Source organism: Dipodomys merriami, unplaced genomic scaffold (assembly GCF_024711535.1).
Source record: "Dipodomys merriami isolate MVZ:Mamm:240054 unplaced genomic scaffold, mDipMer1.0.p SCAF_5, whole genome shotgun sequence".
Taxonomy (NCBI): domain Eukaryota; kingdom Metazoa; phylum Chordata; class Mammalia; order Rodentia; family Heteromyidae; genus Dipodomys; species Dipodomys merriami.
In genome coordinates this window covers 48,630,263-48,774,441 of record NW_027206068.1, presented here as the reverse complement: position 1 = coordinate 48,774,441, position 144,179 = coordinate 48,630,263, and the positions used below count along the sequence as shown (strand labels likewise).

Sequence of the window (144,179 nt, the reverse complement as noted above, 5' to 3'; positions counted from 1 at the left end):
GGGTTTAAAATAAGAATTATGATATCACTTATGGTATGAATTATAAATGCAATGTTATACTAGCATGGATTTTAGTTAGAATGTCTTTATAAGAAAGTCTGAAGGTTGAGCTGGACATGGTGGCACATGCATGTAATCTAGTCCCAGCTAAGCACATGGTAGATATCGAGAACAAAAATGACCCTATTATGGAAATAGCTAAAGCAAAAAAAAAAAAAAAAGAAAAAAAGAAAGGGACTAGGGATGTAGTTGAAATGGCCTATGAAGCATGAGACCCTGAATTCAAAGCCCAGTACCAGTGTCTCACAAAAAGTCTTTACAATAATAAGATAACCATTGTGAGCAAAACATAGTCCAGAAGCTTTTCTTCTAAGCCTGGTTTTCTTTACTAGAGAATAATCATAGTAATTGTAACTTGCAGAGATAATAAAAAGATTAAATAAACAAATGAGTCTTGCATACATTCAACATTCCATTATAGAATATTTCTCTTTGACAGGATTTAAAATTTGATTGTACCTTTCTTCTTTGTCTCCCCTTATGTAAATAAGATATTGCAAAATTTTATATATTGCCAAATATAACCCTGTATATTGAAACCTAATGGAAAAAAAATCTTTTAAAACCTCTATTTTATATTTTAAAAATAAGGAAAACATCAAAATTTCAGGGTACTCTCCATGTTATATTAGTGTCATATTTATATAAATTTTTTAACTATTTACTGCAATTTCTCTCATGCTTCATTTGTTTTTCTCTTTACTTTAAGTAAATCTTAAAATACAATGTTTTCTGCTTTAAAATTTTGTTTTCATATATCTGTAATTCTTTTAATTTATGCTTAAAATTATAAAGCGGTCAAATTATTTTTTACATTTTGAGTAGGTAGGATTAAGCTTCTTCCAAAGCATTTCATTAATTACGTGACTCAACAACAACAGTGTCAAAAAAGTAAACTTTCACTCTGCGAAAATTATTATGGAGTTTATGGAGAACACATAAAAATTTGTTCTGAAGAAATTATTTAAATGTGTTTGGAGAATAGCTATGGTACAGGTTCATGCTGCATTGTGGTTCATAAAATTATTCTGAGGCAACTATTTTGAATTTGTAAACTTTTGTGATTAATACAATTTGGCATACATCAAATTCATCAACCCAAATTATGTTATTGATACAGGAAATTTTAGTAAATGTGTCTTTATAACTACAAAATCACTTAATCATGAATAATCTAGACCAATTCAGATAAATATATCTTTCAATCACACATTTTCAGAATTTTTTGTTGAAGGACAGCAATAATTATTAATAATTATTAACACTAATAATTTAATAATTATTAACACTAACCTTGTTTGTATTTGTATAACTATCAGTGCGCAATATTAATATATATCTTGTTTTTGTTCTTTCCTTTTCTCATAAAAAGGGTTAATATATATTTTCAGTCACCTGCCCTCATATCCAGGTTTTTGTTTGTTTGTTTTTGTTGGTCATGGGGCTTGAACTCTAGGTCTGAGTGTTGTCCCTCAGCTCTTCAGCTCAAGGCTAGCATTCTACCGCTTGAGCTACAGCACCACTTTCTGTTTTCTGGTGGTTTATTGGAGATAAGAGTTTCATGGACTTTCCTGCCTGGGCTGGCTTTGAACCGGGATCCTCAGATCTCAGCCTCCTGAGTAGCTAGAATTACAGGCATGAGCCACCGGTGCCCAGCCTGGTTTTATTTTTAAAATAGAAGTGTTAATTGATAGGTACACATATTTCTTAAGAATGTCATTAATTCATTTTCATTAAGCAATTATCTCACCAAGGTAAGTACAGCAAATGATTATCTGACAAACTAATCTAGCTTCTTGAGGGCAGATTTTATATTCAATGCTTTCTTTTATTTCTAGGGAAACAATAAATGCCTCATGTAGAGAAAATGCTTAAATGATTCTTGTTTCTGAACAATAAAATTCAAGGATAAAATGTTTTAAGTTTTATCAAGAAGTAGTATGAGATTCTAAAAATGTCTGAGTAAAATGCAACTAAAAAGTTCTGTATTTGAGGTTGGTATAATTTGTGGAGGGGAAGGGAAAAAACAAATCATTTAAATAGGAATACAGGTGGACCCATTGCAACAATGAGATGTACAAGTCCTTATGTCGAAAAACTAACTTTACAACTTTGGGGGGGGGCATATGGGTGGGAGGGGGCGGGATATGGGAAGGGATAGGAAGGGGAAACAAAGGAGGAAGCAACAACGCTTGATAAGAAATGTACTCATTATCTTGCTCATGTAGTTGTAACTCCTCTGTACGGTATTTGAAAAATTAAAAAAAAACGTTCTGCTAGAACTAGTTATCTCATACTGAGATGTAATATTTTACAAATTGAGGCATTCACAAAGCTGTGCAACTAATGAGCTTCTACCTACTGTCTATCTACTATGAACATATTATCCACAGACCCATGTCAGAGATTTGCATGCCCTGGAATGTGATGAACAACAGACAGTCAGGTAGATACACTATGATCATTGTAATCAGTGCTATCATAAGGGTAGGCAAGAATAAGGAGGTTGTCAGGGGCACAAAACCAACTGACTGGGCCTGTGGGATCTCATAAGCTTTATGATACCCCTGAGAGCATGAGGGCACACAGAGAATGTGGCAATGTACATGCAATAGCTCATTGACTGTTGCCATGGAAGCAGGCAGTAATGGAGTGTGGGGAACAGAAGGACATATAAAGAGATGACTATACTACACATTCTGAAAAAGAAACCTGTGAAATGCTAGTTTCTTATTGGTCATCACTATAGAGACAGCCTTTAAAAACCCATATGAGATGAAAATTCTGGTATACACACACACACACACACACACACACACACACACACACACACACACACACCATAGTTATCTATGCCTCATCATGAAAAAATTTTAAGGTTAATTTTATAAGCTGTTTCCAGGATCCCTTTATAACCTACAACAAGGAAAATGTCCCTCGATTACACACAAAATAGTAGCATTACTTACTAACCCTGGCATTCATCTGAAAAAGTAAGTAGTTCCTACTGTTTTATCTCAATATTGCATAGCAGATTCCAAAACTCCTATTTCCTATTATCAGGCCATTTAAAAAAATACAACCTTCTCGTGCAGAAAGATGGAATTGTGCTTAAGTCAGAATCCTATAAGAGGCAAGAGATGGGTATCATAAATTGTACATCGGAAGTGACCTACAAGAAGTAATCCCAGGTCATTGTTACTCTTTCTGAAGATATTTTTAGCCACAAAAAAAAAAAGACTTAACAGGGGAAAGAGACCATTACAGGTGGCAAAATTCTCTAATTTTTCCCCAACAAGTTATGCTTTGAAGTAAATTCTACAAATCAAGGGATGCACATACTTTTGCTACAAAAGTCAAACAATAAAAATAGAAAAAAGAGAATTACAGATGGAGAAGTGAAAATAAAGACACCAACTCCACACAACCAAACATAATCCCATCTTCCCTCCAAGAGTCAGAGCCAAATAAGATATAGACCCAGGAACTGAAATCATCATATCCTTGAACTACAGATTTTCTTGGTTTGGGATCAGCTCATATTTGAAAATTATAGTCTTTTTATGTTTTTTATTATACAAATACTGTATAGAAGGGTTACTATTACATGAGTAAGGTAATGAGTACATTTCCTATTGAGCATTGTTACCTCCTCCTTTATTTTTCCCCTACCATCCCTTTCCTCTCCACCTTCCCACTCCTCTTTCCCTCCACCCAGAAATTATAGTTTTGTCTATAGCTTGGTGTCAGAAGCAATCGTGGATTCAATGTACTTGCATAACACACCTATGGAATATATCTGCTTTAGATACTGACAAGAAATCTCAGAGCTACTAGGAGAATGGATCTGATCTTATCAGTTAGACTGAGATGTGCTTACAATGGTTCTTGCAATGTTCCACAGTGTCTAAATTAATTCTTTGATGCATGAAAAGTGTAATTCATCCTTCAAAAAAGAAAGTTGGTATTTTTAAGTAAATATGAAGTATAATTGTTACATGGATTTTTTTACACTGATTTACTTGAAATTTCAGCCACGTGGGTTGTAAAATACAATATCTCACTCCTTTGAATCTAGACACTGTCATCAAAAATTTCACTTGAAGAATGAGTATCATTTTCAGCATTTATTGTAAGTAATATTAATAATAACATTGACATTTTAAGCTGTCATACAAACATTAAGAAATTTAAAATTTGATTGAATTCCCTTGGAGCTAAAAGCTCCAGGCATTTGCATTATTACATGCAGATATTAACAACACTATTTTTAAGGTAAATTGACTCTCTTATGTTGTATGTTTAGTTACAACTATACAGATTTCCAATTCTAAGAAAAGACCTCCAAGGCTTTAGTTAAATACCTGGAATTTCTAAAACTGCCAATCAATAGGAGCATTGACTTTATAACACTTATTTGTACCCAGTATATTATAAGTCTATAACATGACATCTATAAACATACTATATTAAATGAATGTATAGCATTAGCATATACTTATGTTAGTATATTTATTTGTAATAGAAGTAATTAAATAACATATGCATATAGAATATAAATAAATATAATTGGTATATTCAAACATGTAATTTCTAGAATGTGTACTCACATTAGCAAGTTATATTTCAAGTAAATGTAGTTTCAACATTCCTATAAGTATATTTATCAAATCAGGGAGAAAAGACATGAAAAGAACTGGAAGGACTTCAATGAATCAAGGTCATATAAGGTGAATACTGAAAAACAAGGATCTGACTTTATCAGAATCCAAATTTGCAAATAAAATGAAATATTGTTTTAATGTACTATAGTTTGGCATCCCTAAGTAAATAATGATGTATTTTATAGATAATAAAATTTAGAACAAATGATACAATAACTAATCTATTTTAAACATCAGATAACTCAGAGAAAAGTTTAAAAGAGTACAAATACTTGGGGAAATTTTGAAAGCACTTTCCTTAACTTAACAATTGAGTCATTTGGGATTTTTGTTTGTTTGTTTGTTTGTTTGTTTTAAAATTGAAGTTTATTGAGGGAAAATTCACTTGAGACAGAACAAGGGAAAGTGGAGAACATTCTCTTTATACTCATTTGATAATCATTATAAAACATGTTTTCAGCACTTCACCTAGATACACTTAAATATAATAATAAAACAATAAAAGCGTAGGATAGAGAGTGTGATGCTGTTGGTGTGTTTGCACACAGTCTGATGTTAGTAGTTTGAGCTATGTGGGGCTTAAGAGTCATATTGTCCCAGGTGCTCACTGGGTCTCTGTAGCAAGCCCTGACTTCCCCATGTTATGAAATGTACACATGAAAGAACTTCCCTTCTTCCTCTCCTCACCTCCTCTCCCTATCCCTCTCTCCTCCTCCTCTTCTTTCTCTCTTTTGGGACTTTTTAAAATTTGCTTTTACTTTACCTCCAAATTTCATTAGGTGTGACTCTTTAAAATATATTTTTACTGTTATCATAAAGGTGATGTATAGAAAGTTTCATAAGTCAGGTAATGAGTGCATTTTTTGGATAATGATATCCCTTCCTTTGTTCTCTCCCAGTTTTCCCTTCCCATCCCTGCCCACAAGCTGTATAGCTCATTTTCAATGTAGTGTCTAGTGAGTATGTACGTACCACTGCTGCATTTGTTCACCCTTTGTCCCTCTATTTCTGTACTCCTCTTATGTTCCCAAGCACAGGGAAATGAACAAACAAGACAAAAAGAAAAGAAAACTAAAATAACAACAGAGAAAAAAATCCTCATTTTCATTTCCTGAAGTTCATTTCAATAAATATTATTTTATATGATCAGTGGCATATAGGCACTGCACTTTTGTGTCCCTTCCCCTCCTTCTCAGGCTGCACTGTGTGTGAATGCCTACTGTCCTGTATAAATTATCCTGCATTGGTGTATTTCAGTAGATCTACCTTCTGTAATGCACCTTTTGTCTCTCTGAGCTTGGCTTACCTCACTTTTAACATGATTTGTTCCTGGTCTTTCCATTTCCCTGCAAATGACATAATATTATTATTTCTAATAGCTGCATAAAATTCCACTGTGCATAGATACTACATTTTTATCCCCTTATCTATTTTAAGGATACTGGGACATTTCCATAACTTGGCTCTTGTGAATAGTGCAGCAATGAACATGGATGTACAAATGTCTTTGCAATATCCTAGTTGGTATGATATTGTGAGTAGATGCCCAGGATGGTTGTGACTCTTAATCCATTTCCTCTGTTCCCTAAACATATTAACAGCATTCTTTTTCTCATGTTTTGGAAGTTCAAAGCTCCTCAGTTGTTGATAACTGTGACAATTCCAAAAAGAAATGTGACTGTACCTTCATTTTAATAGTTATTGATATCATCTTATCCTTAACTTAGCTATTAAGTAATTTCCCCAGAGAATTACCTATCTTCTCTTTTGAGTTTTATCTGTCCTTTCCTTATGAGGTTTAGTGGAAAGAAACCATGACCTACTATGTTTTATATTTTCCCAATTTATTTCATGAAACCATTTTTCAAGCAATCAAGAAAATTTCCTTTCCTGACTATGTTTGCTTTTCAAACACATTTTTCTCCCTTACTGAATACACAGCTAATTTAAGTTTCTACTGTAAGCTTAAGAACACATTCAAGTTTTCCTTGGTAATTAATAGATAATGTGTTTTAGCTAATGAGTTAATCTATTTCTTATTGGTGTTGTGAAGAGCATACATCTTTTCCATGTTAAAATTGACTACAGAGCTGGGTGTGTTCATGCATGCCTACAATGACAGCACTGCAGAGTCTAATACAGTGTGGGTTCTATAGTGAGACAATGGCAAAAAACAGACACTAGCAAGAATTTAAACAGGTACAAAAAATTGTTTCTTTCTCTGTATGGACTCACAATTGCTCAAAAGTACTAATCCAATCTATATTTTTAATATTCTTAGTGAATAAATTGTTACAACATTCAGAAATTTTGTGTCTATGATATCATTAACTTAAACTTTTGATAAAGCAATGATGCTTTTAAAACACTTGTTGGGAAAGTGGGAGAAAATGAGGGAGAGGGAATACTGTTAAAGAGAAATGTACACGTTACCTGACTTATGTAAATATAACCCCTCTGTACATCACTTCTATAATAAAAGTTAAATTAACTATAAAAAATTTAAATTTAAAAAGTAAAAAAAAAAACAAAATATTTGTCATCCTATACTAGCCTATAAAATATTTTGGAGATAACAAAGAAGCTATATTTTCAATAAACATTTAAAACTCTTATTATTTTAGATATTAGTAGTAAAGCTAAAAAGTTTACAAACAGTAGATTCATTGACATATTCTTCTGAAGTTTTTATTAAAACTTTTTTATCTCTATGATTTAATTTGTTCATTAGAAATAAAATTCTAATTCTACAAGGTAAAAATGTCAGTTCTCTATTCCTACCAACCCTTCCCTGCTCACTTTTATATCCATCTTCCTAAAATGCCTTTGGGTGCTTTCTTCACATTATTAGCATCTTAAATATTTTGAAGAACAATTCAAATGACTTATATGAAGCCCTCTTAAACAATTAGATTGGAGTCACTGATTGCATGATGTGTATAATCACTTCAACTTTTGTCTATGCCATACTTAGCATCATTTACTGTGGTTTATCTTATATGTATTCATATCTCCTTCCAGAGTATGAAATTTTAAGTTCAATATAATGTCAGTTTTACTTTTATATTTTCAAGGCACAGAGAAGTGTTGGTACAGAATAGATTCCATAAAAATCATTTAATAAAAATATTCATTGCACTGGGCACTGGTGGCTAATGTAGTAATCTTAGCTACTCTAGAAGGCTGAGATCTGAGGATCACAGTTCAAACTCAGCCTAGGCAGGAAAGGTCGTGACACTCTAGCCTCCAATTAACCAGCAGGAAAACAAAAGTACAGGCTGTGGTTCAAAGTGGTAGAGTTGTTAGTCTTGAGGAAAAGACCACAAGAGGCAATGCCCAGGCAAAAAAAAATTTTAATAGAAATAGAGATAGATAGATAGATAGATAGATAGATAGATAGATAGATAGATAGATAGATAGATAGATAGATAGATAGATAGATTGCTATGAAAATTAGTAACACTACAGACCTAAAATGGGAGCAATAGTCTCTTCCTCTGACACAGGAGGAAAAAGGTTGAAAATCTACGGTATAATTCTTTCTTGGAGATTCTTCCACCATGTCCAAGATGAAAAAGAAAGGGGAAAAAAAGGAGAAAGGAAGGAGGGAGGGAGAGAAGGAATGTGAGAGGGAGGGATGGAGGGACCAAGGAAAAATTGGGGGAAGAAAATCAATTCAGATAACTGTTATGGTTAAGGCATTCACACCTTTGGTTTGGCCAAACTACAAATATTTGTGAATAGATTTTACAACATACACTCTAAGGAACCGGAAACAAATAAAGAGAAGTTTTATTTGGGAAATCAGAGGACAGTTGAAGGGGTTATTCCTATCTCATCCATCATCACACCTAGCTGTACTGAGAATTAACACACTCAGAACAAAACTATTTTAGACACAGAATTAGAAAATAAGAGACAATGAAATCTATACCATCAAACTCTTTCATTTCTGTGTATTAGTCTAAGTTCTAAGAAAAAACAAAACTATATATAAATTTATTTTTAATATATGTTTTTTATTGTAAAGATACTGTACAGAGGGGTTACAGTTACATGAGTAAGGCAATGAGTACATTTCCTATCGAGCATTATTACCCTCTCCTTTGTTTTTCCCTTACCATTCCTTCCCTCCCCACCTTCCCAACTCCTCCTTCCTCCCAACCCCAAGTTGTAAAGTTTGTTTTCAACATAGTGCCTTGTACATCTCATTGTTACAATAGGTCAACCTGTATCCTTATTTCAGCATTTTGTTATTTTCCTTCCCCTCCCCAAATTAGAAAAAAAAATGTATATAAAAGATGCAGGCACTGGAGTCAAACAGAGTGAAAACAGGGGTTATACCATGGGGGAAGAACATACAACAAAAACAAAAAAAAATCATGTAATACATTATAAGTACATTAAAAACAACAGCAACAAAAAAAACCTCTTGTATCCCTATCTTGTGGTTCATTTCACTTAGCATCATCTATGTACATAGCTTTTGACCTTTTCTGCTTGTCCTGGACATATACTAGTTATTGCAAATAAGGGAAACCATGGACCTATGTTTCTTTGGGCCTGACTTATTTCACTTAGTATAATTTTTTTCCAAGTCTTTCCATTTCCTAACAAATGGAGTGGTGTTATTCTTTCTGATGGAGGCTTAGAATTCCATTATATACCATATTTTCTTGATCCATTCATTTCCTGAGGGGCATCTAGGTTGGTTCCAAATCTTAGCTATGGTAAATAATGCTGCAATGCATTTCCTGATTTATATATATCTTAGTAATTACCAGGTGCTCAGGACTATTCTAAAGAGGATTTTACACTTTACAGACAAAACATTAAGTGATTTTAAGGTCTTCTCAGAGTTATCATTTGCATCATGAAAATGGCACGAACTTTATAGGATTAAAAACCTATAATCTCAACTCTCCAAGTAACTTCTTAAACTAATTTATCTAATACTTGACCAATAGAAAATTTCTGTAATCTAGGCATAGTAGTCATGCTTGTTGGAAATCCAGAGGATCTCAATGAGGCCAGCCAGTCACAAAGTTCATGAGACAAAATGCGCCCCACTCCCCCACACAACCAATAAGAAGCTAGGTGCAGTGGCTCATGTCTATCATTCTGGCTGTGTGAGAAGTATAAAAAGGATGACTGTGGTCCAAGTTATCCCCAAGCTAAAAGTGAGGCCCTGTTCAAAAAATAAATAAAGTTAAAAATGCTGAGTAGCTCAATGAGTTGAAAAACTGCCATCAGCGTGATGTTCTCAGTGCCAGCTCCAGTAGCTATAAAAGACAATGATCTCAAACTTGCCTGAAATGATTTTATGTCTTCTGTAAGGCAAGTCTTTTAAAGTGGGAAGCAAATATTTGGGAAAGAAGTACCCAATGACTCTGGGAAATATTGGAAGAAATTGGATAACAAAATATTAGAAATATGACTTGAATACTTTGGTGGAGAATTGTTCTTACAAATGTCTATGTCTTGACCCTGGGGGAATACAAGGACACTGTCTGCCCCCACCTCTACCCAGGCTCCTTGGGTACTCCCATCATCATGACTTCTGTATTGGCTCAGGCACTCCCAGTCCGAAAACTGCTGTTCTGCATTATACACCTCTCTGTTGGGAAATGAAGGAGCTACCTCTGTCTTCTTTGCACTGATCAGTTGGTTCTTGCAGTCTATACTTGTTTGTTATTACTGTTGTCTTCATGTGTGTGTTGTTGCTGTTACTGTTATTTCTCATTTTTCCTTTGCTCACAATTTAAGCAAATAGGTAAACAAAACGGCAACAATATTGAAGCAAGGATCAGTAATAAATTGGTTTCAGGTTAGCCTGGGGGTGGGAGGGAATGTTCACACGATCCTCATCTCAACAAAAACTGATGAGAATAATGTTACATACTCGTCAAGAAGCATAAATAAGATAATCACAGTCCAAGCAAGTCTGGAAAAAAACTTTTAAGCAAGTGTCTACCTCATAAAGAGGCCAACGCAAAATAGTCAAGAATCAAAGCTCAAGCAACAGAGGACCTGCCTAGCAAGCACTAAATACTGAGTTCACACCTCAGCACCAACCAAAAGAAAATGTGGAAACCTAATAATCATCAATGCAGGAAAGTCCATGAGAAAAAATACTTCCTTACATGTTGGTAGTGGGTATACAATGGGCATTTGGAAACTGCCTCTGCTAGAAAACATTGTCTCCTTACTTGGGTTCACAAATTGCCAAAAAGATAACTACTAAAAGCAAGAAGAAGAGCTTGGCAAGAAACAACTGCCCAATAAATAAGTGGGCTAAAGACTTAAAGTGAAAATTCTCTGAAGAGGAAAGAAGGATGGCCAATAGACACATGAAGAAATGCTCAACCTCCCTAGCCATAAAAGAAATGCAAATCAAAACAACATTGAGATACCACCTCACCCCATTTAGAATGGCTATAATCAAGAACTCTAATAACAACAGATGCTGGAGGGGATGTGGACAGAAGGGAACCTTACTGCATTGTTGGTGGGAGTGTAAACTTGTTCAACCACTTTGGAAAGCAGTATGGAGGTTCCTCAAAAGACTCCACATAGAGCTCCCCTATGACCCAGCAATTCCACTTTTGGGCATTTACCCAAATGATCACAAACAAAACCATACTAAAGCTACCAGCATGACTATGTTTATTGCAGCATTATTTACCATAGCTAAGATATGTAATCAACCCAGATGCCCCTTAGTAGAAGAATGGATCAAGAAAATGTGGTATATATACACAATGGAATTCTATGCCTCCATCAGAAAGAATGACATTGCCCCATTTGTTAGGAAATGGAAAGACTTGGAAAAAATTATATTAAGTGAAGTAAGCCAGGCCCAAAGAAATATAGGTCCCATGGTTTCCCTTATTTGCAATAACTAATATATGTCTGAGACAAACAGAAACTGTGAGACATCAAAAAATTGATGTTAGCTAAAGTGAACCCCAAGATAAGGACTCAGATGTTTTTTGCTTTCTTACGATTGTTTCCAACATATTCATAAGATTATTTTTTCATTGCTTTGTATGTACCTCTCCCATGGTATAAGCCCTGATTTCACTATATTTGATGTTGATATAATTTGTGGAGGGGAAGGGAAAAAACAAATCGTTTAAATAGGGTTACAGGTGGACCTATTGCAACAGTGAGATGTACAAGTTCTTATGTCGAGAAAGGAACTTTACAACTTTGGCAGAGTGGAGGTGGGGGAATGGGAGGAGGTGGTAGTAAGGGGTTGTGGGGGTGATGGGGTGGAGAGGGGAAGGGATGGGAAGGGGAAACAAAGGAGGAGGCAACAATGCTTGATAAGAAAAGTACTCACTATCTTGCCCATGTAATTGTAACTCCTCTCTATGGTATTTTCACAATTAAAAAAAAAGTATAAGAGTTTGACAACTGTTTCTCCAGTTTACATGAATCTTTTCTGTGAGCCATTTTCTCATGCCTGACAGCCACCTCAAATTCCAGAAAGAATAACATTTACTGATCAATACCTTGTGACAAGATTTGAGTCCACCCTGAAAAACCATATGAAAGTCTTCCTTTCATGACCAGGCCCCTGCCTGAACCACCATGGGCTGACAATCACCTGAAGCATACCTCTGATCCGGGGACAACACCTCTGACTTGGCTGTTTTATAATTATGCACAACCTTTAACCCTGTGCCATTTTTTTCCCTCTTCTTAAACCTGAATTTGTGCCATTACCCTGTACATGTGCTTGCAATGCTCACCTTGCCTCTTCCAAGAGCAGCACTTCTTGCCACATAATAAATCTTCTTTCTTTCCCTGTCACTACTTTTATTTTATTTGTCTTGACATTTGAAAGCCTTGGAGCAAGGTCTCATGCCTGAACTTTGTTCAAACTCTGGTGAGAAGCATCAAAAAAGAAATACATGTTTTGCCAATTCACCATTCACCATAAGTTAACTCCAGATGGAAAGACTAAATTGGTCCCACACAGCTGCTGGAAATCTTTGATTCCAGGAACTTCTTCTTACCTTTCTTCTTCGGCATCAGATGTTTCCTTGATCATTTTTGGTGAGTCATAGAAATGAGAATTTGGATGCTACAATATGTGAAGTTTGACCTTGGACAAGTTCTCTATTATCAGTTTCTTTTTATCCCCTTGTTTCCTGAAGGCTCTTTCTGGGGCTTTGTCTGCTCATGGAAAATTATGGTTTGCAGATTCTGCTGAGTATCTGTTTATCTGACCTAATATGAATTTCTGCTCTTTCTCTAATGGGAAAATTTGGATTCTCTTAACTTTGTGCTGGTATTAAATAGGAAAGAGACATTAAGGTATACAGAAGAAAAAAGAGTTTGTAGTTGAGATCTGAGTTGCGATTTGCTTACAATTGGACAGGACTATGTATATTTTATTGTTCCCTCAGGAGAATCCTAGCAGGCTAGTCAACAAACTTGTGATTGGAAAAAGAAGATAAATGATTGGTTTTCCTAAGAATGTATTCCTACTTAATGAAATTTCTCTGTATCATTTTGTGTTTGCCTATTAATCAACATGCATGATGGTTGGCTTGATGGGGATTAAAATCTGATGGATGTGGTTGTAGAGCACATGGGCAGCAAAGATGGTGCTGAGAGGGAGTTGAGTGGGCAGAGCCCAATTTGTTTTACATTCAGTGTGTAGCTTAGGTGGTAGCTTAGGTGCATGATAGGGTGTGACCTTTACAGTGATTGGTTCCTCTTCCTCCCCTGCCATGCCACCTGCTCTTTTTTGCTTTAAAAAGGGCTTGCTCTGTTAATAAATGAGTTTCTTCCTGCTTGACTTGACTCCCCACTGCGTCTGATTGTCTCCCAGGCTGAGGGAGGCTGGGGAATGGGCAGGCAAGCAGTGCACTTACCTTTCCTCGGCGTACTTACCTTTCCTTGGACCCTGTCCGTCTTTCGTGGGATGGATGAAGACCTGACATCTGGCGCCCAACTTGGGGCTCGAAAGGAAAAGATACCGGCTGAGGCTATGCGGTCTCTCAGGGTAAGTGAAACCCTTAGTATGGGTAATGTTATCTCACAGGAGAAGGAGGAGGAAGCAACATTAGGCCTAGAGGGAGTAAAGGAGGACTTGGGAAGTGAGAAGGAAAAGGAATGGGTCAAATTTGACCAAGAAGGCACTGGAACATGCACAGTGGAAGTCAAAACAAGGGAGAAAGTTACTCCCTCTGACTCAGGTGATCCTGACAGTCTTAGGCCCCCTCCCTATCCCAAGATTGGAGGGGAGGTACGGCACCCTATGCAACCTGTGAAAGGGACCTGCAAGACCCGGACCCCTACTAACCTTCCATGGAGTAGCCGAGGGCTGGGGAAGTAACCTACTTGGAGGCCTACCCTGGAAGGGAAGGGCCACCCGAGAGCCGGGGACCCTAGGCCACAGGATTTGCTTCCCCAAGCTTATCCAGTCAATCTGGCACCAGGAGCTAACAGGCCCTGGGAATGGTATCCATGGGAAGCTAAGGATCATAAAGAGCTCCGCAAAGCAGTGGCAGAGGATGGCCCAAACTCTCCTTGGGCCCAGACCCTATTACAGGACATTGCTTATCACCCATGAGTCCCTAAGGACTGGCTGGATGTGGCCAAAGCCGTCCCGAGTCCAACAGAGCGTTCACCTCAAGCTGCCGGCAGGGAACCTCCTGTAAAGCCGAATTCAGAAATCCTTACCCAAAAGACCACCAGAGACCGTCACCAATGTAAAAGCAAAGGAGTCTTTATTGCAAGCTTGAGCTTGGTCCCCCCCCCGACATACATGGCAGCAGCCCATGACGCTGAGAGGCCCCAAGCCCAGGGTTACAGCACTTTTAGTACATTTTTTAGGGAAGGCAGGGGCTTTGCATACATCATAACTTCTTGTAACAAATGACTACAAACCGTGCAAAAATCATAAAAACAACTCTATAGTATGATTGGTGCACTACAAAGCGAGAAAGGACCAGAAACAAGTTGTTGGTTAGATCAAGGGGGCTGACGTACTTTAAACTGGTTGGCTTGCACTTGCACCACAGGGGAGTCTCAAGAGGATAGGTGCTAAACTGCAGGTTGTCTGGTTTAGATAATGGTCAACAGACCCTAGGAGGGGCTGTTCTGGAGTTTCAGATATTGTAATTCCAGGCATTGGGGCTGAAGTGGGTCAAGGGTTAAGTTGAAGAACTGAGATGGGGATCTTAAGAGAAATGGAGTTGCTTAGGATCCTCACTCCCAGATCAGTTTATAAAGCTGCTGGTCTGGGAAGGGATGAATGAAGACCACCGCATGGCCTGCACGGGATTGAGAGAGTTCCCTGAGCAGATGGCTGGTGGCCTCGCAGGATGTGGGAACGCAACAGCACCAGTCCCAATCACTAGCTTTAGCTTTACAGGCTCAGACATCTGCAATGACTGAGGCTAATACCCAGGCGCTGGCAGCCCAGAGCCAAGGAACCCCAAGACCATCGGGGACAGGGACTTGTTTTAAATGTGGCAGGAGGGGCACTTTAAGAGGGACTATTCACAACAATCCCCCCCCCACCAACCGACCTGGGGGGTCCAAACCGCCCCCTAAACCCTGCCCCAGGTGCAGGAAGGGATACCATTGGAAAAAGGATTGCTGATCCAAATTGTATGTAAATGGGAAGCCTTTAAATGAGGGGAGGGGCATCCTCAGCCCTGTTAACTCAAGGAGGAACCCCCTCTGCTGTAAGGCCCAGGCAGCCTCGTGGCAGGGTGACCCAGGCCCATTGGACCGTCCCCCTGGTTGAAGGACTCCGCCCTAAAATGACTATTCTCATAGGCGGAAAGAGGTTTCACTGCCTAATTGACACGGGGGCAGATTGAACCATACTCAGGGAGGAGGAAGTGCCCTTGGACTGGAAGCTTGCACACGGGCCCCTGATATTGGGGGTAGGGGGCAACTCCCAGTCCAAACAGATGGTCGCCCTTATGAAATGGACTAGCCCAGATGGAGAACAGGGAAAGATACGCCCTTTAGTGGCAAAAAACCTCACTGCCAATTTACTAGGGCAAGATATGCTAAGACAAAATGGATGCTGTGGTCACTACAGACCATCGAGCAGCCTATGATGATATCCTGGATGGAGAAGAAGCCCAAAGGCTTAAACAAGATCTAGAGGGAGTTAAGGAAAAGGATTTTTTTAACTTTCATAATTACAGAGAATAACATAGGGGACCCACTCAGGTCTACCCCCAATCCTAAAAGCCACTGCCCCCCAAGTACCTCCCATTAGCCTCCCAGAAGCCCTATCTGGGTGGAGCAGTGGCCATTGACCAAACCTAAACTTGTAGCCCTCCACCTTTTGGTGAAGGAACAGATAAACTTTGGGCACTTATGTCCTTCTAGGAGTCCTTGGAACACACCTGTATTTGTTCTTCAAAAAGCCTCCAGGGCTTGGCATATACTCTTAGATCTACATAAGGTAAATGAAGGATGGAGCTAATAGGAACGCCCCTAAGAGGCATGCCCTGGACTCCTGCTATACCTCCAGAATATGCCTTGGTTGTGATTGATATTAAAGATTTTTTCTATCCCCCTGCATCCAGATGACTGTGAGAAGTTTACTTTCTCCATCCCTTCTCTTAATTTTTCCCAGCCTGATCAGAGGTTTGAATGGATGGTGCTGCCACAGGGAATGCCAATAGCCCAGCCTTTTGCCAACAACTTGGACACACTTTTAGGGCCTGTGTTGTGTTCAGATACCTACCTTGCCTATGCCTACATGGATGATATAATTCTGGGGCACCAAGACCCGAGCTGCCTGGAGGGCCTTCTGGCCCAGGTTCTCACCATATTAAAAAAGGGGGGGGGTATCATAGCCCTCAATAAAATTCAAAAAGTACCTCCTTTTAAGGTTCTCGGAACCACCTTACCTTGACTCAGGCCAGCACCCTTAAGCCTTTGCTGGATTTTCCAGCCTCTCTAACCTTAACCTAACTTCAGAGTCTTTTAGGGGAAATCAATTGGCTGTTGCCATGGGTTTCTGTCCCTAAAGATAGTCTTGTGCCCTTATTTGCCCTACTAAAAGAAAGGATGGGGGCTGGGAAGGTGGCTCAGTGGTAGAGCACTTGCCTTGCATGTGTGAGGCCCTGGGTTTGATTCCTCAGCAGCACATAAGCAAAAAGAAAAAAACCAGAAGTGATGCTGTGGCTCAAGTGGTAGAATGCTAGCCTTGAGCTGAAGAGCTGAGGGACAGCGCCCAGGCCCAGAGTTCAGGCCTCACGACTGGACCCCCCCCAAAAAAATATAAATAAATAAAAATAAAAATAAAAGAAAGGACGCCCCAAGAAGTTGTTACAATTACAGACAGCCATTGGGCAATATTTTTGCAGTTCCAAAAAGCCCTGGATGAAGTTACCCTAAAGAGGTATTCTATTTTTGAGCCCATTTCCCTTTGGTTGTTTGCAGGTGTCACATTAATTTCTGCAGTTTTACCTCCAAGGGGGGAGCCATTAGAGTGGGTTTACACTCCCCTGGGGGGCACACCTTGAGTGTACTCTCAAGCAGACCAACTTGCAGATGCTATCATCAAGGGAAGGACCCAAGCCCAAAGGCATTATGGCCTTGACCCTCACTCCATTGTTTTTCCTTTTCAAATGGCAGACATTGAGTGGCTCACTCAAGCCAATGCTCGTCTTGCTCTCTCCTTGGAGGGGTTTCTAGGCCAAATTGTCTGCCATTATGGGCCATCCAAATGGACTGTCATGTTATGGCGACTTCCCCTCAAAATTCCATCTTTATTTTCTCCTACGCCTATTCCTGGTGCCCTCCATGTTTTTACTGACAGAGGGAAAGCAGGCTCTGAATATGCAGCCTTTGAGGAGCAACAAAAGACCCCGAGCCAACAAAGATTTCAACCTTGTCAAGGGTCAGCACAATATAAAGAAATGCTGGCCATAATTATGGCCCTTCAGGACATTCAAAAACCCTTTAATTTGTATTCTGATAGCCAAAAGGGGGAGTTAGCCCCCCATATACAGTTACAGATAGCTTTGTTTACCATTAACATTTTAAATTTTTCAAAAGGGGCAACTGAATCCAGATTTCAGAAGCACTTGGGACAACTAAACCCTAAGCCCCAAGTGAAAGTCAAGTGGAAGGACCTCCTGACACAACAATGGAGAGGTCCTGACCCCCTAGTTACTATGGGCAGGGGATTTGGATGCATATTTCCCATAAGGGAGACACCCTCCATTTGGATCCCTGCCAGGAACCTTAAGTTTTTACCCAACTCCTCTATACAGGAGGATGCCCAAGGATAAACTAACCAACAAGGAAAGAAAAAATGGCTATGGTGGCTGAGGCTTGTGTTTAAAAGAGAAAAGCTAGAAAGATAATTACTAACCATCCCCAAGGGCAACCAGCCCTTGAGAAGCTCTTGTGTTCTCTAACAATTGCTGATGGCCATACTCCAGCTGTTGACTGTCCTGACCCTCCCAGTCTCGGCAATGGCCCTACAGAATCTGCATCAACCTCAATGGGTGACCTGGGCAGTGATCAGCACTGGCAATGCAGAAATTCAATAGCACCACAAGAGAAGCTGTCCCTTTGACCTGGTGGCCTGACCTTCATGTTGATCACCACTCTATGTCATTATGTATGGACTGTTTAATATTTCTGTAGGAGCTAATTATTTTAATGTTACCTGCTCTAATTGTTCTTTTACTAATTGCTTATATAGTAGCATTATTGAATCCATACTTATTGTTAAACAACCACCTTTTGTTATGCTTCCAGTTTAGATCTTTTTCAACCCCACAGGCAAATAGCTGGATTAGAACAAGCCCCACCTCTGGATTCTGAAGTGGCAAAGACTTCTATCCCATCCTTGACTAATGTTAAAGGACTGCTAATGGTAATGCTTTTGCTGATGGTTTTTCTATTCCTTCCTTGCATTATACGTGCACTAGAAAACTCTTATGAGCTTAGCCAGCCAGTTACATAAGATCAAGCTCCAAGTGATTGAATTTCCCCCAAGAGGAATCCAGCCAGAGACAGGTAGGAGGGGGTGTCAGTCTGACCAACCTAACACAGGGCCTTCAGGTTCACTCTGAAGAAGTTCCAGATGAGGGGTAAGGCAGACAAGGTGATCCACCCAACCTAAGACAGGCAAGGTGATCCACCCAACCTAAGACAGGAGGGTTCACTTCTGTAAACAAAGACTGGGGAGGTGTTGGGAGCCTTTGGGAGCTGACAGTAAAGCTCAAAGGTCATTTTGACCCCTGTGCTAGCTTAAAGGCATGTACAAGGAACTGGCTCACTTAAAAGACACCAGGTGCTCAGGATTGCTTTGCTATGTCTGCAGTTTGTTTTAAATTTTCCTTGTTTTTCTGGACTATAGTAGAATGGCCTGAGTGTGGGGGCCCACGAGGATGCACCGTGATGCATGGGTGGAGCTCCCAATATCTAGGCTGCTCCCATGTTCTGAAGAGGATGACCTTACAAGATACTGACTTTTATATATGCCCAGGAATTAATTGAACTGCTCGGACATTTCTAACTGTGGTGGGACTGATGTTTATTACTGTGCTAGGTGGGGAGGTGAGGTAACTGGGACAGGCTCTTGGATCATGCACAAGGGCCCTCCGTATCCTTGTCTGGTGAATCTCACCCCCCCAGACTTGCCTCGAACCCCCTGCATGGCCAATGCTATCCTTACCAATGTAATCCTGTTAAAACAACCTTTACAGAGGAGTGAAAAGGATAACTAACTGGGAGGTGGGTCTGCCATTAAAACAAAAAAGGGGGAATCTGTAGAGCACATGGGCAGCAAAGATGGCACTGAGAGGGAGTTGAGTGGGCAGAGCCCAATTTGCCTTATTCAGTGCGTAACCAGCCGGAGGAAGCTTAGGTGCATGATAGGGTGTGACCTTGACGTTGTTGGTTCCTCTTCCTCCCCTGCCATGCCACCTGCTCTTTTTTGCTTTAAAAATGGCTTGCTCTGTTAATAAAGGAGTTTCTTCCTGCTTGACTTGACTCCCCACTGCGTCTGATTGTCTCCTGGGCTGAGGGAGGCTGGGGAAGGGGCTAGAGATGCACTTACCTTTTCTTGGACCCCGTCCATGTCCATCTTTCGTGGGACAGACGAAGACCTGACATGTGGTAATGGCCTATTCATTGGTCAAAACTTAATTTGGCCTGAAATTACAAAAAATAATTAAAAATAACTAATTCTAACCTGCATTTGATTTCACTACGTCTGTAAACATTTCAATGTAAAGAGCCACAAGATTGAAACCTAGAGAAATTATTTAAATTTAGAATATTATTTTGGAGAGCCTTAAATATTAAATAAAATTCCATAAAATCATAAATGTGCAAATAAGAATAAGGTTAGTGAATAAGGAGAAAACGGAGAAAGATCACAATTTAAGCAAACAAGTAAGCAAAACAACTACATTAAAGCAAGGTTCAGGAATAAATAGTTTTCAGGCCAGCCTAGGGGGAAAAAAATGTTCACATGATCCCATCTCAACAAAAACTGATGGGAATAATGGTACATGCTTGTCAAGAAGCATAAATAAGACAATCACAGTCTAAGCAAGTGCCTACCGCATAAAGAGGCCAACGCAAAATAGTCAAGAAGCAAAGCTCAAGTAACAGAGGATCTGCCTAGCAAGCACTAAATATGAGTTTAAACCTCAGCACCACTCAAAAGAAAACATGGAAACCTAATGAGTGCGTTCAGCCACTTTATTTTTGTATCTTCATTTTTAAGCTCATTGTAGGACGATGTTGTTAAATCTCTGTGTATGTACACACAAGCTTCCATATGTGTGGGTACACATGAGTATCTGTAGGATGACTCGGGTGCAACTAAAGAGTTAACTGCTGCCTCATTTTACTTTTTCTATTTTTATCTGCCTCTTCTCAAATACTCAAAAGTATTTGACTCAGGTCAAACTAAAATTCAGGGATTCAAGACTTAATTTTCAGACATTCAGGAATGATAGGATAAATTGATTTGATGGACAAGTAACTTTAATCTATTTCAATGCCATAAATATAATTTGGACTCAATTTCCTCATATATACATATGTATATATTCCATATTATTGTATCCTCCATATATATTATTGGATCTATATATAATATATTATAAAAAGATCTAGTAACATGTAATTACACATTATGTATAACATAATTATGTAATTTTACATTTCAAATGCATATTTGTTTATATAGTAGCAAATATACTTTTATGAATTGCTATTGTATAGAAAACAGTTAAATATTGGCTTCTTCCTAGGTCTTTAATGAAATATAAGACTACTGAGAGTAATTTATTGTATTGGGAAAAATAAACAATATTGTCTAAATTCAATCTTGTATAAAAAATTTGCAAACCTTGTTTTTATTTTTGGCAAAAGTGCCAATTTTTTTCAAATACCCAAAGAAGATTTACAAAAGTTGAGAACATCCTGGAACATAAATTCAACAAGCTTCAATGTATTGAAGTCTTACTTACTGTGCTTTCACTACAGTAGAATTTAACTCCATGACCCTAAATCTGGGCAGTGGTGAATCTTAGTACTAGTAAATTCTAGTAAGAATTTCTTCCTCTATATAGATGACTTTGTGATGCGACAGGGTTTCCTTCTTTGTGGAGCTGGGACAACATATAACTGTCTTCGTTGAACACTCACTGTCATTCTTTGCTGTGTATGGATTGTTCTCTTTCCCCAACTTGCTGACTGGTAGTAATTACTCTTCCTATTGCTATACTAAATGATGTTTGTCACATCTAAGACATAAACAATGCATTAATTAAAAGGATGCTTTCTTAAATTTGAAATTTGATAAATAATGGTCTTTTGGTTATTACTAAGCCACTTGTCAACATTAAATTTGATGTCTTCTGGCTGTTTAGGCAATATGTTACACTAATCTTAGCACTGGCTCTCTGGCTCTGGAAACTATAAATCATCACTGTTTTTCTGTGATTGCTCCTGATTATCAGTTTCAGGCTGTGAGGTATAAAGAGAAGTGTGCCATTTCTGCATAGAGATTGCTTCCCAGTCATGGGCTCAGTCTTTCATGCCACACTAGCCAAATTATGTTCATCAAACACAGATATTTCTAGTTAAGCTCTATAAGTACAGTGTAGAATCTGACACTTATTTTGGTGATTCAATTCCCCTTAATTTCATAACTGAATAATCCATATAACTGATTGGATTCAGTAGGGTTTAAAAATTTTTTAATGTAAAGGTGATGTACAGAGGGGTACCAGTTATGTAAGTCAGGTATTGAGTACATTCCTTTTGACAGTGTCACCTCTTCTCTGGTAGTTTTAATTTTGATAGCAACATGTATTTTCATAATAATTCTTAGAGCAATATTACTTATGAGAGTCATATTGATGACTGACTTGGAACAGAAACTTGTTTCTCCAGGAGAGGTTTAGATAGTGTTGGAATCTGGTTCTTATTAGATATGATACCTGTGAGCCAGTTTGAGTAAAAGATGGCAAATACAGCATGCCTTTTAGTAGTATCTCACGCACTTAGATAATGGAGGTTAACACTGGTTTAAAATTAAGCAAGCTACTTAATGCCATTGAGGGCTACAGGTTCTCCTAGTCCCTTAGCTGCACTGATGTGGTATTTGAAGGTAAGTGATTGTGATCCTTGTAGAAAAGAATGTTGTGCTTATATTGTGTAGTATGTCTGTAGGTCTTCCCACATTGCCTTAGCAAGATCAGCCTTTCCTCTGGCTCCTTCATCCCACCAAGAGTAGCTTTAAACTTGAAAGGTTGAAAATATGATTAGCTTCTGATTTTGAATCTTTCTTGTGTTCTGCTCTGTGATGTTTCTGTGTTGGCTAGACTTCAATGATTACAAATTGTATCCTCTTTCATGTATTAGTTTTTCAATGGCCAGGAAACCTACAAAGTCAGAGCGTCAAACACCTTAGTTCAAAAACTGAGGAATGCCCAAACATGGAGTTGAAATTATAATAGTGGCTTAGAAACTGCTTTTTTTTTTTTTTTTTGCCAGTCCTGGGGCTTAAACTCAGGGCCTGGGCACTGTCCCTGAGCTTCACTTGCTCAAGGCTAGCACTCTACCACTTGAGCCACCGCACCGCTTCTGGCTTTTTCTGTTTATGTGGTACTAAGGAATCAAACTGAGGGCTTCATGCATGCTAGGCAACACTCTACCACTAGGCCACATTCCCAGCCAGAAACTGCTTTTCTAAAAAATAGCTGCCTAACTCTTCATGTGGTCTTACAAATGACCAATGATTAAGTAAAAGCAGTCTTAAAATTTTGTTCTGTGTCCATTTTACATCTATCTTTGTGTTGAGCCTTTCTCTCCCATAGTGAAACTCACAGTTACCTTGAGATTGATAAAGAACATCTTATGACAAGAGTTGAATCTACCAAAGCCACAAGTGACTTTCTTACCATGGCCAGGTGGCACCTGACTAATCATGAGAAGATAATCAACTAGACCATACATCTGACTGCTTAACCTTTGTTTTGGATTATTTAGTAATAATGCATATATGTTGACCCTGCTCTTTTTCTTAAGCCTGAGATTCATGTCTTAACCCTGAAAATGTGTTGAAATACTTGCTTGCCTCTTCCCACAGCATAATAAAGCCACAATACATCTTTCTTCACTGCTCATCACAATGTTGCTCACTTTTACTTGGTAAAACCCCCAGAGCCAAGACTCTAGTGTAGAATTCTAGTTATAGATGTCAAATTGATTCATTTTCAGGAGGATATTTGGCAATACCTATCCATATTTTAAAACAATAGATTTTTGGCCCAGGAGTTTCTCCACTAGTACTTACCCAGTGAAGCATTAGCAAAAGAATTATAAGAAAGCCCGGTACTAATGATTCATGCCTGTAATCCTTACTACTCAAGAGGTAGAGATCTGAAAAATCACAATTTGAACCCAGCTCAGGCAGAAAAGTTCATGACATTCTTACTCTAACTAATCACCAAAAAGCTGGAAGTAGAGGTGTGCTCTCCTTGAACACAAAAGCACAGGGACAGTGCCCAGGTCCTGAGGTCAAGCCTCAGGACTGGCTCACACACATAAAATGTGTTATAGGATATATGAGATAGGTGGATAGATAGATAGATAGGATAGATAGATAGATAGATAGATAGATAGATAGATAGATAGATAGATAGATAGATAGGCAGGCAGGCAGATAGAATGCTATGATATATAATTATTTATAAGGAATATAAATAGCAATGTAATTATAAAATTCTTTAATTTTCATATGAGAAACCACAGAGAGAAAAAGTAAAAATCTGATTTTGGAGAGTTTTTTTATTTTTACTGAAGAAAACAAGAACATAGTGCCTTTGTCCGCTTAGACAAATTAAAAAGTTGAGTTGTAAGTGAAGTTATTTGGAGGGAGATCGGAAAAATGATTTACCTTTTTAGACTATACCTTTTTGTTTTATATTATATATTTGTATATACTCTATATAGTATCTTACTATATATATTTTTTCTAATAATCCTCGAGTATTTGTTTAGCAGGCCAATCTAGGTGGTGAAATTCTATTTCATCATTTTATTTATTCTTATTAGTTTATATTGAAAATAAAATCTAAATTATTTTATCATTTCAGAACATTTCTCCAAATTATCTATAATTGACTGTGAAGTACTTCAGACAATGTGATAGATGAATTTGTTGCATCCCACTCTAAGGAAGACAGGTAACTATCATTTGAGTATTTGCATGAAGAATATCTGCTAAATGCATGGTTAGTGACAAAATGCTCTAACCAAAGTTTATAGAAGGCAGCTGTACCAAACTTTTCTGAGTCTATCTCCAACCAACACCGGAGGTTTTTCCAGGTGTTCGTAAGTCTCCTCCCACTACCAGTGGTGAAACAAATGATGCAAAACTGTTGTTTAGATTTCACTGCCCTCCCCTCCTCCTGCCCTCCGTTAATGAACACCTTAGTATTATAGGATGCTCAGTGTCCTAACCCTTCAGAATAAAACTCTAGTTTTTAATTATGAATAAATTATGTGACGCCTAATTTGTGTCTTTTTTTTTTGGTCACTGGACTCTAAAATACTACAGTTAGTCTACATTAAAGTCTGTCAAGTTGCTGTTAGAGTGCCCGAAATGTTATCTCAGAATATGTCTAGAAAACTATTTATTATACAAGCAGATCATGGGACTATTTTTTCCAATGAACATTGCTATGAAATCTTTGTATGACAAATTTAGTTTAAAAACTTGGCCTTTTTTTGTAAGAAATTACTTCATTGTGAAGTTATGGGGAGAAAGAAGGACCTATAGCTTAACTTTTAGAGATCATGCTGTTTTCTGCACTTGACTCAAGAAATATGCACACAGAATTGAAATCTAAGATTCAATCACAGCTTTCACATGCATCTTTCCCAAGCTATCCAAATATCTCTATCATAAACTCAATTCTTCAACCTGATAGCCTCTTTGGGAAATGTGTAAAAGGATTTCCTCGTAAGATATGCAAAATATTCTGCTGGTTTCTCAATCTGCAATGCCGAGGAATTTGATTTAAGCCTTTCATCATTCTAGCTAAATTATTTCTGACAAAACTCTGCTGACCACAAAATGTCCTCAATTAGTAGTCAAAATAGAATTCTCCTTAATGTAGATTTCTCCATTATCACATATTTGCTATCATTTTGCATTGCCAGTCTACCTGCATTACCTGAAATAGTAGTTACATAATTAACTGCACACCTTGTGGCTCATTCCTGTAGTCCAAGCTATTTTGGCGTCTGAGACTAGAAGGATTAAGGCTCAATGCCTCCTTCATAAAAAAAAAAAAATCCAGGAAAACAGCAACAACAAGAGAAAAGATTGTTGATAGCTCAACACCAGTACTGCCAAAAAAGGATAGTTGTGTATTTTAACTACTTTCACAAAATTTAACTCAACTAATCCCCTGTAGTAATTATATTCATCAACTCTTACCATTTTATATCACTTAGATCTGCTTAACAAGTTATTTACTCTTAAAAGCTAAAATAGTTCTAAAGAATAGTTCACATAATTTTGAATGTCCTGCCTTTTCAAATGTAAGTCTTCTGTGTGCTTTTTGATATATCATCTTGGCCTAAAATTTAACATACTCAGTTTCTCTGCCTCATAAGACCCTTTTCTCCATTCCTTATCAAAGTGTTAATTCAAAGTAATAATCTCACAATATTTCATCTTCCAGTAAGATTCACTTTCTACATGCTTGGTAAAATTCACATGAGATTATTTTGTACTTTTAATCCAGACATAGTTCACTACAGACTTTGTGTTGGATTGTTCACTATGCTTTCTGAACATAATGAATTAGACATGTTCGTCTGATATCTGTGGAAACAGAGGTCCAACAGGTGCTAGAAACAAACACCTGCCAAAGATCTCAGAGGTAGCTATTTCTTATAGTTGAACTGTGTTCTCAAGTCGTTTTGCCAAGTTGCTCAATCATCATACAAGTTAGCCACAAAGTTGAAACCAAAACCCAATTTCCTGATTACAGGGCATTTCCACTGAGGATTGATAACATCAATCTCTCTTCAATTTTATGTTCACTCTGAAAAGTCTAACTTTTTAGCAGTAGCAAATATAAAAGAAAATCTATATGGGAATTCCAATCTATGTTGTTAAGATCCAGATAATATCCTAAGTAAAATCATTGGCAACCAAAGCCTGAGTTATAATACCTGACTTTGAGTCTGAATATTCACCCATCAGAAAGAATGGCACTGCCCCATTTGTTAAGAAATGGAAAGACTTGGAAAAAATATATACTAAGTAAACCAGGCCCAAAGAAACACAGTTCCCATGGTTTCCCTTATTTGCAATAACTAGTATACATCTAGGATAATCTTACCAGACAAGTAGAAAAGGTCAAAAGCTATGCACATATGAACATATAAGATGATGCTAAACGAAATGAACCATAAGATAGGGACACAAGAGGTTTATTTTGTTGCTGATGATTTAAATGTACTTATAATGTACTATATGATTGTTTTGTTTCTTTTGTATGTTCTTCCCCCGTGGTATAACCCTTGTTTTCACTGTATTTGATTCCAGTGCCTGCATCTTGTATGTACATTTTCCTAATTTGGGAAGGGGAAGGGAAATAACAAAACGTGAAACAAGGATACAGGTCGACCCACTGTAACAATGAAATGTATAAGACACTACGCTGAAAAGAAACTACAACTTCAGGGTGGAGGAGGGGGCTGTAAGGACTTGGGGAGGTGGGGAGCAAAGGGATGGTAGGGGAAAAACAAAGGAGGGGGTAATAATGCTCGATAGGAAATGTACTCATTACCTTACTCATGTGACTGTATCCCCTCTGTACAGTATCTTTACAATAAAAATATATATTTAAAAAGACAGTAGTTATTGCAAATAAGGGAAACCATGGAACCTATGTTTCTTTGGGCCTGGCTTACTTCACTTAATATAATTTTTTCCAAGTCTTTCCATTTCCTAACAAATGGGGCAATGTCATTCTTTCTGATGGAGGCATTGATGTTAGGCGAAATGAGCCCCAAGATAAGGATTCAAATGGTTTTTCTTTCTTGCTATTGTTTCTAACATATTTATAAGATGATTTTTTTTTGCTTTGTATGTCCCTCTCCTACCGTATAACCCCTGGTTTCACTGTATTTGATGTTGGCATAATTTGGGGAGGAGAAAGGAAAAAACAAATTGTTTAAATAGAGATACACATGGACCCATTGCAACAACGAGATGTACAGACGTTATGTTGAAAAACAAACTTTACAACTTTGGCAGGGTGCGGGTGGGGTAGCTAAGAGGCCAGGGATGGGAAGGGGAAACAAAGGAGGAGGCAACAATGCTTGATAAGAAATGTACTCATTCCCTTGCTCATGTAACTGTAACTCCTCTGTACAGTATTTTCACAATAAAAAAACTTATTAATAAAAAACAAAAATACACTTTATATTTAGAAATGGAAAAATAATTATCTTTACAGTTTGGGCCAAAACTTCAGAGAAACAAGTTCTCAACCTGTCTCTACCTTGCTTGTAGTAGTGTCACCATTTATACAGAAAAGAATACAAAAGCCAGGAAATATACATGTAAAGAACTCTCTCTTGGTGTCAGGATTTCTGGAATTGACTTATATTCATGACCAGCATGGAATTTTCCTACAGGGATACTGACTTCCAGGCCCCCTCTACCCTTTAGTAAAATTAGTTTCCTTCTTTCTAGTAAAATTAGTTTCCTTTTATGATGTTTTAAGATATGAAAGGCATAATTAAAAATAATAATTTCTCCTTTCTATTCTAAGATTTGGAGTTTGGGAATTGTTGGTCTCATTCCTTGTTGATCTCATATAGATGATATAATCCTTGGGGTTTAGTAATCCTTGGGGTTTCTAGTGGTGGAATATAGATCAGTAGTAGCATGATTGACTAGCATATGTGAAACCCTGCATTGGATCTCCAGCATGACAAAAACAAAACAAATTAGGAACCTTAAAATCTTGCTGAGATTGAGCCATTATTGAAGCATCCTTTTTACAGTCCACTCTTTGTGTAATAAAATTGCTAAAGCTGTTGGCTTCCTTCCTAGTCATTGTCTCGACCTTACCTGAATTGAGAAAGTAGAAGTAGACAGAACATACATAGGTGAAATTATAAAACGTATACTTCCATCCCGATGGCAAGATAATTTTTAAGTTCCGTACATTTAATGCTTTATGTCAACTGGCACAAGAACCTCAGTGGGTCTGTATCAAAATGGATACCTGGTCCTATAGCATAGGAATCCTTGTTAACAAGATATGGTAAACTACCTCGAAAAGGCAAGTATTTTTAATACAAAAATTAGTATGTACTGAAATTATTGAAGGTATGGCTTAAAAGGTGAAAATTACCAGAAAAACTTAATTAAGATATACAATGCCTTGGAAATAACTATATATTGCTGATTGAATTCCTTACATTCAGCTTGGCATTTTCTTGTTTTCTGTGCCCATATGTTCTGGGTTGAATTTTTAGTCCCTTCTCTAAAACCCTCAGGGTACTTTTGCTCTTTAATCTACAGAATCAGGGCAATCTCATTTCTCATCCTGTATCACTCATTTCTTATTCTCATAATGTCATTTCTTTTCTCCTCAAATGTCAGAAATTAACATTTGCAAGCAGGAAATTCTACCTAGCCTCAAATGCACAAGGATTAACACACTTAGAGAAATGACTATCAGAGTCATGTGTATAACTGAGTTCAGGCATGGTTTAATGGAAATATATCAATCTTTAATATTTTTATTTCTTTGAGGAATATCTTAGTGATAAGCTTCTAACAATCTTACTTTCCTCACCTATAACATAAGGATTGTAAAATGGATAATCTAAGATCAAGATATAGGAAATTTAATCAGCCATTTGAATATTTAAAATCTTATATATATTATAACTATTGGAGGTATGGCTTAGAAGTTAAAAACGAAAACACAGCATAGCAATATATTCCATTAATAATGTTTCCCAGAAATTTGTTAGCTTGCAATTCTATCTTTTCTTTCATGATGCGTTACTACACACAAGCTTTGAATCATGCATTTCCAAAAGGCCCATAGAGGTCTAATTATGGTATATTTCCTTTCATAATATAGCTACAGAATAAGTAATTATAATTTTAATTATAAAATCACAACATATGTAATATGGTAGGCATTATGATAAGCCTAATCATCATTCATTTACTCACAAACTAACTAAAGAAAGTTATAATTAGGGGAGGAATCCAAAGGCATACCCAACTAATGTACTATTTATCAAAATAAATACCACAAAGTATAATCATGTATTGAGAGGTGGTCAAAGAGGACTACAGAAATGGAGGGAGGAAAGAAGGGTGAGAAAATTCAGTCATTGTTTTCAATGTTCATTATATAAAAATTGGATTATGTAACTTGAGGATAGGGATAGGAGAGGGAGAATGAAGGATTGACATGACTAAGAAATATAGTACTCACAATCTGACTTATAGAATTGTAACCCCTTTGTATAACTATTTAACAATATTGAGAGTAATAATTATTATAAAAATTTTGTAAAGACTATTCAGAATTTGAAAGATGAGCTGAGGTAAGATAAGTAGAATAAAGTGATGAAGAAGTTAGAAATAAATACTTTTTAAAATATATTTTTATTGTAAAGATACTGAGAGGGTTTACAGTTACATGAGTAAGATAATGAGTACATTTCCTATGGAGCATTGTTACAACCTCCTTTGTTTTTCCCCTACCATCCCTTCCCTCCACACAACTCCTCCCTCCCCCCACACCAAGGTGTAAAGTTTCTTTTTAACATAGTATCTTGTACATCTCATTGTTACAATGGGTCAACCTGTATCCTTATTTCAGCATTTTGTTATTTCCCTTCCCCTCCTCAAATTAGAAAAAATGTATATACACAAGATGCAGAGTACATGGAATCAAATACTGGAATCAAATGAAAACAGGGGTTATACCATGGGGAAAAAACATACAACAGAAACAAAAATCACATAGTACATTATTAGTACTTTAAAAACAACAGCAACAAAGGAAAATCCTCTTGTGTCCCTATCTTGGGGACATTTTGCTTAGCTTCATCTTATATGGTCATATATACATAGCTTTTGAGCTTTTCTACTTGTCTGGTAAGGTTATCCTAGATGTATTGTAGTTATTGCAAATAAGGGAAACCATGGGACCTATGTTTCTTTGGGCCTGGCTTATTTCACTTAGTATAATTTTTTTCCAAGTCTCCATTTCCTAACAAATGGGGCAGTGTCATTTTTTCTGATGGAGGCATAGAATTCCATTATATAGATATACCACATTTCCTTGATCCATTCATTTCATCTGCTGAGAGGCATATTGGTTGGTTCCATATCTTAGCTATGGAAAATAATGCTGTAATAAACATTGTTGTGCTGGTATGCTATGGCCTTGTTTGTGATCATTTGGGTAAATGCTGGGCCATAGGGGAGCTCTATGTGGAGTCTTTTCAGGAATCTCCATATTGCTTTCCAAAGTGGTTGAACAAGTTTGCACTCCCACCAACAATGCAGTAGGGTTCCCTTCTGGCCACATCCCCTCCAGCATCTGTTATTAGATTTATTGATTATAGCCATTCTAACTGGGGTGAGGTGGTATCTCAATGTTGTTTGGATTTGCATTTCTTTTATGGCCAGAGAAGTTGAGCATTTCTTCATGTGTCTATTGGCCATCCTTCTTTCTTCTTCAGAGAAGTTTCTCTTTAAGTCTTTAGCCCACTTATTAATTGGGCAGTTTTTTCTTTTAGGATTTGTTGTTGGGGGAGTTAAATTTTTGAGTTCTAAGTATATTTGAGATATGAGACCGTTGTCCATTGTATGGCTAGTGAAGATCATCTCCCAATCTGTGGGCTTTCTATTGATCTTGCTAGTTATGTCCTTTGCCATGCGGAAGCTATGCAGTTCCATGCAATCCCATTTGTCCAACCTTTCTTTGATTTGTTGTGTTTCTGGGTCTCTATTGAGAAAATTTCAGCCATTGCCTAGGAGACCTTGGGTTTCTCCCGTTCCTTCCTGTAATATTTTCAGGGTGTCTGCTTTTACTTCAAGGTCTTTGGTCCATTTGGAGTTGATTCTGGTGCAGGGTGATAGATAAGAATCTAGCTTTAATTTTCTGCAAGTGTTTAACCAATTTTACCAGCACCATCTATTGAAGAGGCTGTCTTTCTTCCATTCTATTTTTTTAGCTTCCTTGTCGAAGATTAGGTGGCTATATGTCTGTAGGTTCATTCCTGGGTTTTCAATTCTATTCCATTGGTCCTGAGGTCTGTTCTTGTGCCAGTACCAAGCTCTTTTGATTACTATGGCTTTGCAGTACAGTTTTTTTTTGATCCAGTCGTGGAGCCTGAACTCTGGGCCTGGGCGCTGTCCCTCAGCTCTTCAGCTCAAGGCTAGCGCTCTACCACTTGAGCCACAGCGCCATTTCTGGCTTTTTTTTCTTTTCGCTTATGTGGTGCTTAACATTCGAACCCAGGGCCTCAGGCATGCAAGGCAAGCGCTCTACCACTGAGCCACCTTCCCAGCCCCTGCAGTACAGTTTGAAATTTGGTAGATATTCCTCCAGCACAATTCTTTCAGTTAAGGATCGTTTTTTGCTATTCTGGGTCTTTTATTGTTCCATATGAATTTTTGGATTGCCTCTTCTATTTCCTTGAAGAATGAGGATGGAATATTGATAGGTATCACACTGAATTTGTAGATAGACTTTGGCAGTATTGCCATTTTCACAATGTTAATCCTCCCAATCCAGGAGCATGGGAGGTTTTTTCCACTTCCTTAATTCTGCCTTAATTCCTTTTTCAGGTTTTTAAAATTTTCATCATAGAGGGCCTTCATTTCTTTAGTTAAATTCTAGGTATTTTATTTTTTGTGGGCTATAACAACAGAGATTTCTTCCTGATTTCAGCTATTCTCTTCTCATTATTGGAATACAGGAAAGCCATTGATTTTTGAGGGCTAATTTTATGCCCTGCTACTTTGCCAACATTTCAGATCAGCTTGAGTAATTTGGGAGTAGAATCCAAGGGGTTCTTTAAATACAAGATCATACAAAGAGGGACAGTTTTACTTCATCTTTCCCTATTTTGATCCCATTTATGTTTGCATCTTGTTTTATTGCTCTAGTTTGGGCATGTCATGTCAATATTTGCTAGGAAATCATCCATTTCTTCCAGATCTCAAACTTGTTAGCATAAAGGTTTGAGAAGTATTCCCTTATTATGAATCTTGGTTGTTTCTGTGGTGATGTTTCCAATCTCATATCCAAGTTTGTTTATTTGGGTGTGTTCTCTTCTTTTTCTAGTATGATTTGCTAAGGGTCTGCCAATTTTATTGATTCTATGTTTTTTTCTCTATGTTTTCTATGTTTCTTCATTTTGTTGATTCTGTTTTTTTCTCTAATTCATTTAATTCTGATTTAATTTTAATTATTTGTTTCCAACTACTGGATTGGGGTTTAGGTTGTAGCTCTTTTACAAGAAACTTCAGGTACCTCCTTAAATTGTTGGTTTCAGGTCTCTTCAATGTGTTGATGTAGGAACTAAGACCTATAAACTTGCCTCTGAGTCCTGCCTTTGCTGTGTCCCTGAGGAACTTGTAGTTTGTGTGCTCATTTTTGTTAAATATCATGAACATTTAAATTTCCTTTCTAATCTCTTCCATCACCCACTAGTGATTCAACAGTGTGTTGTTCAGCTTCCATGCATTACAGAATTTTCTTTGGTGGCTTTTGGTGTTGAATTTTAATTTTATTCCCTTGTCTGAGAGATTGCAGGGCCTAATTTCAATGTTTCTAAATTTGGACAAATTTACTTTGTGACCTAAAATGTGGTCTATTTTGGAGATTGTTCTGTATGCTGCTGAGAAGAATGTGTAATCTGATGCTGCTGGGTGAAATATTCTGTAAATGTCTGTTAAGACTAGTTGATCTATGCAGTTGTTTAAATTTGAGGTTTTTCTGTTCAGTTTTTTGCTGGGTTGATCTATCCAGTGGGGATAATGGTGTGTTAAAGTCCCTAACAATTGTCTTTGGATCTATGTGAGATTTTGGGGAAAGTAGTGTTTCTTGTATAAATTTGGGTACTCCATTGTTTCATGAATAGATATTTAGAATTGTAATATCCTCCTGAAGGAGAGATCCCTTAGCTAGTATGTAGCAACCTTCTTTATCTCTTCTCACTAATTTTAATCTGAAGTCTATTTTATCTGATATTAGGATTGTAACTCCCACCTGTTCATGGGGGCCATTTGCTTGATAGATTTTATTGTAGCCTTTTATTTTCAGTATATTTTTGTTAGGGGGGGGGCTGTAAAATGTATCTCTTGAAGACAGCAAAATGATGCATCTTATTTTTTGATCCAGCTGGTCAATCTGTCATTTAATTGGGGAGTTGAGTTCATTGATGTTGAGAGTTAGGACTGAGAGGTGATTGTCTGTTCCTGCCTTTTTATCCTTTTGAGGGTGGGGAAGGGGGACTGTGCATTGACTGTTCTTGCTGTGATTATGTAGTTTGTGGGACGTTTCACAGCCACTATCCAGTTCTTGTTGGTTTTCTATGTGTAGAACATCTTTGAGGATGTTTTTGTAAAGCTTGTTTGGTAGCCATATATTGTTTCACTTTTTCCTTGTTATGGAGGGTTTTTATTTGTCCTTCTGCTATGAATGAGGGCTTAGCTGGGCAGAGTATTCTTGATTGGTAGTTATTTGTCTTTAGGGAATGACATACCTCATTCCATGTTCTCCTTGCTTTCATGTTCTCTGCTGTGAAGTTTGAGATTATTCAGATTGGCTTACCATTATAGGTGATTGTTCTCTTCTCTCTGGCTGCTTTAAGAAATAAGGATACAGGATGACCCATTGTAACAATGAAATGTATAAGACAGTATGTTGAAAACAAACTTTACAACTTTGCAGGGAGGGGGGAGGAAGGAGATGGGGAAGTGGGAAGGGAAGGGATGATAGGGGAAAAATAAAGGAGGGTGTAACTGCTTGAGAGGAAATGGACTCATTACCTTGCTCATGTAACTGTAACCCCTCTATACAGTATCTTTACAATAAAAATATATATTAAAAAAGTTTTTTTCCCTTAGTTTCTATTGATCCTGTATGGACTATAATGTGGCAATGGGATATTCTATTCTGGTCTGGTCTATTTGGGGTTCTAAAACTTCTTGTATCTGGATGGGCCTGTCCTTTTGTATATTTGGAAGTTCTCTCCTAGGATTCTGGTGAATATATTTCCTAATTCATTGGCTTCTCTCTCCAGGCCCTCCTCAATACCTAAAAATTTTAAAAAGGATCAGATTCAGGAATTAAAACACAGCCAGGAGGGCTGGGATGTAGCTCAGTGGCAAAGCACTTGCCTAGCAAGTGCAGCGTCCTGGGTTCGATCCCAAGTACCAAAAAAGAAAAGACAAAAAAAAATACAGTTAAAAAAACACACACACAAGAAAACACAGCCAGGAATTGAAAGCTAAAATTCACTGAGAACACCAAGCATTCTTACCATTACTCTCTCCTATTTTAGATGAAAAGTAAGTTATAAACTCCTTGAATAATATGGAGCCCTGAGAATAAATGGGCATGTCTGATGAATGGATTCTTAACCAAACTGAAGTTCCTAAATGTTATATCAATTGCCCTATTATTTCTGTCATAATAGGTTCAGTTTAGGCCCATAGTTTCAGTAACTTTCAGTAACATCTTCACGTTCATAGGAGAGCAAAACCAGGCATTTAACAAATGATTAGGGGTTGCCAAGTGGCCAGGTATCTAGATAAAGATTCAAGATGAAGTCCTCCAGATCAGAAAGTAGACATGCCCCAGGACAGGAATTGCCATGTGGAGTGTCTTTCTTTCTATCACCTATGTGTGAAAGAGGAGGTGCTCCTCTTTCCCTTGTCTATTTCTTCTTTATCTTGTTTTGCTAAATAAATCCTTGTGGATTTCTTCTTATTTTATGAGACCCTACAAAAAGCTGTTCACCATTTACTTCAGGGACTGTCAAGCATGTGAAAATTGGGAAACTGAGTCAAATTTTTACCCAGCCTTCATCCGTTTTCTCTCTTCCAGTGACAAAATGAATTTCTCTAAGGGTTCAATTGTCTAATATATTTCAATGCTCTTTTTCCTTTGTTAGGTTTTTTAGCTATTTCATTTGTACCATTAAAAGAAAGTAAAAATTGACATTAAGTTAATATTATGCTGCACCATATAATAAAACACTAAATACATAAACCATGCATTGGTATAAATAAGTGTATGTTATAGAGTCTTGTAAGAACATACTTATTTTACTCCACACCAGCAGAATCTAAAAGGAAAAATGACCCCCTCTAACTCCACATAACATCATGAACACCAGAATCATGAGGAAAGATTTCTTACTTTGTTTATCTGATGTTTGGATGTCAGTGAAGGCTACCTCTAGAGATACCATTGAATGGAACATTTGACATCATCTGGCCAAAAAAAAAGTTTGATGCCATATTTTAATATATAATGATTGAGATATTACATTGCACTGTCAACTTTTCATTTTTCGGGAGAATTACAGAATCATTCAAGAAGTCTTAAAAAATGAGTCTTTCAAACATGCTTTCAGTGCTGCCTTTTTGTAAACATAGATAGTTTAAAACTAAAGAAGAGGGTAAGAAAGATAAAAATCAAGGAGAAAGATGGTACTGTAGAGTCAAAGAAGGTTTTATGATAGTTTTTATGGGAAAGTTTCAAATTTTAAATTTACAAATCTTGGCTATTAACATAATAAGTTTAATATTAAATTGTCAATAACAGAGTTCAATGTATATATCTGCAGGGAATTCTAAAACAGTATCATAGTTTGGGTAGCTTAAACAAGAGAACTTTATTTTCTCACAGTAGATGAGATATGTGGTCAAAAAACTAGAAAATTCAGGGTATATAAAGTGAAATTTATTTAATAATTATGAAAAATATTATTGGAACAGCAATATAGCTAATACCAGATTACACCATACACACACACACACACACACACACACACACACACACACACACACACACACACTCAAAATTTCATATATATATGTACTATTAGGTATATAGCAAACTCTCAAAAAATAAAAAGACACAAAACTATTTGAAGAAACTACAGAGTAATCAAAGTCTGGCACAAATTAAAAAAGTTATTCAATTTTTTAAAAAAGGAAAAAACAATCAATAAACTCCATATTTATATGTCTTTTCACTTGAGATTTTGGAACAATTAGAAATGAAGCAGAAAACCACAGTCTCATTGTCTTCAATATTAGAAAACGTAATTTTGCAATGCCAAAGTAATAGGGAATAACTACAGAGAGGAGAGAGCACTAGAGTATAGATCCCTAAAATACAAAGTGCCTTCCAAGTTTATATGTTCGTGGAAGATTCAAAGAAGCACAGGGGAACATAGTAGTTTAAAGTTTTTTAAAGCCAGGCAAGGCATCTAGCTGTTAACTTCCACAGAGAAATTGGAATTTGGAAAAGTTTGAGTACAGTCCACTTGAGTGGGTTGGGTTGAATGCTTTGTGCTTCCCATTAAAATCCTGAGACAACTTTGATTGCAGATTAAGAAGAAAATTAAGAACCAATTCATAAGATTAAATTATATATTCTAAGATCAAGAGCAAAACTGAACCCTAAGATTGTGAGTGAATTTTAATACAACAAAGTATAAAATTCAGTCTTTTACAAGTTTGAAATGATCAGCCAGTAACTTCACTACCTATTCACATATAAATTGACATTCTAAGAGAAATATTTAAAAATTCAGATATTAAATGAAAAATCATTAAAAATACCTTGACAGGGGCTGGGAAGGTGGCTCAGTGGCAGAGTGCTTGTCTTACATGCATGAGGCCTGGGGTTCGATTCCTCAGCACCACATAAGCAGAAAAATCTGGAAGTGGCCTTGTGGCTCAAGTGGTAGAGCACTAGCCTTGACTTGAAGAGCTGAGGGACAATGCCCAGGCCGAGTTCAGGCCCCACGACCAACCAAAAAAAAAAAAAAAACAAACCAAAACAAAACTCTAGACATTAAAAGTATCTACAAACATTTAAAAAGGGAATCTCTAAATGAAAGCCAGGGGAAAAATGAGTAGAAAAAGATCCTAAGTTGGCCTGGATGTTAAGTCTCACAAAGACTTTGTATAAAAAAAAATTATAAAGATGTTCACAATCAAAGATGATCAAAATGAGTGATCAGATGCACTCAATAGAGAAACAATGATATAAAAGAACTTAGTGGAAATTTTAGAACTGGAAAGTATAATGAGCATAAAGAAAAAGTGCTTCTTTCTCATTAATCATTAGGAAAGTATAAAATGAAAACACAATGAAATTCAAATTCACATCCTTAGAATAGCTAGAATGGAAGTTGCAACACAAAATGTTGGCAAGGATATAGAGCAATTAGAATTTTCATACATTGCCAAGAGATATGTAAAACAATACAGCAGAATCACTTTGGGGGAAAAATGTGTACTTTCTTATAAAGTAAAAACATACACCTAGGATCCAGAATTTCGGTTCTTAGGTATTCATAAACAACAAGTAAAAATATAAGCCCCAAAAAATCTTAACAGAAAAGGTTCAAACGTCTACCCATATGTGAGTGGATCAACTAATTGTGATCTATGTCATAATACAATGGAATATTGTTTTTGAAAAAAAGGGAGAATGCAGTATTGTACAACATGAATGTAAAAGATAAGTTGCCTGCATGAGGCCAGACACAAAAAAGCAAATATTGAAAAATTCCTTTAACAAGAAACTGAAGAATAGACATGTTATTGTCATGATGACAAAATCAGAATATGTGAGTATGGGATTAGAGAAAATGTATTAGTAGGGGCACAGTGAAATTTTCTGGGATGATAAAAATATTCAATATCTTACTACAATCGATTTTTATTTGGCTCTATTCATCTTTTGAAACTCACCATCATATGTATATTTTATAGCAATAAAACAGTGTAAAATGTATCTGTAGATCACACTCACTTCTAAATTTCAAATTCCTTAACACCATTAGATTAATTATTCTCCATGAGAAGTCATAATAGTACATATTCTCCATGGAATGAGATACTATAAACAGCAAATACTAACTATAGAAAGAAATGAGAATACAGAAAAAGGAACAAGCAAATTTCCAGTCTTACAAAATAAGAAGGACTTGAGAAAGTGAAACTACAAAAATATTTTCTGTTCCTTATTAACATTTCTTTTGTCATCGAGATTCAATTGTACTTTCTAGGTGGAAAAGTATTCAAATTGGTCCACTTCTTTGGAAAGGATTCCATTGTAATGGATTCTAGCTAGAAGAGTAGGCCTTTTCACATAGAATTTTATATTGTAAATGAAAAATTGATATTGTATTTTTATATGCTTGTAATTAAAAAGCAAATTGTAGTATACAGAAAGCAAATATATTTAGATAGAATAATGTCATTATCATAGGTGTATGATTAAGAAGCAAACACAATGCAATAGGATTGTTTGTTAAAGCTGAGCTCAGCCCTGAAATCACCTAACATGATTATGAAATAAATCAATAACTTGAAATAGTAAAACAGTCTTGAGCCTCGTTAATTGAACAATAAGCTTTGAGATGTTAATCTTGACAAATTATAACTTAATGAGGAAAGGTTGTTTTTTTCAATTTTGTTTATTTTTATGTCTCCAGATCTTAGTGCCTAGCAAATAGTAGGCTCTCAATGAGTATGTTGTGAATGAATAATTAATGAATAAATATGAAATAACTCATTTTTTCAAGCTAAAAAATAATTTTAGTTTTAAATATAATGCATAATTCCTTTATATAATGTAGCATAGAGCAGGGCCAAGCATTTGTTTGCAGTATTTGGTGATTTGCACTTCTTTTACTTAAAAATTGTCAATTTTTTATTCTAAATTTTTATTGTAGATCAGACATGGTGCCCAGAAAAGGGCACATAAACATCATCAGAAGTTGTTCTAATTTTAAAAGCTGACAGAAAATTAGATATTAGACTATTAACTAGATCTAAGAATTAGATAATTAAAAAGAAATTCTAGCACACAAATTTGTATTCATTTACTTACTACTTAACATCTATTTATTAATACCTATTTATTCAATACCTATTTTTTAGCCACTTACTATATGGGAGGATATGCTGTGGAAGATAAAATAGAGAAGATATCTGTCATGAAGAGTTTACTATCTAACAAAAGAGAAAGATAATAAACAAGGACACAAATAATTCCAATTTTCAATACATGCTATGAAGGAAATTATTATAATGTGATGAGGAATTTCATTCAGGTGCCTGGCACATTTGTTTTTAATTTTAGGAAGTACTTCCTTAGGGAGGAAACATCTGTGTTGAGATATTATTGATTAAAAGAATCTAAGAATCATAGTGCTAAGAATATAAGCTTTCTACCAGATGAAATGACATGTTCAAAATATTTGAAGTGGAAAATAACCTAGCATGCTCCTGAGATCAGCTACTGGCTGGAGCATTAAGTGAAAAGTGGAAAAGTTGAAAGTAGAATAATAAATGAGAATGTACAATTCGCAGCCATCATAGTGAGTTTGGATTTTAAGTGTAATACCCATGTATTTAATAGTTTTAAGCAAGAAAATTGCATGATGCAATTTATATATTTAAAAGATCATTTCTTCTTCTGTGTGAAGAATAAAAGAAAACAAGTAGAAATATTTAAAGAAGTTCATGGCATTATAGCAGTTACACTAGAGCTGGGTGACAGTGAATAACTCTGAATGAACATGTTTTGAGAGAATTAATAGGACTTCTTGAGTGACTGAAAGTTGATAAAGGGGAGTCTGAAATCAGCAATGACCCTCCAGTTTCTAGCTTACAATGTGGGAAGACTATGAAGATGTGGTAAACCAGATCATATAAAAAGGAACTCTCCCTCCCCACCCCCAAAAATACCAAGGGGAAGAGAAAATCCTAGAATATGAGGAATCAAAGAATCTAAAAATCTCCCTTTGTAAGAGAGTAATTCAAGAAGGAAGAAGTGATCAGAAATGTTCAAGAATGATAATGTGGGTAAAGGAACAACAACAACAAAATACCCACTAGAACAAAGGAGGAGGCAACAATGCTTGATAAGAAATGTACTCATTATCTTGCCCATGTAATTGTAACCTCTCTGTATGGCATTTTCACAATAAAAAAAATAAAAATAAAAAAGAAATACCCACTAGATTTGTCTAGCTGAAGCCTGTTAGTGATATTGATGGAGCAATTTTAATAATGATTTTGGAATAAAAACACTGAAGGGAAAGTAAGACAATGAAAAGTGAAGAGTAAACAAGTCTTTCAAGTTGCATTTTGAAGGAAAGAAGAAAAATGAAATGAAATATGGAGGAAATCATTGGATTGTGATACTCACAAGACACTATGTTGGAAATGGACTTTACAACTTCAGGTGGGGGTAGAAGTGGGGCAGGTGGGGGAGGGAAAGGATAGTAGGAGAAAAACTGAAAGGTTAAAGTTTGAGGCAGTGACCACCACGTGTTGCTTGTTTCTGTCTAGCAAAGCAACACGTGGTGGTAATCAAAACGCCTGGTTGATTGTGTGCCTATATAAGACCTGCAAATCCATTGTGAATATATACCACATTTTCTTGATCCATTCATCTACTGAGGGGCTTCTGGGTTGGTTCCATATCTTAGCTATGGTAAATAATGCTGCAATAAACATAGTTGTGCTGGTAGCTTTAGTGTGGTCTTGTTTGTATACATTTGGGTAAATGCCCAAAAGTGGGATTGCTGGATCATAGGGGAGATCTATGTGAAGTCTTTTGAGGAACCTCCATACTGCTTTCCAAAGTGGTTGAACAAGTTTACATTCCCACCAACAATGAAGTAAGGTTCCTTTCTGTCCACATCCCCTCCAGCATCTGTTGTTGTTAGAGTTCTTGATTTTTGCTGTTCTAACTGGAGTGAGGTGATATCTCAATGTTGTTTTGATTTGCATTTCTTTTATGGCTAGGGATGTTGAACATTTCTTCATGTGTCTATTGGCCATCCTTCTTACCTCTTCACAGAAGTTTCTCTTTAAGTCTTTTCCCACTTGTTTATTGGGCAGTTGTTTCTTTGAGGATTTGTTGTTGGGGGGTTTAATTTTTTGAGTTCCAAGTATATTTTAGATATGAGACCCTTGTCCGTTGTATGGCTAGTAAAGATCTTCTCCCAATCCGTGGGCTTTCTATTGATCTTGCTAGCTATGTCATTTGCCCTGCAGAAGCTCTGCAACCTTATGCAATCCCATTTGTCCAACCTTTCTTTGATTTGTTGTGCTTCCGGGTTTCTATTCAGAAACTTTTGGCCTGAGCCAAGGAGACCTAGGGTTTCTCCTATTCCATCCTGTAATGTTTTCAGAGTGTCTGCTTTGAGTTCAAGGTCTTTGATCCATTTGGAGTTGATTCTGGTGCAGGGTGATATATAAGGATCTAGCTTTAGTTTTCTACATGTAGCTAACCAATTTTGCCAGCACCATTTACTGAAGAGGCTGTCTTTCTTCCATTCTATTGTTTTAGCTTCCTTATCGAAGATTAGATGGCTATAGGTCTGTAGGTTCATTTCTGGGTTTTCAATTCTATTCCATTGGTCCTGAGGTCTGTTCTTATGCCAATACCAAGCTGTTTTGATTACTATGGCTTTATAGTAAAGTTTGAAATTTGGTATTGATATGCCTCCATCAGAAAGAATGACATTTCCCCATTGGTTAGGAAATGGAAAGGCTTGGAAAAAATTATATTAAGTGAAGTAAGCCAGGCCCAAAGAAACATAGGTCCCATGGTTTCCCTTATTTGCAATATCTAGTATAGGTATGAGTCAAGCGGAAAAGGTCAGATAATGTGATGTTAGGAAAACGAACCCTTAAATATGTATTTTAATGTTTCGTTTCTTTCATGCATGTGTTTCTAACGCATTTATAAGATTATTTCTTTGTTGCTTTGTACCTCCCTCCCCCACAGTGTAACCCCTGCTTTCGCTTTATTTGATGTCAGTATAACATGTGGAGGAGATGGGGACAAACAAGTCGTTTAAGGATTCAGGTGGACCTGTTGCAACAAGGAGAATTACAAAATGTCATGTCAAAGCAAGCTTTACAATGTCGGTGTGGGGGGGGAGGGGGGTATGATTGGGTGGGGGGGAGGGGGGAGGCTGGGAAGGGAGGTGAAGGGTAAACAAAGGAGGAGGCTGCAATGCTTGGTAAGAAATGTATGCATTATCCTGCCCATGTAATTGTAGCCCCTCTGTACAGTATGTTCTCAAATAAATTAAAATTAAATTAAAAAAAAAAAAAGACCTGCAAATCCTTAGCTTGGGGCTCTCCTCCTGGGTGTAGAAGGAGGCCCGAGCTGCAGCCAGTTTAAATAAAACAGCTGTAGAGTCTGACTCTAGGTGGTCTTCTTGTGGGGGGTCATGCGACCTTGGCATTACAAAACAAAGGAAGGGGTAACAATGCTCAACAACAAATGTACTCATTACCTTACTCGTGTACCTGTAACCCTGCTGTACAACATCTTTACAATAAAATAACAGAAAAAGAAAAAAGAAATCACTAAGAAAGAGTCCAAACAAAAAAATAAGAATCTGGATTAGGACAATAATAGTAATAGTGGAAAAAGGATTCACAGATGCTAGGCTCATTTCATAGATGGAATAAACTGTAAATGTAAGCAGTTAAAAAAGAGTTAGAAGGAAAGATTACTCCAAGATTGCTAACATGTGTGATAAACAGGATTGCTGGTAATTGGACAGAATACAGTTTGAGGAGTTATAGTACACTAAATGTCACATCCAAAGTTCAGGAAAGCTGATAAATCAATATTTGAGAGGCATAGAGATAAAATCCAGAGTTTTAGGGTTATGTGACATTCAGGAAGATCATGCAGAGATTGCAGTTGGTTGAGAATTGACTGATAAAAGAAGTAGAAGAAGGGTATGTGATCTGCTATTTCAAAAATTAGGTATAAACTGGACTGCATGCTAATATAAGCAGATTTATTGTATTAAAATATATCTCTATTGGTTGGAATACAAATAAATCATCAAGAAAGCCACATTTGAACCATAGACTCCTGACTTCCAAATTTCTGGCGGTCACCTTACATTTAGGCAAATTAATTCCATGGCCTTTTGTAGAAGTAGATACAATAGTATTATATCTCATCTTTATTTTCACTGGTTTTCATGGTATTGTCTTTAATGATTTTTCCCACCATCATTCCTTTTTACTCCATCTAAGCTCTCAGACACATGACCTTTTTGCCAATCTCATTACAGCTTGTGCTCATTTTCTCAAGTTTCCTATCAATTGGGGTAATTGCTTCCTACACAAGACTCAGTCTCCTATTAACTGGCTCATTACCTTGAGTTAAAAGTTCAGAAACTTCTTCAAACTGAAATCACTGCAGTGTTCTGAAAAGAAACTACTTTTGAAGATGCTGACACATCCATGAGCCAAAAATTTTTGGATCAGATATATTGGTGTACATATCTAACTTATTTCGTATCAAGCTCCTATAGGTACTAGCTTTATTACCCCGTTCTAATAACTCATTTATGACTATTTAACTCTTAATAATGACTGTCAAACACAAACAGCAGTAGATGATAAAATCAGTGTGTTGGTCACAGTTCTGTTTGTGTTGATAGAGCTAATGTGCTTCAGAAAAAAAATACTATTAAAGTTTCTATACTTCTCTCTTCAGTTAAAGACAATTAGGTTAATAAACACTTGTACTCATTATTTCCATGCTAACTAGTTTTATCTTTGCATTTTGTAGGTTTACCTCATTGATTGTACCAAGCATTCCAGATGCACATCACTTTATAGGTAAGAATAAAATTTAAACAAAAGTAAATAAAATGTCCCAATTATTGGAACCTTTGCCTTCACTATCAAATATTTATATCACAAACATTTATGGTGAATACCTGGCATAGACATTTCTTCAAGGTTCACATATGGACTTATGAATCCAGAAATGCTATCCAAAGTAAGTAATAATGCAATATATTTTCACTGAGACATGAGTAGTATGGGTTGATTTTAATAAAAGAAAGAGCTATCACACCAATATGGAACAATCTGAAAAAGTTTTCATGGAGGAAATTTCTTATATACTTGTCCATGTGCTCTTTGAACTGACTGCCAAGAAAGATGAGATAGAGATAAGCAAAGAACAAACAACAAAACAAAACAAAATGAAAACACAAGGAAGGCATTATAGGTGAAGGAAACACTGAGCCAAAGATGTAGAATTGTGTTCAAGATAGATAGATTAAACCAGTTGGCCTGAAAATAGCCTGTATGTGTTCTCTTTTGTACTGTGGGAAAGTTACCCTTCAAGTAAAAAGTCTAAACACCAAGAGTGTACTATGCTATGAGAAACCTTACTTACTCATGTCAAGAACTGACATCACTGGCTCTGACAGCCCTTGAAACAGCAACAAAATGTCAACAGGCCAAGAGAGGCCATTATACAAGTGTATCCGCTATGCATATAGTTGAGCCAACCAGTTGATATTACTGTTCATCTCTACCAGAGTTTCAGGATTCTCATAACACCAATGATCAACATTATTTTACATGATTATATTTTTGGGTGAACCAATGACACTTATCTTGATGGGGGTTAAAATGGTGAAAGAAACAGAATTTGTCTATGTGGGCTTCTTGTTTTACATTCTCAGCTTTTAGTCTTCTTTCCCACTAACTGTGGTTATCCTTATAATAAATGGTTAATTAACTTAATTTTAAGCTCAAAGTGGACTTCTTACTGTTATTTGTCTTTTAATAAAGGAAGGATAATCTTCAAGATTCAAGTGCTGAAAAGGTAAGAGATAGGGTGGGCATATATAACAAAAGAGGAAGAAACAAATATGTAAAATCAACATATAACAATCCTAAACACCTAAGTTAAACTATTCTGCTCCAGATTAGCAAGAAAATAACTTTCTTTTGTTTAACTTGTCTACTTATAATGTCAATGTCACTGACTGTGGGGTGTGAGTGAGTGGAATCAGTGGGAGTGGGAGAGATGAAGAAGGATACTGAAGAGTGAAAGATTGAAGCACATTACATATGTATATATAACATATAATACCATATATAGTATTATATAATATATAATATTGTATATATTTAAAATAATATAATATTTTTAAATAGGTATGGTAAATCATCATCATCTAACAGAAACACTTAGCAGAAAACAAGACTTTTTTTGGCTGGTCATGGGACTTGAACTCTGGGCCTGGGCACTGTCCCTCAGCTCTTCAGCTCAAGGCTAGCCCTCTACAACTTGGTGGTTAATCGGAGATAAGAGTCTCATGGGCTTTCCTGCCTTGGCTGACTTAGAACAGTGATCCTCAGATCTCAGCCTCCTGAGTAGCTAGGGTTACAGGCTTCAGCTACCAGCATATTTGTTGTTCCAGTGACAATTACTTTTAGGTCACCTGATTTTCTTCTCTGATGTCTATTCACTAAACATCTCTGTGAACAACAACAACAACAAAAAGTAGAAACCACTGATGCTACTTCAAGTAGAAAAGGCATTTATTACAGAATGTTAGGTGGTCTTCAAACTCGAGGGAGTTAGAGATGACCCAGCTCCAATGAACACCTAAGTCAGACTTAAGCAAGTTCTAGGAAGAAAGGTTCAATGCATGTGTACTTAGATTACAAGTACAACATGGAAAAATGTTGAAAAATGGAAGAGAGAACTTTATTTCCACAATCCTAAAAGATCCATACCCTCATAACTCTCTCAACCCTCATAACTCCCCAAACAGGTGCTTCATTCAAAAAATACAATTAGCATATGCTTGCATTCATAATGTGGCAAATTCTTCAAAACCAAAAATTATTTCTAAAGGAGTTGAGTAGCCTCAGCACAAAAAGGCACATATCCCAAAACTTTCTCAAAGTTAAAGTGAATCACAGAATCACTGTGGCTTAACAGTTGAAAGGGAGCTTCTCAATTGCCAGTGTTTTCTAAACGTTGGCCCAGTACTTGCTAGAGAGCTATAAAATTAACGTAGTGTGTTCTATAGTTTCAACCCTAAAAACAAAATTTTAAATGCTGAGTGATTTTTATCTTCTTTCTCTCTTCCTATATTTTCTAAATTTCCCTGTGAACATCTTTACTGTTTTTAGTATTAAAAAAGGAAGTTACATAAAACTAAAAGAGTGAAAATCTCAATGCAAATAACACTTTATGCTTTTTACCAAATATTTTCACCTTCATTTGCATCTGATAACATCTAAAATATTAAAAGAGCCAAAGGAGATATATCATTTTTTGTTTCCAAATGAATCTCCCCCAAATAAGACCACCATCCTCGGACTTTACTAGGCACTGCCCTGTAATTTCTCTTCATAATTATAATTAGTCCTTTTGAAGTTTATACATCCCAGTCTCCTCGTTTGATCTGCCTCTTCACAATGCTCACAGGGATGCCATCTTTCACCAATATTCTTTCACCCCATATTCCTCTTGTGATCTGGCAGCAAGGAAATGCCTTGTTTGGGGGGCATCTTTTTTATTCAGAAGTTAATGTAGAAAACAGTTACATCATAGAAGCACCATTAACATATATAATATGACGTTTTCATTGCAACAATTTCCATACAATATGATGGAACCAACCACTGTAAAGTGGAGGTAGTCCACAATGTGACAAAATTCATCCCATAATTTCTACCTGTTGAATATCTGAAAATCCTGAACCCTCAATACCACTTTAGAAGCTAATAGTCTCTCTCCGAAGAACAGTGTTCTGAATTTCTGAAACACAAGTAGCCGACATAACTTCCCAAGCCCAAGCAGAGACAGGAGAGTAGAGAGAGGGGAAGGAGGGGTGAGGGTGGTAGAGGAAAGAGAAAGGAGGGGGGGAATGGGGAAAGGAGGGGAGAGAGAGGGGAGGAGATAGAGAGAGGGGAGGAGAGAGAGAGGAGAGAGGGGGCGGGGAGGAAGAACAGGTTGGGAGGGGGTGGGGGTGGGAGACAGAGAGAAAAGGGGGGGAGGGGAGGGGAGAGAGGAGAGAGGGGGCGGGGAAGAAGGGAGCGCAGGTTGCCAAACCTGTCTGCTACACAGATTCCAAATTAAAGTGAGGGCAGTCAGCTGTGTGGACTTTAAAAGCTCTTAAGTTCTGAGGCAAGGAAGCCTTTCTTTAGCCATTGCAAGAGCTATTAAGGACAGCTGTGTGTGTTTTCTAACTGTCCTCCATCTTCCATTGCTTTTCTTGAAACACCCTTTCCCTATTTTCTGTATTCTTCACCAGCAGCAAGCAGTCGTGCAGGCATTAGCCGTTGCTGGCCTGTGAACTAAATCAGGATTTCATAGCCTGACCTTTCCTGGCACCAAAGAAAAGCATGTAAGCTTCGGTCTCTGGAAGTCTTCAAATCTCTGTGAAGTCATCTTTAAAGGGCATCTAGCTATGGGAAACCTCCATGGGAGTGATAAAATGCAGCAGAGGTCTCATAGAAGGCCTTGATCCCGCTGCACCAGGTGATAAACCACAGTGGGAGGAAAAGGCTGGGCGACGGAATGAAACAACCTAGCAAACTGCGAGCTGCAAAAGCTCCCCGCATCCCCACAGGCCGCACCACGGCGCCTGCGCAGAGAATCCGGGGAGGGGTGTGCAGAGGCTCGGAGGCCCGAGCTCCCGTCTCCTCTTGGAACCCCGCCCCCTCCAGCTGCTCGCCTTCCCAAACAACCTGGTGCCCAGCCACTGCTCTCCTTCTATTGGCTTTCAGCCTTTTCCGTTTCCGCCCAGCCCTCCAGCATCCACCAATCAAACTTGCGTATTTATAGTAGGGTCCGCCTTCGAGGCCGTCGCTCTGGCTCCGCTCCCTGGCTCGGGCTGCTGCCTCCGCTGCTGCCTCCTCCATCCCCACCTCCTCCGTCAGGGGAGCGTCTGCGGGGGCCTGAGGGGCGGCGGCGGCGGCGGCAGCGGCAGCGGCGGCGATATGGAGCCCGAAGCCGTCGGCCGAGGCGCTGCTCGCGGACAGGGGGCCGGGCCTCCGAGCGCTCCGCAGCCCCGGGAGCAGGAGCGGAAGCTGGAGCAGGAGAAGCTCTCCGGAGTGGTGAAGAGCGTCCACCGACGGCTCCGTAAGAAGTATCGAGAAGGTAAACAGCGAAGCGGGCCCGGGGGGCGGGGAGGCCTGGTCACCCCCGGCCCCCTGTCACCTCTCCCCCCCTCCCTCCCCGACAGGCCACCATTGGAACCTCAGGGAGCTGCACGTCGGCCCCGGCCTGTGCGGCTCTGCGAGGCCGGGTCCGAGCCCTCGGTCGGCGTCGACAGCGAGCTCCCCCGCCCCCTTTTCTTCCCGGGCCCACGGAGGGGGGGCGGGGCGGGGAAGCGGGGCCTGTGCGGGGCCTAGGTCCCAAGTAGCTGCAGGATGCTGAGTGTTGTCAGCACACACAGGCGCGCGCGCACACACGAAAGGGGGGGTCGCTCGAGAAGGTAAAACGCGAAAACAGGTAAAATGCATGTTTGGGGCGAAGCTGCCGCTCGCCCCCTCTGCTTGCCGGGTCAGTGGCCGCCTTCCCCCCACGGCAGCTCAGACCCTCCGCCTAGTCCATCATTCCACAGGCCGTGTCGAAGCTTTCTTCCCTCTGGCTTCCACGGCTGCGAAGTCAGCAGGCCCTTTAGTAGTAGTAGCCTGTTGTCCTTCAACCTGGTTGAAAAGGGAAGGGAGGTGTGGGGGGTGCAGCCAGACCCACACCCCAGATCCCAGATCCCTCACACGATTGATCTTAGCATTTATATAGGAACCGGGACAAATCACTAAAATACTATCTGTTTAGTTTTGAATAGACTTTAGCCACCAAGCCTCCTAAAGACCCAGTTAGATGGCCAGTGAAAACAACTAGTCAGTGAGCACCCCGTCCATGGAAGATTATAAGCAAGGGAAGAAGCCTACTGACTTTTGATTGTGCCTGGAGTGTTGATATTTGAAGCCTACGGATATCCTAGGTCATATTAAGTATAAGCCTTTTGGAGATTTCGATGCTGGAAATTCTCAGTATTTTCATATGCTCAGGAGAATTTTCTTCTAAAAAATTATTGTAAGTTAACTTTCAGTCGGCTCTCATTTAAGCTTAATTGCACGTAGGAAAATGTCAGCAGCCTTCTAGTGTTATCTTATGTTTAGTTAACAATTTGTGGTAAACAAAATTGTGACGGTGAAGGAACAAAGACTTGTGGGATCATGTTACTTATGCACTTCAGTTACTCTGGAAAGTTCAAACCAAGTGTCTTTGTTTCTTTGAACGTAGTCAATGCATTTCATTTTTAAAACTATTCCAAGTATTCTTTTCTAGACAACTCAAGCTTAGCTTTAATTGGAGGCTTCTTAATCATCTCCCAAATATGGCTGATAGTTATTGTTTAATAGTTTCCAATAGGAGAGACTTGTCAAGAATCGTTAACATAATTGAAAATTGTTTTTTTTTAAAGAATGCTTTAAACCTCAACCATAATTCAATAAAATGAGTAGTTACCATAGTAACAATTGCATCATTCTTGATAGTCAAAGAATGCACTTACATAATCGCATTCACTATATGTTTTTAAGTTTGGAGAAATGAAGAAATAAATGGACACTCTTCCTGGCAGTTTATTATGCTATTTTGTACAGATTTAACTAAGTGCATCTTTTTAAGGGAATAAATGACTAATATATAATTCAGTTTCCATTTTTACCCTTTTATAATAGTTTCATTGTTATTCATTATTCATTTATTCGTAAATGAATAGGTACTACTTAAATTAGCACACTACTAATGTGTCATCTTCTAGTCAAGTGCTGTTTATGCTTGCTTACCCCCACATGTTTAAGCATGTATTTAAGCAGGAATATTAGCCACTGAACACTTATTTGTAAGAATTGATAGTTGGAAATTACCAGAGCTAGAACAGATACATTGAATTTAAAAATGAATGATGTAGTGTATTTCTGGATAGGTTAAGTTCTGGCAATTTAAACATTTGAATGAGACTATTCTCCATTTTAAATGCCCCTGAATTCCACTGATGATCTAGACTTCTCTAGGCTTTGGTGGGGTGATAGAGAAGGCCCTACTAGTGAACTAGCAAAATAGACTATCCTGATGAGCATGCTTACTACCTTTATTTTTGGCATAGGCCTAAATTTAGTTGTAAAACAGCTTTCTATGAAACACTCTGATTGTGCACATAATCCCAAAGAACTAATTTTTAGTGTTTTAAGGACTTGGTATTTGGATACTGATGGCTCCAAGCCTGTAGATTCACTTTATAATTTTTTCTAAGTCAGCTGTTTCCATAGTTTAAATGGTGCTTATGTTCTAGATCAACCTTCACAGAGCTATTTAATCAATTATATATCTGGCCTGTAGTATGTGTAACTGTGCAAACTATATTTCTTTTATATCTTTTTTTTTTTTGACTGAAAATGCTAGCTTAGAATTTGGAACGTATGACTGAAAGGATCCTTAGTTTTTACCAATGATTCCCAACATGGCTGTTCAGCATGTTCATGTATATACCTTTTGGAAAATTCCCAAATTCTACTTCACATTTACAATTTCCAGAATTCTTATCAATAGGATCTTGAAATTGGTTAGCAAGATTTATCTAAACTAATTATTTTCCTTGAAGGGCTTAAAAAGATGAAAATCCAAATACTTGTGATTCTTAGTGTTTAAGTGCAAGGAAAAATGGAAAGCAGAAAGTAGCCCTAGAATTTGGGTTAGGGAAAAGGACATCAATTGATCCTACCTGTGATTTGGGAGAAGAGATAGTAAAAAAATATACATTGTAGAAGAAAGAGAAAGCATGCAGTTATAACTGCTCATGAAGTTAAGAATTTTTCCACATTGTCCCAGTATGTTTATCCTACCTAGTCTTTGTATAGATAGTGATAGTAGGCTTGCACTTGAACAGCAAATAGTTTAAGGCCAGACCAGGTATAAATGTTCACCATGAAGCTCTATTTTGACCAACAGCTGGGTCCACTGGTGGATGACTGTCAACTCTAGCAACACATGGAAGCACAAATATGAAGAAAGCTCATGCTATCCCTGGGCATAAAGCTAGACCCTACCTCAAAAATAACCATGTCAGCTGGGTGATAGAGTCTCATGCCTGTAATCCTCGCTACTCAGGAGGCTGAGATCTGAGGGGTGTGGTTCAAAGCCAGATGGGACAGGAAAGTCTGGAAGTGGAACTATGCTCAAGAAAAAGTTCAGGGATAGCACCCAGACCCTGACTTCAACCCCTAGACTGGCACAAAAGCAACAGCAAAAAATAACCACAATAAAAAATGAATACTAGGTCTTGAGTTCAGTACTCAGTCTTGGAAGAAAAGAAAATCACTGTAGGTAACAATTAAAATACTCTATAAGCAGTAGTTAAATAGAAAAGATTACTGATATGGAAACAGAAATGGAGAATGCAGGATAGCTTGGCTCTGTAGACTAAGTCCAGAAAAAAACTGATGAAACAAGGTTAACAGTTGTAAAAAGATAATCTACTTTAGATGATAACTGCTTATTGATTATGCAGATTCTTCTACATAGTTTTGAGACAAAAGCAATATTAAAGGTAGGCTGGGAAAAAAAAAAAAACAGTTGGAGTTGAATATTCTTACCAAAGATCTGAAGCAAAGGAATTGTGGGGAGAAGTGGAAACCTTTAAATTAAGAATAATATTAACCTAAATCCAAAATTATAGAATGAGTAAAACATGGGCATTTTTCCTGAAACAGTTTTGAACATTTTTAAATTAGGATCACAGACTTTTTATCTGAACTTTTTTATAACTTCACTAAGGGCCCTTCATTATTGTTGTTTTAATATTGTTCAATTCCTTGACCCCCAAGAAACTAAACAGATTCTCCTTGTCTTACTCTTCAAGTGAGATTTTATTTTTTTCCTTTTATGTTTTTTTCCCAATCACACATATTCTGATCCAGAATCTGAAAGACTTTTTGATAGAATCTTTGCTAGATCAGCAGAGAAAGTAAGGTAATGACTCTTCACAGAAAGTCCCTTAACTTTCTTTGCCTTAGGAAACTGAACTTTAATTCCAGCAGGGGAAAATAAAAACAAAAAACATCTTAATAATTAATAACACTAAAAGATAAAGGAGCATTGATGCAGTCAATTCATAAAAGAACACATAGATGTGTAAAGTATGTTACCTGTTTAGTTTTATTACTGTTGCTCCTTTCGGTGTCATTTTAGGGTCTTTTTATATTTCAGATATACTAAAAATCGAAACTATTGCTATAGTTTCCTTGATTGTCTTAGGGAAAAATGAAACGTGATTCTTAGCCTTGATTCTTTGGAACAGTAGAATACAGGCATTTAAAAGCCCCGTAGAGTATACCCTGGACAAAGTAGTTAAGAAAAACACTAAAATAAATTTCTATAAGCTGCATTAGGAAGGAATCCAGAAGAAAAGATTGGTTAGGCGATAGTTATACTAATCTGATTTAGAGTTGATAATGACATAAATAGCAGTGATCATGAAAACAGAAAAATAACAAACATATTGAAGGTGAGAATAAACAGTTTCAGTGAAAGTAAAGGAGAAGAGACAAAAAGAATGTAAAGATTTCTTGACTGGAAAAATGTGAGTCATAGCATTCAGTTTGGAAATGTATGTTTTTGAATACTGTATGTGTGAGGAGAACAGATAGGCTTGTTACCTGATGGATGCAGACAGTGATTTAGTTTGGATTATATTCTTTGAAGATTGAGAATTCGTAGCCCTATACAAGGGGTTCAGACTTTGAGGTCAGGTGAGCTACCAAGTGGGGTAATGTGTAACTGAGGAGAGATCCTTCAGACACTGGTAATTAGGGGTTAAAAGGAAAAGGTAAGAGTTTTCCCAGAACACAAGGGGATACTTGCAGAGATTCAAGTTTCTTTTGTCCTGGATGTTAACATAATAGTAGAATTGTACCCTGTTAAAGCTTCATTTATTGTAAATGTGCTCAAAAGGACAACCCAAAGTACTCAAGGAAATTCAAAATTACTACTATTACTACATAAGTAGTTTTGTGTTGATTCTGAAAGATTCCCACTTTTTGTCTTAAGAGCAGTGTTTTTATGTATATTATGTGTATATCATGTTTATAGCCTTCAGTGTTTTTTTGTGCTTTACTGTTTCACAAGCCTATGGTGATTCTTAAAATGTCAATACCTGGATGCCCATAAAGCAGCCCCATGGATCGAGATTAGAACCTAGGAATCCGCAAATTTAATTCCCTCTTGTATGAATCTCAGACAGATGATAACAGAACTAACTAGTATTTGAAAAAGTGCCGAACTAAGGGTTTTTTGTGGGTTTTTTTGGTCTTTTTGTTTTTTAGCAAATAAGCCTCTTTGATGCTAAAGAATGTGCTTGTCTTGAAAGTTCTGACTGTATTTCTTATTCATTCCTTATTTGTATGTGCTTATGAAATACATAACTTACATAACAAAAGATAATAAAGATAAAAGTATGTAAAATTAAATAATTTTCTAATACTATACAGAAATAAAGCATACATACATAGCATACTTTTTTTGTACATTGAGATGACTGAGTTAGTGATTTTTCAATACTAAGTATTCCTGTATACTACTGTGTAGAGTTTTCTGTTTGGTTTTTGTCCTCTCACTAGGGCTTGAACTCAGGGCATTGTGCTCCCACTCAACTTTTGCTCATAGCTGATGTTTTATCACTTAAACCACATCTCCAGTCCAGCTGTTTTACTGGTTAATTGGAGATAGAGCCTCTCAGATTTTTCAACCCAGATCATCAGATTTCAGCCTCCTGACTATATAGGATTAGAGAGGTGAGCCATCAGCCCCAACCTGAGTTACTTGTTTTTAAAGAACACTGTGCATGTAAATAGTTATTTTTAAAAGTTTCTGTTTTTTCTGGTTGTACTGGGATTGGAACTCATGGCTTAATGCTTGCTTGGCTTACATGCTCAGTTTGTATGCTGGCACTCAAGTCACACCTCCAACCTGACTTTCTGCTGGTTATTCTGGAGATAGAGAAGTAATATAAATATGTTCAGATAGTTGTGGTTTATTAATTTTTATATTCTTTTTTTTTTTTTGGTCCGGTCGTGGGGCCCGAACTCTGGGCCTGGGCGCTGTCCCTCAGCTCTTCAGCTCAAGGCTAGCGCTCTACCATTTGAGCCACAGTGCTACTTCCAGCTTTTTTCTTTTTGTTTATGTAGTGCTGAGGAATCGAACCCAGGGCCTCAGGCATGCAAGGCAAGCGCTCTACCACTGAGCTACCTTCCCAACCCCCTAATTTTTATATTCTTTTTAAAGTTAGTTCTTTTTATACAAATAGTTTCAACTGAATTTATGTTCATATCTTCTTAAATTTTGTTTGATCATACACTTTTTAGTAGTGATACAAGTTAATCTCAACATTACTCTTAGTTTTTATATGTGAATAACAAAGTATAAATATTGTAAAGTAATTGTCTTTAAGATTTGTTAATTTCATGATGAATCTGCTTGTATTTATTTTACTGAGTACAGTGAAATCATTTCTTTAGTCTGCTGTTTTCTTTTGTTACCCATTGGCTCCTACATATAAGGTAATATTTTGGAGAATTTGCCTATGTTTACATATATATTTTACACCCTAAATTTACAGATTAAAATTTCCTAGCCAACATTAACCTCCTAAGTTTTGGAGGTTAAATTTTATACTGGTAACAAAATCCAACATCTGAGAACCACTGATTTAAACTGTACTGGTTATACTCCCTTGAATTTAGTGACACTGATGCTCATTGCAGGGGTTGTTTAGAATACATGTCTAGTCACCATACATTTAAAAGGGGGTGGCTCCGTATTCCCAATTTTCACTTACAACAGAAATTTGTCTGTTTATAAAAATTAAGTTAGAAGGTTCAGTATGAATACTACACAGGCAATTCTGTGTGGTCATATACAAATTTATAAAATTAATTTTCACAAAATAGTAACACGTTGACATATCAGTCCTGACTTTTCTAAAATTATTTCTTCTCACAGGATATTTTTAAAGGCTTTCACATTTTGGATTAATTCTTTTTCATCATAAATATGTTTATAATTAAAGACTGCTCCATGAAGCTATACCATGAGCCAAATTGTGTTTGTAGATACTGTGTGTTCTATGCATCATTTTGTTTTTTAATTAAATTTGTACTTTGCCGTAAGTCTCATAGCTCTCAGTAGAATTTCACTAGACATTAGAGTTTATAGTCTTGCCTTAGACTAGTTGGCTTTGAGCCATGAATGTATAGTAAAATCATCTGGGAAGCATTAGAATAAATGACCAGCTCCCACTCCAGATCAATTAAAGGAAATCTCTGGGTGATTCCAGTGTGCATCCAGACTTGGCAACTGGAGGTAAGAACCACGGCCAGAAAACTAACAAATAATGCAGTTACAAAGATTAAATAACTGCATTTGACTGACAAAAGTCTACTTGTTTGTGGTTAACATACTTACTGTACTTTGTTCTGCTACAAACCTTTGTTGATATCCCTGAATGTTCATAAAGTTAAAACTCATGAAAAGATGCAAGGAATTAGGAGCATAACTTTGAAAACTGTTTCTGTCTTGAACTTGTTTCCACTTACTCATGAGTTTCTATACTTAAATTAGAGGAAATGACCTTTGAAAGTTCTTTGAACTTGACTTTGATAATCTGGTCACCTAGAGATAAAGCATTTTATAGCTAATATTTGATAGTAGTCCTAAGTAAAGATCAAATAATTGTTCTAAACTTAAAGTTTAAGACTTAAGATAACCAGATACAATTTTTTTATAACATTTACCATTCTCATTTTTTGTTGTTTATTTTTTTTATGTTTGGCTACAGAGGGAAACGAAAGCTTGATCACTTGAACCACATCTTTTGCTTTTTATTTTGATTTTATTTCCTTATTTTTTCAGATAGGGTGTTACTCTAATATCCCTCAGACCAGTCTCACCAAAGCATAATCCCAGCCATACACTAGTGGCTCATGCTTGTAATGCTAGCTGCTCAAGAGGCTGAAATTTGAGGATTGCAGTTTGAAGCCAGCCTGGGCAGGAAAATCCATGAAACTCTTTATTTTCTAGTAACCAGGGGCGCACGCGCACACACACACACACACACACACACACACACACACACACTGGAAGTGGAGACGTGTCACACACACACACACACACACACACACACACACACACACACACACACACACACACACACACACACACACACACACACACACACACTGGAAGTGGAGACGTGTCACACACACACACACACACACACACACACACACACACACACACACACACACACACACACACACACACACACACACACACACACACACACACACACACACACACACACACACTGGAAGTGGAGACGTGACTCAAGTGGTAAAGTGGTTGCCTTGATCAAAAAAGCTCAGAAACAGTCCAACAGTCCAAGACCTGAGTTCAAGCCTGGAAGTGGAGACGTGTCACTCACACACACACACACACACACACACACACACACACACACACACACTCTGGAAGTGGAGACGTGACTCAAGTGGTAAAGTGGTTGCCTTGATCAAAAAAGCTCAGAAACAGTCCAAGACCTGAGTTCAAGCCCCAGGAATAGTGTGTGTTTAAAAAACAAATGGCCCAATCCTGTTTCCACTTCCAAGTAGCTGGAATTACAGGTTGATATTATAGCAAGTTTTACCATCATGCCTGGCTTTGCATATTATCATTTAATTCATAGAAATAGACCACATCTATTTAATTAAATATACATATATACATATATATCTCCATGGGTTTAATAGTTATATACCTTTGAAATCATTACAATCAAGGTACAATATATTTCTGCTACTCTCAAAATTTCTTTATGCTTCTTTGCAGTCTATCTCTACTATGTGTCCACTTATTTCTTGTCATTATGAATTCATCTCACATTTTTAGAGCCTTATATACTGTTTATTTTGTTTTGAATTTCACTGTTTAACAACTTAGTAGTGTACCATTACTCTTTGGTATCATGATTCACAGGCTAAACTGCCAGGGGTTAGGACATGCTATATTTTTTGAGGCAAGTTAACAAATGAAAACTAGTATGCGTTTAAGGTTGATAGTATTGTATTTTGATACAAGTATACCTTGTATAATAATTACCACAATCAAACTGATTAACATCTATCACTTGACCGTAGTTACTGTGTGTGTGTGTGCGTGCTTGCGTGCGTGCGTGCGTGTACACGTGTGTGTGTGTGTGAGTGTGCGCGGGCATGTAAGAGAGGGACAGAGAACGTTAAGATCTCCATTCCCTTAGCCGTATATAATGGCTACATATAGTTTACAGACTCAGCACAGCATAGATATTTCTTGTTTGTGGGCTTGAATTCAGGGCCTGTACTTGTTAGGGAGACTCTATACACCTTGAGTTATGCTTCTAGCCCTGGAGTTCTGTTTTCTCTATATTTAGCACTTGTTATCATTTGTCTTTTTGGTAATAGCCATCTCATTGTGGTTTTAATTTGCATTTCCTGATGATCAGTGATGTTGATCTTTTCAAGTGCTTTTGACCTTCTGTATGTCTTCTTTAGGAAATTGTCTATTATAGTTGCTTGCTTATTGTGAAGTTAAGTTATTGGCTTTTTTGTTATTGAGTTGAATGGGTCTTTTATATTTTTTGAATGTTAACACCTTACCAGGTACTCATATACTCACCTCAAACTGGCCTCAGATTTATGCGTAATAAGCTGCTTTTCTTTGCTTTTGTATTATACTACCTAAGGCTAAGAATTACGATAGGGTTACTAAGAAAACTATATTCTTCCAAATGTATTTTTTGGGGGGGGGTCCGGTGGTGGGCCTGAACTCTGGGCTTGGGTGCTGTCCCTCAGCTCTTCAGCTCAAGGCTAGCGCTCTACCACTTGAGCCACAGTGCCACTTCTGGGTTTTTTCTTTTTGCTTATGTGGTGCTGAGGAATGGAACCCAGGGCCTCATGCATGCAAGGCAAGCGCTCTACCACTGAGCCACCTTCCCAGCCCCCCAAATGTATTTCTAAATATTAGAGGATATTGGAATGTAAAAATTATGTAGTGTAACTTAAAATTGTGTATTGTGATATTTCCAACATTTTTTCAGGATTATTTTGTGTCTTTTGTATTTCCATATGAAATTTATGTTTTCTTTTTATACATATTCTGTGAAGAAATGACATTTAAACTACATTGGGCTGATCTATGAACATGGGATTTGTTCCTTATTGTAGTCCTTCTATGACTTCTTCTTGCTTTATAGTTTTCATTGTAGAGGTTTTTAACATCTTTGATTATTTATGATATCATAGTCTTATAATTTTTAATATAACCTGTCAGATAGTCCTTTATTATGTTGAAATATTATCCTGTCCATTTGTTTCCTGACTTCTTTTTTTTGGGGGGGGGTCCGGTCGTGGGCCTGAACTCTGGGCCTGGGCTCTGTCCCTCAGCTCTTCAGCTCAAGGCTAGTGCTCTACCACTTGAGCCACAGCTCCACTTCCGGCTTTTTTTCCTTTTTGCTTATGTGGTTCTGGGGAATCAAACCCAGGGCCTCATGCATGCAAGGCAAGCTCTGTACCACTGAGCCACCTTCCCAGCCCCGTTTCCTGACTTCTTTATCAGTAAGTTTATTGTTGATGCTTTAAAAAGCTATTTACTTTTACATGTTGACTTTGTATCCTAATATATTGCTGCTATTGATCAGAGTTCTCTGGTGGAATATTTGTCTGTCAATAATTTTGAGGCAGAATCTCTCTATGTATCCCAGACTGGCATTGAACTTATGATCCTCTTGCCTCTACCGATTGAAGATTAGGATTATGGAAGTGTATTGATGCCAAGCTATTTTTTCAGGTCTTTGAAATATGTAATCATAGCATCAGCAAACACATAATTTGACTTCTTCCTTTCCTACTTGTATTTCCTTTACTTCTTCCTCTTACCTTATTCTCTTAAGTTTCTAATAAGACTGGTGATAATGGACAACCTTGTCTCATTTCTGGTTTAGGTTTTTTTTTTTCTTCATGTTTTCTATGGCAGCACTTAGGTTTGAATGCAGAACTTCGTACTTGCTAGGCAGGTACTTCAACACTTGAATCATGGCACCAGCATATTTCCTTATTTTAGAGAAAATGCTCTGTTTTTCACCATACAATTCACTGTTTATTGGCTGTAGATCTATCATATGGAACCTTTACTACATATGGTATTCATTCCCAGAATGAATCCATTCCAGTATCAAATATGGCCTTCTTAATGTGTTGAATTTGGTTTGTAACTAGTTTTTACCTCTGTTTTCATCAAGAAACTTGGTTTATGTTTGTGTGTGTGTTGTGTTGTGTGTGTCCGTCCGTCCGTCCTTTTTTTAAAGCCTGACAGAATTCAGCAGTGAATCTTCCCAGTACTTTGTTGAGAGATTTTTAAATTATTATTTTAATCTCATTGCTCATTAATGTTCTGTTTAAGTTTTCACCTTCTTGCTTCAATTTTGTTTGGTCATATATATCTAGAAAATTGTCTGTTTCTTCTAGTTTTTCCAACGCACTTGAGCATAAGTTTTTAAAATGTTGCCTAATGATCCTGTGTATTTCAGTGATGTCTGTTGTGACATCTGTTTTCACCTCTCACTTCATTAATTTACATCTTTTTTCTGTTCTCTTAGGCTTTGATTAAATAAGACTTTGTCAGTGGTATTTATCCTTTCAAAGAACCAACTGTTGTTTCACTGACCGTTTATATTTTCTTAGTTTTCATTTCATTAATTTCACCTTTGTTCTTTATCATTTCCTTCTACTAACTTTTTGATTGGCTTGTTCTCATTTTTCTAAGACTTGGAGATATTTATGATTTTTTTTTAATGCAGGCATTTGTGAATATAAACATCCCTCTTAGAACCACTTCCATTGTATCCAACAGGGCTTGTTATTTTGTGTTTTAATTTGATACTAGGAATTTTGAAACTTTCTCCAGCCTGTTCAATAACCCACAGATCATTAAAAAGTATATTGTTTAATCTCTAGGAGTGATATTTTGTGTGGTTTTTCTTGCTGTTGATTTCTAATTTTATTTCATTATGATCTTATGAATGTATTAAGTCATTCTAATTTTCTTGTATTTGTTTTATGTCATAATCTATTTTGGAGAAAGTTCTGTTGGCTGATGGAAATAATATATAATCTGCAGATGTTTGATGGAATATTCTGTCTGTCAAGTCTATAGTGTCTTTTCATCTATAGTGTCTTTTCTTCTTTGTTTTTTTTCTTGAGGCCTGAATTTAGGAATGAGAGGCTAACCCTGAGCATTTTTTACACAGGGCTAGCACTCTACCACTTGAGCCAAAGCTCAAAAATTGAAAATTGTATTTTAAATAAAAAAAAATCTTTCCAGTTATTTAAGGTAGTGTGTATGTGACTGTGCATTTGTGCGTCTGTGTGCTGCTCCTCGGTCTTAAACTCGGGGCCTAGACACTGTCCTTTAGCTTTTTTGATCATGGATTGTGCTCTACCACCTTACCACTCTACTTCTGACTTTTTTTTTTTGGCAGAAAGTCTCATGGACTTTCCTGCCTGGACTGGCTTTGAACTGTGATCCTCAGTTTTAGCTTCCTGAGTAGCTAGGATTACACAGATGTGAGCCACCAGCATCCACCTATACTGTCCTTTAACTCTGATTATTTCTTTGATTTTTTTTTTCATTTGGACAATATATCTACTTTTGAGAACTGCTGTGCTTGGATTATGTCCAGTGGTATTTGTTTTATGAAGTTGAATACATTATCTTTTATAAGGCATTTCTTTTTAATAGATGTTTGTTGTTTAATTGTGACATATTTTGTGAAAATGACATGGCATTAGTTATGATATCCAGATTCCAGATAATTTGGTCCATGATTTCCATATTGAACTTGTTTTGGCAAATCACTAATATTAAAAATTATGTATTTATCTTTTACAATGGGTTTTCATAAATGTAAAGGTAATATAAGAAATATAAGTTCTAGTAAAACAAGTGTTGTCCTAGAATTCTGTCAGACAACCAGACAACTTTAACTTTTAGGCTAGACAGAGCTTTAAGTTGATTATTATGCTATGTATTTGAATAAAACATTGATGATTTCTTCTCTAATTCTTTTAGTTTGGCCATAAATGCTTGTTAACTATTAATTTCAAGTTAGACATCAGGATATATATCATAATGATGCTTCCTAAAACCAATGTTTGGATTCTCTATTGTGTAGCAAAGTGAGATGTGTACTTTGTCCTTTTGGTTACGTTGAATTTTTTTAGGGTGCTTGTAGGAATGGATAAGAAAAAAGTATCATTAATCACAATGATTTTGTCATTCACAAATGCTATGGTATTAAAATAAATCATAATTATTAATTGAAAAATTTGATTTAGCTTAAATGCTTAAATATTTCTTATACTGTATTCAGTAGACCTTTGGGTGGACTTGAAGATGTTTTAGTTCCTGATTTTTTCTTTTGTTTGTTGATTGGTTGGTTTTGTCAATACCAGTGCTTGAACTCTGGATTTCATGCCCTTAGTTCAATTGTTTTGCTCACAGGTAGTGCTCTAACACATGAATCATCCTACCTGCACACTTTTTACTGGTTAATTGGAGATAGACAGTTTTAGACTTTTCTTCCCTCAGCTGGCATCAAATACAGAGTGAAAAACAGGAGAGGCTGAGAGTATGGTTCAGTGGTCAAATATCTGTCTTATCAAGTGGAAAGCCTTAGGTTCAAACTGAAGTACTATCCTGACTCAAACCCAGGTATTTCCCCAAATAAACAAATAAAAAGTAGTTACTGAATAAATAATATTGTCAACTTAGAGTCTTAATTCAGAACATAAGCTCAAGATTTTGGAGAGGTTTGCATGATTGTTTTTTTCAAGAAATTTGTTTGCCCTAGGAGTATAATTTTTTAACTTACAGTATTCTTTAAGGTACCTGTGTATATAAATAAAAATATTTACTTGTTTGGTAATACACATTGTCATCTCCTGACCAACTCCTCTTTATTATAGGGAACTTGTAATATGTAGAGATCCAAGAGGATAATAGTCAAGAAACATGCTTAGATATTTCTGCTCTTCTCTTGCAAATTCATATTGCCCAGTGGTAGCAAGAAAATTAATGCTTGAATGCCCAGTCCAAATTGTGTGGAATCGTTAACACTTTATAAACTGAAAACTCTTGCATATCTATTTATATTTTATTATGTTCAGCTTTACAAATCCATCTGTTTAAAATGCTAAAATTTATTTGACTATCATATTGTCAAAATTAAAATAATGTATCCGTTTCCAGAAAGGTAATTTCTTTTTCTTCCTTTCTTTTTTTTTTTTTTTGTGCCAGTCCTAGAGTTTAAACTCAGGGCCCGGTGCTGTTTTGGAGCTTCTTTTGCTAAAAGCTAGCACTCTACCACTGGAGCCACAGCTCTGCTTCCGGCTTTTTGATAGTTAATTTGAGATAAGCACCTCACAGACTTTCCTGCCCTGGATAACTTCAAACTGCAATCTTCAGATCTCAGCCTTTTGAGTAACTACGATTATAGACGTGAGCCACTGGTGTCAGGTATAGAAAGGAACTTTTTAAATGTTGAAACCTTAAAGCATCCGGGATGGAGTACGTACCTAGGAAGCATGAGGACTTGAGTTCAATGCCCAATACAGCCCCCCGTCACACAAAAAAAGGGAATGCATAAAAATTTGAACACTATTTTAGTTTATGATTTTTCTTTTACTTATTTTGAAAGTATTTTAAAAATAATTAGATTATACAATTTAAAAATTTTAACTTACTTTTTTGGTTTGTTTGCAGTGGGAGATTTTGATAAGATCTGGCGAGAACACTGTGAAGATGAGGAAACCCTTTGTGAATATGCTGTTGCAATGAAAAACTTGGCAGATAATCATTGGGCAAAAACTTGTGAGGGCGAAGGTCGCATTGAATGGTGTTGTAGGTGAGTGATTTTATGAAATAATGTTTTTGGTTTTTAATGGTTCTCAAAAAACTCAAATCTAATGCTATATATAATTGTACCCAAGCAGGAAACTATAATTTTTTTTGTTTTTTATTGTAAAAATAGTGTAAAGAGGGGTTACAGTTACATGAGTAAGGTAATGAATACATTTCCTGTCAAGTATTGTTACCTCCTCCTTTGTTTTTCCCCTAACATCTTTTTCCTCTCCACCTCCCCAACTTCCCTCCTTCCCCCAAGTTGTAAAGTTCGTTTTCAACATAGTGTCCTGTATATCTCATTATTTCAATGGGTCAATCTATATCCTTGTTTCAGTATTTTGTTATTTCCCTTCCCCTCCCCAAATTAGAAAAATGTATATACAAGATGCAGAGTACCTATGTCAACTACAGTGAAAACCGTTTATATCATGGGGAAAGAACAAACAAAAGAAAGAAAAAAAAATCACATAGTACATTTTAGATACATTAACAATAGCAAGAAATTAAAAACAAGTTGTGTCCCTATCTTGGGGTTCATTTCACTTAACATCATCTTATATTGTGATATGTACATAGCTTTTGACTTTTTAGTAAGTGAAGTAAGCCAGGCCCAAAGAAATATAGGTCCCATGGTTTCCCTTATTTGCTATAAATATTTTTTAAAAGATGTCTTTTAACAGCTTTTTCCTTCTTATTTCACCCATTACCCTATCCCCTAGAATAGAAATCTTTATCAGGGGTATATACTTTGTTAGAATTGTGGAACCTACAATGACATATTATTGTTACCAAAATCCATTATTTCTATTAGGTTGGCTCATGATGTTATACATTTTACAGCTCTAAAATTATTCAGTACTATGTATGTGCCATTATTGTATCGTACAGAATTATTTCTCTGCCCTAAAAACTCTCTGTTTATCATCTCCATCTGTTCATTTCTGCTGTCCCAGCGACCACTGACCTTTTTACTTTATTCACAGTTTTTCATTTCTGGAATGATTTCTAGGTTTCATTTAGTTGGAATCTTACATTGTGTAGCCTTTGAGATTAGCTTGTTTTTCACTTAGTTAGTATACATTTAAGGCTATATCTTTTCATTGCTTGATAGCTTTTTTCTTTTTACCACTATATTCCATTGTCTGGATATGGGACTATATCCATCCACCCATGGATGGGAATATTGATTTGCTTGCAAATTTAGTAATTATGAATAAAAATACCATAAGCATTTATGTTGACATAAGTTTTCAGTTCTTTTGGATAAATACCAAGGACCTAATTAATTGTTGGATAATATAGTAACACTAAATTCAACTTTGTAAGAAAGAATCTTCCAAAGTAGTTGTGCCATTTTATATTCCCACCAGCTATGAATGAACATTTCTTTTGCTTTGACACATTTACTGTTAGTGTTCTATATTTTGACCCTTCCAAGATAGATAGATAGATAAATAGATATAGATAGATAGGTAGATAGATAGATAGATAGATAGATAGATAGATAGATAGATAGATAGATAGATAGATAGATATTTTATTGTTTTAACTTGCCTTTCCTAACAGCATATGAGAAGCAACATATTCTTGTTTGACATCTCTACATCTTTGGTGAGTTGTCTGTTTAGGTCTCCATGTCTGTTTTTTTTTGTGTGTGTGTGACTGTGTGCTGATGCTGGAGCTTGGAACTCAGGGCCTGGGCACTGTCCCTGAGTTTTTTGGCTCACCGCTGGTGCTCTACCACTTGAGCCACAGCTCCACTTACAGCTTTCTTTTGGTGGTTAATTGCAGAGAAGACTCTTACAAACTTTCCCACCTGGGCTGGTTTCTTACCATAATCCTCAGATCTCAACTTCTTGAATAACTAGCATTACGGATGTGAGCCACCTGTGTCCAGCTCTTTGTCTATTTTTTAACTGGGTGGTTTTCTTATTTTAAGAGTTCTCTGTATATTTTAGATAAGTTTTTTTTAAATCATGAATGTCTTACAATTTTTTTGTTGTTGATTATAATTTCATTCCCTTGACAGTATCTTCATATAACAGAAAAAAATAATTTTAATGAATCCCAGTTTATCAGGTCTTTTGTTCACGATTTTGGCCTTAATAGAAAAACTGTGCGTGCCAGAACTGGGGCTTGAACTTAAGACCTCAAATTCTCACGCAGCTCTGTTGCTCACTGGTGGTACTCCTGCCACTTGAGCCACATGTTCTGTGTTCCAAGTAGGAGAGAGAAGCTTCCAATCTATTAATGGCCTGAATCAAACATAAAAAAGGGGAAAAAACATCCCTAATCCCATTTTTCTTCTTAATCTTCCTCTCCTTCACTCTGCCCCTCAGAGGTACTTAAGCTTCTGTTTTTAAACTTTCAGGCTTGGATTAGAACTTAATTAACTGGTTCTTATGCCTTTGGATTTGGACTAGGAGTACACTACTTACTTTTCTGGTTTTCTAGTTTACAAACAACAGATTAAGAGCTAGGGCCCTGAGTTTAAATTAAGTCTCATACCTACCCTTCTATCAAAAAAGAAAGAGGAGAGATAGGGAGAGGAAGGAAGGAAGGAAGGAAGCAAGCAAGCAAGGAAGGAAGGAAGGATGGATGATAGGTCTGTAAGTTTTTTTTCTCTTTCATAAGGATTCAGCCATCCATTTTCTACCTAGTCTTTTAACACTGTCCTGGCATAGATTGATATAACCTCAGCTGTAAGGTCCACTCTTCTTCTTTTCCATGCCTTTACCTATGATATCATCCACCTGGAAAGCTCTTCCCTCCTTAACTAACATTATTCCTTGGCCTGAATCATTCCTACTTTGTTTCTATCAGAAACTCAATAGTAATTTTAGATAGGATTAAGTATTTCACAAATAAATATAAATAAACACATCATTTTTTTTCTCTCAGTTGTATTTTGTTTATTCTGTTAGATTAGATAATTATTTGTCTCCTTCACAAGTCTGAACTGCTTGAGGGGTGGCTTCTTGATTTTTTTTTCTTACCTATATACTTAATACTGGATTAATGATGAATTAACTTTAACTCATGTATAATTCTAGTTAAAATTGCATTAGAATAAGTAAAAGAAATCATACATAATAGAAGCTAAGAAAAGCTAAAAAGTTTAGCTAATGGTATCCTGAATATATGTGAGAGGAATAGACATTGTTCCTCACATCCTTGTTCTGCTTGCCTAAAAACGATTTTTAATGAATTTAATTTCCTATTCTATGTCGTGTAGTATTTTTAACAATATATATGTGCTACATGGTACTCAGACTTGTACTTTGACATTTTAAAAACAAGACTAATTTGAAATTTCTTCTTCATATTTTATCATCCTAGCCAGTACTTTTAAATGCAATTCTATTTTGACTTGTAGTGTATGCAGAGAATATTTCCAAAACGGTGGGAAAAGAAAAGCACTTGAAAAAGATGAAAAAAGAGCGGTACTCACCACTAAGACCACTCCAGCCTTAAACATGCATGAGTCTTCTAAACTTGAAGGTCATTTAACCAACCTCAACTTTACAAACCCTGAATTTATAACTGAGTAAGTATACTTTTTCCATTTCCATTAACATTGCCATGACTAGCTGTGCTAATGTCAAATAGTACAATGGCTTATATTAAGTAATGGAGGTTTACTTGCTTTCCTGTTAATAGATTAAGACTGAAAATACATTTGTGTTATTATTAGGCATAAAACTAGAATACAACTTTAAGACATCTGGAAAACTAGTAGTTCTATGGTCTTACTAAAAATGAGAAAAATAGTTAATTAAATATTGTTTTTATTCAGCTAGCAATACAAAAAAATCAAAACAGAAAAATCTACTTAAACTGTTTATGTAGTTCTAGTCTCTAAGAAATTTCCAATAAGAAAAAAGATGAAGACAATAAAAATATACTTTGGAAAAAATGAAGGGTTATTAATAGTAATCAAATTGATTAATAATCAGTTTTACTGTTGGTATAAAAGTTAGCTTGCTAGTAATACAACATTACATAAGTACACTTTTTTTTGAATAGTTTTTGAATATTTTAAGTACTTGTAAAAAGGAGTTGCCATTCACTGAAATAGTTTATGAATACACTTTCCTGTTCATTCTTCTACCCCTCCCCTCTTGCAAGTTCCCATTACATGGTACTTACTTCGTTGGGCTTTGATTTTGTCTTTTTAAAGAATTATACTATTTGCAGTGTCCATCAAGTCTCTTACACTTCAGCTAATTCATTAGTAACCCTTTGTTTATCACCTAGTGTGTTTACTTATAGATATATTGGCACATTCTAGCTACCACAGATGAGGGAAACCATGCACAAATTTTACAAGGATATGAGTACTATAATTCAATTATTAATAGCATTAAATTTATTTAAGTATTCTAGTATCAGAATGAATGTTTTGTATCAAGTAGTATTTTATTGTCTGAAATGCTAAGCTCTACTAATTCTAGACATGTTCTTGATAAATCCTGAAAAACTATGAAAGTAAATTAAATTCTTAAGCAATTCGAAAACTTTACATATCAACGTAACATTATCTTTGGTTGATTTGGTTTATATTTGTCGAAAATACTGTGTACTTCTGAATAATTACATTTGAAAATGAATTAACATATCTCTGATCAGTAGAAAAGGATAAGGCATCTTTTCCTTTATTCATAGGTCACTACAAAGGATGAAAATCATAAACAAACATCCTATATCTCAAATTTGGTAAAATATTTTAAAACGTTGACCAGTATAAGCCATTATATAGTTATACTTCTACCCAATACAACAATGGGTAAACAAATAATGAGACTAAAACAAAAGAACCTTACAGAAATTTTATAGTTCATGCATTCATATTTACCTATTTTTAATAGTTGATCCTTCTACTTATGTCCTTCCACATAGCTAGTACCAAAGGGGCAACACCACAATGTTCAGCATTTTTGTTGAAATGGTGTCTGGCCCCTTTTTTTGCCCAGGCTATCCTCAAACCTCTCGTTCTCTCTCTCTCCAAGTAACTGAGACTTCCTGGCTTTGGGCTTTTTAAAAGTGAGAGTTTTCCTAGTGAGCAAAAAATGTAAGGGAGAAGTTCAGATGCCTTTTGTGTGTGTGTATATGCCAGTACCAGGGCTTGAACAGGACCTTGCACTATCACCTTGTTTGCTCACAATTGTCACTACATTTGAGCCCCGCCTTCAATCTGACATTTTGCTAGTGAATTGGAGATGGAGTTCCTCTAACTTTTTTCCTGGACTGGCTCAAACCTTGATTATCCAGGTCCCAGCCTCCTGAGTAGTTAGGATTATAGTTATAAGCCACTAGTTCCTAGTTTAAATGTCTTAACATAATTTAGAATCAAAATATAATATTTAGTATTTCAATAAAAGTTTTCAGTAGTGTGTTTCTGGTAGTTTACAATATACACACACACAATACGCACACACACACAAAATACACACACACACACACACACACCTCTGAATGTGAAGAATTAGTTTGTAATTACAAATGCCAAATCTGGAGACTTAGTAAAATTATCAAGGTATCAAGTCCTACTTTGAATAACGTTTGATAAAGGTTTTGAAGATATCATATAAGCTGTGGTCATTGCCAATTCTAAAATAGTTTCATCCCTACTTTTTCTTTTGGTTTAAAAAGACATGTTAAAGGCTATGCTATACTTACCAACTTGTTCCTGTCTTAAAAGTTCCTTTGTTAAAAGTTAGGAAGACAGCTCCTTTCTCAATTTTAGCAGGTACTCAAGTATTAGGGAAATAACTTATTGAGTCTCCTTTTCTGTAAATAGTAAAATAATACTGTGTAGTCCTAGAGCTATTTAAATGGGAAGCACCAACTTTTTGATTAAGACCCAGAGCACTCGCTGTTGAAAATAAAAGCAATGGTGATTATATAGGTTCAATACAATTGAAAAATCTTAACGAGACTAATACTATGATTCAGATTTCTATTAGTGAGACTATGTGCAAAGGAAAATGATGACTACAGAGTATTTCAGACTGAAATTACAAAGTTTCCTTTGTAAGAGTGAAAGCATTCCAAAAAATTTGTGCTGATCTCAGGTTATTAGATTCTCAATGTAGTTCTATGAACTGTGTCACTAACTTTTGAAGATTTACTATCTAAAACAAGTTGTATTATTAGTTCAGTAATGGAATGTAATTTGATCTAATGAAAATATAAGCTTATTAGACAGTTGCAAAATTACATTAAGCTAATATAGAATGTAGATAATACAGGATTCTTCAGTGTCTTTTTAAAACTAACAAATTAGGTTTTGTACCTATAAGATACAAATTAAGAGGCTGTTCTTGGCTTTACTAATTAAGTTATTGACCTTGAGAGGTTTGTGTCATGTTAAAGGTGGTACCTAAATTTGAGTTTGAAGTTTAAGCAGGTGGCTTATCAAGAATGATACCCATTCTATTATAAGTACACATTTATTTTGTGTATGTATGTCTATGGAGTAATTTCTTTTATTATCTGTACCAACTAAATGAATTCATTTTTCATGTTTATACATGTATGTCTACAGTGTAATTTCTTTCATTATCTGAACCAACCAAATAAAATGAATTCATTTTTATTGTTATCATAACCCACATTAACAAAATTAGAAGATAACAATGGCTAGAGTCCAAATGTATATGTAAATATTGTGTTGGATTGATTGAAAGGTAAATTGTGTAATGCTTCAACATTAAATATTACTTTTGTATGTCCTTATAAGGATCAGTCACCTTCTGTTTGACCACTAGGGATTGCATTTAGGAACTGTGCTTGACAGGCAAACACTACCACTTGAATCATAGATTAGTCCTGTTTTTTTCATTTGTTTGTTTGTTTTTTGTTTGTGTGTTTTGCCATTCCTGGAGCTTGAACTCAGGGCCTGGGCACTGTCCCTGAGCTTCTTTTGAAGCTCAAGGCTAGCACTCTACTGCTTGAGCCATAGCGTCACTTCTGGCTTTTTCTGTTTATGTAGTCCTGAGGAATTGAACCCAGGGCTTCATGTATGTTAGGTGAGCACTCTACCACTAAGCCACATTCCCAGCCCTGTTTGCTTTTCAGATAAAACAGATCGTAAAGGCAATCCTGAAGTAGTCTTGGGAAGAGCAGTGACACCCATATCTGAAAAGGGCCATCTTGAGTACTAGAGTGACTTAGGAGTTAAAGAGCACTTTAGCTAAAAGTCTCAAGCAAAAACCTTCCTACGTGACAAGATTTTTATCCATTCTGCTTCTATCTATCCACTCTGTGTCTTTCACTGTTGAAACAGTGAAACATTTCCTTTGGTCCATTATCACTGGATTTGACAGTATAATAACGACTTACTTTTTTAAAAATTTTTGTTGGTTGTGGGGCTTGAACTCTGGGCCTGGATGCTGTCCCTCTGCTCTTCAGCTCAAGGCAAATGCTATACCACTTGAGCCACAGTGCCACTTTCGTTTTCTGGTGGTTAATTGGAGATAAGAGTCTCATGGACTTTCCTGCCTGGGCTGGCTTTGTACTGTGATCCCCAGATCTCAGCCTCCTTAGTAGCTATGGGTACAAGTGTGAGCCACCAGCGCCTGGCATGACTTACTTTTTTATCCTGATATAGATGGCACATTGAAACAGCCAATGATTTTTGTGCCAACCTAGATCACATAGCAAGACCCTGTGTCAAAAAGGGGGAGGGGAGCAAGAAAGGGACAGAAAAAGGAAGGGAAGGGAAAAGAAGGAAGGAAGAAAGGAAGGAAAATGTCCGAAGTTGAAACCTCATATTGTTTTAATAGGCATTAGGACTGCACGATTGGGAACAACAAAATCCACTGTTTTCCTTCATTGTTATTTGTTGCTATATAGAATACATGGAGTTACCTTTTTATTAAATTTGCTCCTCTTTTCCCACTAGTTTTAGAAATGAAAAACCTTACAATAGGAAATTTTCCTCACTTAAAAATAGCATTCTAAGTTTACTTTCTATTCACAAAATCTTTAATTTGGAATGACACTTTTAAATCATGGGCTGTACTATTCATTAATATGTATAGTATGATTTTAGAATTCATTGAATATTTAATGAATATCGTATATATTAAAACACTAGCAGGTGTCATGTTAGAAAGCAATGGTTCAAATGTTTCTACAAAAGAATTTTATTTATAAGTTATTAACTGCCTAGCAGGTGTAATTCATACACTTTTAAAACAAAGGCATGAAGACTAATGTAGCTCATTGGAAGAGTGTTTTGTTAGCATATACAAAACCCTAAATCAAACCTCAGCACTATGGACAAACAAACAAAAGACAAATAAAACAAAGATACAGAGATACCTCATATCTCTAAAAAAAAAAAAATAGTATTCTAGTCTGGCACTGTTGGCTCAAAGCCTATAATCCTAGCTACTCAGAAGGCTGAGAGCTAAGGATCACAATTCAAAGCCAGCCCAGGCAGGAAGTGGGTGAGACTTTTATCTCCAGTTAACCACCAGAAAACAGGAAGTGGCACTGTGGCTCAAGTGGTAGAGCACTAGCCTTGAGCTGAAGAGCTGAGGGACAGCGCCCAGGCCCAGAGTTCAGGCCCCACAACCACCCCCCCCAAAAAAAATATTCTATTCATGCCTTTTCCTTTTAGTCTTTTTAATTATTGAGACAAAGTGCAAAGACATTGAATTGGTTATTAAGAATTAATTTGTGAGTGGATTTTTTTTCCTCTACAAAGATAATTGTCAAAAATGTTCATGGAGCCAATTGCTATTGGCTCATACTCTAATTCTAAACTACTCATGATGTTGAGATCTGATAATTGAGATTTGGAGCCAGCCTAAGCCGACAAATCCTTGAAATACTTATCAATTAACCAGTAAAAAGCCAGAACTGGAAGCATGGCATAGCAGTAGAGTACCAGCCTTGATTGGAAAAGCTGAGCAAGAGTACATGGCTCTAAGTTCAAGCCCCAGTAACTGAAAAAAAAAAAAAAAAGAAAGAAAGAAAAGAGAAGAAGAAGAAAGTATGTGGCTATAAGATCCTTTCACATTTTCTGTCACAATAAGTTGTCATTTGACTTTAAAAAAAAACTCTTGGATGAATAAAAAGTGGAATTACCCATAGTACATGATATGTGATACTGTGAAAGCTTAAATACACTGATCTTTTGTTATACTACACTATACAAGACATCCAGAAAATATAAAACAAGATACCACCTTTTACAAACCTTTTTCAAACTAGTATTTTTTACTTAATAGATCATAAATAATAATATACAGTAGATTTTTATAAGTGAATTTTTAAGCTTTTCCATTTTAACGCCAAATACGGTAATAATAGATACAGCCTACATGGTGTTTATTCTCAAATACTAAAATTTTTATTCTTTATTTTTAGTTTGCCTTTAATATTATGAAGAATCTTCCATTTGTCTTTTATGATGTATTATTTTTAGGTTGCTACAAGCCTCAGGAAAAATCAGATTACTTGATGTTGGCAGCTGCTTTAACCCATTTTTGAAGTTTGAAGAATTTTTAACTGTTGGCATTGACATCGTACCTGCTGTAGAGGTATGTATAGTTTTGTTTGCAGACTTGAATATTTTACATATATATTTGTCAGAAAAACGTGTGTGTGTGTGTGTGTGTGTGTGTGTGTGTGTGTGTGTGTGTGTGTGTGTGTGTGTGTGTGTGTGTGTGTGTGTGTGTGTGTGTGTGTGTGTGTGTGTGTGTGTGTGTGTGTGTGTGTGTGTGTGTGTGTGTGTGGCTTCAGAGTTGGAACACAGAACCTTACCTATGCCCAACTTGCTTGCTTGGCTTTTATTCCACCACTGGAGCCCTGATGCCAGCACAAAAGTGCTATATTTCTAAACGGAAATAAGTGGAAAGATATCCAGGTAGCTCAAGTGTTTGAGCTTTGCATTTTGTTTGATTTGGTTCACATTTATTCTTATGCATCTCTTTCTGAAGTGTACCATGTTGCAAAGACATTTTAGAATGGTGGAAATAGGCAAGGACATTGGAGTTGGCCAGAAGCTTAGTACACTGTTCCTCTACAAATATTAAAGTTATAAAAATAAATATCCAACTAACACTTGGCCAAGTATAATACTATTCTTTAAGGATATTGTAATGACTCATGATTGTAATACTGTCACTACATTTTAGTGAAGCAGGATCATCTATTAAGAGCTTAAACCTTGTTTTATCATATTCATATGATGCCCAGAGTTTGTATTAGAGGATGTATTTTGAAGATAGATAATTTCAGGGCAAGCACCTTCTATATTTATATGAGAAAATAATTTCATATTTTTTTATTGAAAAACACAAATTAATGATTGCCATTTTACTTTTAACATAGCTCCATACACAAAATTTATGTATAAACTTCTTTTGGTTTTTTTGTTTGTTTTGTTCTGAAATTCTAGTAATTTTACCCAGGTCTTCATACATGCTAGGCCTTTGCTTTGTCATTGACCCTATACTTCAGCCCACAAACTTCTAATGTTATTAGATCTCTATCTTTCCTCTTTGTATATGTCTCTCTCTCTCTGTCTGTTTCTCTCTCTCTCTCTCTCTCACACACACACATAGCTATCATAGTTATAGTCCTAGTACTTGGAAGAATATCTGGGATACCAAAGAACAAAATCATACTTCCAAATTTGGTTTGAATATCTACACCATAACTTCTAGTCTTTGAGTCTGTTTTCTTATGTGTGTATGAGACCCATAGTGGCCCACATTTCATAAGATTTTAATGCTTTCTTGAAGAGAAAGTCTTTCAAGCATGTAGGACAATACTCAAAGTATAGTGAAACCTAAAGAAATTTGCTATTATTACTGAAAAGTTCCTGTGTAAAAATTCAGCTTTCTTCTGAGACTGTTCTTTTCATTTTGATGAACATAACTTATCTAGATCGAAAGTATCAGTAACATTAAGGAACAAGAAAATGCTAAATTATCACTGTTTCCCAAAAGCAAATATATACTCTTCTGTAAGATGGGTATTCTTAGTTTATCAAACAGTGAAACTTGGACATCAGGAGCTAACGTCTTTCTCTCCCCTTCAAGATGCATTATGAACTGCTGAGATGTAATGATCATTTTTAAATGCTCAGTCCTAAATGCTATCTTTAAAATCATAATTTTTTTTATAGACAAGACTGTGTACTCTGAAATGAGTAGTTATTAGAGTGTGCAAAAGAACTGGCTGAGTGAAGGGTTTGCTAAACCTTGCAACTAATGAGAAAATAAAATGAAAAGATGTACTATCCCATCTAGTAAAACAGAGATCAGATTTATCACTTTTCTCTGTGCCTACAGCAACCAAAATGTGGGCAAATAAATGCAACAGTTTATGTCCCACTGAAGATCAGTAATGAAAAAGTATGATCTCTGAGAGATGGAAAAGACATGTGATGAGCCCTCTCTTGTGCTAGAGTAATTGCTTTGAAATAATTTCCAGGTGAGGGGAAATTGAAGCAGGCCCTAGAGTGTGGAGGTGAAGTGGAGCTTTAGAATCTTAAGAAACTAGAGATTGTAGGTTAGTACCAAACATGAGAAAGCTACAAAGAGACAAAACTCCAGAAGCTTGCAAAGGGAACCCCTTTGAGTATACTCAAGTAAGTACTGATTAGCATGTTAATGAGAAACCTGCATAAGACTAGAAAAAGAACAACTTGAAGGATTTAGAAGTTACAGTGTCTAGCAGTAATGAAAGATCAGATTATAGTATCTGTTCCTATCATCCACACTAGAATATTCACATGACATTGGGTAGAGTACACAGAAAGGCGATGTCTCAGTAGTAGAGAGTAGTAAGACTGAGCACTGCTCTAGCATAGAACAAAGCTCAAGAATGTTTACACCAAGCTTCAGCCAGCCAGTAAACTTTTTAAGTGCTACCTGTGCAAAGACCACTATGTATTACTTTCTCAAATAGCAAGTCTAGATGATTATGTCCCTACTTGTCTACTCGCTAACTGCTAACAAGGGTGAGGGAGTAAAGTATTACCATATGTATTTTGCTAATAAATGCTGCTATATGATAAAGTTAAATAATTTTTTTAAATGCAGTGTGTGTCAGTTTTGTGTCATTATACAAAATACCTGAGATAATCAACTTATATTTGAAATTTTAGTGGTTTTTGTCTATGATTGGCTCCATTGTGTTGGGGCCTGTGCTGAAGTAACACATGATGATGGGAGCACATGACAGAGCAAAACCATATCTTACACCCAGGAAGCAAAGGAGAAGAAGGGGCCTGGTTCCTCATTCTTCACCAATGACCAAGAAGCCTGCCATGAGGCCCCGCCTCCCAATAGTACCACTCTGGGAAGCAAACATTTACAACGTGGGTCATTAGGAGGGCATTTGAGATACAAGCAGTAGCACTTTTCTCAGAATTCTTCCTGTACAGCATTAATATTCAGAAAATTATGGAATATTAATTTCTTATTATTTAGAGAATAGTTTACTTAATAATTTCTATAATCAAACTCACATAGATAAAACCTTACATATTTACTGCAGTGCATTTTACCCCTGTATGAATTTTATTCCTTTAGCCGTAGTGCTTCTGTTGCTCATTGGACTATGTCAATTAAATTTAATACGTAGTTTTCTTCAAGCCTTTAAAATGCCATTTTCTTGACCTTAAAAACATTGGTATAGGGCTGGGAAGGTGGCTCAAGTGGTAGAGTGCTTGCCTTGCATGCATGAGGCCCTGGGTTCGATTCCTCAGCACTACATAAGCAGAAAAAGCTGGAAATGGTGCTGTGGCTCAAGTGGTGGAGCGCTGGCCTTGAGCTGATGAGCTGAGGGATAGTGCCCTGGCCCAGAACCAACAAAAAATAAGACAAAAACATTGGTATAATTCTGCTTGTACAAATTTTATAATATCTCTTTCATTACTGTTTAGCTTTCATCAATGAAACAAAATACCTAATCAACTTGCAGGAGGAAAGATGTATTTTGTTCAGTGTTTCAGAGGTTCCGGTCCAAGGATGGCTTAGCTTCCATCACTTTGGGCCTTGAGGCAAGACAGCATCACAACAATGGAAGCTGAGCAATGGACTGGGGAAAAGATGCACCTTTTTGTCCATTCAGCTATGATGGATATTAATTTATTGATGGGGCTAGTTTTTTATGATTCAATCTCCTCTTGCCCCTAAATATTGCTACATTGGATACCAATCCTTCAATATATGAGTCCTTGAAGGATGTTCCAAACTGGCATTTTGCTGCTGGTTCCCAGAGGCTTATGTCCATCTCATTGTAAAATGCATTTCAACTCATCTCCCAAAGCCCTTGAAATCTCAACACTTCCAACGGTCACTTTCAAGACTCATGAAATCTTGGATGTGAGTGCCTATAAAATTAAAAAACAATAGGTTATATACTTAAATCATACAGCATTGGGCAAGCATTCATTTTCCAAAAGGAAGAAATAGAATGAGGAAGACTGGTCCTCCTCATTGCCTATGGCTTGCTTTGGCAGACATTTCACATTTCTGGGCATTTTTCTTAACCTCCTGGGGTCTCCGTTGCAGTTTCAGCTTCACCTTTGCAGCTTCAAGCGTTGCCCTCTCAGGTGCTGCCCACAGAGCTTCTGATTGTCTCACAATTGCCTGGCCTTCCAGACCTTCCTATAAAATCTAGGTGGAGGCTTCTGTGATTCCACAACCCTGGAATTCTGCATGCCTGAAAAGCCAGCATCATGTGGATGACACCAAGAAGGTCTGCCACCAGCACAAGCCATAGCCAGAACCCCTTGGACTTCAGCTTCAGTGGCTCTCAGTGCCTGAAAGACTAAACATGGGGTAATAAATACAGGGGAAGAGTGTTAGCTTTTCTTGTCACTGTGACATAATTCCTGATTTAAACAACTTAAAAAAGGAAAGATTTATTTCAGCTCAAAGTTTCAGTGGTTTCAGTATTATTTCTTGGCTCCCTGCACTTGGATAGAACATCATAGTGGAGGAATATATGGTAGAGGAGAACCGTTTACCTTAAGGCTGACAGGATATAGAGAGCAAGGATGGTACTGGGGACCAGGTGTAGCCTTCATATGCAAGCCACCAGTGACCTGCTTTATCTAGTAGGTCAAACCTCCTAAAGTTTCCAGAGCATTGCAAAATAGTGCCACCAGCTATGGACTAAGTATTCAAAACATGAACCTGTACCAGATATTTCATAGTTAAACCATAGCAGGAATAATGCCCTAGGCTGCCCTAGCAAAGCAGGACATCCCAAGGCACTCTTCTCAAAGCAATCTTGGAAATAAATTTACTTTGTACATACTTGAGCCTGTGATAAATTGAGCGTGGCCAATTCCTGGGATACCTTGAAGACCTTTTTCCTATCATCCTGTTGCAAAGTACTTAGCTTCTACTATTATTGTGTTATTTTGAGACAGGTCTTCACTAAGTAGCTGAAGCTCACTTCAAACTTACAATCCCCCTCATTTAGTCTCTAAAGCTCACCTCAGATTTACAGTCCCCTCATTTAGTCTCTAAAGCTCACCTCAGATTTACAGTCCCCTCAGTTAGTCTCTGAAGCTCACTTCAAGCTTACAATCCCCTCATTTAGTCTCTCACACAGGTTCCACCACAACCAACTTGACTTTCTGTTATTTAACTTTCTTGGTGGTGCTGGGATTTGGACTTAGTGGCTTTGTGCTTCTTAAGCATGCACAGTACCACTTAAGGCATACTTCTAGCCCTTTTTGCTTTTATTAATTTCCAAATAAGGTTCCACATTTTATCCATCTGGGCTGACCTACGATTCTTCTATTTATACTTGCCATATAGCTTGGATGTTGGGCATATCCACTGCATCCACGTTTTCATTAGTTGAGATGGGTCTCATGAACTGTTTTCCAGGTGGCCTCTTGATCATCTATGATTACAGATTTGATATACTGTGCCCAGCTTTGCCTCTTTCTAATGGTATTCATCTCTTCAGTAACCATTCCACTCTTGGCTGCAGTTTTATGTGTGATGTTTATCTGGCCATACTGCAACTTTTTCAGATCTCTCTGCTTTGCTTTTTATTCATGATTTTTACTGTACATATGACTTAAAGTAGCCATTGGAACCTTGTCACTACTCTGTGATGCCTTTAAATTTCCTCTGCCAGATAAACTAGTCTACCATTTTTAAACTGAGCCTCATGCAGTCTCAAGGAATGGACAAAATGTAGAGAGGTCTTTTCAAGATTCGAACACAAATGGACTCTAGTCTGGTTCTCTAGAATCCTCCTCTCCATCTCAATATTCATGAGAACCACCATCTTACAGTGACACTCCTAACAGCATTCTGGTTTTCTGAGCAACTACCAGAATCACCCACAGGGCCCCAGTTTTCAACATTCTAAGTATTGATAGCCAGCTCCTCTAAACTTTTTCAAATTCTTCCCAATTCATTTATATAATCAGATATAGTCATAGCAACTACCCCATTTCTCAATATTATTCAACCATCTATTACTTTGTGACAAAATTGCCTTAGAAAGTCAACATTGTAGCAGTGAGGAAATAGAGGAGGCTACTCATCTCATGGAAGTCTGGTAGCAGAGTGAGCAAGGGTCTAGGAAAAGGTATTCCCTGCATAGGCAATGCCTCTAGTAACCTACTTCCTTTAATTGGTCCTACCTTCTGCATATTCTTAAATCTCCCAACAGTCCATTAAGCTGTGAGTCTCTCAATTATTCCATTGATGAGGTTAGTGCCTTTCTGAATTAGTCATCTTCTACCTCTGAAGTTGCAGCAAACCTGAGCCCTTAGGGATTTCAGATCTAAACTATACCAATAATGGTCCTTGGTTTCTCTGATTCATCCTTTTTTTATCGTAATTTGTTTAAAAGTTTTTATATTAGCTTGATTTTTGGGAACTATACATGTTAAAGTGGATGTAAATATGACTAAGCTTAAAAATCATTCCGTGATACCGTATTCAAATTAAATTTGAAATACACTCATGATTTTTAAATGTATGTGTAAAATTATGATTTCAAGTTTGTAGAAAAAAGTAATTATACATTCATATATATATGTATGTGTATGAGAGAGATGTGTGTTTGTATATTAAATAACTAGAAATTTTCTAGGCTTAGATTTTTGTGATTGTTAGCTTTGAATAAACCTATATAGACTTAATTTAGAAAGGAAAGAAACATAATCAAAGCTAAAATTATATAGAAATGTTTTTAACATATTAAGGTGTATACGATTTTGAATGTATATATATATATATGTATTTAATTAATTATTGTCTTTGAGGCAAGAGTCATACTATGTATCACAGGCTGACTGCCAACTTGTGGCCCTCCTGCCTCACCCTCAAACTGCTGGGTTTATAGGTATATGCCACCACATCCCTTGAAGTTCTTACTGTGCTTTTTTTTCTTTCTACAGAGTGTATATAAATGTGACTTCCTGAACTTACAGCTTCAGCAACCGCTTCAGCTTGCACAGGATGCTATAGATGCTTTTCTGAAGCAGCTGAAAAACCCTATTGATTCTCTTCCTGGAGAACTTTTCCATGTGGTTGTTTTTTCTCTCCTTCTTTCCTATTTCCCATCACCCTACCAGCGATGGATTTGCTGCAAGAAAGCCCATGAGCTGTTAGTCTTAAATGGTTTGCTACTTATCATCACACCTGATTCCTCCCATCAGAACCGTCATGCTATGATGATGAAAAGCTGGAAGATTGCTATTGAGTCCCTGGGTTTTAAACGCTTCAAGTATTCAAAATTTTCTCATATGCATCTGATGGCATTTAGGAAAATATCCCTTAAAACTACAAGTGACTTGGTTAGTCGGAACTATCCAGGGATGTTATATATTCCTCAGGATTTCAACAGTATAGAAGATGAGGAGTATTCTAACCCTTCCTGCTATGTTCGATCTGATATAGAAGATGAACAACTAGCATATGGCTTCACAGAGCTACCTGATGCTCCATATGACTCAGATTCTGGAGAAAGTCAAGCCAGCTCCATTCCCTTCTATGAGTTAGAGGATCCCATATTACTTTTAAGTTAATACAAAAGCAAACTGCCCTTTCAGTCCAGACTCCTAAACTAATTGCTTACACTAATCAGAAATACTAACGTGAACTCAGTACATAAAATCTGGTTTGCATAGAAGAAATGCAAAGGTTTACAGAGTTTGCTATTTTTTTCTACTTCTGGATTTAAAATTTTATTCTTATATAGAAAGCTTGAAATTTCATGCAGTGAGTTCTATACTAGCAGAAACCACTGTTACTTTAGCATTTCGCACTAAGATATAGAAAGGTACCTCTTTTCTCTTTAGTGCTATTGTTGAAAAGATGAAGCATAAATTCCTACATATTTTCATTTTCTTCAGTTGTTCAATGTTGACTTTAAAACTATTGCATTGAGAAACCTTAAGATAGGTAGAATGTTGTAGATTGCACTTTGATGACTCAATATATCCTGGAAATAGACTGGTTTAGTTGTTTTGTGATGCACTTACTTTTGTCTTTTTTCTAACTAAATTGTTACCTGTCACAGAAGTACATTTTCTATTCAGTTCATCTGATGATCCAATATTTTCTGAGATTTTTGGAGTTGGTAATAATGCTTTTACTTTTGACAACAGCAGACATTGAAAGAGAAAATTTCCCCAAAGTGTATATTCTGATTTCATTAGTACAATACAGTAACCACCATTGCCAAAGTATTATTTTCTTAACTTTCTTGTTGATTTGGGCCTTGGTGGTAAGTATATTTATCTGTGAGTGTTCACTTTTTTTAAAATTTAGGTTTCATTTAGGTTTCTATTCCAGCAAGGAACAATGTATAATACTGAATGCTGACTGTAAACACCTTTGTGAAAGGGTTGAACTTGTAAGAGACTTTATGTTCTATTGAGACCAGCTTTGATACAGTCCCACCTTCCCATTAAGGAGGTGCTGCACTACAACTTTGGAATATATAGGAAATTTTAAAATTTACCCTCTCCTAGTAATCTCACAAAATGATCTTGACCTTTTGATATCCTAATTTCTTTCTAAACCCTAGCAGAAACCATTAGTTGGCTGTGGGAATTTTCCCTTTCCACATTGACAAATGCCTTTCTGTGCTTCTGAATCAGAAGCAAATGACTAAGGAGAAATATATGTCCAAACAAGACAAGTTATAAACAACTTAGAACATTTAGTCCATGTTGTCTTGTCAGCCAGCAATTGTCATGTAAACTATCATTTTTAAGAGTGCCACTGTGTGGATTTTTTTCAAGTGGTTATTACATTAAAATTACCTCATACTGAGGTTTTTGCACTGAAATATCACAGTTTCAGATTTCATGGTTAATGTGTGTATGTTTGTATTTTAAAAGAAACTTGGATTTTCCATAGTTGATCCTAAATTTCATAAACTGCACTTCTTTACTCTGGTAAAACTGAGATTTTCATGCTTATTGTGAATTGCTGTAATTTACTTTGAATGTCAAATTTCATTTAGAAATACAAACTTGTCCTTGAAAATTTTGTGTGTTTGTGTACCCAGTATTTCAAAGTAAATTTCACATGGCAAATTAATGAAAGTAACAAGATTGTAATTAACCTAAAAAAATTAAGACTAAATGTAAGGAATGGTGGTTGCTGAAATGCACTATTAAGTAGCCACAATTTTTCAGTTACTTTCAATGGCATATAATCCCTTAATAATTAGGGTTGATTTTTTTTTCCAGTTAAGTACTAAAGGACCAGGCCTTACAATTCCCTTAAAAGAAAAATAAAAAGAAAAACAAAAAGCAGTATGTTCAGGAGAATTGTTGGTATTACACCTGTTTCATACTCTTTATTCTGTTTGGTTTGTCTAAATCTAATTCCAAGAGCAAAGAAAACAATACACCAAATGAAAGGGTTTTGAAAGTAAATGAAAAGCAGTGCTTTTGAAAGGGTGATCTAAAAATGACCTTTGAGACAGCTTTTGTGTTGTAGCTAAAATGTTGGTGCTATAGATTCTTCTGACTGTTTACAGATGTTAATTTTGCTTATGCTCCAAAATGTGCATGATGTATTTTAAGTAGTGCTTTAAAAACATGTCTTTTTCTAAAACTTACCACCCCTTAGTATAAATTTATTTGAATCTATACCATTTGTTCACCTTACTCAAATTAAGTTGGCATAGGATTTAATCCTATGCTGAACACATACTCCACCAAGGCCATTGCAGTGTGTAAATGTGGAAGTATAGGCAGTCATTGTGGCTTGGTGCCAGATTATATGTATAATGACAAATGACGTTGTTAGGGTCTTCTAATTCTGTATGGGTACTCTTAAGAATAAATTCCATTTTGTTATAAGGAAGTTAAAGAGCCTCCTTGTTATATTCACAGCAATTTGTCCAAAATAATTTGGTATTTCAAAAACAAATGACAATAATGTAGATGGATTCTTCAGGATCATGAATAGATCATGTCGTTTTACCATAGTTGCCAAGTGGTTGGAGGTAGCATACCTGAAAGTGTATGTTTGTGTTTGTTGTATTTTTTCACATTTTGTGAACAAAGCACATTTATTAAAATTTTAAATTTTCTAAGATTCTTTGTCTGTTACTTATAAAATGAAGGTTTTGTCATCTTTAGTGTATCTCATTAAATAATTGCAGAATTGGGAATAAATTCAGATCCTGACTATTAATATTTTTCCAATTAGATCTTACCCGATCAGATTCCTTAATTTCAAAAATGGCATCACTGAGATTCAGAGAATTCAAGCGGCTTTTCCATTGTCCTGCATCACCATTCTGTTTACAACAGATAGTAGGGTAAATTCCCAGTTCATCATGTCAGCTATATAATTAACATATCTCTTCTTTTATGGTAGCAGTCAGCTTTGTCATGAAGTGAAATATTTTTAGTGAGTAGTTGTTTCTACCATGTGCAGAGTGACAGCAGATATTGGGGGTGTTTACAGCACCTGCTTTCATGGAGCTCATGATCTAATGGAAAAGACAAGCTTGTATTTAGGAATGACTTCCTTCTCTTTCAACAACTTTGCTCATGCTTAAAAATTTTAATTTGCTTCCCAGAAATGAAATAAGATTTTTAAAAGGAGGGAGGGGGCTTTAAACACAACTAAATTTATTGAGCAAATGACAAATACATTGTATATAAGAGGAATATATAGTACACACACACACACACACCAGTAAAAATTTTGCTCTATTTCCCATTCTTGGGAGCATAGCACACTGGTAGGATTCCTCTAAAAGATCAGGAGAATATAGAGTTAAAATTAGGCTAGAAATTTATCTTAGAGAATGTCCTTTAGCATATCCAATGCCTTGGGTTCAAGCCCATCAGTACTACATTATTTTTTTTTCCTCTTAGTGCTACAGATTCTTAGTTAACAAAGGTAGAAAACAAAATTCTGTTATTATTCCAAGAACAGCAAAAAGATTTATGATAATGATGTTTTGTAGGAGCCTGTGCAATATTTCATGATTTAAAAAACCTTATCTATAATCCATTGTGAACACAAAACTGTCCAAGAATGTTAGTAGTGGTCTGCTAAACAATACCCAAAGAATAGACACTAAAAAATTGTTTTGTCCTGTGGTCCAGGCTACTCTTGAACCTGGCAGTTCCTGCCTCTGTGAGCTAGGATCGTAAGTGTGAGTCATATAGCCAAACTAAGTATAACTCTCCTCTCTTCCTCCTTTCCCTCTCCTCTTCCTGTGCCTCTTCCCCCGCCCCCCCACCCATGCTGTTTATTAACCCCCAGGGCCTTGTTCATGCTTGCGTGCTTTTGCAAGTATTCTGCCACTGAAGTTACATCCCCCAGCCTAATACTTGTTTTACAAAAACATTTTTTCTTTTACTCCAATTGTGCTGAGCACTTACTTTCTCCTCCAAAGAAGAAAGTAGTAGGTATCTAGCTGTATTTTGCCAGGCATGATGGGAGAACACTGGAAATAAGTGACTGGGAGCTTATATGATTGAGAGACAGGATAAGAACATAGCTCAGAGAACAACTAGCTCAGCAATTGCTATCCTGTGTCTACAGCTTAAAGAGGAAGTATTTACACTTTGCAGGAGGTACAGAACCCAGCAAACTTGTGATTCCATCGAAGTCCTAGCTATTAGACAGTTTCACAGTCTTCACAGGTTTACACAACAGGCCTAGTCTGGCTTTGGAAAAGAATCTTACATTATCTTAGTGAGCTATCAAGATGTTATAGCAAGGAAACAATGCCTGAATTCACTGCATAATCAGAAATAACTACACATTCTCATCCTGCTTCAGTGGCTCAGGGGCTAGCTTCTTCATGAATACAAGTTGGTCTAGAAGTGTGACTGTGACCCAACTCCTGAACTATACAAGATCTGTGTTGGGACATCTATAGGGAAGATATCCAGGACATCAAGGAGCTTGGCTCTCTGAGACCAGTGTTGTGGCTGACTGTGCACACACTAAATGCCACCCCTCTTCCTTGGGGCCAGATGCAGAAGCCTGTTACGGAGAAGGGTGAGGAGTTCACACTGTTGCTCTACAGAAACAGCATTGACAACCCTCTATGTTATAGCATTTTCTTTTCCTACAGGTTTACACAGCCAGAATAGTGCTCCCTAGAACCCTGACTGGGTCCAGTATTAATCCCATTTCTGAGGAGACACTATCAGGAAAGGCCATAGAGTGGAATGCCACAGTTCTTGCTGCTGCCCCACCTACATGGTTCTCACTCCCACTTAGGCACCACACCTTGTCTGACCATGCATTGCTAGCAGAACTTGGTGTGAGCACCATAGACCACGTTGCAGTGTCTGCCACTTCCAGATTGTGGACCTGTGCTAGGGAGTAGCTGGAGGGCAAGTACTTCATGCCCTGCTCACTGATGAGGACACCAATACCAGAGCTCCTTGCCAGTAGCAGAGCTTGTATAACAATCCACTACTGTTAGATGAGTAGCCACACATTGAGTACCCCACATCCACTACTGTCTGCAACACATCTGCCTAAATTTTGGCTTGACCCTCATTACTCTGCCACAGCAACATAGCCTGCCTTAGAAGCTATAGGATACCACACTAGAGTTAAATAGAATTAAAACCAAAGCCACACAACAAATGGACACCTGAAGACACATCTTCAGGAGAAAGTTGCTTATTTAAAAAGGCCACTCCATAAAAGTGGCAAAGATAGATAATTCACCAAAGGCCCAAATCTCAATGTAGAGGAGAAGAAATATGTAAAAACAAGGGAATGTGACACCTCCAAAGGAATACACTAACTCTCTTACAACTTCCAAAAAAATTGAATGATATCCAAGAAAATACATATAAGGAGTTCAAAATGAAATTAGGAAGGCAATGCCATATATGAAAGCGAAAGTGAAAGGATTTTGAAAAGGAACTAAATATAAATCATGGAAATGAAGAGCTTAAAAAGGCAAATGAAAAATATAGTTGAAAGTCCTGGGTAATAAGTATGAGATGTTACCTGAAAAATAATTCAGAAAATGGAAGGTGCCACTCAATTGGTAAAGAACTTGCCTAAAAAACACAAGATCCCCAAGTCCCAAACTCAGCACTGCAGAGCAAAAAGAAAAAAAGAAGAAGAAAATCTATAAATGTCAGTAGATAACAAAGGATGAATTAAAAAAAATATTATGATTATATATCTATATGTTCCTACTGTTGGAACAACCAAATTTATGAAATAAATAGTATTCGAAATAGACTAAAATACAGTAGAAGATTTCAAGACCCTGCTTCTGGATGATGACAGATCATCAAAATATTAAAAAATAATAAAGAAACATCACTTAAACTATACTTTGAGGTAAATGAACTTAAAAATTTACAGAACCTTCCATCCAACAGCTGAAGAACACTCACTTTTCATCAGCATATGAAACTTCCTCTAGAAAAAAACCCTATATTAAGCCACAAAAAATCCTAATGAATTAAAAGGAAACAAGCAAAAAAACCCAGAAGTCATGTGTCATGTTCTATATTTTGTACTTTTATCTTCTGTCAAACAAAAAAGTCATTATTTCCTACATTTGTGTGTATACAATGTGATATTTCCACACATACATATTATGTACCTTAATAATAGTTACTCCTCTATTACTCTTTCCTACTCCTTCCTCTTGGATTTTATACAATTTTTAATATGTATCATGCTATGTGCAGTCATACCTCAATCATACTCACCCCTCATCATCCTGTCCTTTTATTCCTCCACCTCTTGCTACACACACAGTGGTCCCTATCTATAAAGTCCTTATTTTACATTCATATCATTTCTCCTTCTTAGGTCTATATTCTTCATGTTAGAGAAAAACGTGATAATTTCTAACTCTAGCTTATTTTGCTTAACTTGATAATCTCCATTTCCATCTATTTTCTAGCAGATGATCTCAAAGAAATAGGGTGGGTAAAAATGAACCCTTCACTGTTCATAATCACCAGGTACTTTGAGTAAGCATGGTTAATCTTAAATAACTAAAGATTGATGAGAGCTGTCTGCTCCCTGACTTCTGGGTGGTGTCCTGCAAGGAAAACAAATCTTAGACATGTAAACAGTATACAGACAAGATTTTGTGGCAGAGTATTAAAGAGCAATCCAGATGAAGGGAGACATCTGAAGGGTGTCAGCTTTCTAGATTCAGCAGATTCTTTCACTACATCAATGCTAAGACAAAAGTGCCCATATAATATTCTAGCCTCTCATTTTACAATGAAACAATCTTTTCTCATTCTTTATGTTAACTAAAATACCTCCAGTGCCAATTTGCATAGTGATATTGAAAGCATTTGTGCATCCAGCTCTGTAGTAAAAATCCTAATTAGTGTCTTTCAAATGCTAATGACACACCCTGGAGTGTGTAGATTAAAGCTAACTAAAATATATCATCTCACAGAAATAGTGTAAAGTATACAAACAAGATAATAAGCATCAAGAAGACTTTCAAGGTCATAAGGCAGAGAATCATGTTTGAGGAAGAAGATGAAAAAGCACTGGTTTTAACAAGGGTATTAGTACTAAGCAATAGAAAATACTATAACTAATTTAAGGAGAAAAGAAATGTAGTAGAGGATATTGAGTAGTTGAAAGGATTGCTAGCACTGCAGGTCTGGACCAACATGGACAGAAATGACAACTGGCTAAATTTATACAGTGCCTATAAAAGGTTATAAAGAAATTCATGTAGACTTCAATAAAATACAGAATTGTTGGAAGAGCCTCTAGGATGGTCCTTTAAGCACAGGCAACTGACATCCTTGCACCATTAATACTAAATACACATACGCATTTAAGACTCTGAGGTGTTTCCATTGCTCTTGCAGTTACTTAGGATGTGTAACTTTCTTTTCTCTTTTCTTTTCTCTTTTTCCCTTTCTTTCTTTCTTTCTTTCTTTCTTTCTTTCTTTCTTTCTTTCTTTCTTTCTTTCTTTCTTTCTTTCTTTCTTTCTTCCTTCCTTTCTTTCTTTCTTTCTTCTGTGTGTGTGTGTGTGTGTGTGTGTGTGTGTGTGTGTGTGTGTGTGTGTGTGTGAATATCAGGTTCCTGCTGATATACACGAATGGTTGAACAAGTATTTGACATTTCAGTTTCAACTAAGATGGGCAATTCAAATAGTGGGAGCTCCAAATAGTGGGCATCCAAATACAATACCAACAACATCTAAAGTGTCCATTGAAATCATATTGTATTGTAAGTGATGAGGATATTAAGGATAGTATGAATATTTTGCAGATGGTGAGGCCAGAATTAAAGATTTAAGACCTGGATAATGATTGTATTTAGAATTAGAAATCCAGAGAAAATGTGAATTCACTTTTCATCTGAGTCTGAGGAATGGTTCAACCCTACAGATGTGTCTCCCACAACAGATGTGCCTCCATTTATTAAATTTATTAAAGGAAAATTATGAATGTCAGACTCTGTTAAGGGGCACAGAAAAATATGTAGAAAATACTTATACAAAGTTGGTATAGGTAACTAGTGATTATTGAGAGCCCATAGTATAATGTAATCTTTTACAAATATTTGTGTCAATTCTACTTATCAATTATTGCACTAAGTTGATTAAATGGTGAACAAAATTTGACATGTCTCTTCCTTTAAAACAATGAGAGCAGGCTTGATTGCAGAGTTGGGCAATGTGTAGGAATTTCAGTTTAAGGTGAAAAGGGGCCGGAATACACAATTGTATTTATTTAAAGAATTTCTCTGTGTGTGTGTTGCCTTGCTGGAAACCAGCGCCTTACGCGTGCTAGGCAATATAACACCCTTAAGCCCTATTTAAGGATATTGAGCTTTATCCTAAAGGGATAAATCCATCCATAAGTTTTAAGGTATTTTTATGTACATTCTCACTAAATCCACACAATTACTCTAAAATAGGTGTATCAGTATTCATTTACATATAAGGAAAAATAAGGCTTTGAGATTATTTGGCATCTGTAAGAGCTACAAGCAGTAGAAAATTTTTGGGAGAATAAAAGCTAGGCAGGCAGGAAGGACTTTTTGGAAAAAGAAGGGGAACTCATATTTTTGGTCTGGACAACTTTCAGTCTTCTGAATCTTTTCTCTAGGCTAACTGTGCACTCCTTTATAATAAATACCTACTTTTAGCAAAAGAGCCTCATGAAACCACTTCGTCTTGAATCCTCCTTTGTCTATACCTGATCAGGTTCCTCATCCTCTATCACTCCTGGTTCTCTTCAACAGAATGACCTTCGAGTGGAGCCTTAGCTCAGGCTTGTAATTCTAGCTACCTAGGAGGCTGAGATCTGAGGATTGTGGTTCGAAGCCAGGTGGGGGAGGGAAGTCCATGAGACTCCAATTAACAACTCAAAAGAAGACAAGCCGTGCTGAGCAATAGAAGTTCTGGGACAGCAACCAGGCCCTGAGTTCAAGCCCCAAGACCTTCCCACCCCCCACCCCCGCCTCAAAAAAAAAAAAAACGGTGATGATGATCTGAGGTGTGGTCTACTCAATATCTCATTTATGCCTGATGTTTCCTCTCACTAATTTTCCGTCCATTCACTCCGCACCCTGCTCCTTGGCTTTAAGTTCTTACTTGCCTGTGCTCTATTTTGGGTGAAGATTAATTTTCACTGAAAATAATGAGTAGATTTAATGATAGATTTAATTAGAAATGCAGGTTGGGCTAAGAGAGTTGAGGTCTGATGGTGGGCGTGAGCAGACACAGTGCTGTATTAGGCCACGTGTATCAAGAAGCTGCCACACCCACAGTACTTATAATCCCTAGGCACAGTCTACACTCAGTGCAAACAGCTCCACTTTTCGTCTACTCGGAGGGAGTGACCTAGATGCGTAAGGAGCCTGATTCTTGGTTTGATTGTTTTATTTTTCCCTCTGCCCTCCGCTGTGCATTCCGGGTGGCCCCAGCTAGGCTGGTTCCCAGGTAGGGGCGGCAGGCACCGGGAACACAGGCACACCTGGGTCCCAGCTTAGAATGGGGAGGAACCTGGGCGCCGGACGGAAGCGCGCTGCTCGGTTTGACCCCGACAGCGATCCGTACCGTCGCGGATTCGGCGGCGCAAACATGGCGGCCGAAGCCCGGCCGGTAACGGAGAAAGTTTCTACCGAGACCGGCTTAAACTAGTCGGCGCGGCCTGGCGTCCTCCCTTGCCCGGGTTCGGCACCTCGTGGGGTTAGATCGTAGGCTCAACCCCTGCTCAGTTTGTTGGCGCGGGAGCATTGTCAGAGTGGTGGAGACGGGGCCGAGTCAGGTACGGGCCTCGGGTGGGCGGTGGGACCCGGAACCCGACGCCGCCCCGGACCCGCGTCGTGCGGGCTGCAGGCTCCGCCCCGCCGGCCTCGCGGTCGCGGCGGGGGCCGGCGCGGGGGCGGAGGGCGTGGGGTCCCCGCTGCTGCCGCGTCGTCCTCCCCCCACAGGGAGGGTGCGGCCACCCCGTGTCCCCCCCACAGTAGAGGGTGCGGCCACCCCGTGTCCCCCCATAGGGAGGGTGCGGCCACCCCGTGTCCCCCCACAGTGGAGTGTGCGGCCCACCCCGTGTCCCCCCACAGGGAGGGTGCGGCCCACCCCGTGTCCCCCCCACAGGGAGGGTGCCGCCACCCCGTGTCCCCCCATAGGGAGGGTGTGGCCACCCCGTGTCCCCCCAAAGTAGAGGGTGCGGCCCACCCCGTGTCCCCCCACAGTGGAGGGTGCGGCCCACCCCGTGTCCCCCCCACAGGGAGGGTGCCGCCACCCCGTGTCCCCCCCACAGGGAGGGTGCGGCCCACCCCGTGTCCCCCCACAGTAGAGGGTGCGGCCCACCCCGTGTCCCCCCCATAGGGAGGGTGCGGCCCACCCCGTGTCCCCCCACAGGGAGGGTGCGGCCCACCCCGTGTCCCCCCACAGTAGAGGGTGCGGCCCACCCCGTGTCCCCACAGGGAGGGTGCGGCCACCCCGTGTCCCCCATAGGGAGGGTGCGGCCACCCCGTGTCCCCCCACAGTAGAGGGTGCGGCCCACCCCGTGTCCCCCCACAGGGAGGGTGCCGCCACCCCGTGTCCCCCCCACAGGGAGGGTGCGGCCCACCCCTTGTCCCCCCCACAGTGGAGGGTGCGGCCACCCCGTGTCCCCCCACAGGGAGGGTGCGGCCCACCCCGTGTCCCCCATAGGGAGGGTGCGGCCACCCCGTGTCCCCCCACAGTAGAGGGTGCGGCCACCCCGTGTCCCCCCCACAGGGAGGGTGCGGCCACCCCGTGTCCCCCCACAGGGAGGGTGCGGCAACCCCGTGTCCCCCCCACAGTAGAGGGTGCGGCCACCCCGTGTCCCCCCCACAGGGAGGGTGCGGCCCACCCCGTGTCCCCCACAGTAGAGGGTGCGGCCCACCCCGTGTCCCCCCCATAGGGAGGGTGCGGCCCACCCCGTGTCCCCCACAGTAGAGGGTGCGGCCCACCCCGTGTCCCCCCCACAGTGGAGGGTGCGGCCACCCCGTGTCCCCCCACAGTAGAGGGTGCGGCCACCCCGTGTCCCCCCCACAGTGGAGGGTGCGGCCCACCCCGTGTCCCCCCACAGTGGAGGGTGCGGCCCACCCCGTGTCCCCTACAGTAGAGGGTGCGGCCCACCCCGTGTCCCCCCACAGTAGAGGGTGCGGCCACCCCGTGTCCCCCCACAGTAGAGGGTGCGGCCACCCGTGTTCCCCCACAGGGAGGGTGCGGCCCACGCCGTGTTCCCCCACAGGGAGGGTGCGGCCCACCCCGTGTCCCCCCACAGTGGAGGGTGCGGCCACCCCGTGTCCCCCCCACAGTGGAGGGTGCGGCCACCCCGTGTCCCCCCCACAGTGGAGGGTGCGGCCCACCCCGTGTCCCCCCACAGTAGAGGGTGCGGCCCACCCCGTGTCCCCCACAGTGGAGGGGTGCGGCCCACCCCGTGTCCCCCCACAGTGGAGGGTGCGGCCCACCCCGTGACCCCCCACAGTGGAGGGGTGCGGCCGCCACATGTGTCCATCCTCACAGTTGTGGTGCTGGCTCCACATAGTGCCCTCTTCTGAGGTGTGCCGGCCTCCACATTGTGTCCTTTCCCCCCACAGTGGAGAGGTGCTGGCCTCCACATTGTGTCCTCCTTCCTCCCACAGTTGGGGGATGGTGGTAGCCACATTGTGTCCTTCACCCCCACAGTTGAGCTGGCCTGCACATTGTGTCTTCCTTCCCCCTGAAGTTGAGGGGTACTGGCCGCCACATTGTGTTCTCCTCTACCCCCCCCCCCCCGGAGTTGAGGGGCTGCTGGAGGTCTCCGGCCCAACCTCCCCTTCACCCTAGGGAGGGGAGAAAGGACTGTGTCTGTGAGGACTTCGATGTTGCTGGTGCCAAATTTTTCTTCTTTTTTTAAATAAGTTTTTTTATTGTGCAAATGCCATACAGAGGGGTTACAGTTACATGAGCAAGGTAATGAGTACATTTCCTATCACGCATTGTTTCCCCTTACCACTGTTGCCTCCTCCTTTATTTTTCCCCTACCATCCTTCCCTCCCACCTCCACAACTACACTCTACCCTCCCTCTCCCCCCCCCCACTAACTTGTAAAATTTGTTTTCAACATAGTGTCTTGTACATCTCATTATTACAATGGGTCAACCTTAAGAAATGGGCTTTACAGAGTACCTGCTGCAGACTCATGGAAACAAAAGAGTTGATACTACCCAAGCCTGGCTTCTCAGCATGGTTCTATCAGCCATAGGCATTTGTCTTAGATGGAACAGCAGTAGATTGCCAATGAGGGATAAGGGCATTCATAATGGGTCGTGAGTCCATTGCCTAGAATTAGGACGTGGAGAGAGGATTTACCTGGTCTGGAAGAAACTGGGGTGAATTAAATGAAGGCCTGGGTAAAGTGGAAAGAGAAACAAACTAACAATTCCTGGAATCTCCTCTAGCTTTACTACTTATGACTATGATATATAAGACAAGTTATTTCATGTGCGTTATTAATATCTGACTAGCATTACTAGTAGTTGTAGTTGTTTATTGTTAATTATTATCATTATGCAGATAATGGGGTTTCAACTCAGGGCCTAGGTGCTGGCCCTGAACTTTTGTTCACCGGCTTTTCTGCTGGGACTGACTGCAGTCCTCGTATCTCAGCCTCCTGAGTAGCTAGGATTACAGGCATGACCCACCTGTGCCCAGTATTATTTTTTTTCAACAAGTTATTGTTGGTATCTATTAGATGCCAAACTTTCTACTACACACTGGATATATCTTACGGAAGATAAGAGATCTTCAGGGATCTTGTAACCTAGGGACCAATGCAGACATTAAACGAATGATGAAGACTTTACTATTATAGAGGAAGTACATAGATCATAGAGTGGAGCACAGGATTGTGTACCTAATAAATTGATTTAAGCTGAAGCCTAAGGAGTAACAGTAAGTCAATTGTAAGGACAGGTAGGCAGGCCCAGGAGGAGGGAAAGGAATGTACTTGGAGAGGGAAAATAATCATGTTGTTCAGAGCTGAAATGTCAGCCTGTCCAGAATCCAGCATGACAGGAAGAGTGGTCCAATGTAAGATACTTTATAAAGGCTTTGTAAGGAGTTTAGACTGTATTGCCAAGGGTGATGGGAAGCCACGAGAGAGGTGTTTTGCATAGCTGAGAGATTAAATTTTGGTTTTAAAAAGAAAGGCAGGAGTATATAAAGGGAAACATTCAAGGCTGGGAATTTAGCTTAGTGGTAGAGTACTCACCTAGCACTCATGAAGCCCTGGGTTTGATTCCTCAGTACCATATACACAGAAAAGGCACTGCAGCTCAAGTGGTAGAGTGCTAGCCTTGAACCAAAGAAGCTCAGGGACAGTGCCCAGGCCATGATTTCTAGTCCCAGAAATGGCAAAAAAAAAAAAAAAAGGAAACATTCAATCACAAGAGATGGTGTCCAAAATTGGTGTGGTGGCCTGGGTGATAAGAAGTTGAGGGAATATTTAAGAACTATTTGGGAATGCTGGGCACTGGTGGCTCATGACTAATCCTAGCTACCCAGAAGGCTGAGATATAACGATCTTGGTTCTAAGCCAGGCATAGCAGAAAAATGTGTGAGATTCTTATAACTACTAAAACCTACAAAAAAAACAAAAGAAGAAAAAAAAAACAGAAGTAGAGCTGTGGTTCAAGTGGTAGAATGCTAGACTTGAGCAAAAGAAGCTCAGGAGTAACACCCAGGCCCTGAGTTCAAACCCTCAAAATAAAAAGACATTTAAGAAGAAAAACAGACAGGAGGTTAAAATGGCAGTTGATAAAGAAGATAAGAAAGTTAATATTTGGTCTTTTTCTTTCATGTGTGTGTTTGGGGGGAGGACTGCCAAGGTTTGAACACACAACCAGCCACATACTAAACATGTTTTACTACTTATTTCTGTGCCCAGAATAATGACTTACAAAATAATTGTACTTTACCATCACTAGTTAGCTTTCCCTATATAATGATTGCTTTTTCTGTGCCCAATTTTACCTGCCTCAAGAATAGTTGTCTACTAAATCATTAATGATGACAGACCAACTGAAAGGGTTGTAAAGGTTTATCATTTTGTTGTTATTTTATTTTATTTTTTCTTTTTTTGGGTCCGGTCGTGGGGCCTGAACTCTGGGCCTGGGCGCTGTCCCTCAGCTCTTCAGCTCAAGGGTAGCGCTCTACCACTTGAGCCACAGCGCCACTTCGGCTTTTTTCTTTTTGCTTATGTGGTGCTGAGGAATCGAACTCAGGGCCTCAGGCATTCAAGGCAAGTGCTCTACCACTGAGCCACCTTCCCAGCCCTCATTTTGTTGTTATTTTATTCTCTGAGATACTTACTTTGTGGAAGATCAGAATTGGGAGTTTGTAAATTAGCCATTTCAAACTACCTGACATGTGATTTTGGCCACTAAGAAGGTGGGTGCAAATATTTTATAATGTGATGTATTGCACTTTATTAAATTACATAATTCAAGATAATGGCAATAATTGAGATTTCTCAAATATAATATATAGTGAGAAAATGTCTAGGCTTGGAATTAAGTATCCAAAAGATGAGCCTAGAATGAAGAACTTTCAAGAAAAATATGAAGGAGAGACCAATGAATTATTTTAAAAAAATCTGGAGATTTGGCCTTTGAAAGCTATAGAAAAAAAGATTCAAAAGATGAGAAGATTCAATAATGTTAGAGGTTATTTAAAGAATGTGTAGATTGGCCAGGTATGGTATATCACATCTATAATCTGATACTCAGGAAGTGTAGGTAGGGGGATCTTGTTTTTAGGTCAGCCTGGGTAAAGATGGTATAAGATCCTTTCTGAAAAACCAAAAGCAAAAGGAATAGGGAGTAGCTCAAGGAGGTCGAATTCAGTCTCTTGTCCATTATGTTTAGGAATTTGCCTATCATTTTGGAACCCAGAAGGGCATTGGTACTGTGTGTACCCCCTGTTAGTGTTTTGAAATGAGTGGATAAGGAGTAAAGAGGGCTGATGATTGAACTTCGTAAAAGAGATGGGGATGAACAAGAATTGTTTTTGGTTTGGTAGTTGTGTTTCTTTACTATTTGCCATTGTACTGTTTTAAAGTGCTAAAGGGTAAAAGATAAAAGGGAAGAATGAGATGCTAGAAGAGGCAGAAATACTCACATTGCATTAACTTTAGAGAATGGAAGAAAATCAATTAGAATACTTAGGCATTTACATAGGTTTAGTTATAAAAATACACTTACTGAATATATGGAAGTAGAATTAGTAATAACACTCCAGAGACCATAAGGTTCTTCAGTAACATACTTTTCCATCCAAATGAGTACTTTGGGGTTAATTCCAGCTTATCTTTTGTTTCTGTTCAGTCTGTTTATATTGCTGCTTAAGAAAGTATAAAGTAATCAGGGAATAGTGGTGTGTGTGTGTGTGTGTGTGTGTGTGTGTGTGTGTGTGTGTGTGTGTGTGTGTGTGTGTGTGTGTGTGTGTGTGTGTGTGTGTGTGTGTGTGTGTGTAGTGGTGTGTGTGTGTGTGTGTGTGTGTTGATCAAACCGAGAGCCTTGTAATTGGTAGACAAGCTTTGTACCACTGAGATATCCCTAGCCCTCAAATTATTTTTTTGAATTTTTTTTTTTTTATTTTATTTTTTTTTTTTTGTCGGTCGTGGGGCTTGAACTCTGGGCCTGGGCGCTGTCCCTCAGCTCTTCAGCTCAAGGCGAGCGCTCTACCACTTGAGCTACAGCGCCACTTCCGGTTTTCTGGTGGTTTTTATTGGAGATAGGAGTCTCACGGTCTCTCCTGCCCGGGCTGGCTTTGAACCGCGATCCTCAGATCTCAGCCTCCTGAGTAGCTAGGATTACAGGCGTGAGCCACCAGCGCCCGGCTTTTTTTGAATATTTGAATTCTTGAATATTGTGTGACCATAAGCTATTGCAATAGATGAATTTTGTTTTTTTGTTTTTTTACAGTATACTGTAAATTTTGAAGATTTCCCTAGTGGATTGTTTAATCATTGTTTTCACCAATGTCATAGTTTAGCATAGTTTAAGTGGAACTTGTGGGGAGTCACTGAAGTTGAGATAATTATCTGGATCCTCTAACCTAGGTCCAATAGCTTTTTCTTTTTCTTTTGCTTCTTTTGTTTGTTTGTTTGTTTCTTTTTTGTTGTTGTTACCCATGTGGCTTGAACTAAGCACTTGGCTGCTGTCCCTGAGCTCTTTTACTCAAGGCTAGTAGTGCCCTACCACTTGGAGCTACAGTTTCATTTCTGGTTTTCTGGTAGTTAATTGGAGATAAGAATCTTACACACTTTCTTGCCCAGGTTGGCTTTGAACTATGATCTTCAGAATCTTAGCCTCCTGAGTAGCTAGGTTTACAGACATGAGCCACCAGTACCAGCTTGCTTGCTTGCTTGCTTGCTTGCTTGCTTGCTTGGAAGAATCAAAAAAGTTTTTCATTTACTTTATCTTGGTCAGTATTCTAGTTTGTTTTCTTTTTAAGTTTTTGTCTTAAGAAGTTCAGGAATTGATCTGTTACAGATACAGTATTTAGATTTAAAATTAAGTTGATTATTACAGTAATGTACTTCAGAGATAAAAGTACAGGGGATGTTATGGTTCAAGATTAGGGAATAGGTAATTTTATTATATTTAAATTTTATTTTTAGGTAACTATTAAAGAATATAAAGAATGAGATTTTAGCATATTTTAGAGCTGCCTTGTTAAAAGATGTAGGGATTTTAGTCAGGTGTAACGATTGCTATTTCTGTGTACTAGTACTTTTCAAATTGGAGGTACTAATGCTGTTTCTGATTGTATTTAATTACTTTGTAGCTTTCCATTGTACTGGAAACATATGCTACTATTTACACCAGATTGAACAATGAAAAGAAAGTGGATTAGACAAATTTAAATTTCTTCTTCATCTCTGGAAGGGGAGGATAGATTGGTGGTGATTTAGTCATGCAGTTTTAGCAGGATGAGTAGGAAACAAGCAATTCTTATTTGACAAACTGTCGAGTTTTAACTGTTGAGTTCCTCTGAAAACTATAGAGCCAGAAACAGTTACTGTTAGGATGTTCAAATCAAATTTTAAACTGTATTGCAGAAAACCTTTGTCTCATTATTTTGTATAAAGAAGAATGTCATAAAATATTGTGTAAAATTAATGCTCAAATATTTCTTCTTTTTTAGATCACTATAAAGAAAAATTCTGAGAAAATGTGGAATAGGAGTTACCAAGTCATTGGATTTGTTGAATGAAATACAAGAAGCTAAATTTTGTAACGTGGGGAAAAAACCTGAATTGCCAGAGTACATGTGTAAATCACTGCGTTACTGCTTTAGTCATTGTCTCTATCTAGCAATGACAAGACTGGAAGAAGTAAATAGAGAAGCAAACATGCATTCCTCAGTGAGGTATCTTGGCTATTTGGCCAGAATCAACTTATTAGTAGCTATATGCTTAGGCCTTTATGTAAGATGGGAAAAAACAGCAAATTCCCTAATTTTGGTAATTTTTATCCTTGGTCTTTTTGTTCTTGGAATTGCCAGCATCCTCTATTATTATTTTTCAATGGAAGCAGCAAGTTTAAGTCTCTCCAATCTTTGGTTTGGATTCTTGCTTGGGCTTCTGTGTTTTCTTGATAATTCATCCTTTAAGAATGATGTGAAAGAAGAATCAACAAAATACCTGCTTCTAACTTCCATAGTATTAAGGATATTATGCGCTTTAGTGGAGAGAATTTCTGGTTATGTCCGTCATCGACCCACTTTATTAACCACAGTAGAATTTCTGGAACTCGTTGGATTTGCCATTGCCAGCACAACTATGTTGGTAGAAATGTCTCTGAGTGTCATTTTACTTGTTGTAGCTTTGGCTCTGCTGATTATTGACCTGAGAATGAAATCTTTCCTAGCTATTCCAAATTTAATTATTTTTGCAGTATTGTTATTTTTTTTTTCACTGGAAACTCCAAAAAATGCAGTTGCTTTCGCGTGTTTTTTTATTTGTCTGGTTACTGATCCTTTCCTTGACATATATTTTAGTGGACTCTCAGTAATAGAAAGGTGGAAACCCTTTTTGTACCGTGGAAGAATTTGCAGAAGACTTTCGGTTGTTTCCATTGGAATGATTGAGCTTACATTTTTTATCCTTTCAGCATTTAAACTTAGAGACACTCATCTCTGGTATTTTGTAATACCGGGCTTTTCCATTTTTGGAATTTTTTGGATGATTTGCCATATTATTTTTCTTTTAACTCTTTGGGGATTCCATACCAAATTAAATGACTGCCATAAAGTATATTTTAACCACAGGGCAGAAAACAGTAGCCTTGATAGAATCATGGCATCCAAAGGAATGCGTCATTTTTGCTTAATTTCAGAGCGATTAGTTTTTTTTAGTCTTCTTGCAACAGCAATTTTAGGAGCAGTTTCCTGGCAGGTAAGGTGATTATTGTTTTTTTTAATAATTAGTATTTGTGATATGTGGTAAAATAGTAGCTTCAAGTGTTGAAATTAGGATTGTACAGAGTCATGATTTCAAAAGGAGATTCTCTTTTGGTGCTGCTTTATTCTTCATGGAATTGAAGCACTGAACATAATTTTGACAAGTTAATTTTATTTGATGGGGATCATCAAAGAGGCACCAAACTGTTAGGAATACTCAGTATGTTGCTTGATTCTCATTTTCAGATTTTTTTTTTAGTAGTTACTCATTGTCCCATTAACATGTTCTTTCATGGATTTGCACTGGAACAACTTTCCAGTAATGGATCCAAAATACTAAGAAAAAAAGCGCTTTTTTTTAGTATATCAGTTTGTCAGCTGTGGGCAGGATTCATGAAAATAGAAATGGTATAATCCAATTCATCATTTACCTTCCTTTTGTAAATCTTTTTATGTCGTAACCGAGTCTTTATGTAATAATATAGAATAGCTTTGCTTTTCTATAGTTTACCAAGTTTAATAATGTTAGAACTAGCCAAGAGTATCATTCTAAGTCATTTACATCAGAGAGCTGGAATTTTACCATTTACTTCTGTTGTGTTTTGTTCATAATCTCATTACAACTTTAAAGTGCAACATTACAGCTGTTGTTTTCTACAATTTGTGTTATGTTCATTGAATGTGCTATTTTACTTCCTCTTTTAATTTTTTTTCTAAAATAAGTTAGTTAGAAAGACAGTACCATAACATTTGTTGCTAACTTTGCAGTTCAGATATAGGGTTTTATGATAATTGATAATTCAGAGAAGGATAAAAGAGGGAAAGTATCCAGATATTTAAGGAAACATTCTCCATGGTGCTTTCTTATAAGTTCTGGTTTTGAAATCTTGCACATGAGATTTTCTCATACCTTTCCTTGCCAGCCATTGTCATTTCTAGATTCCACCAGAGTTTGAGCCAGCTTTTTTTTTTTTTTTTTTTTTTTTTTTTTTTGCCGGTCGTGGGGCTTGAACTCTGGGCCTGGGCGCTGTCCCTCAGCTCTTCAGCTCAAGGCGCGCGCTCTACCACTTGAGCTACAGTGCCACTTCCAAAAGCCCTTTTGACCCAAACCAGAGACACAGTAATCATAGCTGATTTCTCTGTTGGGGAAGGATTGGCAATCACTGGTATGACAGATGTCTTATTATCAGCCTTATATCACTTTTAGATGAAATCTAAAAGTGGAGAACAGATTCATTTCTAATAAGATGGTGGGATCAGCCATATTACTTCATTTGATATAGGAGCAGTGAGTTTTCAAAACTGCTGAATCTGCTGCTCATATTTCATTATTTCTTTTTTTTTTTTTTATTGTGAAAATTCTGTACAGAGGGGTTACAATTACATGAGCAAGGTAATGAGTACATTTCTTATCAAGCATTGTTGCCTCCTTTGTTTCCCCTTACCATCCCTTCCTATCTCCCCCCCACCATGCCTCTTTTTCTACAGTATTGAGTCATTATAGTTTAGATGAGAAGAGAAACACTCTTAATACTCTTTTTTTTTTTTTTTTTTTTTTTTGCCGGTCATGGGGCCTGAACTCTGGGCCTGGGCGCTGTCCCTCAGCTCTTCAGCTCAAGGCTAGCGCTCTACCACTGGAGTCACAGCGCCACTTCCAGCTTTTTCTGTTTATGTGGTGCTGAGAAATCGAACCCAGGGCCTCATGCTTGCAAGGCATGCACTCTACCGCTGAGCTAACTTCCCAGCCCAATACTCTTATTAATTATTTTATTACTTAATCCATTTGGTTTATAAGGGAATGAAATTTATGGCAGTTAAAAAAGCTAGAGCTAGGTGCCAGTGGATCAAGCCTGTAATCCAAGCTACTCAGGAGGCTGAGATCTGAGGATCATGGATCAAAACCATCCTGAGCAGGAAACTCCATGAGACTCTTATCTCCAATAAACCACTAGAAAACCGGAAGTGATGCTATGGCTCAAGTAGTAGAGCACTAGCCTTGAGCTGAAGAGCCACAGGGAAAGTACCCAGGCCCAGAGTTCAAGCCCCACGACTGACCAAAAAAACCCCCCAAAAAGCTCGAAAGCTCAGTATCAATGTGTTGACATCTGCTAAGGAACTACATCTCCCAAAGCAGAAGGAGGGAAGGAAAGAAGAGAGAGATGGGTGATTAAAAGATCCAACTAATAGCCTCAAGCCCTTTTATAATCAGCATTAATCCAGGACCAAAACACCATCCATTAGACTGCTTAACACTGTTTTACTTAGGATTAATGTAACAGTTATTTCACAAATTTTAAGAAATAAGATATAATGTGTTTTGCTTCTAAAAAATTTAAAGATAACTGTAAGTTTTATAAGTTAGCTCATCCATGTATGTCTCTTTTAACTTTTTACTTGTTTTTAAATTATCATTACTCTTTTTATTCATGACATAGGGGTAAAATGCTTGTATCTGAATATACTTACTCACACATAATATGTAGCATCTTTTTTATATATTTCTTTTAGACAACAAATGGAATCTTCCTGAGCATGTTTCTAATAGTTTTGCCATTAGAATCCATGGCCCATGGGCTCTTCCATGAACTGGGTAACTGTTTAGGAGGAACATCTGTTGGCTATGCTATTGTTATTCCTACCAACTTCTGCAGGTATTGTGAACTTAGTATAGTTAGTACTAACTTCTTGATTCATAACATTTTCTTAGTAATTGTATAAGTATGAATATAAAATATGGTAGTTTATTTTTTAAAACTTTTTAAGATGTAATTTTCCATTCTGTACTTCTTTATTCCAAGATTTTAGAAAACTATTACTAGTAATAATGAATCTTACAGGGTTAAATTTAAATATCTTGATTAAGTATGATTAGGTTATATCATAGGTAGAAATGAGAAAATATGAAAAAAATTTTCATGGAGAGATCCATATCTTAAGAAAACTTGGTGTGAATCAAAATGATATAAAATAGAGTATGTACTGGACTGTGTTTAGGTGCTATGAACCTTAAGTTTAATGGCAGTATCTCTTCTGCCCATTTCAAACAAAATTTTAATGAAGAGCTAATGAGAATTTGAATTGAAGAACTTTCTGCACTCTGAAACATGATGTATAATCACCTGAAATTCAAAAGATTAGCGCTGACCTTGAATTATTGATTACAGATTTATTACAAATATTTTTACCCCAAAATGTGTGGGTAAGCTATATGAATTTGAATATTCCTAAAATATTTAAATATCTAAATATATTTAAGTATCTAAAATAGTTCTTTGCTACTAGTGAGTTTTGATGTCCATGTTTCCTTCATAGCTGGGGTATGGAAAGGATATATTTAAACCTAATAGTGTTTTTATTTTTATTTTAAATATTTTCTAAAGCTCCCCAATAGTTCATAATAAATGCATTCTTTTATGTTAAAGATTTGATAAAAGGTTGAAATTTGTGATGAAAAGTGAAAGCGTCCCACAAAGTAAGATGTAGCAATTCTAAAGAAACAGTGTGTGGAAATAGTAATATGCAGTTAGATTTTGTCCTGTTACATTTTTTGTATATCACTTATTCTTTTAGTTTTTGTGACCATTAAGTGTTCCAAATATGGAACAGAATATTTTACTTTAATAAAATCTCAATTGTTTCTAGAATGGTATTGATAGCACATGAAGCAAAAAATTTAAAAATTTCCACATTCCTAAGAGAAATAAATTCCTGTTCTGGATGACCATGATGATTTATATCCCTCCCCAACCCTAATAGTATTTCCTTTCTGCTAAGTATAAAAGTTAGTTAATGTGTTTACTTGGGTATCCTGTGTTCCAGGATCCTATCTAAGTCTTTAATTAGTACAGTGTTATAAGATAACGGACCTTTATTTATTTATTTATTTTTTGTCAGTCATGGGGCTTGAACTCTGGGCCTGGGTGCTGTCCCTCAGCTCTTCAGCTCAAGGCTAGCACTTTACTACTTGAGCTACAGTGCCACTTCTGGTTTTCTGGTGATTTATTGGAGATAAGAGTCTCATGGCCTTTCCTGCCTGGGCTGGCTTTGAACCATGATTGATCCTCAGATCTCAGCCTCCTGAATAGCTAGGATTACAGGCATGAACCACCGGCACCTGACTTGGACCTAAATTTTAGTAATCATTTTAAAATTATATTTACAAGTAGATAATTGCTCCTACCATTATATATCTTAAGTTGGTGCAATTTGAGCACAAGTTTATAAACACCCTGTGTTTTTCAGCACTGATATTTTAGTTTATAACTTTATTCTGAAGAATAAAAATTTTTCTCCAGGTGTCCTTGAAATAGTATATTCCTACCTTTGAAAACTATTCCTATTACTTAGTAAGAAAATTAACATAAGAAATAATCTATCTTAGATAGAAGTTGACATACAATCTACCTGAAAAGTATTCTCCTAGCCTTTAGCTATTGTTCTACTGATTGGAATTGAATTTTTGGAAGCCAGGTTTTGTGACATAGAATACTTGCTAAACATGCAAATAATTTCTTTTCTTCTTCTTCAGTCCTGATGGTCAGCCAACATTGCTTCCACCAGAACATGTACAGGAGTTAAATTTGAGATCTACTGGTATGCTGAATGCCATCCAAAGATTTTTTGCATATCATATGATTGAGACCTATGGATGTGACTATTCCACGAGTGGACTATCTCTTGATACTCTACATTCCAAATTGAAAGCTTTCCTTGAACTTCGGACTGTAGATGGACCTAGACATGATACGTATGTTTTATATTATAGTGGACACACCCATGGCTCAGGAGAGTGGGCACTAGCAGGTAAATCCACCTTTGTGAATTTTACTATTCTGAAGGTACACCTGTTCATTCAGTTTCTCATTTGACTGTTTCTTTTTTTTTAGTAATATATAATGAAGGTTTGAATATTGTAGAATTTATAGAGAAAAAGTCTGCTTTGCTTGAGACTTAAAGTTTCCTTTAAAGTATTAAAAACCATATTCTGAAATATGATTACATGTTTTAGAAGCCAGTGTCATTGACTAGTATTTTGAAGTCCTTAAATGTGCACTGCCATAGTCAGCTGTGTAAGAAAATAATTTTGAAAGTTAGCTTTTTGTGTGTATTTACATGAAAAATTTATGCTCTAATATTTCTCAAAAACTTTACTTTTTTTGTCTTCAGTATTATGAAATTTATTTCAAATATTTTAAGGTAGATTTGGAAATAAATTTAGGCTTTAAGTTTTACTGCTGTTTATATCAGCTTTCTTCTTTTCTAGGAAAAGTAAAAGATACCAAGATAAATCATTTATAAATCAGTATTGTTAGAATGACTATGAAAAAATTTAAAGGTATAATTTTGGTAAAGATGTAGTCATCCCGTTTAGGAATGGTACCTTTATATTTTTTGAAACATACTACCAAGGAATTGACCATTATACAATTCCTGTGCTGTCCAAGAAAATTTGTTCCTGTGTAACTCTATCTCAGATTATTGTAAAAAATAAGATAAAAATAAGAAGCATAGCTTGGCACAACCCTCCCTTACGCACAGTAAGGCAATTGCTTACCATGGTGCCTGGCCTGAGGCACCTGGCTCACTTTCAGGTATGGAGATTGAGCCAGAACACTTCTCAGTAAGTCTATACCCAGGCCTGCCTTCAACATAGCCCTCTAAGACCAATTCTGTCTTGAAATAGAATTGAACACCTCTACTCTGAAGAAAATGCTTTATGCCAAACCAGGTGAAAAAGAACTTTAAGCCCTGATAATTTCTCAAAGTTATTTTTCTAGTACTTTTGAAGTAAAAAAAATCATGACTGGATTTTACTTTAGTTACAAGTTAAAAGCAGGTCCCAATACCATGGGAAATAAAATTTCCTCTCTTTTGTCCCCCACTTTTACTCACAGTACTTTTTAGAATAGTCTTCCTACATTTATGGTGTTTCATAATATGAAGCCTGGTATTTTTGTCTCTTTGCTTTAGGGTAAAAAACAATTATGATGATTATAAGAGAGATAGAAATAAATGAAAAAGTGTAGATAATCTATAAAGCAGTTTATTACAGATAAACAAAGCCTTTAAAAAGCAGTCTCAATTACTTGAAATGCATCAGATGGCTGTTTTCTGACATAAATGTAAGTACTTTGCGTCTGGGCCAAAAGCCAAACACAGCATAGAACCTATTCATATAAGAAAACAGGCAAAACAAAACGGAAGAGAAACAATTTAAAAACTTTAATGGTGCTTTTTTTGTTGATGTCTAAAGAGCATTTATATAAGAGAATTGGGTAAAATTACCTAATGAATGTTGAAATAGTTGTGCATGTCATGTGAAGCAGTGATACTTTGTGGGAGACAAAATGTGCATAATAGCACTTGTAATCTGTGTCATCTTCTGATTTCTACTAGAGAAATTAAATGAGGTGGAAAAATAAATATTTGATGATATTAAAAAAGGTATTTTCTGGAGATATTGACAAAGCAACACTTTAGTAATAAGAACAGACCCTTCAGCAAAGTAACAGGCTATAAAATAAGCATACAAAAACTTTTCTATACCCCAGTAACGAACATTCTTATAAGGAAATTAGTGTAATGCCATTCATAGTAGTCTCACAAGAGACAAAACAAGCCAGGTGCTATAGCTCACACACCAGTAATCCTAGCCACTCGGGGCTGAGACCTGAAGAACCTGTTTCAAAGTCAGCTTGGACAGGAAAGTTCATGAGTCTCTTATCTCCAGTTAACTACCGAAAAGCTGGAAGTAGAGGTTATATCTCAAGTGATGGAGAGCTAGCTCTGAGCAAAACAAGAGTTCAAGAACAGGACCCTGTCCCTGAGCTCAAATCCTAGGTCCAGCACCAAAAAAACAAAAACAAAAACAAAAAACCTAGAATAAAGTTAAGTCAGACCTCTACCATGAAAAGTACAAACATTGAAGAATTTGAAGAAGACACTAGAATGGACAGACTGTCTGTGTTTATGGATTGGGAGAGTAAATATTGTCAAAATGGTATACTCCACAAATGGTCTACAAATTCAGTGCACACCTCATGAAAATACTGAGTATATCTATACAGAACTAGAAAACAAAACTAAAAATTATATAGAAACCTATAAAATTATATAGGTCAAGTATTCTTGACCTAAAAGAGCTTGCTTTTAGTATTATAGGACAGTACTGTATTATACTTGTCTGAATGTTAAGTGTCTTGTTCTTACTTTATGATACAGAGTAGTGACTAGCTTTACCAGAGGTGGTTTTAATGGTGTTACTCCAAAATATTCTGTTTCCAGATGACTCTTGGGAAGCTAATAGAAAATAGTGCCAGCTACTACAATAATAACAGAACTTTACTGGTTTGTTTGGTGATTTTTTTCTTAACCTTTTTTGTTTTTCATTTTTTATGGAGTATACTAGAAGTCTATCATTCAAATAACAGCAGAATGTAGAAAAGCAGTTGGTGTTAATGGTACATTAAGAACTCTGATATTCTTTTCATATATATATATATATATATATGTTGAATTTTTGGAAACTTTAGTTGGAAAAAGTTTACAAGTTTACCATGTTAAGTACACATTTTACAGAAATTAGCATCCATATTGGTCTAGAAACATTATACAATATTTTTTCTATTTGGATGGGCATAATGTACTCTATTAAATAAGGTCTTATCTATGTGGATACTCATAGAAACTAATAAAATACTGTAATTAAACAAATATATAACCATCAAAATAACTAATGTTTAAATGTTATATCCTTTAAAGTGAAAATTAATGTAAAAATGAGACAGAAAGTAATGTGAGAGATACAAAGCCTACCTACTGGAAATTAGGTTTCTAGGTTATTTGCTTTACACTTTCTTTGTAATTCTTTAAATATTTTAGGTTCAGACTGATTTCAATATAAACTCATTCTTAAAACTTTTCTTGATATAAGAAGAATGTATTTTTCTTTCACTTAGTAGGGTCCTACTTATCAATGAAGAACCATTGATATATCAATTGATCTAGAACAGAAGTCATCAGAGTTCCTATATAGAGCCAGGTATTTGGGGACTGACATTTTAGGCTACAAGATCACCCCTCAACACTGACCTTGCAGTGTGAGTGCAGCCATAGACAGAATATGACTAAGTGTGATTGTAAAAATGACCCTTGTTTTGGAATTCCTGTTTGGTGTTAGGTTGAATTTGGTTTCCAGTATTTCCCTAAGTAATTACACGATCATCTTCCAAAATAGTGTATGCTTCATGATTAGTCTCTTTAGAGAAACAATATGGTAAAGAACATTTAAAAATTATTAGTTGGGCTGGGAAGGTGGCTCAGTGGTAGAGCGCTTGCCTTGCATGCTCGAGGCCCTGGGTTCGATTCCTCAGCACCACATAAGCAAAAAGAAAAAAGCCGGAAGTGGCACTGTGGCTCAAGTGGTAGAGCGCTAGCCTTGAGCTGGAGAGCTGAGGGACAGTGCCCAGGCCCAGAGTTCAGGCCCCACGACCAGACCCCCCCCAAAAAAAATTATTAGTTTATTGTTTCAAAGCATAATCAAGTGTTAATTTTGGCAATCATGTGAAATTTAAATTTCCTATAATTTCTATTTGTCACAAAATTTGATTTTTTTCACCTATATAAAAACAAACTTTACAGCTTTCAGAGAGCTATAGTTTGCTACCCTAAGATAGAATATTTGCTTTTGTATATATTTTTATTTTACTAAATTTTACTATGGTCCTCTACTTGCAGCAATTCATCTAATTTTTCCCCCTGCTTTCTAACAGCATAAGTCATATTAATAGAAATAGCATATTAATAGAAAGTATGTTTCAAATTTTGATTAGGGTAGCAATGTTAATATGGTAACTTCTAGAGATTCTGGATAGAGTCACTCAGCTACAGTCAATTGGTGTTATACAGTATACTGTGATGATCTTCAGTAGGTGAGCTATTAAATGAATCTTGACTTAACAGCATTTTAAATTTAGAATGAGTTTATGAGGATTTATCCCCATTATGAGTTAAAGAGCATATGTATATAAAACTGTTTTGAAAGCTGAAGCATGTTTTGTGTAAGTAATAAGTAATTTTTTTAACTTTGATTTGAAAATCTATTTGAAAAATACCCTTTGAAACCACATTTTAGATATATCCTTAAAATTTTCAGCAGCTTTTTTTGCTTACATATTTAATTCTAAGAACTTGAAGAAATGAAATTCTTTATAAATTATTGTTTATTTAAATGTTTTTCTTGTCCTCAGGTGGAGACATACTTCGCCTTGACACACTTTTAGAGTGGTGGAGAGAAAAGAATGGTTCCTTTTGTTCCCGGCTTATCATCATATTGGACAGTGAGAATTCAACCCCTTGGGTAAAAGAAGTGAGAAAGATTAATGACCAGTATATTGCAGTGCAAGGAGCAGAGCTAGCAAAGACAGTAGATATCGAAGAAGCTGACCCACCACAGCTGGGTGACTTTACAAAAGACTGGGTAGAATACAACTGCAACTCCATTAATAATATTTGCTGGACTGAAAAAGGACGTACTGTGAAAGCAATATATGGTGTGTCAAAACGGTGGAGTGACTACACTCTGCACTTGCCAACAGGAAGTGATGTGGCCAAGCATTGGATGTTACACTTTCCTCGTATTACATACCCATTAGTGCATCTGGCAAATTGGTTATGTGGTCTAAACCTTTTTTGGATCTGCAAAACTTGTTTTAGGTGCTTGAAAAGACTGAAAATGAGTTGGTTTCTTCCAACTGTGCTGGACACAGGACAAGGTTTTAAACTTGTCAAATCTTAATTTGAACCCCAAGAGGGGAATGTTATTCAAAGTTCATGTTACCAATTATCATTAACTTGTCATTTTTTGTATGCTTTATTTTTTATTTGTGGAAGATACCTTGCTACCTTTTGTAGCTGCTCTCACTTTGTCTTTTTCAAGTAATTATGGCAACTGTAAGGTGTTAGGAATAAAAATTATTTAAAAGTAAGTAGAGTCATAAATGCTGACTCCAAATGTACAAGAGAAATGAATAACAGTGCACTCAGGAATGTTTGCTTTGCCTGATTAGAAAAAATAACAAAAGTTTTCTCTGGAATGGCCACTCAAAAATTATTAATGCCTTATTTTCTAGGCATACATTAGAGAATGTAGGTCAGACAAATGTTTGTGCCTCTTAAGAAAACTACCAATTTACTAACAGAAGATTCTTGTTTGTGAACAGTAGGTTGACCTCCAAGAACATTTGAAGAACTATTCTTATAAAAGGCAGAGATCTGCTTATACTAAATGCAAAATTCCCTGATAATCTAGCACATTCAAATGTCTTGGTTGTGACTTCTTACCAGTATAGCAGAGAAGCCAAAATTACTTTTTAGGCCAAAACATTTTTTATGCAGGTAAGGGCCTGCAAGTTGTTCCTTCATGCATTGTTTAAAGCCTCTGAAAACACTGGTAATTTTAAGAGTCTTTCTCAGGGTAATTTAGTGTTTTCTTAATGAATAGCGTTTCCAGCCACAAATTCTCTCTAAATAAATTGCCTTGCTTTTCAAGAAGTATTCTTATAAAATAAATTTAGCCATTTCTCATGGACTAAATCAGTCTATTTTAACTTTTCAGAAAATATTTTGATCTCTGTGGAGTTAATGCTCTGCCATGAAAACTGTTTTTTAGATTCCCATTTGTGATATTTTTTTCTATTGAAGGTCAAAGATAGGTCATATTTTTCTTGTATACCTATAATGTATTATGTGAAAAAAGTATTCATGAATAATCGACATTTTGTTAAGTATAATGGTGTGGCTGTAATTTTTAAAACTTAATTCAATGTTTTGTCAGAGTAAAGCAGGCACTGATTAAAGTATATGTTAGGCACTGATTAAAGTATATGCTAAGAAGTAATTCATTTCTTTTTCCCATCCAATAATCCTTAGATTCTAAATTTTCATCTTTGAAAAATAAGAGGGGAATATTATTGGGAGATGAAACTAGTCTTCAGTGTTCAAATGACTTTTCACCATTGAAGCCCATTTATCAGCCTCCAGAGGAAATAATGCCTCTACCATTTTCTACTGGTGACTTGAAAATTGTAGTTTTTGTTAGGAAGAAATCTCTTAAAGTGTCAGGGAAATTGCATACCAGTATCTATGCAGCATTGTTACAGTACAATTATTTTTATGTTTTGAATATGATTTTCCTAATGCTTTGAATAAATATTGTTAAAAATTAATTTTTCATTTAATACACATTAACAGTTTCTGGATATTTTAGGTTATTAAAGTAGAAGTTATAAAACTACCCATGTTTTAGAATTCTGTGTTTGGTGACAGGTTGACTTGAATTTCCAGTATTTGGATAAGTGCTCACATTAGCATTATCCAAATGAAATAGTGTAATGTTTCATGATTGCTTCAGAAATAATGTAGCAGGAAATCCATGTTTTAAAGTTATTTATTGGTTAAAAAAGCAATGCTTAGTAAAATATCCTTTAAAATGTGTCAGCAAATTAACTAAAGTAAATGTATTGGCTCTGAGCAAGCCAAACATAAAAGTATATTCTGCATTTTTACAAGTAGTACTAATATTATTACACTTAAAAGAGCAGTTTCACAGTCATAAATCTAACTTTTTAGTTTATAATTTCTATGAAAAGAAAATACCAAAAACTGTCTTTGCACTAAAAATGTAACGAGCTAATTTATTTACTAAAAAGTTATAGACTTCCTACTTTATTGAATTTTTCTGTTCAAATAAAAGAAACTATAAATGAATCTTTGGGATGGTATCCTAAATTAAAGTTGACAACTTAAAAGTATAATGTCACAGTAAAGAGAAGGACCATAAGAACAATGCAGTAATACATAATTTTACCTAAAAATTAAAATATAGATCCAACAATTGAGAATCTTGTCTCTGTCATTTTTCATGTTGTATATTTATGAAGGAGTTAGAGTGAAAGGAATTATTTTAGGGCAAGAATTTACTATTCTAAAAAGATATGCCATCACAATATTTTTTCTACAAAAATGTTCAGATTTTGGGGCTGGGAAGGTGGCTCATGGTAGAGCACTTGCCTTGCATGCATGAGGCCCTGGGTTCCATTCCTCAGCACCACATAAGCAGAAAAAAAAAAGCCGGAAGTGGCGCTGTGGCTCAAATGGTAGAGTGCTAGCCTTGAGCTGAAGAACTGAGGGACAGCGCCCAGGCCCAGAGTTCAGGCCCCATAACTGGACCCCCCCAACAAAAATTTCAGATTTTTCCTCATATAGTACTTTGCTAAAAATCATAAAAATGATAAAATCTAAAAACTTTTTTTTTTTTTTTTTTGCCAGTCCTGGTGCTTTAAATCAGGGCCTGGGCACTGTCCCTGAGCTTCTTTGGCTCTGACTTGAGCCACAATGCCACTTCTGGCTTTTTCTGTTTATGTGGTACTGAGGAATTGAACCCAAGGCTTCATGCATGCTAGGCAAGCACTCCATCAGATTCCCACATTCCCAGCCTTAAAAACTTCTTTTTAAAGTATAGACCATTGTATAAATTGAGGGGTCAAGTTCCCTCTCTCTTCTCCATCCATCTTTTTGTTAGGCTATTCAAACTTTTTATGTATCTGAGCATGATGGTGCTTATCTGAAATCCTGAAGGCAAGTGCAGTAGATTTAAAGTTCACAGCCAGCCTGTGCTACATAGCAAGGCCCTGTGTCATACAAAAATTTTTGTTTGTTTTAGTTTGTTTTCGGCTAAAATCTTCATCCCTAGACATGTTGGATTTGTTCTTGCATAGATCTTTATAAGTTCAAAACCCTATGGAAAAGATTATTTTATAATCAGTTTATAAATTCTATACCTAAAAATCCCTCTATTAATAAAATCCTTGTATTTAGTGCGTTGGTAGTTTTGAGTAAATTTTTTAGCCCATTTGTAACTTTTGTTAGTAATTTTGGGTGCCCAAGTACTGCTTTAAGTATGTATTCTTTAACATTGAGAGTTCAGTGTCTTGACGTATTATTCTGCATTATCTTTCCACAGGTGATGTAGTTAATGTTCTGTATGCCAGAATAAAATAATTTAATTTTTAAAATGTGATTAGATGGATGAATTTAAGGGTAAATGCCCAAAGGAGTTTGATTGCTCAGTACTTTTGAATGTCTGTATTGGAAATTACTACTGTCATATTCCTATTTTAGTATATAAGCCTTGGTAATTTAAAATACTTTCTGTACATAGTTAACAAGAAGAGTGCCCTGCCCTTAACAGGAGGCATCTAAAATATATTTTTGACCAATGAATTTAAAAATCTTAAATAGAAATTGGAATAACTTGATTATAATTTACATTTTCTTTTAAATTCTATTGGTGGATATTATTTCCAGATCTTCATTAATCAAAGGAAAGGAAAACCAACGTCACCTTTAAGTCAAAAGAATAAATAAATACCAAGTTTAGGAAAGAAAAAAATCTACCTCAGGTTTGGATAAGCAAAACTGACGTCACTGACAAGTCTTTTTGCAGTTGAGACCATTTATGTCAAGATTATAGTATGACCACCTTCTATTCATATCCCCAGTTTTAATTACATATAGACAGGACATTGATCACAAATGGAACTTATGAAGTTCTGATAAAAGAATTTGGGCACATTATTGGCAACTAAATTATAAAGTCAGAAAATTAAGCCTAATGCCATAAATAAAACAAAAACGAACACTACAATTCTTTCATTTTTGGAATATTATGCCTATTTGCAATATATAAAGACAAATATGAAACTGAAATCTAAGCAATAATTGTTTTGATCAATATTCTGTTTATAATGCAATCCATATTTCAGTTTATCAGGAAATACCCATTACTTAGACCAGAGTGGATTCAAAATCCAAACTTGATAAATGAAGTTACTAAAATATAAAAAAGCCATTTTGATTGATTAAAAATATCAAATACATAAGTTATTTTATGTGATGACCTCACAATATTTTGTAAGTTTGAATTTAATTAGGAAGGGTAGTTATTTTTAGCAAACTTCTGTTATTTGATGTAGACCTAAAAAAAGGCTGATTTATTCCAAATTAATGATTTTTAACACTGCCAGAGAAGTGAGGATTGTAGTGTACAAAGTTTATGTTAAATAAAAATAATTTTTAAAATCAAAACACCTGCAGGTGTATTGATGAACAAATATTTCATTAACTTGTAATACAAATGATAAAATTTCAGAGCAGTTTTAAACTTGCAGTGGGTCATATGTTTTATTTTCCTTACCACACTGAAGAATCTTTGGATACAATTTTGGAGGTTAATGATACAAAAAAGTGTGTGTGTGTGTGTGTGTGTGTGTGCGCGCGCGCGTGCGCATAGGCACGTGCACCCTGATCCCAGGGCTGGAACTCAAGGTCTGGTTCTGACCGGCTTTTGCTCAAGGATAGTGCTCTACCACTTGAGCCACAGCTCTACTTCTGGCATTTTTTATACTTTATTGGAAATAAGAATCATGAACTTTGCTGTTCAGACTGGCTTTGAACCAGGATCCTCAGATTTCAGCCTCCAGAGTAGCTAAGATTAAAGGTGTGAGGTACTGGCTCAAGCCCATACAGAGTATTTTTTTAAAAGTAAGTTTACTGTATGACTTGGTATATTAATAGAACAAATTATTTTCATGGAACAGGTTGCACACATATGTTTGTGCATGTATATATATACAACATACATATATAAACATATGTATATATATGTGTGTTTTGGAATTCAGATGGATGTAATGCAGTTTTATAATAGGTATTTCTAGGTCTTCTATACTACTTAAAATGATTCCTTGATCTAACGATAAAGATTGGTAAGAAAAATGGGGTGGGGATTTAAATTTGCAATACACATTAAAGCACACTGGTATCTGGTGTCTCCTTCTAACTGGAATAGATAATCCTCTTTCCAACCTTTACCTTTGGATTTCCTTGTCAATCCTGTGAAATTTATGTTTTCAGTGTCTTAAATGACATTTTCCCCTCAGAATATTCTAGAGTTTTTTAAAAAAAACTCTAGTGGAAATCTTTCTCAGTTCTACACCACAAAGACAACACACAAGTATCCATACATACTTAGTCTCCAGATTTCCAATTTTCTTTGTTTTTCCTATCCATGGCAATCTGTGATTCACTCTATTGGCAATCATGTTCTTACCGACTCACCAATGATCTCCCTGTTGTCAAAAATGAAGATTATTTTAGTTGATCTCTAGAGAATGTATTAATTATTTCTCTTCTCCATCTTTGGCCTATGGTCTCCATCTATGATTTTAATTTTTTTCCATCTTTGGCCTATGGTTTTCATCTATGTTTCTTCTACCTTATGGTTTCCATCTATGTTTCCTCTGGACACATCTTAGCATTTTGATATGTTTTACCAAACCACCTTTTCTGCTTGGTATATTAACCCCCAGACTTCTTCACTGACTGTTCCCTCAACTACCTTCAGTAACCTTATTCACATTCGGAAGTTCAGCCACATCCTAATGATTGCTCTTTTTGTTTTGTTTTGTTTTATTTAAACAGGCTTGATTCACTTTACTATTCTTGTATAAAATTGTGTGTTGTAGGCGCGGCTGGAGGCTGGGTCCTATGGTGTGGGTTTTCACCCGATGGTCAAGCGAATTTCTGATATGGCTATTTGGATGAATACAGTCTCTTTCCAGAGGTTAGGTAACTGTTGGTCTTGGAGATGGCATCAAAGGTGGCTTTGGCGAAGTTGCCCAAGGGAGCAGTACAGCCCCTGGCTGAGTTGGAGCAGTCATCAATACAGCCATCAGCTGCAGCTTCTTGGGAACAGGAGCTGACATCACGATCCCAGTGCTCTGGGGGCGGGGATGAGGCGCACCAGCACAGTCACTTTGCATGGGACAGTGTGAGGCTTGCCAATCTTGTTTCTCCCAGTAGCCCCGCCGCACAGGGACGATGGAGCCAAGAAGATGGATGGCCCCTAGGATGACAGTGGCAACCTCCTTGGAGCACTTAACACCCGGATGGACATGGCCTTTGTAGTCACCAATGGCTACAAATGCCTTGAAGCTGGTGCGCTGGCCAGCTCCAGTCTGCTTCTGCATGGGCCTTATCTTCAACCCCGCATCCGCATCCTTGAGTGACGCCCCCAGGAAGAAGTCAATAATTTCAGACTCCTTGATGGGCAGGGAGGAAAGAGATCTCCTCCAAAGACTTTGATCTTCGTGTCCTTAACCCCGCGGCCCAGTTTGGTGATGGGGATCCATTCCTTGTCTTCGGCCTTGTCTCTCTCTAAGAGCCCCAAACCTGTGACCTCGTCCCCGGAGGCTGCTACTGACGGCCTCCCAAGCCTGGGCTCCCCGGGCCCTCCGGGCCCTCCTGCTGCACCAGCGTCATCCACCATTTGGTGTTTTCCCAGAGAAGAAGCTGATTACTTTTAAATGTCTGTTTCACTCCCGACATCTCTTACTTCAGGCAGAAGTAATTAGTCATGTACTCGTTCCTTCCCCCTCCTCCATCTCCCCCCCCCCATGGAGTAACAAGTTCAAATCAGAGCCCCCACATTACTCTCCAAATTGACTTATTCCTTCTGTCCATGTACAAATGGCTGGCACCACTCCCAATTTATTACTCAAGCCAAAATGTCTTATCTTTGACTCAAAATGCTTCATCTTTGACTCTTGTTCTTCATACATTGCATTATTTTTCCATGTCCTACCCCTTCTTACTAAAGTTTTATGTAGTTTTTCCTTTGTTTTCATTTCAGCTGCCTTAATCTTATAAAAAGCCTTCACCATTTTCCTTAGGGGCTATTATAACTTAACTGGCTTTTCTGCCTCAGGTCCTATTTTGCTCCAATATAGTCCCTGTATTGTCTTGCCAAAATAATCTCTGTATTTCCTATAGCTGTGTTTATGATTTGAGTTTCTATATTTCTAGCTATCCTGAATCCCAATCACCTTCCCTCTCCTATTAGTTAGAACCATTTGTGTGAGAAAATACCCTTTGATTAAATAAAATAGTTTCATGTGGGTTAATATGCTGGTCTCAAAATATATTAGTCACAGGTGAAGTAGCACATTAGTCACCTTGGCAGGGTGGATAGACAGTGTTGGTGGCATAATTTTCACATGAGAAGTGTTTTCATATTATGTATGAATCATAGTTTTGCATTCAGAAGAGCTGTTCAGCATGGAGGTGGAGTATGGACGGTGACTAATGAGTATAACAGCTTGACTGTTGAACTTGTCATTTTATCTCCAACAAGACATCATGTAGAGGTGGAAGAACCATGGCAAATGAAAGGAAGAACATTAGATCCTGTAAGCAGCTAGGTCTAGAGGTCCACAACTCTATGCAACAACATCAAGTACCTCTTTAATGCAGAGACAGGAACTAGCCACTTGAGCTTTACTAAACTATTGGATAATACATACTATGCAGATCATGGTGAAAGATGAAATTGGAACTATGAACTCCAGGGATGAACCCATGAAGTCCAATCTAGTGCAACAGATGCACCAGAATTTTTATTCTCATTGGCCACCTGTAGGTAGTGATGCTTCAGCTGAGTGGGGAGGGAAGCAACATGGGCAACATCTGTGATAGACTAAGTCATTCCTTCATGGCTCTTTGAATTCTAGTTAGGCTTATCATTTAAGAAAGATCAGGGATTCAGGAGCTGTGCTAGGTATCACTCAGGATGCTTCCCTTTCTGCTCTCATTTGAAAATTACCTTTCTATACTGGAAAGGCTATGCCCTACCTAAACCCTGAACTTCTAAGCAATGAATGGCAGGTCTGAATCATTCCACTCAGTCAGGAAAGATAGACTCCACAAAGGAGAATGCAACATCCTTCTACTAGATTGAGTAGGGTCATCATCCACCTTCCCAGCAGAACCTCCATATTTGAAATTCAGTCCTGCCAGGATGCTCAGGAAATCTTTGAAATAGATGGTTCTCTGTATTTCTTGTCAGATAACTTCACCCAGGAAATTCCTTGTGCCATGAATTTGCTACCTAAGATATATACACCTTGTGAAATAAGAGTACTTTTCAGGATACCAAAATTTCTGGTATTTTTTTATGAGAGATAAACTGTTTCTTGGCTATAAAAGAATGGAGCCATTATGAGCTCCAGACCATAGTTCTCATCACACCACTGGAAGATCTGAGCTGAAACACTTATCTTGGAAGTCATTTCTCAGTCCTGACAAACTGTGAAGGAATGAGGTTATTATGATGCCCTCAATGAACCACACTTGGATTTCAAAGCTACTATTGCAGCTGAAGTGCAGCAAAGGTGAAGGCAGGGTTAAAGAATGAGGGTTCTGGCTGACCTGGAACTGATCACAACTGGAAGGTAAAGCTCAGCCATAAAACTATAAAATATATCAGACATCTGGATAGGTTGCAGTTTCAAGGAAAGAGAAAAGCTAAGAACCTTCAAAACAAAAAGAAAGATAATTACACTTTTTCCCTAGTCCTGGACAGTGAGAAGGGTCTGATGTTGGCTAGAAACTTCACTGATCTAGTTGAGTAGACAAAAGGAGCAAAGGGTCATGGCTTAGGTTCTTGAAGAGAAATAGAAGTGAAATCTCAGCAAACTATTAACTTGAATATCACTAGAATTGGAATGAAAAAGAATTCAACTCTGAGCCAACAGGCCAAAGGCCATGATTTGCATGTGATGGTGCAGAGAATTTGCAAGGAGTAAGCTTCCTATATTTTCATACAGTTCTTGAGGTAGAATAACTAGTATAATGAACTATCAATATTTGACACTGTTGTATTTTACACTGTTTGAATTTATTTGCTCAACATGGTCCTCCCTTGTAGACGATAAAAATTGAAGCTATTCCATTGTTTTTTTTGTCTTATGCACATTCTGAAGATAGTCTAAGTTTGAAAAGGACAGTAATGAAAATGACAGATTCCTTCTAATGGTTGAAGATTGCAGCTTCATTGAAATTATAGCTAATCCTATCTCTACCTATTAAAGGAAATATAGATCCTTTCCCTCTTTACTCTTCTTCAGCTTTAAATGTTGAACCCTTCAAAGGATAGGAAAAACATAGATGGAAGATAAAAACAATAAGAAGGGAAGAAAAGCTTTAACATTTCAGCACTGGTATTCTAGCTCCAGATCTCAGCACAGCATACCCCCTGTTGCTCCTGGTCCTGGGGATTTCCCACATACATAAAGCTGCTGGTTTACCTATGCTTACCTTACCTTTACGAAATCATCTGAAACTCAGCTTCTTGACACTGAGGTCTGTTTGCTCTTCAGGGGAAGTAGAATCAAGGGCAGGACTTATATCAACACATATTGGCTCTCTGTTCATGGGAAACCCTTTTACAACCTTGCCCTAGCAAGTCGAGGCATGCATGAAGATCTGCAACTACCTCTTCAGTTTACTTTTTAGCACTCCTCCTCTGGAATTTCAGATTTCTCAGACAAGAGTCAACACCATTCCATTGTGCCTGTCAATCGCAAAGCTACGTACACAGTAGAGCCCTTTTCGTTTGGAGGTGTACAGGGTTGTGTCGTTCCACGTCAGAATGTGCTGAATAAAAAATTTTCAAACTTCCAATTTTGTTGAAGTTTATTTGACAAGTACTACTCAGATCACTGGATAGCTTAGGCTGTAGGCAACACAGTTTCATTTATTACAAAGCTAATTACTAATATTAACCCTCAGGTTATACAGTATACTTCACAATAATATAGAGGTTACAGGAGAGCTAGGAATGGTAGAAAGGGGCTCCAGAATTCAAAGAAGCATTACCAAAGGCAAGAGCAGAGAGAGGATACAGATGTAAAAAGAGCCACTGCAAGTGGCCAGATGGTATACTAGTGAGGAATTTGATCTCAAAGCTGTGGTGAAGGGGTTGAGGCCCCATGATGCAGAGCTGCTAGAGCTGTGAAACTAGTTGAAGGTGCAGAGCTGAATTCAGGAGAAGTTGAGTCCAGACAAGGAGCTGATTCTCTGTCTAATTGGATCGAGGGACAACAGTTTGACTGGATCATGTCAAGCAGGGGATAGAGCTGAGCTTCAAGTTCATTAACAGAACTTGATGCCTGGTCTGATGATGGTTGGAGTATGTCTCCATTTCCCAGTGCTAAATGGCCATCTTTTTATATTATTTTGGTAAGGGAGAATGGTCAATCCTGTATATTAAATTCATGCCTCACGTTTCTTGTATGATTTGACATATTTATGGGTGCAATTGTTGATTGGCCGAAATAAAGTTTATCAGTTTGTGTCTCATGAAGACAGATGGTAGTTGTTTACTTGCATCAAACAACATATGAAGTCATTTTTATTTTGGCACATACACTCAAAGTGAAATGGCTTAGGTCAAAACAATGTCTTTATAAATGGAGTGATTCAGGCTAGACACAGCCTTAAAACTGCTGAGTAGTTACACATTTGAGGAACACAAAGCAGCCCAGCCTATTCGCGTAAACATTCCTTTAAACATTCCTTCCACCAGTTTCAAAGACAACAGGATAGTAAAATAAAACTAATACTCTCCTAAGTAAAGTTTTGATAGCAATTATTTATGGACCATGTGTCTTGTTTTTTTCCTATTTTCTGAAATTTTGAATACATGTTTTAAAACCTATGACTTTAAAATAGATTTCAATACATTAAAGGAATAAAATCAGACTGGAAGATTCATAATAATTCATAATCCCATGTCAACATGAGAGGTAACTAATAGTATTTAATGCTTCTGGTATTTGGAATGTGTCTGCAAATAATGTACTGTTTTATAACTTATAATGCTGATTTTTAAATTTTCATTAATTTTAGATATAATCTATTAATAACCTGCTTATCTGATAGATGGTGGTTACTTAGTTCTTTTCTTGTCTTTCCAAAAGATTCTAAAGAATTTGATGGCTCTCAGTTTTCCCATTTTAATGTAATTATGACTCCACTTATCATTTCCTCAGTCATGGACACTATCTCTGGTCTCCCTTTCTCCCTTGATAAGGGTGTTAGCACTTCTGACATTTCTTCAACTTTTACTTCTTCTACTGCAATCTCTGAAGCCAGAGACTCTTTGAAGACTCACATGGAAATCAGATACTCCTCTCAGAAACACCTTCTGTAAGGCTATTAGCTTGGCTCCTCTCTGACAGGCTAGTTCATACCATTTTGTTTTTGTTGTCTATATATGTCTTGAAATCCTTGGTTTAATGATAGATCCTCTTATTACCTACATATTATTTATTCCTTTACTTTTAATTTAGTTGGAACCAAAGGAGCACCCGACCTTGAACCAAAAGCCAATGTTAGTTTCATGTTCTACAAGACGTGGCAAAATTGACTTCCACTTGTTAGGATATAAGATGCTAAAGAAACACTTGAGTGAAAACAACAAATATATTATTAAAGGAGTGATTTCAGGGTCAGTACACATAAGTTCTCGAGGGGGATGGTTTCCTCAACTAAGTGAGGAGAGACCACAACAGCTTCCCTGCCTGGGGCTGATACAGCCTGGGAGCTGGTGGGTGAGGAGCAGAGCTTCTGATTTTGCAGGGATATAGAAACTGGCTGAGTATTTGACAATGTTGTGGGTTGGTGATATGGGTCTCCAGAGGCATTTCTCCTGCCTCTTTGGAATGTAACAAGATCTTAGAAGTGGAGGAGGGCCTAGTAAGCAAAGAAACTCCATATGGTCATAATGTTGGATTCAAGTGCTTGCATTGCTGGAGTTAGAATGAAATTTTAATCAAAATTTTCTCAGAATGAAACCTAATTCTCTTCCATTTCAAACATTGAAAAGATCAAATTGCATAGTCTCCTGGCAGCTAATACATGGGAGGTTAGGGACTGGACTAACTGGAAGAGAACTCAATCTAATTAAAGCTCTAGCCTAGTTCCAACACAGACTTGTAGAGCATTCTGAAAGATAAATCAAGTCTTATCCTAGGTGCACAGAATGAATAGCATATGCTTCTGACCACACACACACACACACACACACACACACACATTTTACGTTCCAATTTTTTTTTTCAGTTGTGGTGTGGAGCACATGGGCAGCAAAGATGGCGCTGGGAAGGGGTTGAGTGGGCAGAGCCTAATTTACTGAAGAGCACATGGCCAGCCAAGATGGCTCTGGGAGAGAGTAGAGTGGGCAGACCCCAATTGACCTGCCGATCAGTACCTAACCAGCCCGTGAAGGCTCAGGTGAATGATAGGGTGTGACCTTGACAGTGATTGGTTCCTCTTCCTCCCTTACCATACCACCCACCCTCTTTGTCTTTAAAAAGGGGCTGCTCTCTGTTAATAAACGAGTTTTTCTACCTGCTGGATTTGGCTCCCCGCTGTGTCTGATTGTCTCCTGGGCTGAGGGAGGCTAGGGAACGGGCGAGCGCCGCACTTACCTTTCCTCGGACCCCGTCCGTCTTTTGTGGGACGGACGAAGACCCAACATTGTGGGGCTTGAACCCAGGGCCTGGCCACTGTCTCTTAACTCTTTTGCTCAGGACTAGCATTCTACCTTTCTGAGCCACAGCTCCACTTTTAGTTTATGAGTGGTTAATTGGATTTAAGAGTCTTATGGGGACTTTTCTGACCATGGCTTCCAACCATAATCCTCAGATCTCAGCCTCCTGAGTAGCTAGAACTTACAGGCATGATCCACCAGTGCCTAGCTACTTTCCAGTGTTTTACTACATAGTGCAGAACACAAGAAATGGTATTAAGATATATCAAAAAGTATATTAAGAGTAAGGTGATAATAGAATCATACACCACCAGTAGACAACAATTTTTTTTGCAACCGATATTGAGGAAATTAATAGGGCAAAGATATATGAAATTTCAGAATTGAATGGGACTTTGGGGATTAATAAATAATAGGGAAAAGAGATAAGAGAGTTTAGAGCTAAATGGGAATTTTGGGATTAATAAATATACCAGGAAATATAAAAAGAAAGTATCAGTGGATGGCATTATAGGGGACATGGGATGGGAAGTATAACTAGCATGAGATATGATATGAAGGACTCCAAAAAGAGGAGTGTTCTGGCATAGTTTGAACAGGGCATCAAACACTAGGGATAGGCATAGAATGATGGGATATTGATAGATTAAAGGGAGATTTAGCCAGAAAATGTACTAAATATGATGGGAAATTCTGTCAAAGAAAGAAATACTGCAAGTACAAATACAGAACTAGAACAATCTATAAGGATTTGTATTAGGAGAGGAAATACGTAGGTATAGAAATATAGATATAAATACAATTATAAATCTGTTTCCATAGGAGACTGGTTCCAGGAGCCCTTCTAGAGATAATCAAGTCCCTTATATAAAATAGTGTAGTATTTCCATCTACTCAATATATATTTCCTTGTATATTTAAAATAATTTCTATTGTATAACTAATACAATGTGAGTTGGTGAATACTTGCTACACTGCATTATTTAGAGAGAATAAGGAAAAAACTCTGTACATGTCTAATAGATCCACATTTTTTTTCATTTTTTTGGCCCACGTTGTTAAATCTGTAGATGCTGAACTTGTATATTCAGAGGGACAACTGACACCAAGATCTCAGAAATTTCTGAGGTCTTACTTTCCACCTGAAAGAAATACGAGCATTTTTATGATATAATTACTTCTAATTATTTTTGCTGAGACATCAGAAGTATTTCATGAGTTAAGAATATGTTGTTAGAATAAGAAAAACTTGCTCAAACAATAATGAAAACAAGTAAAAAATATATGGGTATAAGACTGATATAACTGTCAGTGGCCAGAGTTGGAATAATTTGGAAAACAAAAGAAATTGAGGGACTTACTATGAGCTTCTCCATACCACCTGAACTTTGCAATGGACACATATTTTTATTTTTGAAACTTGTGAACTTGTTATTTGCTTGCACTGCATCAAACCCATGTGTAATAAATCATATATAATGACAAACCCATGTGTAATAAATCATATATAATGAATAAGATGAGTTTACTTTTCTTAATGAAAAAGGATAACATTTCAACTGAGTACCTAGTATGATGGCAAAAACCGAATTTATCCATTGGTGAGTCATTTAAGTCCTTTGCTCAAATAAGAATATTTACCACAGAGAACCAAGTTAGCTTACTCTAAAATTTAAAAATTTGACATTCCTATCTTGGATAGGATCCAAAGCTTTGCATTAGCTAAAATAAAAGGCTTCCACAAATGACAGATATATCAGTACTACATAGTCAACTTTCAAAAAAAACCTGATCTTTGCAAACTTCTGCCTGGATTGCTAAACAGAAATCTTTCAATTAAAGGATCAGCTACTTAACTCTGGAATCACACTTGTCTACTTTTTGATTGCAAGTATTTTCTGTAAAAGATTGAAAAACACAACCATTTCTTGTGCCCAACAGGCATTGGATCATCAAGATAAGTTTCACTGAAATAATTTAGTTGATTTCTTATATCCTTGAGCAGTCACCCTTCATTTTTCTTACAAGAGTAACAAAATGGGAGAGGATAACAGTAACAGGGGAGAACAACAGAAGATTGATCAGACAGTATGAAAAGAGGCATAGTAAAAGGGTAGATTTAAACTCTCATTTACTACTTTAAGACTTTTGGGGATAATATGGGAGTATGCTAGAATAGAGTATAACTGACATTAACTGATTTTTCTAATCCTTAGAAGTTTTCTTTACGTAAGTTCCCATGAATAGAAGTTTTACAACTGCTCTGTCAGGGTTCCAAAATGAACACCGGAATATCACGATGCCCCATGGTATCTCTTAGTCTTCACAATGAGCATTTAAGTAGGTGTTATGTCCCCTATTTAGAGGTGTGGATTACTTAAGATTTCTAGGACAGTAAGTGTCAGAAAACACATTCAAATCAGGTCTAACTTGTTCCCAACCACATTTCTCGCCATACAATTATGTATTTAATACCATTCAGTTTAGTCATGATGTTCAAATATATCCTATGATTTTAATTATCCACAAGAAACAGATGGACAAGTGTTTTGCAACAAACCCACCTTGTTTTCAGAAGTAAAATTCATGTTATAAAAATATCTTTAAAGTCTATGTACTAAGCTTAACCTATATTCTCTATATAGTTATTAACATTTAAATCAATCATTTATAGAGGCATTAGGCATCCTTCTTTGTCTTATTATGGTCGGCAATGCATAGATATCTTAGGTTCTTGCTCAGGTCTCTAATTCTGCTAAAAGTAGGGTTTTCATTTCTGAGTGATTTATAATTGAAGACAATGTAATTCCATTAGAAGATGACTTTAATTTTCAAATTCATTTTCAGTTAAGATTTGTACAAAATAAAATATAATTATGGTAAAGAATATCAAATTTGCTAATCAATTCTCTTTTAATGAATTCCCAGGAGAAACTGGTGTTGGCTATGATTCTTTATACAACACAGCTATACTCCAGCTGCTTTCCAAATATATTCAGCCTTTTTATGTTTATTTTTTCAGAAATGAGGATTGCATTATCTACTTACCACAAAATTAGAATCTTGCTGCCAAAACTACAAAAAAAGAGCACTTTGTGTGTTTACCATTGGTCATTCATTTTCAGGTACATTCATTCTTTTTCTTCATATCTTTGCTGCTCAAGTGCTAATGCCTTCCTACTAATTTAACTGTATTTTATGTGCTATTATAGCTAAAATGTGATATGATTATAGCTTGTCCCAAGATAACTTAAAGGAAATAAGTTAAAAATACCCAACACTAGAAAAAATATATGGATGACATTTAAACATTTGGTCCTTAAGTCATCTATAGAATGGGCAAACCCATGCAAGAGATGAAAAGTTACCAGAAAACATGAGGCACCTCACTAATTTTATGCCCAAATCCATCAATGATTGATTTTAATGCCTTTGCTCATCATTTATGAGCCCCTACTACTATTTATATACATATATATATATACATTTTAAATTAAAATTAACTAGTTACATCATATACACACTGCACCATCTATTTGAAGCATATCAAAGAATTCTCAGAGGAGAACCAGAAAGCTGATGAGCTAGTGTTGTTTTGTGATAAAATGATTAATTATTAAATGCCAAATGTGCCTGCTATATTTGCCACTTTTTTGAAGTGAACTAAAATTTGCCAATATATTATGAAGTATACTTTCTTTAAAACCAAAATAACATTGTTTTCTTTTATTGTATTTCCATGCTGTCAGCTCAGGTTCCTAGCAACACAAAGATAGGCCATCAACAACATATTTATTATTGATAGAAAGATACTGACTTGGCAGTTGCTGCATGTCAAAGCAAAGAAGATTAAAGTGAGCCAAACACATTCCTCTTCAAAGTGAGCTCTAGAAATGACAGGTCCATAGACATCCTAAACAACCTGTTTAGATTTGTAGAGTTGCCTGGAATGATTAGTTCTTTTCTTTAGGAAATATTTTTAAAGCAAGTATGAAAATAAGTCTTTAAACAAAGGTTTGTAAGCCTGCTTTTGATTAGTGAGACAACAATTTTACAACTTGTTCTTTATGGTACTAAGTTAAAAACGAGTTGAAAGATGTTTTTTTTTTAATTTATGTACAAGAAGTAAGCTAACACAGAACTACTGCTGTAAGCAACTGATAGTTGTTTAACTCTTTTCATAAACCTATGCAGAAACTATGACTATTTTTATCCATGCTTTAGGGTGAGAAGATAAGGCGAAGTAAAAATAACCTTAAGATCACTCGGTAAGGCAAGAGGGAGATTCATTCTGGGTTGTCTGGTTCTATAGCTGAACTTTAAGGATTCCTCTTTAATTAGTGTGCTAGTGGAGTGTAAAATGTTTTCCTTCATTAAAGCCACCAAAGACTAATATATTCAAGGAAGCTCAGAATCTTCAAAATTGAGTCAGTCACTGAATTAGTGGACTTTCACTGTGTTCTTTCCTTTCCAACAGGCTTGCTCCATACTTGTACTTTCAGCTACTGACATTTGAATTCTTACCTCATGCTCTTGTGTTCTTCTAACTTAATCTTCTTAACACCTCCACAGAGTGGATTTCATTATCTTTACTTAAATTAACATATAACATATGCTAAAATTCTCATCTTAAATGTCTCCCTGAAGCTCACGAGTTAGGCTTGATCCCTAGTTTGGTGGTATTGTGACTTAGTGAATTTTGAAGTGGGGAGATTTAGAAGAAAGTCTTTTGGTCACTGGGAGTATGTCCTTAAACAGATTGTGAACTCTGGTGTCTTCATCTTTCCCTCCTTTTTCTGGCCATAAGGTGATATTTTATTTGATCATATGCTCCTGCCACAATGTGTGTTCTCCCCCAATGCTGTCTTCCACTCCCCCCGTCTCGCCCCCCCTCCCATGCACATACTAGAGGTCTAAAAGCTGTAACTCCTCTTGACCAATCATGGACTGGAACCTTGAAAAACTGTGAGCCAAAATAAGCTATTTCTTTTTATAAGATGATTATCTCAGGTATTTGTTATGGAGGGCAGACTAACTGTAAAATGAAGTCAGGGATATCAGAAAGTTAATTGTGAAAATGTCAAGGGTTTTGAACTATTTTTATGTCACTTTTCTAGATTTGTTCATGAAAAGTTTTTCCTTAAAACCTCAAGGCCACAGACACCAATATGACGTTATTTCGAAAGTCTGCTTCTCTCCAGCAGTTTTTCTTACATTGGGAAGTTAATATAAGAGCTATATGAGGTGATGATGCTCAGATGACTTAGAAGTTGGGATTGGTCATAGATTCTTTTTTTCTAATTCAAGGAGATTGGAAGTGATAAACCTAGGATTAACCACCTCAGAAGCAAAGAAAAAGTCCTGGGTTGGTGACCTGGAGCATGTACCTTTTTAGCTCTATTTTATGAACTTTAGAACCAAGACCCTGTAACCAGTTCTCTCTAACCAGAGAAGTGTGCCAGCCTTTGACTCCAATAAAGGATACTCCCAGCTTTACTCACCTTCAGGGAAGCCTCAGAAGCTCTGGTATATGAACACTGACCTCACCTCTGTCTCTCTTAGCCTCATTCTTGCTGAATGTTGCCAAAATTCCTAGTCCACTGCTTTGTGCAATCTAGCATTTTGTGGATTTCATTCACGCTTAGAGCAGACTGCCTTGATAGTCATTTTAATTCCCAAGTGCCAATGATTCTTTTTTAGTTATTTCTATTGTGTCTGGTTATCATTATTTAAGCTACTTTATAATTGAAGGGTTAAAGTTTTGAGGCAGTAACTACTTGTTGCTTGTTTCTAGCAGAGCAACACATGGTGGTAATCCAAACACCTGGTTGGTTGTGTACCTTTATAACCCCTGCAAATCTTTAGCTTGGGGCTCTCCTCCTAGGCTCCGCTGTGTCGGAGTGTAGGACAAGGCCCAAGCTGCAGCCTGTTTACATAAAACCTTAAAATAGCTGAAAGTCTGACTCTTGGTGGTCTTCTTGATGGGGGTCCTGTGACTTTGGAATAACATATTAGTGGGGGCTCATCCGGGATCCCCCAAAGACCCCCAAGACCCAGACTTCAAAGGTAAAACAGCGCTGTCTTTGTTAGTTTGTCTTGTCCTGTCGTTTGTCTGTATTACTTTCATTTTCCTTTGTGAGGACGGCTGCTTCGATTCCTAAAGGGTTGTCGAAGCGGATGTGCTTACACAACAACCCTGGAGGAACTGGGAGATGTCCCAGATCCTCTTGTGGAGCGGGGGCCCTTGGAACCCCGCAGTGTGGGGTGGGAGTTGGAACCCTGCCGTGTGGGGGGGGAAGAAGGGGGTTCCTTGGAACCTTGCCCGTGTGAATTGTGGGGTGGGGGTCGGTTAGGTGTTGAGCCGGAACTGACCAAGAGGGCCTCCTAACCGAGGCCCAACTCACCCACTGTGGGTCTGCTCCTTCTGCTGTGGGGCGTGGGTGTGGAACCCTGATGTGACAGGAGTCAGCGGACCAATTAGGGAGAGCTCCACTTCTTAAGCTTTTTTTCGTAACTGTCAGGCCTGCGTGTGTTTTGTTTTTACTGTTTGTTTTTTGGACTGTACGACTGAAGGGACTGGAAACCATGGGCAACACTCCATCTAGCCCCCTAGACTTACAAAAAGAAACTAAGAGGAAAAGAAATTGTACCCCCTGGTTTTTCAGGGAGATAACTTGGAAGAAGAAATGTTTCCTCCCACTCCCCTTCCCAGGTTCCTTTTGCAGAACCTGAGAATGATCAAGAGGAGGAGGGAGCTATAGAACCAGCAGCCAAACCCTCGGCACCTGCCCTTAAAGTTTCTGAGGGGCCAGTCACTCGACGACGTCATGGGATCAATCCCCCCTTCTAGTGCAGCTGTTTTTCCCTTATGCGTCGTAGGTCCTGTGGATGCGGATGGTCAACAGCAACTCCAATACTGGCCATTTTCTACCAGTGATCTATACAATTGGTGCGCCCAAAATGTCCCCTTTTCTGAGAAACCCCAGGATTTAATTCGTTTGCTTGAAACTATTCTCTTTACTCATCAACCCACTTGGGATGATTGTATCAGCTTTTACAGGTCCTTTTTACCATGGAAGAGACAGACCATATCTGAGAGGTGGCCCAGAAACATGTCCCTGGCCCCACAGGAGCACCCATCATGGATCCTGCCCTGATGGCTGCCTATTTTCCTAAGATCTGACCAACATTGGACTACAATACGGTTGAAGGTAGGGAGCAACTCCTTATCTACCACCAGGCTCTGTTGTCAGGTCTCAAGGTGGTGGCTTGCTGACCTACTAATATGGCCAAAGTTTATGATGTTAGACAGGGAGGAAGTGAAAGTCCGGCAGCATATCTAGAATGGCTCATGGAAGCTTTTAGTCAACATACCCCATATGATCTTGAGACCCAGGAGTTGGCTCAGATGATTATGTTTGCCTATATAAATCAAGCTGCACCAGACATAAAGCGAAAGTTGCAGGCTCTAGACAGACTTGGTGAAAAGTCTATTAGAGATCTAGTAGCCATGGCGGAAAAGGTTTACAATGAGAGAGAGAGACAGAGGAGCAAAGACAGGAAAGGAAGGACAGAGAATGTGAAATTGAGCGTGAAAAGAGAACGGGCCAAGGAAAAGAGGCCAGACTTGTTGGACTTGCCACTATCACATGTCGAGCATACATGGTTCACAGACGGCAGCAGTTTCATTAAAGAGGGAAAAAGGTACGCGGGTGCATCAGTCACCACGGACACTGAGATAGTGTGGGCAGAAGCACTCCCCCAGGGAACATCTGCACAAAGAGCAGAGCTAGTGGCACTAACAAAAGCCCTACAAATGGGAAAAGGGAAGAGACTAAATATGTACGCGGACAGTCGGTATGCTTTTGCCACTGTGCATGTCCATGGAGCAATTTACCAAGAGAGGGGGCTGCTGACAGCTGAGGAAATTTTAAGCCTCATCCAGGCCATATGGGAACCAGCAAATATTGCCATTATGTACTGCCCTGGCCATCAAAAGGGAACTGATTCAATAACCACAGGAAACAACTTGGCCGATCAGGAAGCTAAGGAGGTGGCCTTCCAGCCCAGAGTGGAAGTACTGACTCTAGTAGACCCAGGGCCATGAGCTTTGCCTCCTGAGCCTCAGTACTCCCAAGAAGACTTCGAGTGGATAAAGAAAATTCCCATGGCCTATAAACCCATGGACAGAGAAGGAAATAAAAACTGGTGAAAAACTGGTGAGGGGAAACTTATCTTGCCACAAAGATTGGGCAAGGGGATTCTTAAGAGAATCCATCGGGTCTCTCACATGGGAACCCAAAGAATTCAGGACTTGCTCCAACACTCAGAAGTAAATATTAGGCAAGGAATTAGACACCTTTTCAGGGTGGGTTGAAGCCTACCCAACAAAGCATGAGACCGAGAATGTTGTGGCTAAGAAGATCCTGGAAGAAATCCTACACAGGTATGGCTTCCCATCCACCATTGGGTTGGACAATGGACTGGCCTTCATTTCAGAAGTAAGTCAGGGAATAGCCACGGCACTGGAGATGGATTGGAAATTGCACTGTGCTTATAGACCTCAGAGTTCAGGGCAGGTAGAAAGAATGAATTGGATTCTAAAAGAGACCTTAACTAAATTGGCCTTGGAGACTTGCGCAGACTGGGTATCACTCCTTCCTTTTGCCCTGTTTAGAGTAAGAAATTCACCCTATCAGCTTGGCTTTACTCCTTTTGAAATAATGTATGGACACCCTCCACCCATTATCCCTAGCCTTCAGACTGAATTGCTTGTTGATTTGGATGATACCGAATTTCTGTGTAAGCTTGACTATTTACAGCTGGTGCATAAGAGTATGTGGCCCCAGCTTGGAGCATTATATGATTCTGCTTCTATTCCTACCCACCATTTGTTTAAACCAGGGGACTGGGTGTTTGTTCGAAGGCACAACTTGAGATCTCTGTAACCACGGTGGGGGGGCCTGTGACCTTGGCATAACAATAATGTCAAAAAATAAAATAATCATAAATGTAAGGAAGTCAAAAAGATTTTTTTTTAAAGAACAACATCTTGCTTCGTATTGCAGTTCTTTGCTTTTATATTTACTTTTCTCCCATTGGGTCTAAATCTGCAAATGATTATTAAAGTTATCGAGGAAGAGTTGTTTTAGGTCGATAAAATTTTATTTTAAATCATCTAAAATTATTTATCTCATTTATGAACTATTTACCTCAACTTAGATTTATGACACATGGATAAGTTTTCAGAACTTTAGGAAAACAAAAGTGTACAAAAGACATGAATTGATGACATTTGAAAGCTAAGATTATACTGTCTTCCCTTCTGCAAGATTGCATTATGCTGAAAACCACCATTGTTAAAAAATGAAATACAGCCTACACTTTTCCAATTTCTGAAAATTCTTAAGTGCAAACAAGAGTTTTAAGGTCATTATGAGTTTACAAACCAATGTTTTTGAAGGCTAGAGAAATAAGGGCTCTGTTTTTAAATGTACTTGTGTAGAAGCTGTCCTTAGCATAATTAACATATCTTGTTAACACAAAATATCAGTATGTATTGTTACAACAAATTTTAAATTATTTTCTGTACCTAGTCAACAGACAGTTAAAAATAGATATTATTATTGAAAAGGTGATATATAGAGGGCTTACAGTTACATAAGTCAGGTAATACATACACTTCTTTTTAAACTTTGTCACTCCTTCCCTTGCTGTCTTCCTTCCCTCCAGTCCCTACTCACAAGATACATAATTCATTTTCCACAGTGTCCAGTGAGCACCACTGTTGATTTAATTCATTTAGCTTTTGTTCCATCTTTTCAGTGCCCCCTTCCTCTGAGAAGCCTCTCTTTAAGTCTTTAGCCCATTTTTTAATCAGCTTTTTAAGTTTTTGAAGGTTTATTTTTTGGTCATTTAATTTTTTGGGCTCTAAGTATACATTAGATATGAGGTCCTTATCTAATACATTTACCATTTACCATTTACCATTCTCTGGGCTATCTACATTGTTAGCTATGTCCTTTGCTGTGCAGAAACTTTTCAATTTGATGCAATATCATTTATTCAGTCTTTCTTTGAACTTGAAATGTTGTTGAAGAATTTCTGAATCTGTTGACTCTCTCTCCCTCCTATCCTCTTTCTTTTTATCTTTCTCTCTCCCTCTTTTCTTCCCTTCTTCCTTCTTTCCTCCACTCTACTACCATGACAACTACATGCTTTTCTAGGTTAGACAACTGTGGAATTATTTTACTAGTTTTTATGTATGAATTTCACTTATTTACAACTTATAATCCAGTTTCTCCAATCTATTTATGTATTCAACAACAAAAGCATTGAAGAAATTCATAATAGTCTTTCTTTTTCTCTATTAATCACTGTGTAATGAAAAGAAAGCAAAAAAGAAAGAAAACTAGAAAACCACAAATCAAAATGTATTTGCTTTTTTTAGTATTAGAACATTTTGGTTATCAGGTACCTAGCCTAAATAGATAAGGGAAGCATTTTATTTTGAATTAAATAATTGTGCCAGCCACTAAGTTTTTGCATCATATCTTTAACTAACCTTCCCACTGTGTTACATGTGATGGAGCAGGAACTTTGAAAATCTTTTTTTTCATTGCTAGCTGGTTCCCTATTAAGTTCTATTTGTTGTGGTGGTGATTTTGTGCACGTGTGTGTGTGTGTGTGTGTGTGTGTGTGTGTGTGTGTGTGTGTGTGTGTGTGTGTAGGGTTGGAGAACAAACTGCAGGGCTGGAGAGTAAGTAGAAGACAGAAAGAGAAAGGAACTGCATGCTGCCTGGTGATGAAAGTTTAAGCTCCATGGGGTTTCTGTTTCAAATTTCTATTTTACTATGTTCAACCTCTTGCCTTTGTGGTACTTTTCTGTAATTGCTTCCATTTGTTCTGTTTTAGCCACCTAGTTAACTTTATCTCTCATATTTTCTCTATTAAATAAGTAGTATATAACTGTTATATCCTGGCAGAGATAATAGAAATAGACAAGTCTCTTACTATATTCACCTGTGCCTCCTGAGAGAGCCACATTCTTCCTGAGCTCTTAAAGAACTTCCTATGATACCCCATTTTTGTTAAATATAGTTTCTTTTTAACAAGGAAGCATAAAAAAACATTGTTTTAGTCTTTTATACTTTGGGTGAAATATGCTTATTGTATAGATTGCAATTGGTTCATTTAAAGATATAAATGGACTGTTTAGTCAGACCTATTACTGCATGAATCATATGCCAGTAAATGAAGCCCCAGACCCAAGATCTAATTTCTTATTTGTTATTGTGATAAATAAAATAAAGATAGTCGTCCTAGAAGATTAAAAATAAACTCAATAGGAAGCCTGGTTTCTTTTTGATGATTTGATATTAGAAGAGTTAAAAATGTGAAGGATGGAAGAAAGATTGCTAGTTCTATAAAAAGAGCAATGATTGTATTGGGAGTGAATTATTATATTTTCAAATTAGATTTAACTTTTGGCTTTCTGCACAAAGCAATAACCATTTTTTTTATGAACAAGTAAAACAAAGTTTGCCTTTTCTTCTAGATATTGGTCCTTCATAATAATGGGAAACTAAGACTTACAGGTTTTCAGAACTAACGGGCAGGATACAGCCAAGAGAATCAACCATTAGACAACATGTAGACTAAGATTATGGGGAAGTAAGAGCTGGATTATGAGTTTACAAGAAGGTAGGAGTCAAATCTACGTAAGAGTAAGTACCGTGACAGTGGAGGGTAGAATATGTGCTCAAATTACTTGTAAAAGAAAACTGCCAACCAAGAATTCTATAACTAGCATATTTAAGAGATTTTAAATTTTTCCTGCAAGAAACACTAAAGGTTAACCTTTAGACTAGAAGAAAACAATGTAAGACTTCGTTCGAATCCACAGAATGAAATGTCATGGCAAATACAAGAATAATTATTTAAAATGTATGAATATATTCTTCCACTTCATGACATAAGGTTAGAAAAACAGTTATCATAGCTGGGTTTAGAAAATAAATAAAAATAATATGGCAATAACAGCACAAAGAGGGGAAAAAAGCTATATCTGACTGGAATTAAGTCTGTATCAATCTGGCATAGACTATGGTAAATTACATTACACAGAGTGAGCCTTACCACAACTGCTAAGAAAATAAATCATAATGCAAAATACATTTTTTCAGAGAAATGAAAATGATGCTTTAAAACACTGACACAAAAGAAGGCAATAAAGAGTTATAAATAAAAATATGTAGACAGAGAGCAAAATGAAGACTTATTTTCAATAGTTACATTTAAAGTATTTGCACACTCAAAATCAGACTGTCAGAATGTATTTAATAAGATACAACTGATTAAAATAAAGGTATATTAATGAAGATACGATGGATATATTAATATAAGACAAAATGGAATTTAAGATATGGTACTAGAGACATTGAGGGACATTTCATAACAGTAGGAGTCAACATAAAATAAAATAAGCAATTTAAAATATATCATTACGTGAATTTAGAATATAAACTGACAATTAGACAAATAGGTAATTTAGAAAACTGTACAGATTTTAATGCTCCATTTTTAATTTTGGATAGAACAAATAGACATAAAATAATATGAGCTGAAGAAGAGCTGAATAATACTATCAGTCTACTCAATTGGTGAAAATGGTGATAAGTTAGGATGCAGCAGAAAGGTTCCCATGTCCCACCCAACAGAGAAATCTACATCCATTTTAACCAGACATGGACCAGTCTCCATGCTAGGCCATATCACAAGTCACAAAACAATGCCCGAATCTACAGATTTTTTTAACCACACTAAATTTAAATGATTAATTGTATGAATAAATTTGAAAAAATCCCCAAATAATTGAGAAATTAAAATGTACTCATGAATCACTTGTAGGAATAGATAAAATAGAATAACATTTCAAAATGTGTAAGGTACAACAATGCAGTACTTACAAAAATATATGGCTTTTAAAATTGATATTTGAAAAGTATAACAATCTAGTCATTAAATGTTCACCTATCTATAATAAGGAACATAGATAAAGAGATAATTAAACCCAAAACAGAAGAAATAAATTAGAAGTAAGAAATAAGTCTTAACTTGTTCCTTGATAATAAAAGAGTTGACAATAAAAGAAAGAAATATTGACAAAAATTTTAAATAATTAGAAATGGAATCTAGAAACATATAAAGGAAATTATCATGATACAGATAAAATGGGATTTATTCCAGGGATGCAAACTTTGTATTATATTAATTTTCATTTGAAAACAAAGTTTGCATCCCTACAATAAACCCCACTTGATTAGTATCAGACTCCTTTTCTAGCTTAATTAATGAGAAAAGGCAACCATATAATAATCAAAGTGTCTTTGAAAAGAAGATCAATTTACTAATAAAATGAATGCAAAATTCCACATTTTTCCTGATGATCTAAAAGGTCAATAACATTACTTCTATGGTGCATAAATAATTACATTAAGCAACTTCTGTGGTACATAAATATGCATAAAATTTTCATACAATTTTATATACATAAAATTTGCATTGAGTAGACCCTAAAATATTGTATTCAACATTTTTAGGGATTATAATGAAGATAAATGTTCCATGTATCCTCAAATACATAAATCTATTTAGCTAGATTTATTTTTTATTAAAAAATAAGCCCTCAGAAATAGGTAGACATTTTCTCTTCCCAAAACAAGATGAACTCTACCCTTTGACGTTGAAAAATAAAAATTTAAGAAGATTTTTGAATAATTTAGAAGGTTCTAAACCTTGAGGCATAATATGCCCATTATGAAATCATTACTGCACAGCAAGTAATTTAGAATTAGTCATTCTCAGGAAATCTGAAGGCAACAGAAGTTATGTGCAGAAAACATTCATGATCTGCCTATACTGGGCCACTCTTGATCTTTAAGAATCTTACTTTATTAAATATTTATATGCATCCTGAGCCAGATCTAAAAGATGTCATGCGACTACTTGCATGGAGACGAATGGAGGATTTTCTTCCTCTACTTACCAGCTTCCTGCTATGGTTTGGATATGGCTTAAGTTTGTCCTAAACTTGTTCCTTAGTGTGGGAGCAGGATCTTTAAGAGATGAAGACCCTTGAGAGATTCCTAGAGAATGCCCACAGGAGGAACTGTAGTGCCCAGTACTCCACATGATTCTGTTTGCCGATGGGACTCTGTGACAGCATGCACTGGGCTATTTGGACTTTCAGTCTTCAAAATAAAATAATTTTCTATATAAAATTAACTTGCTGCAAGTATTTTATTATAGAACAATAATAGACTAAAACACTGACCATTTTAATTTAGCATTTTGTACTACTTTCTACACAACTCTACTAAGTCACCCACCTCTGAGTATTTGATTGTAGAGATATGTATCTCCAAAGATGTCTAGAAATCCTACATGACATCCTTGCAGGTTTCTCAGTTCCTTTTATGAAGACAAAGACTATGTCTCACTCTTCCAATCTGGAATTGTTACAATGTCTCTTTATTCTTATCACTAATTTATTATCAATGTTCATCTCTCTGCTATATTTATATCAATTCATTATTGTTTTTTGAACAAATTAAAATTATTTTTCTACTTAGCCTATAGGTTTTCCTTCTTTTTTGATATTTACTAACTTGATGCATTTTAATTTCTTATTACTGGCTTGTCTGAAGTTGTTACATATTCATAATACTCAACAGATATAATACAGATTTGTTGAATGACTACTATTTCCACTGTGTTGGAGATTTTGTGGTGAAAAAAGATGAATATAGTTCCTCTAGTGGTAGAAACAGACATTGGAAGACCACACAAGGGGGAGACTCAATATAATCTGGTAAGAATTTCAGGCTTGAAAAAAATGTTTGAGCAGAGATTGGAAAATGATTTGGACTATAAAAGTCAAATGGTATATAAACTAATTATAGTTTCCACATAGGATGGAAAAATGAAACCTTTGTGTCTTATAAATACATTGGATGACATGCAAGTGAATACAAAACTGTTAACTGAAATATGGTAGATTCAATGGAGAACTCAAATAGTATGAGTTTTTAGAAAGGTAAAGTCAAAGTTCAACAAAATAAGCACCCGTAAGTGGGTACTTGATAGGGGTAGGGTGGGATCAGGGGCAAGGGTGAGATAAATGAAGAGAAGGTAGAGGACACAGTCAAGAATTTAATGGATATTCTACAAACTTAAGTGAGAACAGAGGTGAGTTGGAAGGAATTAGTGAGAATGTTAAAAGGGGTGACATTGATTAGGTGCATTGTATCTATAAATTACTTTGTTAAATGACAACTACTTTGTATAACCACTTAAAGATAGTAAAACAAAAGACATACACACAAACAGCCAAATGTAAGAATTGTCTCTGAGAAGTATTTTGACAGAGGAAAGAATCCCCTGACTATCCCTATGGAATTCAGAGCTCAGGGAAGAGAACCAGAGCATGCTCACATCAGTAGGCTTTGCACTTCATTCAAGTTGCATTAGGAGAAATTTTAAGCAAGTGAGTGTCATATCCCAACTTGCATTTTAAAAGAATAATTATTGCTAGAAATAGGAATAAAGTCACTATTCTGATTCAGATTGCAGGAGCACATGAAGTGGAATTCCAATAGGAACTTTTTAGAGAAGCTCAAGGGAGAAATAATGGGGTTTTGGATTATTTTCTTAGAAATAAATAATGATGAAAATGACTCAAACATAAAGCTAATATGATGTGGTTTGAAGCCAGCACAACTGAATAGCTGCAGTTTTAATGTATGTACATATATAGTTTTGGACATTTTGAGTTTGGGCCTAGATTGTGAGTTGCACATAAGCACATTTTCTTTTGTTTTATTTCCAACTTGTCCCTTACAAGACATTCAAATAGAGATGTTGTATAAGCAGAGGAGACTTGTAACTTGAGATGGATAGGGCAAAAAATTGTGGAAGTCAGCTCTCTACAGATACTATCAGAAGCCAGAAGAATGATCAGCTTTCTGGGGTAGTGGGAAAAGATGAAAATAGGAAGGGACAAGTTCCTTACAACACCAAATAACCTTAACCAAATAACACCTTATAACAGCTCCTTATAACACCAAATGTGGAAACCAAAGCAAATCCAGTTATGTTCTGAGGGTTTCTGAAGTTGTATAAGTCCAAGGGTCTCCACTGCAGGAGGCATTCAGGAATACTAAATCTTCATCCACATGCCATTGTTTCCTTCTCCCTGCACCTTCACTGAAGAGAAACAGATGATGGGGAATTAGAAAAATGGATTATAGTATAAAATGTACCATGGTGCTAGTGGTTTGGATGGAAAATACAGAACTATTTATCAGGGACAAGAATATAAGTAGTATACACGTTAGCCAGGAAGCCATTTCCATGCTCTTCATGACTCAACTGCTCTCATTACCAGTGCTTTCTTCTTTCAGTCCTTTTGGAAGAAATCATTCCTCTTCATGCCCTCAGAGCAGAGAGCTTCTTTCAATCTTTTTCACATAATTTGTCTATTGGAAAACTAAATTTATTGTGAAAAAGAAAACATAGTCTTTAACATTTTATAACATTTTCTTACTCTTCTTACAGGAGCCTGGGTGTCAACAGCATCCTTAATTACTACTGATATAACAAGTTTAGCAACTATCATACTAGGAAAGTCTCATCTATTAAATATCTTGTTAAAGAGGAATTAAGCATGAAACATGTAGGTTCAAAGTTTGTTAGAACAGTAGTAAAAATGTGTTAATGGAACCAAATTACATTTCTTGTATAAGAATTAAAACCATAATTTAAAAGAATTCTGTCCATATCTCAAGTTTATTTTGTAAGAGAATATACTTTAGAATGTCAACTATGCTAAGTGGCCAATAGACATTGCCACCAAGATGGGAAAAGCCATAAGTCAGTAAGCTGTATTTTTGAAATAAGTATCACAGAAGCACCTGCTTTGAGTGTTTCTTAAAGATCATTTCTCTTGAAATCAGGAAAATGATTTATTTCTAAAAGATACGACATTTGTTTGATGATCATCTCGTTAGGCACAACTCTCCAAAGCTGATTAATGAAGTTCATTAAATAAATATTATAACATTTTATAGCATGGGATGAATTTAACATACTCTTGACATGACTCTAAAAAAACATGTGAATCTACTGAAAGCATTGTTAGTCCAGTGAAATGCAAACAAGTCATCCTATAAGATGGGAATAGTGATCCCTAGTGCATAAGTTGGTTGTGAGAATTAAAATGAATTAACATTTGGAAAGCATTTGGAACTGGCTCTGACACATGGCAAGCCAAATTTGTTTTGGCTGCTATAGCTGCTGCTACTTTACAAACATACTTTCTGTTTATCTGCATTAGACATTATTATCAGGATGGTGATCGTAGCTATATTGGAATTACAATCACTTTTAAAGAAAATAATACTTTGGTTACTAAGCAAGAATTTTGCATATACATCAAAATAATTTCTAAGACCCTGGAAGAGCCACTATTCAAAAGAATTCTTTCAGCACATAATTGCTTTTTTCAGGAACACTATAAAGATGCCCATAAGAAAAGTAATTGTTCCTTCAGCAGCTCCACTCCCCTAGCAGCTGTTCTAGTTTGCTTCCATGGCAGGCTGCTTGAGAATTGGTTCCAGCCCCGGTTAGAAGGGAGGCTGAGGCAAGAGCTGAGACAGCAAATGACCTTGGATGATCACTCTCTGTCTGAAATTTTCCTTCTCTTTTTTCACTGACAATCTTTCTAACCTTTCCTGAATGACCCAGAGGTTGTTCTGTGTTTTCCTCCTCGCCCTTCCTTATGTGGATCTTTTCCAGCCTCAATAGGCAGAACTTTTGACCCTCAGTCCCCATTGGTCTTGATCTTTCTCAGTGCTACTTGAATAACAAATGATGCTGAACACTGAGATGAACGTCGATACCATTCTCGTCTCCTTCCCCCATTTTGGAGGCGCCACTGATCTATAAGCTAGGCTGGCCTGAGTGCTAGGACTACAGGAATGCACCATCTTGTTCTCATCTGCCCATCTTTTTTATTTTTCCTGATACATGGGCATGAACTCAGGGTCCCTTACTTGCTCAGCTCACTTGCTTATGACTGGCATTGAACTCTGACTCAGGCTGGCTTTTTGTTGGTTAGTTGGAGATGGAATCTCTCAGTGGATCTTCACTGAATCTTGAGTATCAAACCTTTTACTTCATTAAATGTAACCAACAGTGACAACAGGGGATAAACCATAGGGGGAAAAACACAAAAGAAAAAAGAAATAATGTAGTACCTTAAAAATAACAACAAAGAAAAACCACTTGTGTCTGTGTCTTGGAGTTCAGTTCACTTAGCATCATGTTATATGGTCATATGTACATAGCTATTGTGCTCATCTGCTAAGATTATCCTAGACATATGCTAATTATCCCCAGTTGTCACTGTATTTGATTTTGGTACCCTGGGTATTGGATATATGTTTATCTGAATTAGGGAAGGGAAGGGAAGGGGAACAGCAAAATTGTGAGACAAGGGACAAAGGGGGAACCAAAGCAACAGTAATACTTGCAAGAAAATATGTTGGAAATCATCTGTACAACTTGGGTGGTGGGTGGAAGAAAGGAAAGAGGGAGAAAAATGAGGGAAGGGGTAATAAGTTCCACAAGAACTGTACTCACAACCTTACTTATGTGACTGTAACCCCTCTGTAAATCACCTTGACAATTAAAATAAAAAACCTACTGTAGTACCCATGTCACAGGACCCCCACCAAGAAGACCACCGAGAGTCAGACGTTCCGAAATGCAAAAGCAAGGTTTTATTTAGACGGGCTACAGCTCAGGCCTTGTCCTACACTCCAACACAGCAGAGCCTAGGAGGAGAGCCCCAAGCTAAGGATTTGCAGGGCTTATAAAGGCAAGCAACCAGGTGTACCACCACATGTTGCTCTGCTAGCTGAGATAAACAAGCAACAAATGGTCACTGCCTCACAAATGGAGTTACTTTAACCCTTACTTATGTGACTGTAACCCCTCTGTAAATCACCTTGACAATTAAAATAAAAAAATAACCTACAAAATATATATTATGTATTATGTATATATATGTATATATAGACATATATACATATATATATATATATATATATATATATATATGACTGAGTCAGAAACAAATCAATGGGTGAGTAGCAAACTCATACACATTTCTTAGGCTATAATCTCAGACTTTTTATAACCCTGAGGACTGTTAAAAGCATATGTACATACATATATATACTACAGGAGTTTTTGGATTATGATTGTAGCCCGTGTAGCTAGCTAGCATGGTAGATGTTACTAAAAATAAGATGTTAATTTCTTAGATCTACAATTCTCCCCAACAGGCCACAAATGGAGACCTGTTGTTCTAATAGTCACCGGACACTATGATTTATATGCTTTGTGAACCACTTATTCATGCTCAGTAGCATAATGAGTAACCACAATCACTACCTCACTGAAACAATGGTCCCAGAGGATGCGGGAGGACCGGCAGCCACCATGATCAGTTATGGCCTTTACGTTAACACTGTCGTTTCTTCAGCGAAATGTGGAATATCTGTAGGAAGCTAAACCAAATAGAACAAATACTTCTCATGCACCTACCAGACTGTGTGAGAAACAACCAACTCATGTCTCAATGAGGTGGTTATTTTCTATATAAGAAATCTCAGTCAGAAAGATGGTCAAGATCAACCCTGGCTCATCTGTACACTCAATAATTTCTAGATATTTTTCTCATCTATGATTCTACTGCTTCCTAAATATAATAATTGCTAACTTGCCTTTCAAAGTTATAAGTCGAATATTTTTATTACCTCTCCTTTATAGGTGAAGAGAATGAGACAATAGATGTTAATAACTTGACACAAATTATGCAAGCAGCAAGGAATAGACATTCAAACAATATTCTTACTACTCAAGACAAATAGAACCTATAGAGGTCAGGCTATTTACTTAAGGCCACTATTATGCATCCCTTACACAAAACCAGAATTCAAGTTTTCTCACTATCCACTCAGAATTCTGGAGAAGCTACTAGGTTTGGTGAATAAACTAATGAGCTTTCTCAGCTACCAGCTGGAAAGAGAGACTTGCCCTGAGTTTCAGTGGCAAAGAACTCCTACTTAGGTGTAACAGTCTTGTTCATGTCTTTCTCTCCATCTTGGGACAACACTCAAAGCTGCATTATAGTTGAGTCTTCACAATCTGGGGCCTGGATCCAGGCCTCTCATATCTCATGTACACTAGACAGGAAAGACAGCATAGAATCAGGCACACATATTAGCAGATAATTGCAAGGATGTTATCTTTGGGGGGAGGTTTTTCTCAGGAATGCATGGTGGGATTGTAGTGGAATAGGAGGAATTTAGGGAGATGATTTCCTGAGATTAAAGATTTTTTAATTAAGACTGAATACATAGGAATTCACGAAAATTCCTGAGGAATCACTGAACTAAGCATGCACATTAGGGCACAACAAGGAATTCTATTCACTCATCTATGGAAATGACACTTTGGGAAGAGAGAGTACTTAAACTATTGAGAAGACTTTATATTCTGAAGTCCTCTAGAGCATTGGACAGGGGTTGGGAGTTCAGTCAATTACAATGGCTCCTGGTGACCCTACAGAAAATATAATTTTTCAAGACTCAGGTTGGATTACTTAGATCACCTGCGGCCCCAGGCAGCTCCTTCTTAAAACATCACCAGGTGAATTCTGGTTGTGGCACAACTGTTTAGGACCCATGTGCTCCTTATAGAAATCCCTGTCTGTTTATTAAAACAGATCCATTAAGAACTTCTATAAAAACTGGAACTTAGAAATGGTTTTTGAAGTGATTTGTGAAGTTTGCCATTCCTAGCTGTTTACACGGGGATGTCATCTATTACTGATGTGAAACCACTGGAGTGATTATATATTCCAAAAATGTTATTTGCAAGTAGCTTCCCGTACTCCTCACTTTGGCCCAGTCCATTCAGGCTCAAACCAGACTTTACTTGGCAGAATTGAAGAAACAAATGGTTTTATAACTTCACCTTGGAAATGGTCCACTACCTGAGCTATTGTTCTAGTAGCAGGAAATTTGTTCCTTTGCTTTAGTCTAGGTGACCCTTCCTGGTTCTTTCTTTCTAATTGTATTTCATCAGTGATTATTTTCCTGGGATTTGGTATTCTAAGGTTTGAACCCCCATCTGTGAGTCAGCATAGGGCCTCTGGGTGTCCCTTAGCTTGCCCTTGGGACATTACTATACAATTCCTTTCATGGTCGACCTCTTCACTGATTACCTTCTAGTATCTACCAAAAGAACTTCCTATATTGCTTGCCATCTTCTTCAGGATCTGAGTCTTTTATGGAAATATTCCCCCCCAATCCCAAATCCAGTTCTAATTCTGATAGAAAATAAATTTCGTACAGCACTGGAAATTCCTAAATGTATACTTTTCTAAAAGAGTACCTTTTCTAAACATTATCTTTCTAAAACAATATCTTTCTAAAACAAATTTCTTTGATTGTAATCACATTAAAAGTTACTTCTAGTAAAAAGAGAAAACCACTGAACCAATTTAAAAAATAAAATGAAATACTGAAACCCAAATCCTCACATTTTTAAGAGAATTTTAATTATCTGGGTTCTTTTTTTTCAGAAGGGTTCGTTGTATTGTATTCAAATTCATGAATAATGGATGATATTTCCTTTAAAATGTCTCATTACATTTGCAGCATACAAATATAAAGTTTCTTAAAATGGCCTCCTGTCAAATGCTTATGATTTCTATTTTTCTGCTGTTAATGTAATTGACTGAACACTGGAGTCTACTGATTGTGCTTTCCCTTGTAAACTACTTACTTTACAGTCATAAACAGCTGTGTTTATGCTTCTTTGGTTTTTGGGTTTCATTATGAAGTTTTCAGCCTGTGATTTGAGAGCAATAAGCATTCTAAGTACACAGGCACCAGCTGGTAGGTTCTTTACAGATGCATGCAATAGTCCATCAACACTTCTATATGTCGTACAGAAGGATTCATGTGTGCACATACAAAGTCACTGCAACCAAAATAACTATGACCATGAATAAGGAGTAAACTCAACTTCCCAGGAAATAGTTGATCATCAGCTAAAGACCTGTAATGTAACTCTTGCCTTTCCCCTAGACTTTTATCTTAACCTATGAGTTTGATATTAATATGCAGAAAAGGTGCAATTAATAGAAACAAGCAGTCAGTGAAAAGTGGAGACAACAGATAAGTTGAAGAGATGGCTATGGTTGAGAATAGGTGGGATGAAAATGATGGAAGGAATGATATTGGTCAAGATACATTGTACATATTGATATGTTGAATCAAAACCCTTGGGACAGCTATTTAAACATAATAAAAATTAAGAGAAAGGAAAACATATCAAAGAAAAGCTGATAAGAAATCAGGACAGAGAGCTGGAAGGTGGCTCAGTGGTAGAGCGCTTGCCTTGCATGCATAAGGCCCTGGGTTCGATTCCCCAGCACCACATAAGCAAAAAGAAAAAAAGCTGGAAGTGGCGCTGTGGCTCAAGTGGTAGAGTGCTAGCCTTGAGCTGAAGAGCTGAGGGACAGTGCCCAGGCCCAGAGTTCAGGCCCCATGACCGGACCAAAAAAAAAAAAAAAAAAAAGAAATCAGGACAGAAGAATAAGCAACTAGACCAACTTTAATAGTCTCTAGTTACATATTACAAAATTCTGTGGCCCAGGGAGTGAGAAAATTTTAGTACTGACAGTATTTAAAACAATAAGATTTTATTTTCAATTAAAGAATGCAGAAGACTGGATAAGGTATTTTAAGTGGTCCTGAAGGCAGTACTGAGTTTGAACTTATGGCTTCAGGGTTTTTAGGCAG

The 144,179-nt window shown here is 37.2% G+C and overlaps 2 protein-coding genes and 1 pseudogene across 3 annotated transcripts; 2 read left to right on the top strand and 1 right to left on the bottom strand.

Moving 5' to 3' along the window:
• The first annotated feature begins 48,228 nt into the window (after positions 1–48,228).
• On the top strand, positions 48,229–82,962 carry Samtor (S-adenosylmethionine sensor upstream of mTORC1). Its single transcript, XM_069996592.1, has 5 exons — positions 48,229–48,496; positions 63,257–63,398; positions 66,774–66,944; positions 72,837–72,951; positions 79,803–82,962. Exons 1-5 carry the CDS (start codon positions 48,337–48,339, stop codon positions 80,430–80,432), a joined length of 1,218 nt encoding a protein of 405 aa, XP_069852693.1. The 5' UTR covers positions 48,229–48,336; the 3' UTR covers positions 80,433–82,962.
• Positions 82,963–89,690: 6,728 nt separating this feature from the next.
• Tmem168 (transmembrane protein 168) lies at positions 89,691–108,830 on the top strand. 2 transcript variants are annotated; one of them, XM_069996591.1, is made up of 5 exons: positions 89,691–89,713; positions 97,533–98,784; positions 101,298–101,440; positions 103,318–103,592; positions 108,038–108,830. In XM_069996591.1, the coding sequence occupies exons 2-5, from the start codon at positions 97,657–97,659 to the stop codon at positions 108,583–108,585; spliced, it is 2,094 nt and encodes a 697-aa protein (XP_069852692.1). In that variant the 5' UTR covers positions 89,691–89,713; positions 97,533–97,656; the 3' UTR covers positions 108,586–108,830. The 2 variants fall into 2 exon arrangements, with proteins under 2 accessions (XP_069852692.1, XP_069852691.1); XM_069996590.1 differs by lacking the exon at positions 89,691–89,713 and adding an exon at positions 89,936–90,132.
• Positions 108,831–114,286: 5,456 nt separating this feature from the next.
• Positions 114,287–115,169, bottom strand: LOC138810200 (small ribosomal subunit protein uS5 pseudogene; annotated as a pseudogene).
• Between the last annotated feature and the right edge of the window lie 29,010 nt (positions 115,170–144,179).

Excerpts from the sequence above, each read along its gene's own strand:
- Samtor (XM_069996592.1), top strand. The coding sequence starts at position 48,337 with ATGGAGCCCGAAGCCGTCGGCCGAGGCGCTGCTCGCGGACAGGGGGCC. Across the intron at positions 66,945-72,836 it reads AACCCTGAATTTATAACTGA|GTTGCTACAAGCCTCAGGAA; the intron begins GTAAGTATACTT and ends TATTATTTTTAG. Across the intron at positions 72,952-79,802 it reads ACATCGTACCTGCTGTAGAG|AGTGTATATAAATGTGACTT; the intron begins GTATGTATAGTT and ends TTCTTTCTACAG.
- Tmem168 (XM_069996591.1), top strand. The coding sequence starts at position 97,657 with ATGTGTAAATCACTGCGTTACTGCTTTAGTCATTGTCTCTATCTAGCA. Across the intron at positions 98,785-101,297 it reads TAGGAGCAGTTTCCTGGCAG|ACAACAAATGGAATCTTCCT; the intron begins GTAAGGTGATTA and ends TATTTCTTTTAG. Across the intron at positions 101,441-103,317 it reads ATTCCTACCAACTTCTGCAG|TCCTGATGGTCAGCCAACAT; the intron begins GTATTGTGAACT and ends CTTCTTCTTCAG.